Raw genomic sequence first — 144,179 nt, forward strand, 5'->3', positions numbered from 1 at the left:
TACCATGACACACACACACACACACACACACACACACACACACACCGCTTCTGTCACAAGCAAAATATAACATTTTATTACATTAACAATGGAGTTATTGAGGAGTGGGGAAGGGGGTGGGATATGCAGTTCTGCGCAACAAATGGATGGAATTTGTTATTTTGTAAAAGGTAAAGTATAGACCATCATCTTTTATTATGGACGTATGCCTTACCTTTTGGTCAAGTTTTTTAATTAAAATGACATAATTAAATAAATAAAACCTTGAATAACCCTAGGAAAACAATTTCATTTAAACAAAATGATGTGAATTTGTTAATGCAGAGAATTTGTTGTGGGCTTTACACAGATTGATTTCTTCCGCATATGCAAACATTCTCTTTCACACCCAGCGTGTCATAGACAGGGGGCAGTAAACTGCAGTGTGTTGCTTCTGAGTGCCATGAGTGCCTCACGGATGGCACCTCCTCACTGCCGTATGCATCAATAAGCACCGTTAGACCACCCTGTAATCAGATTGACAGGAGGAGGGGAGGAGTGGAGAGGAGCCCGTCTGAGTGCGTGTGTGTGTGTGTGTGTGTGTGTGTGTGTGTGTGTGTGTGTGTGTGTGCATACGCGTATGCAGAGGGATAGACAGCTGGAGGAGGGGTTCCTAGCAGCCCTGCTCCTGTTGTAGTAACTGATTACTTCACTGCACCACTCGACTAGAGCAGCGGCAGGAGCAACAGCAACGACAACAGCAATTGGCTCCCTCGCTTACTGCAAGAGAGTAACCTGGCCCTCCCTCTTTCTTTCTTTCTCTCTCTCTCTCTCTCTCTCTCTATCCCTCCTCCTCCTCTGGATCTCTCTATCATTAGGAGACCTGCGCACAGCACAGTAACTCTGCACTCTGCGTTAAGGGAACACGAGCCGGTTCCTCTCTCACTGCCTCTGCATGACTGTCACAAAGGTAAGAAAGGGCTGGGGACTGCATCTTGCTGGTGCTGCATCTGAGTTACAAGACTGTGTGTGTGTGTGTGTGTGTGTGTGTGTGTGTGTGTGTGTGTGTGTGTGTGTGTCTTTCACTGGGCTGGGTGGGCAGAGGGTTGCCGGCACAGGTGGACCGTCAGTGTGTTTACGGCTCTAGCGGTTGCAGGGCAACGGGACGGGTCTGATGTAAGCCCGCCATCGTCAGGATTGCGGCTTTAACTCTCTGATTACTATCTGAAGCCTTTAATCCTAGCTTGTCCCGCATATGGGCGAAGTTGTGCTTTTGAGAAGCTGGAGAAGTACAAGTCATACTGCTTGGGTGTGTTCTGGGAGGCTGGTGCTGTGTGCAAGTCAGCGTGGCTCTGTGATGTAGTGGGAGGGCAGAGTGAGAGAGGATGGTGAGTGGGCAGTGTGGGCATCATGTGCAGCTCTGCTTCACCAGGAGGGGCTGCCATTAATAGCCTGCTTTACTTCAGCTGTGTGTGTGTTTGTGTATGTGTGTGTGTGTGTGTGTGTGTGTTTACATGTGTTTGGGATGTGTTGGATTGCATAGGTGTGGATTGGCTGGTCTGTGACAGTGCTGAGAGGATTCAGTCAGCAGCAGGCTTAATCATCTTAATCAATTATGTGGGGCATAGGACGCTCAGGGTGATATCAGTGTGCCACTCCTGTGCAAAGCATTACTGAGAGACCCAAAATAGATTCTCGCAGGGACTCTCCACGAGCATACTCCAACGTTCCGCCGTGATCCACCAGACAGGGTAATATCTGTAAGGATGCATCTAGCTTTATAATAGGATTACAGTACACAACACATCACAGCCAGACCAGGCCCCAGAAGCTGTCAGCATTCTTTTCTGTGATAGTGGCAGCATGCAGTGTTGAGACCAAAACAAAAGTACACAGCACAACGTGTGCATACGTATCTGTGCATTCATATTTGGCAATGTTGACAGCATGTGTATTCACTGTGCTGAGTGAATGTATGGGTCACATCTACTATATATGAAAAGGGTCATTTGTTTAGAAGGCAATAGTTTGCTGTGACTGAATACCTTTTCTGTGCAGCTGTGGGATACTAGTTCAGGGGTTTACCTTTTCATCCTACAGACTTCACCTCTTATCTATGTGACTCTGTCCCTGCATGCGAAGGAAGGCCAGCTGCAGGTCGTGCCCAGGGAGAGACCCATCTGTGGCGGAGGCGAACACACAGGGAAATGGGGTGGGGTTGTTGACTGACACCATGTGTCCTTGGGATGGGGGTCGAGCTTTCGCTGACGGGCTGAAAGGGAAGCAGACGGGAGCCTGGAGGACTGAAGCCGAATGTGCAGAGTGATCTTGCTACGTGTTTGTGTATGTGTGTGTGAGTGAGAGTGTGTGTGTGTGAGAGAGAGAGAGAGAGAGAGAGAGAGAGAGAAAGAAAGCGAGAGATAAGACATGAGACTGTGAGTGAGTTCTTTTCACTCACTTTCCTGCCACATCCTGCCTCTTTGCCCACAGTGAGACACAGATAGATAAGATTGAAAAGGACCCCCTGTCATATTTTTGAGGATGACAAACGATTCAGTTTCAATCACATCCACACACACAGAGACTCTTCAGACATGAAGAATGACTGGAGGAACCACAATTAGCAGCCATTAAAACCATGGGCAGAGGTCACACAACAATGGCCAACAGAATAGTAATCCTTTTAGCTCTTTGTGCCTAGGTTCTAAAGTGAGCCATTTTATTCTTTTGTGTGTGTCCATGCGTAGATTGCAGCTGTGCAGGTGGGGAGGCTGGACAGACTAAAACTGGATTTCCTGCCTCTGAACTCTGACAGATATTTTCATCTAAGGAGCATTACGTCTGTTTGTCTACTGAAACACATTCGTTTGTGTTAATGCTGAATGAATTTGACTTCACCATTTTCTTTGTGTTGCAATACTGTAAGTTCTGCACCTTATTAAGGCCATTCCTCCAAGGCATGTTACCCAGACACCACGTGCAGTTTAGCTCTCGAAATACTGTGCTTACACAACTCATGTACTCAATATAGTCAACATAGACATCACTGCAGGAAGACAGAGAAAGACTCACAGAGCCCATGGTAAATGTCACACCGGAGGAGGTGAAGGTGGTGGAGGAGGAGGTGGTGGAGGAGAGGGAGGGGGAAGGTAAGTTGAGGACAAAGGAGGTGAATATGTAGCGAGAGAAGCGCGGCTACAGTTTTGAAGGGCATCTGATTCTCCCTGCTGAGGTCACGCACAAAGGCCCTCATGGGAAAGGCTTTATTTAGAGCATGTAACTGCTGAGGGTGAAGGAGATGAAAGCACAGCCCCAGTGGCCATCAGTGCCTCCACTGGTCAGGTGGAGGGGAGGACTGACCAGTCAAGAGCCGCTTACCTTGAACCCAGCAGGGCTGCTGTGCAAAAAGATGCTTTGTTGCACTCTAGCCATGCTGGGTGTTTATTTATTTCATTTTTTTGCAGACTTGCAAACATGCTGAAAATCAGCATGGGACAGTTTATGCCGGTACTTTATGTTCTGGTGGCTGCGTGGGAGGGGTGGGTGCCTCAGTGACTGAGAGGGAATGCTGTTGTTAGTGGGAGTGGAAGACAGCAGGTGTATGAAAGGTTACCTTGTGCATATAAAGTACAGAGGAGTGTATGCATGTGCAGAAGTGTGTGTTGGTGTCTTTGATGCTCCGGCGAGCAGATGTATGCACAGCAGTGTGTGTGGGTGTTAGTTATTCAGTTAGTATGCATAATTTGGGGTAAATATCTGATGTGTGAATATGTGTCTCTGTTTGTACGGAGGGTACTGAACCAGCTAGGAATTTCCAGCTGCTGCTATCTCCTTGGAAGCCTCCCTCCAGTCAAAGAAAAAGAAAACAAAATCAGCAGTTATTCTTCTATGCCTCAGAGTCAGGACCTCCCTCCCTGCCCCACTGCCTCCCCAGCCGCTGCCAAAAGTGCCAGCCAGCATAATCTGACCGAGGCAATAAAGCCCAGCTCCTCCGCCTACCGTTGCCCAGAGTAACCTAAAGAGATTCCCGCTTGGCATAGAGGGAGACAGACAGAGACACAAAGGGAGACGGAGAGAGAGGCTCATGGGAGAAGCATAATGGACACCTCCTGAGCAGCGGCCACAGACAGAGAAGGTCAATGCTAACGTCTGCCCGGCCAAGGGCAGCACGGACATTAAACGGCTCAAGAGGTTTGGCTGCTGTCTCGAATACAGAACCGAGGCCAGACCATATGCAGAATGAAATTAAGCGTGTGAGCCAGGGTGGGGGGCAACACTCACAGCAACCAGAGAGGCTTCGCCACAAACTCTCTTTTGATATATTTTGTGAAGTCCAACGACACAATGCTCTTCAAATAGCTTAGTAGCTCCTTGGAGCGTCTTGGTAGTTGATTGTGAAAGATGCCAGTGGTTAGAGATGAGGAGCGGTAGGGGCATTTGAGTAGTCTATTGTTCATCCTGACACCAGCATTGCCCATCCACCCATGCTGAAAATGCCCATGGGAGTCACATGGGCTCAATGCTGAATAAGTGACTCTTATATCTTTCCTCCTCCACCGTGAACCCAAACTCTGCGCTGGGGAAGAGAATGAGAGTGAGATAGTAACAGCTCGAAAACCTTAAATCCAAAACCAAACCAATGGTGTTGTTTTTTTCCGTGGTTGTGGTGTAATGTTCTTGGACAAACTCGAATAACAATTGGGTCGTTAAACAGAGCACTTGTAAACAGGGGGGCAGACTCTGGCAGAGTCTCGCGAATTTATGACGTTTGGGATATTCATTCCACACTATACGGTGGCTCTGGGGTGTGCTGCCTAGAACAGACAACAACCACACCCATACCCATACACACACACACACACACACATACTCTGAATAAGATACATTACTGTGTGTAAAACAAATAACTGTCTCTCAGCACCGCAAATTTGGATACAAATTGCAAATTACTTTTCTAGTCACAGATAAATAAAAGATATGAACAGGGAGATGCATATCCATAGCAACAGATGTTGGCAGCATTCCATACTAGTATGTGCTCTATTAATATTCATGAGATGAGTTGGACAATTGTATGATTTTGCAGTCATGTCTCGCCAAAGGCAAGGCAGTCAAAATCTTTTAATCTTAATTGAGTCTCATTTAGACATCTGGTGAATTGTCTACCTTTGAGTCTGCCTGTTTACAGTGGAGGCAGCTGCATTAAACTGGAACCCGTCCTGCAAGCTTAGCAACCCAAGGCTGTTCACCAGTTATCCTAATTGCAGGGCACAGGCAGTGGTGAACAGACAACTGAAAGGATTTTTCTTTTTTTTTAAGAATAGGGGAAATAAAGAATTGCATTCACTCGACTCAGACATTCAGAGCTGATGAGCTCATTGTGTGGATGAAGCCAGACCCAAAGTATGTGTGAGTGTGTGTGTGTGTGTGAGTCTGGGTCAGTGCATGTGTGTTTGAATGTCTGAATTCTTGGGAATGTGTTCAGCATATGTGCTGGTATCGGTGTCTACATGTCTGTGAATCTGTGAATCTGTGCATATGTGCGGCGTGTCCTTGTGCGTGCATTTGTTTACTGTTTACCTGTTTACACTGAAACCCTGCCTGCATTCTGCGCCACACAGGGCATTAATTATGGGATTTGTCTGACCAATAAGAAGTACACAGGCGAAGGGCACCAAGAGATTTGTGTGTACGGCTATGAGGCCAGGGTCAGGACAATAGACAAGGAGAGTACACCACAATCTAAATGACCGGAAATTAGACAAATGAGAGGGCGGTCTTTCTCTCTCTCTCTCTCTCTCTCTCTCTCTCTCTCTCTCTCTCTCTCTCTCTCTCTCTCTGTTTCTTTCTCTCTCTCTGGGAGATGGTGTGACTTGAGTTGTTCTCTGCTGAGGATGTGCTTCCTGTTTGTGGGGTCTGGACAGCTGAATGAGTGCATTGAGAGCGAGGGATAAGCAGCAGCTGTGTGCGGTTAAGAGTGCGTGTTATCTCTGCCCCTTTGTCTTTGTTTTCTATCTCTTTCTCTCTCTCTCTCTCTCTCTCTCTCTATCTCTCTCTCTCTCTCTCTCTCTCTCTCTCTCTATCTCTCTCTCTATCTCTCTATCTGCCAGCTCCCTGTGTCAGTTTCCCCTGGGAGCCCAAATTATCATCATTACCCCACTGTGAAGTGAGCTGGGCTTCAGACACGCTTATGAGAGTGCATATGTGGCCCCCGTGTGAGAGACCTGTGCCAGAATTGGGAGAGCCTGACTGGCTGGTGGACACATTATAGGATGAGTGTAATAACTATGAATGTAAATTAACAAATGGTTGCCTATTAGTTCCCCATTGTGACATATTATTGAGTTCGACATTATATATGGTATGAAGGCCACAACCCACATTGAATTTCACCAGTTTTACCATTGTATTTTTGGTTCAATTGCTTGGAGTTTGCAAAATTCAGGTGCTAACAACTGGATGGTAAATGTCAATGGAATCAAAAACAAGGGCGGAGGGGTTGTGACAGAACCAAACACTTGAGTCTATGGCTGATAACTAGAGATATTAACTGTTAGGATTAATTAATTAACTGGTAAAAACTGTTGTTAATTTGTAGAAATGTCTTGACGTATAACTTCCTTTCCTGCATCATGAAAAACATTATTTACGCAAATATTACACCGTAATTACAGCTCTGATAATGACTGGTGGAACATTGGTGGTAACTGATTTGTATTATGTATTATTATTTGTATACAGAGCAAATGGCGTGGAAAACGCAGTCAGTATGGCGTGATGTTGAGGAGATGTCCGTGATGTTCTGTTCTGGGCTGTGTGTGTGTGTGATTGCATCAGTGAGCACTCAGGGACCCTTGCTCTCCTGCAGTAAGTGGTTGGCGCTGACGGACGGGAAGTGTGTGTAAGAGGCCAGTGTGGGACGTGGGCTGATCATGCCGGCTAGAGACGGAGAAGGAAATATTACCGCCTACACGATCCATCTCTACCTGCAAAAGACCAAACACCTGCTGTTTCTATACACACCTCCTCCTCATTTAACTTTCACTCTCTCAATTGCCATCTCTCTCTCTTTCTCTCTTTCTCTCTTTCTCTCTTTCTCTCTCTCTCTCTCTCTCTCTCTCAAATACTAATGATCTTGTCATATTCACAGTAAAGCCCAAATACAATGCTACAGTTAGGAGGTGTTTTATTGGACAGCTGTATAATAATACATACTTTAACACTAGCTGCTTTATCAGCATCATGGACAATGTGTTGAATCCATGATCTGCATAAGGAATGGGACATTAAATAATCTCCCTTATCAATGTTTAAGCCTATTAAAACACAATCCCAGAGCACATGAGCGCTTTCATTAGAGCTGAAGGGCATGTAGGGTTGGTTAGTAGATGTACATATAGGTTATGAGATATAATTCGTTTTTTTGATATCATTGTTTTTTGAACATATAGACAATTTTAGTTAAGTTATACAGTTAAGAGTCCTGCACACTCACAAATCTGGTTTGAACATTATCGCTCAAACCTATAAACTAAATTTGTAGCATTAGTAAAAGCAGGCAGTACATTCTCTTTAAAATGGACCACTACGGGCTTCAATCATTTGGTTCAGGCACTGAAAAGCTGAAGTTGTTTTCTGCCAAAAACATCAACAACCAGAGCCAAAGAGATCCTGGGGGACAGAGGAAACGTCTTCCTCTCGCTTGTTTGAGAAACCCGGAGATTGAAACGTCCACTTAGAACTTCCCATTGAAAATGACCATCTGGGTCCTCATCATAGTCCCTATGGAAACACAGTGGGGATGTCAGTGGGCTTCAACCCCCATGACACAAAGGAGTCCCAGTATTTCACAAAACTCCCTTTAAAAGCACAGGTCATTAGAATGCATGGTGGTGGCTGTCATGAGAATGCTCTGTCATGGTGTTAATAAAAGGATGTCTGTTTACATACTGTAAGGAAGCGGTCCGATGGACGAACCCATATAGGGCACAGTATGCCCCCCTTGGCAGGGCAGCAATGGACAGTAAAACACATGCAGGCACACAAATATCATATTATGGTCTAAAGCCATGAGAATACTGATGGCCTTTTCGCCTTTCTTAATGTTAATGTAACGCTCAAATGAATTATCAAACCCAGTCTCACACCCCCGGAATTCTTTAGCAGAGGAGTGAGGCCAGCTCTCTTTTGCACTCTATGTGTGAGTGTGTGAGTGTGTGGCCGTTGAAGAATTCCTTCCCTTGCTCTGATTAAAAACAGATTTTCTAACATATTTCTAATCCAGAATGAGATCCTCAGGCACTGGAAAAAAGCATATACTGTAAGTCCCTTTCCCCTCCTTGCAATCCTATTGGTTTTTTGATCTGAAGATTAGGACCTCTTGCATAAAGAAAAACAACCTTCATTTTGGTCACATAACTGTTGCCTTGACATAGTGGTTGCATAATGGCCTAGGCCGTTTCCTCTGGGTTATTGCGTTGCTGAAGTGAAATAAAAGCAGTATCTCCTCTAGAGGCGTAAGAGATGAGCCAACTGAGAGGCATGCAAGTTCACATTCCTTCCCAGCATTCCCTGGCCTCCGATTCGGTTATTGAAAAAGTCTGTAGCACTTCTCCGCATGCCAGGTCATTTATCTGCTTAAAGAACCCATCACAGAGAGATAGATAGATTGCGATAGATAGACAGAGGGATGATACATAAGAATGCATAAGAATGTATTTATTTATTTATTCAGCAAGCTAGTATTTCTCAGCTTTTACCTTAAAGAGAAATATCACTGGGAGGAAGTGAAAAAATTACAAGGCAGAGATAACGTATTTTTCTGAGAGCGCAGACAGATTCACGCTCAGAGAGTCAGGGGGCCAGTGGTTGCGCCATCACTGTCAGTTCATATTTGCAGCATGCAGGTCCCCAAAGGGAGAGCGTCTGGGCTAGAGGCAGCTGAGGCTGCTTTTAGCACATCCTGCTCAGCCCACAGCTCTGCACATCCCTCAGAGGCTAGAGGAAGAGATGGGGGAGAGGGTGGGAGAGAGGGAGGATAAGCATCACAGCTTCAAAGCCAGAAAAGAGAGAGGCGAGGGACAGAGGATAAACAGCAGCCCCTTAAAAAAAAAAAAACTCTGACCTGCAGCTCTGTTGAGGAAACTTGAAAGAGATATCGGACTCAGAGACGCGAACCTCTGGAGGAATCCTACACAATGGTCGAGACTGTTTGAAAACAGACAGATTGAGGTGGGGGGAGGTCGGCGTGTGTGTATGTGTGTGTTTGTAGGACCTTGTAACCCTCGGGCCAGCCGCTGACAGATAGCCAGGTGGAGCTCAAGCGACACACATTTCAGCAGTCTCTGTCTGACTCTGTGCCACCCATCCTGTCAAGCGCGCTGGAGATAATACTAATCCTCCAGACAATGGGCAGCAGAGCCTCAGACCTGAGCGGAAAGGAAGGAAGAGGGAAGGAGGGAAGACTCCTCTGTCAGAGGGGAAGGAGGGATGTTGAGGAGGAAAACGTGCTGATTGCAGCGTCCAGGGACCCACAGGAGCACTCCATCTTCTGGGCACTGGATCAGCGTCTGGAGGGTCTGGGGCTCCAAATCTCAGAGTCTGTTTAGACACGGGCCGCCAGATCTGAGCACCATGGTGGAGGAAATCCTCAGCTGTTAGGGCACCACACTCGCCTCGACATGAGAAGGAGGTTTTTCATGGCACGTAGATCAAAAATAGTTTCTCTACATATAGAACAGATTCTTACAGGCATATATTGAAATGCAAATACATGAATTATGTGATGTTAGTCACCTCACGCTGTGCTCGAGTTTGATTGCTTAAGCCTGAGGAGTGTAAGTGCGCTAAAGAGAGCACCTGTGCCAGGTTGTATAAGAGACACTATTCCTGGAGCTACTGTAACGGCGTGATTAAAAATTCTTCACCCAAGAGATTAATGAAAGGATGACTGGGGCACACGGGCACTGATGAAACTAGGACATGCACAGCATTGGCACCATTGACAGGCTGTCGATAGGAAGATCAATTTTACTGTTTGTGACCACGTGCTCAAATTGGATACACGCCAATAACATCTAGAAAGACCTACTTATGCATGAGGGGTCATTGTTATATCCTGTGGGCAAACCATCCGTGTGTAAAGCTGACAGGAAAATGATGTGCTCATTCATGGTGTTAAAGGATACCGAAAATGATTCCCATTTTTGACAAAAAAAACTCATATGCATATCCTTAAAGCCCTTGAAGTCATCCATTGCCTGAGCTGTTTGAAGTAGGTCAGATTCACACTGCACTAACCTTTATGTCCCCATGGGACCTTTTTCAATTCAAATGTAGAGAGGCCACAATGTATGCGTGAACAGCTGTTCCTTTGTCACCTCAATTCCTTGCTACTCCTTTGCCACAGCCTGAATAGCTCAGTTAACATTATAGTAAACTACATAGGCAATTCATTCACTCATTCATTCACTGCAATATATATACACTTTACATATACCAAAGCAACATGTCTGAAACTGTGATTTTTTTGTCAGCAATCAGTCTCAATCACACAATAGGAAAATCAATTAGAATTACAATCTCCCACTGCTTCTTAACACATATAATATTTGTGCAGTGGGATGGGCAGTATTTCTTTAAACATAAAAATATGTTTAAAAAAATTATTTTTTTTGTAATTTGTATCAAAATAGTATATTGTTCAGTATTTTAATACTTTCCCTAAAACTGTACATATAATGAAGTCACATGTATGCATCTGCATGCATCTTTGGGAGATAGAACACATGGCAAGTGAAAGATTGACATTCGTCTTCTCTGATTCAGTATAAAGGCCAATTTATAGTCCAGGCGACAAGAGTTGCTCAAGAGCTGGTTTAAATACTACCCTTCATTAACAATGCTTCTAAAACAGATTTGTAACATGCCTTGTTAAGCAGTGAAAAGGTGTCAAATACTGATTAAATACGCCTGTGTAGAGTGGAAATTTGTGTAAGATGTCATGTTGCCATGGAAAAATATTTTTGTGTTTTTAAAATGCAAACTACATTGCTGTATTTTGTATTTTATTTTGATACTTTTGCAACTTGAGTATTTTGTATCTACAAGTACATTTTGATGTATTTTTGCCTGTCCCTGGCGCTAGTTAAAAATACTCTACCTCCAAACTAGTAGGAGATGGGATTAGGCTAGTTTAAAAAAGGCGGCAAGTGCTTCCCAACGCCACGCTGTAATTCCTAGTCATTAGGGTGCCGCTCTTGCCTAGCAGCATATGAGCCTGTACAAACACACCCACCCGAGGCGCAGTGACTCCTGTCGCGTTAGTGCCGCTCGTCAGGCTGAAATAGGACATTGCCCGCGCTGGGGAAACGGCTAAGGGGATTAGGGAGGAGAGAGACAACAGGCTAATATGACATTGAGGAACGCGATGTCACTGCAGAAGGACATGAATCTCATCAGGGCCTCAGGTAACTGCATTAGGAGAAGGCAGGCTGCTACGGGGTTCTGTTTCTGTCATCATTGCAGATTGGGTCTGAAGTTTGTTGTGCACTTGGAGAGGAAATAACAGAGAGGAGACAGGTTCGTAATATGGTTTGGACACAGCGCCAGTGCTAGTGTTTGCTTTTGCCTCGGTGAACTCTGGGGAAAGCAGATCTGTTCAAACACACAGAAAATACATGGGATATTTTTCCAGTGACCGTGAATGCCAGTGAATCACCCTCACTTATTGTTCATGAGCGACGTTTTCAAAGATGAATGTTGGTGTAAATGAGAGGCACTTTTGGAGTGAGACCTGGGGACGGGGTGGGGTTTTTGGCATTGGCCCCCAGGCAGATGGCTCAGGAGCTGGGTAGTCCTGCCATCCCTAAGCCCCTTCCTCACACAGACCAGACAGGCATCCTGCTCCAGGAATTCCAGGCATTAAAAAGTCCCTTCACACAGCAATTCACATCTAATTTAATCCCATTTGGACTATGACCTCCCAGCATTCTAGTATGAGGCGCAGGGAGGATATCAGAGCGAAATCCAGCGGAGGAACTCAAAGAATCTCACTTTCTAAAATATTGACTTACACAGAGGACGGTTGGTGTGAAGACAACACACAGAGTTTGTGATTTCAGTGCAGTTTCTGTGGAAGTGACAGAAAAGTCAATGAGGCTTTTTAGGCTGATGAAATTCTGCATGGTGTACATCATGCCAACCCTTAAGCTGTCATAGCAGCGATTAATCAAAGCCACTTTTCATCCGAAGGGTCCCTTTCTCTGATTTTCATCTTAGGCAAAGTGCCACCTCTACGTCTTCATTCACGCCACCCCCACCCCATCTTACACCACCCCCCCAACTCACACATTCTCATTTGAACGCCTGCCCAGATGGCATTCATCTCACTCTAGCTAATCTTTTGTTGTCTGCAGCGCAAGGTTGGCACTGAAGCACCTCGAACTGTGTTTAAGCAGTCGAGACTGTAATGCCAAACGATGACAACAAAGACGCCAATTAATGCCCCTCCAGAAGCCACACACAGTTGCAGCAGTTAACGCCACAATGGGTAGATCTGCACAGCTGTTGAGCTTGCTATGAAGTAAGTTAAATTCAGAATGGAAATTTTACACTGCAGAATTACTCTTTTATATTGTCCCATACCTTTGTTCAGGAGAAGAGTCTGTGATGATCTGAGATATGTTTATTATAAAAAAAAATGTAGCCTTCTTTAGATCTACGTTAATTCCGAATGGTCAGTTTTAAAATGAGAATGGCATCCTGCTTGAAGAAAAGCATGATCGACAGAGGAGGGAGAAAAAAAGGCTGAGTCACAGTCTGGTGCCACCAAACCCCCCACATACCCCCCCCCCCCCCCCCCCCCCCCCAACACACACACCATCCGGACTCCATAGGCAGTCTGGCTCTCTTCCTCTTTCCAGCTACCTTAATCCCTATCCTCCCATCTGTTACCTCTGTTCATTACACAGGCCTTGAGCTGGTGGCTGGCAGCAGAGAGAGAGACAGAGAGAGAGAGACAGACAGAGAGAGACAGAGAGAGAGAGAGACAGAGAGAGAGAGAGAGACAGAGTGCTGTGGGCCAATATGAGACAAACAGCTCTCTCAGGGCTACCCTCATTCACTCAGTGCTCATGATGGAGCAGTCAGTGGAGGACAGCTATATATCAGATTTTTCCTTTCTTCTCAATCTTCATTCTGTCACTTGTCCTTGGCTCGTGCCACTGCATTACTGTATGATATTAATCTTTTTTTCGGTGTTTCTTGTTAATATTTTGTAATGCTCTGTGGGAAAGAGTTGGATGTCTTGCCATCTGGTTACAGGGAACTGCATGGCCTCCCTGTGAGATAACACAAGTGTTGCTATGATAGATTTCAGACTGTACCACAGTAGCTATGCTTTCTCTGAAGGATGAATACATTGTTGTAAAATATGCTGAATGTTCCCCAGTGGTGTTGTGGCTGTCAAGAGGTAGGAAGCAGTTTAATTAGACCAATCAATCCCAGATTCACTGGGAATTAGTGAAATTCATATATTTATTAATTGATTCAAAATCTGTCCGCCTGTAGTTGCAGTTTGTCTCCGGGGGTAGTGGCAAGGTGGCAGGGCAGATTGCATTTATTCTGCCTGTCAGTGAGGCGTGGTGCTCAGACCGGCCCGTCCTTCTGCCTTGGCTAGAGCACATTCTGCTGATCGTGCATACTCCAGAAAGCAGCAGGCAAGGGACTGTTAGACAAAGAAATGCACTCTATGCGTTATTAATTTATGTCACACACCCCTTTGCTTTCGGCTTACCCCCTGTTGAAAATATGTGTATCCACTATAAGTAGAAATAAGGTGCGGTGATTTGTGTGTCAGATGGATGTTATTCAAGAGACTTTTTTTTTCATGATACACAGTGGGATTACACTGCGTGACCCGATTGAATAATAGCAGCCACTGCAGGTACTTCAGCATCTAATCATTACACTTTTTTCATTTGCCATTTCAGCCATGGGACGCATTCAAATAATCACAGTCCCTAATTCAGCGTTAGAAAAAAAAATCCCATGCTGAATATCAAGCACACATTCATCACAGATGAAGATAAAGTCATATTAGTGGGTGCGGGGTGATCTTCACCTCCCACTGGCTAAATTACTGCGTTTATGCAGAGGGCTTCTGCTCAGGCCTCCTCCTCTTGCTGCCCCATTAAAGGCCCTCCAGGGCGCTCTGGCGCTGGCTGACTCGTCTCCTAAGTGCGACCCATTACCGGATCCACCCCCCTCACATGACGACCGGGCAGCCCTTCAGACAAGAGCCAGAAATTGATCAGCCATTTAAGTCTGGGGAACAATAGAGTTAAACAGCCACACAAAATGAGCAAGAGGCTACACAACCGTTCTGCTGGCACACCTTTGTACAAAAAGTAAACAAGCGCAGTAGAAGGCTTGCTAACCATCAAAGGTTTTGTTGGGAACTTGAGGGTTTTGCTCAGCTTAAGATCTAACTGTCTGTGGTGCAGAAGTAAATGTATACCACATCCAAGATGACAAAGGCAGCAGTAATGTTTGAAGGGTGGCATGCGGTTGAGAAACTACTGTGAATAGGTCAGGATGCAGAGTCGACAAGGAAGTGTCCGGTTATCTTCCACTATCTAAATTCACGAATGGTTGCCATTTGAAAGAAATGTTTACCATAGAAAATAAATAAAAAAGAAAAAGTATATCCATGACTGCGAGAGAGAGAGAGAGTTAAAAAAAAAAGGATTCTTTACAGAACTAAGAGGTTGGACAGACACAGCAACACCATTCCAGTCCATTAGTTCATCTGCTCCTTAGAAAGACCTACCTTGCATACCAAGTTTTTCCCAGAACAAGATGTTTAGGACTGATTTTCTTTTCACAGCAATTGGGTTTTCTTTGGTGAATGAATGGTCTGTGCCGCATGCTGTCAGAGAAAGGAGGTCTGGTTCACATTTGCAGAGACCATATTGTACCATTTGAACATCATCCTCTAACTAGATGCCATCTGGGTTTGGCAACATGTGCATAACTACACATTAGCGTTGTCTACCAGCCCTGTTCCAGTTTGGAGTCCCAGCCCATTGGAGCCATGGGGGAGAGTGAGGGGAATGAGATTAGCACGGCTCTCACTGTAGAGATGAAGTCACTCGGCTGTGTTGTTGTTAGTGAATTAATCTAATTCGTGCCACTCTCTCCCCCTGTCTCCTCACATTTCTTGGTAGGCCCACGTCCAAGCAGACAGTGTAACGTATCGGGCTGGTCGTATTACTGTTCACATTTAATAAGAGTTTGTAACAAGACCAGCCTCATTCAGGATTTGGTGAAAACACAAACGTACAGTTTGTGTCACTTGTGCGTCTTTTCTGTCTTCTCACATCTGTATAAGCAGTACATAATTCAGAGGATTATCAGCTCCCGCAAAGAAACTGAAAGTCAACCCCCCCCCACCCCCCAAAAGAAATGGGATTCTACTTTCAAAGCAAGAGCTTCAGTCTCTCTGGTATTAAAGAGCACGCTTGCTTACTTTGCCGCCATCATCCGGGGGCCATGCAGTTCTTATGAAAGTCACTGTGTGTCCACAGCTGGAGAAACTGCTGCCAAAATAACCAGCGGGGGATTGCGGCTCTGTGTTATTTCACTCCCGCCGCGAGTGAATGTCGTCGGAACTGGCTCCGCACTCATGAGGCCGGGGGGACGGGGAGTGGGGGGGGCAGAGCGGAGGGGGACCACTGAAGATCCAGCGCAGCATCACAAAGACGCCTCCACGGGCATGGTGACGAGCTAGACAGCTGCCCCGTGGCGCTCCATTCAGGCTTTTGTCTCCCATCCTCTGTGGGTCTGTGAAAGACCCTCTTCCTCCTTGGATCTCCATCAAGTACGAGCACTGCCGGTCTCAAGTCAAGTGCGTTCACAAAACCAGCTTATGAAAAATTTGTCACATGTGGTTCGGGCAGCTGGGGTCAGACAGTCCACTTCTTATTGATGGCCAGCACATGAGTTTGGAATTCAAAACGTTGCCAGTAGAAAAGTGACTAGCGGAGTAGCTGGCAAGCTTAGGCTGTTCAGTCAGCCAACAGGATGTACAAGAACTCAACCGCTCTCTCGTTCCAGACCGGGAACTGCCCACACACGATCGGAGATGATTGACATCAAACATATAGGGCCTTTTTTTTCATTGTTTTTGGATCCTATTTTGAAATTCAGATTTTCCTGTATGATTTTGCACCGCATTAGATACATATTTCTATTGTAATATCTTCCAATGACCATTCATCTATTTCACTTGCATGAAAACACATGCAGATATATTCGATGTTGACACAAGGAAGGATCACAAGGAGAGTGTGAACACAGGCATGGAGCAATACTGACTGCAGGGCGAGTGAGAAAAAGTCAATAAACAGAATGTGCTCTCTGGAGTGCCTCTGCCCCTAAGCCATCACACACACACACACACACACGCAGGCACACACACACACACACACACAATAACACACACCCACACAGACACACATACACACACACACACACACACACACAATAACACACACACACACACACACACACACAATAACACACACACAAACCCACACATGCACACTTGAACACATACTCATCATTACAAAGCCTAAAAAAACAACAATGCAGGACCTGCAGGGGTCAATTGCCCTACACTAGCCTCTCAGTTGCAACCTCTCCCTCGGAGCTCTGGGAAGCCTATTCCCATCCTGTACAAACAAAGAGGAGAGGAGCGAGGTGAACACATGCCAGACAGAGAGAGATGCTGGAATCCTCCGTGCAGCTTCACCTCTCCTCCTAACATAGTATCATGGCCTGAGGCGTGGGATAACCTCCAAAGCACACACTGAGCAAACACACCGTGTCTTCTTCCAGTTCCTGTCTCTCTTCTCTATGGGCGAGAGGACTACAGGGATACATCCTACTACATTTCAACGCCATAGCTACTACTATCTCAGCCATTCATGTAAATAAAAGGTCTTTACAGAGGCGCTCATCATACAGTCATCCATCTATATGTCATCACAAGCTTGTAAGTCTTTCTTGGAAATTAGATTTTCTTTTCTTTCATAGGGCATAGAACATTTTGTTTCTCAGAGAGAAAATCACAACAATCATTGTTGAATAACATTCATACATCGGAACTATAAAAGAGCCATTCATTTGGAGATGACCAAAGACCAGTATCAGTGCCCGTACCTAACAGCACCCTGCTCTGGCACACAGCACTGTTTGTGCCACCATGGCAGAGCAATTCAATTAACATACAAGTCTTCCTGCTGATCACAGATTAGGCAGTGGCCAGCCACCCAGTGTAGACAGATGTAGAAGAGTCTGTCTAAAGACTAAAGACTCATAACAGGCAGTCCTGACCTGATTAGAAATATCATGTGAAATGAGTCCCACTCACCTGCATTTTGTTCTTTTGCTGAAAATGCAGTTGTGAAAATGGAGTCTATTTGTGGATCTCAATACAGCTAGGGGTGAAGGTTTGGCATTTACTTTTGAAAACAACTGTGCATAGTAATGATATACAGGGCTTCACTTATTATTCATTTGGATGCTCTTCGCTTCGTTGGTGGCAGGAGAAGGTGGGGTGCATGGGCCTCTGGTCTGGGGTGGGGGTTCTTTCAAGCCTGCTGAGGTGAGAGGCGAAGCAGAAAAAGGCGCTTGCACCACCCAGGAATACCGAGCATGCCCAGAGCTGACCTTTTTTTTTGCACAACAGGCCTCTACCCTCTGGCAGGAGCTCTTTCACCCAAGACAGAGGAAGGAATACCATGAAAATCAGAACTGATTGTGGATACGAGGATGGCTGTTAAGCCAAAAGGACTAGAGCTGCTGCTACCTCAGTCTGGTGGTTTGTGCAAAAGCTTTAGTTTAGATATTAAATTATTTAATATTTAATTTGTCCATGGAGTGAGGGCAATACATTGGAGGTTGAACATCCATTTTAATTTCTTCTCTGATGTCAGAGTACTTACATAACATATTTTGAGTAGCATCTTTGAAAGAACGTAAAGGTCATCCCTGGCAGGAAATAGAAAACTGTGAAGAGCAATTGTGAATGTGGCAACTGAAAGGAGGCTCTATTCAAATCTCAAGTTGTTTGCATCCTTTTTTTAAATATGCATTCAAAGGCTGTCTCAGAAATCATACAACAACAGGGAGCTGTAGCCTGAGAGGGAAACAGAGAGAGAGGGAGCGAAAGAGAGAGAGAGAGGGAGGGATTGAGCTAGTGGAGTAACCACAGTACTTAAGAGAAAGACCACTACGGCAGCTCCAGGGCTGGGCCTGTGTCGGGCCTGGGAGGGAGGGGGAAGCGGTGGGAGGGGAAGAGTTGAGGGACGACAGAAACAGATGCAAGCTCATAGCCCAAGCCAGCACACTGGATGTACAGGCAGAGGATACTGGCAGCTTTACTCAGAAGAGACCGGCATCTGTAATCTGAGAGCCGCCAAGCACACAGTGGAGAGTTCCACTACTCCTGAAGGTAAGACACCAACTGCAGAGAATGAAAGGACTGGATGGATCCGCTGCCTGGATGTTGGGGCTATACATTTTCTGTTTTGATACACAGGCTGTCTTAAGTTGGTCAAGATGAGGATGGTGGTGTGTTGTGGAAATAGGGAGAGAAAAAGGTTTCATACTGACAATGGGCACTTGGAGTTGCATGTGCTGCCCAGCTCCAAGAAATCTAACTGTGAGCAAAACTCAATACCAGCACTCTCCATTGCCTTGGGCTAACTCTCTCTCTCTCTCTCTCTCTCTCTCTCTCTCTCTCTCTCTCTCTCTCTCTCTCTCTCTCTCTCTCTATGCTGTTAAGCATTACATTTTAAACAAGCAGGCATTGTGCTCATTCTCTGCAATGGCTTGACAACAGTCATTCTTCTCAAGCTCTTTTTGGGGAATTGATGACTGGTCCTGCACTGTGTGTGGAATGGATATTATATTCCAGCATCTGCCTGAGATCCTGTGTGAGTGTGAGTGTGTGTGTGTGTGTGAGAGACAGTAAAAAAGAGACTGGAACCAAGGACTGGGAGAGAGACTAATCATAACTAGAGGGCTGTGACAGCTGTCTCTGGACCTGCAGTAGCTGTCCTTTGACTGATGCTACGCCACTTCGCCTCAGTGAGTGAAACTAACGGATTGCCCACCCACTCCTAGGCATGTAACTCAATTGTCCACCAAGAGACTTACATGTTAAAACTGCTGTATGCTGACATTCATGCAGACTGATGCTGCTTGGAGTCGCGTGTGTGCATCTGACTGCAGGAAGATGGCTGAACAATGCTGAATTGAGCTCCCTGCTGATGTCATCACATGAGTGTGTGACCTGATAGACCTTTGTCATAAATCCTCTCATTTCCTGGGACCTTTCTCTCCACATTCTAATCTTGGAGTCGGGGTTCATTTTGTCGTGACTGTGACAATGTCTCATTCTTTGGCACCAATTTCTATTTTTCGCACCAGCCCACATCATTCATGTGGCAGTTTGTGATTCAGTGAGTTTTATGATTCAGTTAACCACTTCCCTTTGCTCTGAAGTTTTTTCTTTTTTCCCCCAAGCCATATGTTTCATGACAGATAGGCTTTGGAGGGCGGCAAATTACATGGAATAATCTACTCTGAATGTATAGTGTGCCATATGCTGTTACTGTATGTGAAGCTGTCATTATGTGGCTTCCATGGCACAGTGCTTCAAATGGACTCACACATACTGTGTTTGAATGACATAAAATAACCATTTCAACATGTGCTCTATACTCCATCCTTTACCAGGCCTAATAAGGTTGTTACGTTTATGGGTTCATTTTTATGGTACTGTTGTAAGGGCACCCGACTCTTTTGTACATTCTTTTGGATTCAGTGCTAACATTTGTTTGAATGTGGTTTTTCTCTAAATTGGGAAACCCCAATATTTGTGGATGCCATTATTTTGTGAAGATCTTGATGTTCTTCAGGATCAAGTGTGTCCCATGCATCACACAGAGTATGGCTGGACAGAGAGCTGAATACCCTCTTCCTAAATTCTCCTCCTCCTCTTTGCACTTGTTTTCAGATGTCATGGCGCCCGACATACCGAAGCTCCAAGTTTCGAAATGTGTACGGCAAAGTGGCCAACCGGGAGCAGTGCTTCGACGGCATTCCCATCACAAAGAACGTCCATGACAACCACTTCTGCGCCGTCAACGCCAAGTTCCTCGCCATTGTCACTGAGAGTGCTGGAGGAGGATCATTCATTGTCGTCCCTGTCGCCCAGGTAACCACTGTTTCAGCTTCAGAGAGCAGAGAGCAAATTCAGATATATTTGCATGTCTATAAGGCAGCATGCTTGTCTTTACCTCTCCTCTTTATCCCTGATTAAGCTCTTTCAGGCAGAACGACTCTTGCATATAGTACTACATATATAGTATAGTACTTACTACAATATTGAGAAGCACAAAACACTTATCGGGGGGTAGGGGGTGCTCATCATAATGGTAAATATAGGTGTGTCAACAGGCAAACAGCTGATATGATGTTTTACAGCAGTAATATACAACAAAGATACAACAATAACAAGTAATACAATACAATGCTACTATAATACAAATACCATAAATACAACAAGGGACAAAATCAATTAAGGCAGCGTGCTCCTCTTTCCCGACCTCCTCTTTTTCCCTCATAAAGTTGTGAAATAAAGAGGTAAAATCCTGAATATTGTTAAGAAAGGAAGAGCAGAATTGTTTTCCCCTGAAAAATTCCATTCCACTCAGCTGTGCCAAAACATTCACTGTACAACCAGAGTCCAGTTTGCAAGACAGCCAGAGTTAAGATAATAATGAATAGGAATTCTAAAGTGAACCACTCAGTTCAAGATCAACATAACAGCACCGTGGCATCCGCTTTCGTAATGGGAAATCTGTAGCCTTGAGGCCTTCTGTAAACATGTGGTGGGCGGTATTACATATAGCTTACCTTTATCTCAACATTTATTTACCTTTCGCTTTGACTACCTTAAGGGCTTAGTATGTTGTAGGATTACTGTCTGCAGAGGTCACGTCTGGCAACTGGTTTGGTTTGAGTATTAACGAGCGAGGGGTCACAGTTAGGCGGCAAAGCAAACACTTTCTCTGTCCCACTGACACAGTTACATTCTCTCACTGAACGGGAGACTGGTTGCACAGATGTCTTACACCTTCAGACAAACATGCCATAACATGCTAACACACATGCTAAACCCCAAATCTAGCGGCAAAAACACAAAAACTGAGCTTCTTTCAGACACATCCGTTCAGAATCAGTCAAGAGGAGAAAGTAAGTGTGGTTGACTGTACATTGTGCCAGGACTACACTGCCCCTTTAAGGCAGACATGGCAGCCAAGCTGAAATTTCTGCTGGCTACAAAGCCTTTTATCCTGAGCGCATGCCAAAGCAAGCTATTACCAGAGAGCAATTTAAATTAATCTGGGACTTTAATTCTCTTAGTTGGGCCTTCAGCTGGTATCAGCTGAAACGTATTGTCCTCGCTGAAATCAAAGAAATCAGTGCTGTTCTGTGGCCACGTCTTAATGGAGCCAGATCACTTTTTGCGATCAGATCATTTTGTTGTGTGTTGGGCTGCCCCAGAGGTGTTTTTCCTCGTAACCATCACAGGCCAGACTTGATCACGCAATGCCACAGCAGAGCCCTCAAGCCTGCCCTAATTTAGCGTACCAAATGGGCCAGATGCGCAGTGCTGCGTTCCCGGCATTCCCACTGTCCTTTTATCATGTGTCCCTTTTCCTGGCATGTGCTCCGTCACAAGACACTGCCCTGTGGAACCGTGGAATGCTGAGCATCTTTTCAGCTATGATCAACACATTTTAAATGTCAGATTGGCCATCAATGGCACTTTTGTCAGCATTATTTGAAGCCATTCCATTGGTGTTTTTTTTTTCCTTTTTGGCTTGGGCAGGACTAATTGTCCTTTGCTCTGAAAGGGTAGTGCTTTTCCCCTGGCCCTTTGACTGGAACGTCATTTCTGTTGGCTGTTTTCTTACACACTGTCCTTGCTCTTTGTGTTTGCCAAGTTAGCTTATTGGTGCTGGTGCAACCTTATTGCTTTGTTGAAATGAACTTCATCAGTACACAGTTGGTGCACTGTGCTTGAGTGGATAGCTTCTCCATGAAGAAATACTTAGTCCTAGTTTTTGTCTTTTACAGTTTTAACAGTTTTTTTAGTCACGTTGTGCATATACTGTTTGTTGCTAAATACCCATTAATACGTAAAAGGGGTTCATTTGAGCAACAAAAATATTCCATTGTAACACAACCTGCTGTACCCTTTGAATGAATCTGTCAGTAAAATTGAGTGACAGTGAGTTAGACTTTACTTACCATAAATCTGGTATTTATTTAGGGCACTGGTGGCTACATGTGCACTGGGTAATACAGACACATGGGAACAATATCATCTGAACTCTGAACTGCTATATGCTTGACAACGTGATAGGAGCTCTGGAAAAAACACATATATTACTAGCAGGCAGCCAAAAAGAGAGATATGATACAGGATGGGTATATAGTATTGATGGTGATGTCATCAGATTGAGTTTAACTGCTGGAAAAACTAAGAGCAGCCTTGACCTAATGGCGCAGCTGGACTCTCTTGTGTGAAGGACATTTTCAACAACGCACAGTCTTGAGAATTAAATATAATCCTTTTCTCATACACAATCTTAGTTCATCCCTAAAATTAATAGATAACATCTCTGATAACTAACACACCGTGTTTGAACATGTGTGTGAATGAGAGTTTGTGGCTGCAATAAAGAGTATACTCATAAATGGTATGACTGTGCTATAGAGGAGCAGAACAAATGCCACATTGGCAAATGCTGATCCTCCAAACTGGAGGAAGGGCCATCTGCTTCTCTGATGAGGAAGAGGAAGAGGAGAGAGACTGCCTCCTACTGCCAGGTCCTGTTTTCACAGTTCAGGAAAAAAAATCTTAATCAGCAACCCACACGTTTTAGTGGATAAAATAGAAAAAAAACTGCAATATTCAGAAAATGCACTGCAAGGTCTCAGAGGCTTCAGGGAGAGTGGCGGTGGTCAGTAGCAACACTTTGGCGGTAACCTTATACTCACACATACCAGGGAGTCTCACTCCAGATGGGCTGATTATTAGCTCTGAGCGCTAGTGTTAATGAGCAGAGACTGACACAGATTTTCCAGCCTCCTGCCCGAGTGCCGTTCTAACGCAGATTAGGAACTGCTGGCCGCCTCTTTGGGAGCTGCCAAGACAGAATGGCTCACACAGAAGCCGGTCCAGCTGTTACAGCATGGCTGGACGCAAGCAACCGATGACCACCTCCAGAGACAACCCAGCCCAATGATATTCAACCTGCAGGCTTGAACATTCATTGAAAATGTGGGCTTGTGATTTGACTGCTGCTCTCCATAAAAAAAGCTTTCCAGAAGTGCGCTTCAGCTTCCAGCGTTTCTCATGAGATGACCCCATTCATTTTGCAGTAAATATAAGCAACCAGCTCCAGCAATGTGCTGAGACCAGAATGTATGTGAGACATACATCTTTTCTGTTCTCAGTCTAGAAACCTGGAGCAAAGCACCTTTGTCAGGTCCTGTTATGTAACGAGAATAGCCATTCAGCACTCATCAGCTTCAGCAAAGTCAGTGTTTTTCTGCCAGTATGTTGCTGCCTGCTGGGCATCCTTCCAGTGCATTGTGTTTACTGTCTATCCTTCTTTGAGTATAAACCATGAAAATGCTGCTTTATGTGTGATGTCAAAAATAGTTTCACACTAGACTGTCATCGGGATAATTGCACGGTAAGGGCTCTTTGGCTTAGGGCCTGACTGTTAACGTCACAGCTCTTTCTGCATGGCACTCTCAGGCTTCAGACCCGCAGTCGTGAGGATGTGGTGCGTGACTGAGACTGCAGCGCACTGACAGCTGGTCTCAGGCCAGCACATCTGAGTCAAGAACCAAGGCACACGGCACCTCTACTGCCACAGGGCCAGAGAATCAGCTACAGTGCAACTTGTAAGGGAGAAGCAAAAGTAGAGGGGGGCGGGCAGCGTGGAGAGAGGAGAGGGCATATAGAGTGAGAGGGAGGGAGGACGCTTTTCATACTTATACGTGTGCAAACCTTTTGCATTCTTATTATGAACCCTTTCGGGAACTTTTGTCCAACCCTTCCAGAGAGGAAATATCCAAATCCCCACTGATTTCCTGCTGAAGCACTTAAATAGTCACATCCTGTGTGTCCAGTAGCCTTTTGAATCAGCTGCACTTGCTTATTAAATGCAGCTGCAGAATCCGGTCATATACCAGCAGGTTTTCTGCCTTGCTATGTTTGCCGGTGTGTGTTTCTCATATACTTGTCGAGTCTGTTTTATGACATGATAGATGCTGCAGAGACCGAGTACTGGTCAGTGAGTGGTGTTAATGATTCCACCATATTCCTCTATTTTTTTTTTTAGCTGGTTGCAAAATGATTTTTCCTTACATTTGTGAAATATTATCTTTCATATATAGAAGCTTATGCACGGATTCGAGACAATACCACAGACCTTTTTGCATGGTGTCTGTTTGGTGCTTGTGTTGCGTTGTGTTTATGTTTATGTTTTGTTGTGGGTGCAACAAGGGGCTTTTGCCAAGGAAAGCATCTCTATGGGACTGTGTCTTTGGCTCATGGGTCTCTAATTAGGGTACTTTTGACATGCAGCCCTGGCAAGTAAGGGGGGTCTGCACTACTAAAACTAGTAGTCTTACCAAGACGTATGATCTCTTATGCGGTCACTCACAGCCACATAAATCATGATTTTATGTTTTGTTTTTTAGTTATTCTGTGTATGTGAAATTTTCTGAAAATGTGTCTTTTTTTTGCCCCAGGAGGCCCCAAATGAATGACAGCACTCAGTAATCTAATTTGATTAAATGGGTATAGTAGGTTGATTAAAAGTTTAAATGTCCTTTCTTTTTAAAATCTTTGACAATGTAGACTATTGTCATAAATTCTGTTTCATTTGACACCCGAGAACAACTAGTTATCAAACAGTGATGACTCATGGGTGTGCGTGTTTTTTACCTTTGTCTCTACTACTGAATCAATGATTAGCTATCTTCCATCACAGAGAATCATTGTAAAAAACATTGTCAAGTTGGCCTGTGTCATACTATTCCTCTTTTGAGCATGTCATCTGAGAGGCCTATCTCATTATTGTATTCTGTATCCCACTGAGCGTTGAGCTCTTCCGGGAAATCAGAGTGGATGGAACCATTTTAATACTGCCAATGGAAATAGCCTAAAATGAGAACACCCTCAAGCAACCACTGTGCTAATTAAGAAAAATCCTACAAATTATCATGAAATTTGTTTTGTCTTTGTCTAGCTGAAACGTTGGACCAGAGGGTAGATGGATCTATTTTATTTTAAGAAAATACCCCCTGCAGAGTGATAATACACAAGATCATTAAACCTGCAATATTACATGTTCTGAATTGTATCTTATGGCACATTGAAGAGTATGTCATAAGATTACAAATTCTGTGGAGACAAGTTGCACACGTCATCTTGCAAGCAAGCAAGTACACGACCTTACAGGCAAGTCCCACAGGAAATAAGAAGGAGGTCACTGGGCTGAAATGACATCAAACATTCATGACATCATGACCGATATTCTGCAGCCATAACCCTGGAGCTGTAGGCATTATGCTGCAGCACCACACAGTGGCCGCTTTTGTTAAGCTTCATAGTTTAAGCTGCAGAAGAGCCCATACAAAACATCCAAGGATTTTTAAATTTTAATTAAAGTCAGTAAAAAAGTTAAGCAAATGGAAGTGAAGAATAATGTTCAACAATCCTAATATTTTACAGATTGCATATTTCGTACTATTTGAAAATACAACAATACAAAAGAATATATCCTCAATACATGACTGAAAAGCAAATACATGCTGTGTTTCTATTGCAGTTATTCACCTGCATATGTCTTCCTCCTATATAGTCAGGACGCATTGAACCTCACAATCCAAAGGTTTGTGGTCACCAAGGCAACGTGTTGGATATCAAGTGGAATCCCTTCATCGACAACATAATAGCTTCCTGCTCAGAGGACTCTTCTGTGAGTGGAACGCTGCACATTGATGCACTTACAGTATATCATAACCAGCTGCACTGGGGACACAGAAATACACAAACATACACATTATAAATGTATCCATTATTCATGAGTTTTTGAAAAAAATGTGGCAGGATCTCTGCCAACTGTTTTTTGAAGTCATGGATATTAGGCATGTGTGTGTGTATATTTAGCCCTCCAGGTTTTCAATCGATGAGAGATAAGCTCTATGGTACAACACTGGTTTACTTCTGTAATCCTCTGAAATCCTGGTGTATCAACCCAGAATATTTTTGCATTTGTGTCCATGCTTGCATACATCTTTCTGTCATACCCACTGACCCAGCTTCACATATTCAAACCTAGCATGACAATCCAGAACAGATTTCATATTTTAGTTTTTAGAATTCCACAAATCCACAAATAAAGCCGGCCTTTTTAAGGCAAGTTATAAATATAGCTTACAAACAGGGAGCTGACATTCATTGAGTATTCATGTACCGGAGTACACCAGTGCACCTGATACTGTATTGGCTCCTCAGGTGCGAATATGGGAGATTCCAGAAGGAGGACTGAGGCGGAACATGACGGAGGCCGTCCTGGAGTTGTACGGACACAGCCGGCGTGTGGGCCTCATAGAGTGGCACCCCACCACCAGTGGGATCCTTTTCAGCGCTGGTTATGACTACAAGGTGATAACACTAAAACAAAGGCCAGGCAGAAAGTCAGTGTTTGATGAATCTATGATTCTAGTTTCCTGGATCAGTTCTAAACATGCCTGTCTCCTCTCTTAAATACCTCGCCTCAGATCTTGATCTGGAACCTTGAAATCGGGGAGCCGGTGAAAATGATTGACTGCCACTCGGACGTTATCCTCTGCATGTCCTTCAACACGGATGGCAGCCTGCTGGCCACCAGCTGCAAGGACAAGAAGCTGCGCGTGATTGAGCCTCGGTCTGGCAGAGTCTTACAAGTGAGGAAAGATGACCTTCACATAAACTTAATGACCATAACATAACTGTATTGCATCCCGTTGCTGTTCAATCATCAAAAAAGTGGAAAAGTGACTCGCCATGTTCATGTGTCCAGGTTCAAAGCCACACTTCACACCTACTGAAACCAAAAAAAAATAGCATAAAAAAAATAATATCATATCGCAACCAATACTCATAGCATATGTATATGCTGCCATGACCCTCACAAATCTCCTCAAAGCCTCTAAAAATAAAGTTAACCCTCAAACAGTGATGTAAAGGGCTGCATTGAACTTTGATGACACAAATAATTCTGTTTTGTTCACAGAAAGTTCTCTCCTATAGGTCAGGCCTTTTTAAAGTTGACTTTTCGAGTCTGTGACAGGGGCCCAGGCACTAGGGAATGCTGTGCATTATTAATACTGTATCGTGTGTTTTACTCGAATGGTCCTCTCTTAATCCTTTAGCCTCATAGCAGCAAATCAACCCCTGGCAGCAGAGCTGTGAACTGTATATAGTTTCAATCCTTCCCATGTTTCTACAAACATCCCTGAAATTCAATTACATTATGCTGGGCTTTTTTGATAAGGGCCTAGTGGATCTTGTCCCTGCATAATGGGTATAGTAGGTTTGCCTGGAGGCTAATCCTTGTCATGGATATTAGCCTCAGTCTTGAGGAGGCATTTTTCTATGAAGACTCTATGATGACATATGGCTATTGTAATTAAATTACATTAACTTAATTTGTTTTTGCTCTTTGGATAGGAGGCTAACTGTAAGAATCACAGAGTAAACCGGGTGGTGTTCTTGGGCAACATGAAGCGACTGCTGACGACAGGTGTGTCTCGTTGGAACACCAGACAGATTGCATTGTGGGATCAGGTGAGCAGAACCCCTCACAACCAAAGCCTGCACCACCAAACCCCCCTGCCCCCCTCTTAGGAGGTCTTCACTACTGCCGTTTTCTTTTGGTTAACCGTCAATGTGCACCACAGAGAGCATTGAAGCTCATGATCCATCACAAGAGGTTGACAGTGTTGAAATGACCTCTGTCAACACTCCCTGTAACATGACCCTGAACATGGCCATATGTCTTCCTCAGGAGGACCTGTCCATGCCCATGGTAGAGGAGGAGATAGATGGCCTGTCAGGGCTCTTGTTCCCCTTTTATGACCCAGACACACACATGTTATACCTGGCTGGAAAGGTAAACAAGTTCTCAAATTCAACATAGATTTGTAAGTTTATTTACTTTTGCCTTTTAAAAGCATAATATTTTGCATGTATTTACAGGGAGATGGAAACATCCGTTATTATGAAATCACCACAGAGAAGCCATACTTGATGTATCTAATGGAGTTTAGATCCCCAGCGCCTCAAAAAGGACTAGGTAAGTGTTACACTGACGTAAATGGGGTCTTGATAGTAGTATGCATTATTCTTGATTCAGTTCAGAAGACAATTCAGGAACCATTTCCTTTCTGTAATAAAACTAAATGCATTCTCTAAACCTTGTGAATTACTCAGTGCGTCTAGCGAAGACAATTTCATAATGACCTTATGAATGAAGTCCGTGTCCGAAACGTGTTCTCATGGTATGATTTGCAGGTGTCATGCCAAAGCATGGGCTTGATGTAGCAGCCTGTGAAGTCTTCAGGTTCTATAAGCTGGTGACCCTGAAGGGACTGGTGGAACCCATCTCCATGATTGTACCAAGAAGGGTCAGTAAAAGTTCCCCAATCAATCCCAAAAGCATGAGCTAATAAATCTTCCAATCCGCCCATAGAATCTATTACTGTGAACAGCTCCAGACAGTAGCTGAAAAAAGCAGTGCTCCTTTGGGAGATTTTAAGGTGAACTCATGCCTAAGCCTCTGATAGGTATTGATACCACATAGATACAACACAAGGACTGCCCAGGTTTGCTTGTCACCATCTCATTAATTACGCTGACAAGGCTGTAGAATCCCTCACCTTTGGCAGGAGTATGTAATTGCTTGTCACCTCATTGAACCACTGAGTCACTCTTGAGTTCACCTCACATCAGATGCAAGTCCTGTTGTTTCATGCTTCTTAAAGTGGAGGAGATGTGTGACAGATTTGAGACTTCACAGAGCAGACAAGGTTCTCTCTCTTTGATCATAAGATATTCAGGGATGATATACATCTTTTAGAAGTAATTCCTCTAGGGAATAACATCTAACTTCATTACCAAGATACCTCAGTACAGAAAGATGTTCTTCAGCTCTTTTTCAGTTTTTGATGTTCAAAAGAAAAAAGTTGTTTGTGGAAACACATTTAGGTTGATTCTATGTAGAAGTAATTTTCATTACCTTCCAAAAAACAAACCACCAACAAAAACAAAACCATCATAAGATGCCATACAATAATTTCATTTAAACAAACATTTCAATTTCAACACCCAACTCTAAAATGTTTACTATTCAGCACTGAAAAGCCCCTGTGAGGTGCTGTTTACAACACTAATTCTGTATGTGTCTTTGATGTCACAGTCAGAGACATACCAGGAGGACATCTATCCCATGACTGCTGGCACTGAGCCTGCCATCACAGCTGAAGAGTGGTTAAGTGGGATCAACCGAGGTACGGACCAGTATCCCGTCTGTCTACTTCTGATTTGTCTGTGTGAGAAGCTCATTCCTCTGATGTTTTTGCACACAGATCCTGTGCTTATGTCGCTGAAAGAGGGCTACACTAGACCCAACCAGCTTGTCTTCAAAGCTCCTGTAAAAGAAAAGAAGAGTGTGGTGGTTAATGGGATTGACCTGCTGGAAAACGTGCCACCCAGGACAGAAAACGAGGTTTGTAAACCCTTATGATTTATGCATGCTCTATTACACTACTTAATGGGGCAGAGGTGTGGATTTTGAGAGGTTTACTTAAGGTCTGAACACACTGAAACCTCAAGACCCTTGTCTTGTCTTTGGCAGCTTCTGCGGATGTTCTTCAGACAGCAGGAGGAGCTGCGGCGGCTGAAGGAGGAACTCACCCAGAAGGACGTTAAAATAAGACAGCTGGAGCTGGAGCTTAACAACCTGAGGAACAGCCCCAATAACATATGACCAGAGGACCGAGCCTCGGGGCAGAGCCTGGCCACCTATGAGATATTACTCTGAGCCCCTGGCACTGCTGAACCCGACGGCGCATGGCCTCCTTCCCCTCCATTTAGCATGCCCAACAGGGGCATTTGTTCTCACTAGGCGATGCCACTTCCCTGGCGTATGCTCCAGCAACTTTTTCAGGGGTAGAGAGATTCCCTCCCCATGAACCAATGCTAACCTCTTTCTCTCTCTCACCTATGGCCTGAGTTTCCCCACTGCCAGTTGAGCTGCAGTGAGCTCCATCTCCAGTTGTGGAGCCGTGTGATATTTGCACCCATAGGTGTGCACGTGAACTGTATAAAGATGGAACACAAGTCAGTTTTACTACAGGGCTTTGCTTTTCCTTTTCCCCATGAATGTCTCAACTGCAAAAGTTGACATCTGGATTTGAATGGCTTTCATCAGCTATATTAGCCTGTTTTTGAAGGTAGATGATTTTCGGTCTCTGTCTGTATCTTCCACTTGGCTCTGAAATTTTAGTATTTTAGCTTTACTATGGTAATTATTTATTTTGATATGTTCTTTTGTTTAAGGCTCTGTTCTTTGTAGTCGAGTTCATCTCAGTAAATACTTACTGACAACAAAGAATAGGACCATAATTTACAGGTATATCTCAGTAACTCCTCAAGAGCAAAGACTCTGAAATGAACTGTGCCGGTGATGTCTCTTATTGGTAAGGACCTTCATTGGAAGCCAGTGCCATGTGCCAAGACCAAGGTAATGTTGTCAACATGTTGGTGGGCAAACCATACTTCTTAAGGAAATCACAAAATTTGGCTTCCGTACAGTGAACTCACTGAAGTCATATGAGGTGTTCTGTATGCGTAATGTTCTTCTCTAACCATATTTACTTACCAAGTGGGAAAGTGAGAGCGTTTTATCCGTTCACAAATGCTGACAAAACAAGGACAACAGTAGAAAGTAATTTAAAGGTATTTACATAATAGAAGTAGTCATAAAGAAAGGTGGGGGCTCACACAGATGATAGTGACACAGAACATGTTCAATTGAGCAAAGTAAAACAATGAAAGTTTTGATCACCCTACATAGCTGTATGCAAAAATTTTCGCTTTTTTTTTTGCAGTTGCATTTTACCTTAGATTTAAATTAAATGTGGGCTTCTCTCCCATAGTCACAATCTGGAAATCTATTAATTTAGGTTTCATCACTTCACAGTGCATCCACAACATTTAAATTGAACTAGACTGTCAGAATCTCTCATGTGATAATTATTTGACCTGAATATATCACCAAATGTGTACATGAGTGTGTTATTCAGGTTTAGATTCTACATATGATGTGTATCCACATAATATTGTGTGTTATGTTATTGCCAGTCAATTTTCAAACCCTGAAACGCTAACCTTTGATTATTGCATTACAAGTTTGTCTTGGGATTTTACACATACAACTTAAAAACACATAAAACAGATTCACTACACACTTTAGGTGTTGAATGCCTCAATTTAAATTTGCTTTGATACACAGATGGAACTGCCTAGCAGGTAGCTTATTCAAACATTATGAATATAAACAAACAATTGACACATGATGGATCATATAAAGTATGGGAGGAAGAACAAGAAGGTAAAAGTTTTTCCTCAGTTCTTTGAAACAACCATCCCCATTTGCTGAGGAGCACAACTTGGTTAGTGGAGGTAGAGGTAATTGGTGGAATCAGCAGGTTGTATGGATGGGACAAAAAACATGGCAGGTCTTTTACTCTGAACCTCTGCATGAAATAAACTTTGAGGACATGCGTAACAATACAATAGCCTGGCCCGGCCACCCAAGCATCATCACCAACTTGAAGACTATCGCAGTATCTGGCAGTGATTTTTGCTGCCAGTTATCACTGAATCCAGCAAGATGGTTGACATAGTTGCTTCATTTAAACACAAGACTGAGCTTATAAAGGTTTCTGTTAAAACAAATCACCGGTCGAAAACTAAGAACACTGCAAATTTCAACACAAAATTCGCTATTAATGGTACATCCTGTAACCTCATGACGCTAATAGGCCTACACTGTTTTGTGTAAATAAATGTGTTGTACGTCCTGGTTTGTCTCAGAAGTTGTAAGATTTCATAGTTTTCAAGCTTCTGGCAGGTTTATACCACTGTGCTTATTTCTTTCTCCACTGTTTTCTTCAAGAATTCAGATCAACTGCAAAATGCTCTGAGGTCTTAGGTAAAGAGTAAAGCCACATGTACAGTTAGAACACAACGTGGCAGTTGGGTATTAATCTAATTCTACCATTAATTTCCTTTGGATCTCTGGCCTGTGCTACCTGTGTGGACACTAGAATAATAATTCTATATTCACCCAATGAAACCCTGAAGACTTTGTGAGAGTACATTTTGTTCTAGTGAATATATGTATGGTGTTGATATTTTAATTGTTCATTTCCTGCAGTCAAATTTTAAACACTAGCTTGAAGACCTGTAGATGCATTTTGCTTCTACGGTCTAACTATCCTATGAAAGAAAATTTGACCATGGACCATGAAGAAACAAAAGACTGGACATCAGAATGGACAAGGAACTGACATTCAAGGAAACATTCCTTACATTTTTAAAGAAGTTTCACCTGTACACTTCCAAAACACAGCTGTGCAACTGTGCAACCTTTTCTGTACGTTTTTGTTGCTTACAAAAAATGACAGTTAAGATTTCTGTTAACTGATCTAGTTTATATTATATAAATATTTAAAAGAATTGTCAGTGCTTAGTTCAGTAGTCAAGTTGTCAAAATGTCAACTTTGGTCCAAATGAAAAAAAAACTAAAACAATTCAGAATTTACTCAAGACGATTATGACAAATACGTGTCAGATAGTGTCTACATCTAAGATCAAACAAGGAGTTGCCGGGTGACATTACAGGGCAATTATCCCTCTGCAGCAATAACATTACTGGATTCTTTTAGGATGAACTCCGATAAGATGAACAAATGTAATGTCAGGATATTACGTCTCAACATTACATGACTGTCCCAGCAAGAAACTGAAAGACTAAAAATGCAGTTCAGCAAAGCTTCTAACTTTTGAAGTGCATTTTCAGTTGTTAGCGGTCATGTCAGCAACATGTTCTGCCACAAGCCTGGATTCAAACACTTTGACATGCGTTGCTTCAGAGTTCTTTCATTCTGCTAAGGGAAACCTTCTTGCTGATTAAGCACGGAAGTATCAGGTGAGTCCATACAAAGCCGTATTACATTTCTTAAGCCTGAAACCTATATAATTTGTGCTGCACATAACATTAGGTAGTTCAAGTATGGTCCATTAACTGGAAATCTCAATCAGCACTAGGCTAGTCTGTGTAATGAGTAGCTCATGGTAATTGTGGCAAACACAGGTGAAATCAAGAATTAAGCTATTACCATGGTGAAAGTATGCAGACTTCAGTTTTTTTTTTAATGTATCTTGTATTTATCAAATTACATCTTACATCCAGTGGTCTTATTATTTTCAATAGGCAACCAATCTTTGAAGACCTTCATCAAATTATTAAAACATGCCTCCTTTGTAGCGTACACAAAGGTAACAAAGGTGTGAGGAAATGAAAGATGATGCTCTACACATCAGTTAAATTGAGAAAATAGAGTTTTATAGAATAAATCAGGGGATGTATATTCTACACGTTTATATATATATATTAATTATTACACAATGTATTTTTTGCATCCTGTATACATGAATACATGAAATTAAGATATCACCGTGAAATAAGTGCTTTCCCATTTTATTACAGTTAATGGATACACAGAAAATTACTTATTTAAATGTCTGCCATTATCAAAGGTAATAGAAAAAAATATATTTGGTCATTATTTACAAAGAACATGAAACCTATTAACTATCCATGCTTAGGACTTCATCTGACAAAGGCAGACATTCAGCTCAAAATCCAATAAAACAGAAATCACATTTGGAGGTGGTAACATGTATGTGGTTGTGTATCTCTTTGCTACACATACATGATGACATCATAGAAACTCAAACCACACAAATAAAAGACAACAATGAGAAGAGTGGGTAAGAAAGGTCCTCATTAAAATCCAGTAGTCAGCTTTAAAATAGTCAGACATGCACGGTTTTAAAAAATGTGTTTTTTAATCTTAAATATCATCACCAGAAAACAGTATACACATTTTAGGTATTGATAATAAAAACTTAACATAGCGGGTACGTTTTTTTAAACAAGGTTCTTTTTGACAAAAACAAAATCCCACAACCATCTTTGAGAAGGTTTGGAATGAACAAAAAAGCAACTGATTCAAGGTATAAAAGAGGAGGAAAGAAATGTCCCTGTTTTCATAACCAATCCCATACCATTTTAATTCCTCCCACTGCCATGGCAACAAAACAGTGTGACTTAGCGACAGACACATATGGGGTTAAAATAGTTGGATCACAAATAAGGGTGCCCAGATAATAGCTTCAGTCATCCTCTTCGCCCTCTTCGCCCTCCTCATCAAGTTCCCTTTTCCTTTTCTGACCCCGTTCCTCTTCTAACAAAAAACAGACAGTGCCGTTATGAGCTAACATGTGACAAAGGAGAAATACAAGCATGTCTTACCATTTGAAAGCATATTTTTACTTACCCTCTTCATCCTCGTCATCCACTTCCCCATCATTCAACTCTTCCTCCTCTTCCTCCTGCACATGGCACATACCAGTTGTTTTTTTAGACATATGCATATGTACTAAGGTTAAAATAAATAGGACTTTTCTCTGATTATATTTTCAAATCACCTCAGACAATTCAAATGTGACTAGCAAACATTGAAATACACTATTTTCATCAACGTTTGATACTTGCCTCTCCACTGACGTCATCTTCTTCCTCTCCCTCTTCTCCTTCCTCTCCATCTTCATCTTCATCATCATCTTCCCCATCCTCTTCATCATCTTCGCCAGGAGCAGCATCCTCGTCGTCCTCTTCCTCATCTACCTCTGCAGCGAAATGAAAACATGGAAATATTTCATGTGAGAAAAAAATGAGTATAGTTATATTTTCATTCTTTATGCTTGTTTCTATGCTGTTCTCAAGACAGTGTTGCTACAAAGATGTTAATTAAGACACTGTAAATGAGAAGATGATAGACAACGGTAACAATGTTTTATGTCAAGAATAGTGGAATATACCCAAATAGAGAAATAGAGAATGAGCATAATCCAAAACATACCATCATCATCTTCATCATCGTCATCATCATCAAGTCCCTCCACATATGCTTCTGCATCAGAGTCTGGTGCCTCCTTGTCGTCTTTATCATATCCATCTAGATATGTTAACTGAGGGAGTAGTTTGAATACATTGTCCCTGTAATCATTCAGGTTTGTCACCTCACAATTGAACAGATCTAAGCTTTTAAGGCTTTCCAATTTCTTCTGTGGAGGGAGAAATACAACAGGAAATTAGCTCAAGGAGGATGGCACAACAATACCTCATATCTTCTGTGGCAACCACACTTACACATGGACTACTCACCAGGGGTTCAATAGTACTGAGGTCTTTGATTTTGTTGCCGCTGAGGTTGAGATGTGTTAAGTTTGGGCATTTCTCAGATAGTACTTCCAACCCTCCTGAGATTCTGTTATCACTGAGCTCGAGCTGTAAAATAAAGGGACAGAATTTAGTTAAATTGCAAGCGTAACAATATAACTATAAAAGTATTCCATGTATGTGTTATATTCTTGCATAAACCAACCTTTTTGAGTTTGTTTAATTTTGGTAAATTGGCAACAGATGTCAAGCCAACATTGATTGTGCTTAAGAATTCAAGCTCTTCAAATTCATCTGTTAAGCCCTCGATTTTACCTTCATTTGACCGGCAGTTATCGAGGACAAGTTCTTTAACCTGAAAGACAGATATTACCGAGTAGTTAAAATCATAACATTACCACTCTTATTCGAGTCTTTACATACAACAATGTAAGAGTCTTTATCCATACCAACTCCAGTCAACAGAGCCAGCATGCGGAAAGTCTGAAGTTTCATGTTGCAAGCTTAAAATTGAATCAAATGATGGGATCAAACTTTTGACTCAGAGTGTAGCTTGACCTGTCAGATCAAGGTTGCAGAATGACCATCATAAACATTTTCAGTTTTTAAATAACCAACAGACGGGAAAATGATGTGCTAATTTAAGTGTTTCTGATCACAAAAGCGCAAAAAAGTATCCGATGACTATAGCCTATATTAAATCTGAAAAGCCACTGCTACAGGCTACACCAGCAGGCTCACATTTCGTCAGGCATCAACTTTAAGATGTGTAGACGATATATATGTATATTTATTTATTTCCCCCATTCGAACAGCATACTGTGTAACGTGGCATATTTATATATATATATATATATATATAGATGTATATTACAAGACACGTTTGTAAATAGTCCGTGTAAAATTCCATCGGACCTAACACTATTCAATTTAGACCTTCATTCTTTGGCTATTTTTACCCAATTTTCTCAGGAAAACAAAATGGCTGACCGCATAAAGGTAGGTTGATGTGTAGCCGAATAGTGCGCATCAGTATAAAAAATAACGCAGACTAAATCACTTAATCTTACTGAAATTACACAAAACACACATAACTTGCAAACATACGGAATATGAGTGGGGGAATATCATGTGCTTTTTAGTCTGTAAACGAATCTCAGTTGCCGACGAGTAGGAGGGGCGGCATTAGCTGTAGCCTAACGCAAAGTTTGACCGTCCAAGTGGCAAGCAGACAGGGTTGTTGGTTAGAATTCGACATGTATCGCTTATTTGAAAAAGATCATTCAATAAAATATGATCAAAAGACCCAACTGTTAAGTTCTTGGCGGTAAATAAAACAATATTTTGCCTTTTGTTACTTGGTAAAATGGCGGCTTGTCCTAGATCTTACAACTAGAGCGGCGCAGTTCGAAGTTGCGTATCCCTCACATAAACACAGCGGTACATCATAGCGAGACTTGTCCTATCTGCCCGGTTGTGTAAGGCAAATGGATCCTGACTTTTTGTAGCCTAACACAAATAGACTGATATACAATTAGTTACCGACGAAGACATATCGGTTAGCCTATTCAATCACTGCGGTATCAAGAACAAGAACAATAAAAACAGTCGGAGTCTCCGAGGAGACCTTGGTCATATTCCCTGTACATCTGCTGTTTGGCATACTCAAGCGACTGCATAGATTTTTAAGAGGGATTGTGATCATGAAAACAAAAATGCTCGAGGCGACAACTGGTGCTCACTGACATCGAATTGAACGGGGTCTTTACTCTTTGGGAATATGAAACTCTTAGGGTTTACGTTGAAGTGCAGGTTACATGTGTGGCCATATGACGCCGCACATCCATCCAACTTACAAACAAAAGACGAATATGTGATGCAACACGTTCGAATAACAGAACAAACTTTCAATTCTGTGTGTGCACTTTCCCCATCATGTATCGGACAGCATGTGATCATTCACCAAATACACAAAAAAAAACTTTGTCACCCTCTATCCATCAAGTGATCATTAAAACAATTAGGACATTAGCATCTATTGTTTAAACGGTTGAAAAATCGAGGGGGAAATACCTATCCAACAGCCCCGTACCACATCGAGTAGCCTAATTCATAAAACCGGCAACATATAGACGTAAAGAAAAAAGGGCGCGTGCAAGACTACAAAGTTGCAAATATGGCTTCTCACACAGCTTGCCTTGTTTATACAGTGGGTATGGAGTGCTGTAGCCTCTTACAGTTTCAAGTGAGTGACAACAGATCCATTGTGACTTCTGAAATCCTATTTAATTTGATCAAGCCCGAAACCGTAAGCATTCCTCATAACACAAGCTATCTAACCAAATAAGTCGTAGAAAACTTTTTTTCATTCAAGGCATCAACTTAACGCGTGTACCTCTTGTTGACTAAAAAGAGTGCTTTATCTTCCAGTGCACCATTAGAAGCAATAATTCAGATAGGCTAGTCTACTAAACGGAAGTATCTTACGTCTGATGGCGTTCGATTCCGCAACTCCAGGTGAATTCTTTTCTTCATATCCATCTTGAGACCTAGATTACTGATTTAGTAACCCAATGGGCGCAGTTGGACTTGAGTCTTGGCTGCATGCAGCTATAGCCCCCCTTCACAACTAGCTCCTGCAAGTCTCCCAAACTTGATCTCTCGGTAGGTGGGAGTTGGGTGCGGGATTGTCGTCACCACTAACCAATTACATGCGCCCAACAGAAAGCGAACATACTATCAACGACTTGGTCTACCAATGAGCGAAACATTTGGGATTGGGTGGGGTTTGGTTGGTTCGCTGTTAGGTTTTAGGCCCACAGTAGTATATCGTGGTGATCAGGGTGTCTGAATTGATCTGCAACTAACAGTGAACACCTGGTGAAATCAAAAGCAAGAGACTACCGTCGTGGCTTGTGCTACTTTATTTGGGGGGGGGGGTTCACATTTCGGTTGCCAAAATTACTGAATTTTTGTACAAGTTTGTCTAGATTCACACTATAATAGAGCAGCCTGTGCTAGACGTGAACCGACACAAAATAAATACAACAAAGCCCTGACCACCCCTGATATGGGCACGTCAAAACATTCTGACAAATGTTGAACTCACACAAATATTTACAAAAAGTAACACTACATGTAGCCCAGCGTTTAGCAACTGTAAACTAAATTCGATTGGGTAGCCTACTTGTGCAGCGGTCACATAAAAAAAACACTGTAGCTACAGCATTAACAACCGAACGCAATAGCCAGTGTGCTTTTGTTAGATTGTGGTAACATATTAACAAGGTTTACTTTCACAAACAGTGCCGACAAAGCCTGCTATAGTCACGTCGTCATATCACTTAAGTCTCAGCAACCAGTAACAATCAGACATGAATTTGACTGCCACATCATCCACGCCAATTGCGGGCAACGTTTTCTCATCCGAAGTTCAAATAAACCAATGCACTTGAGAGAACATTCACTTCCGCATTTCTGTATCAGCGTTGGTCAAGAAGAAAAAAATAGAAAAACAAGGTCACCTGATGTAGCGCAGCGCCATCTTGATAGCAAATACAACGCATTCACAACGAAAATGATCGAATTTATTCAAGATAAAATGAACAAAAACAGTACACTTTACCTATGTCTGTGGTCATTTCTTTGTGGCGCTCCACAACCGCTTTTACAGGCAAGGAAAATTGCAGAAGGACTGCGTGGCATTTTATTGTTTTCACAAATGCACCGGCTTGGTTTGCTGCTTGAGAACGCGTTTCACTGACGCCCCTGTTATAATGCTTTGAATTTCGGTGACATTGTGCCAGAAAAGTCTTCGTCTTTTTCTTAGGTCAGAGTTTTCGACCCGCGCCCCCAGGTGATTTTCATGCTCTTTAGCTGAGAGAACTAGCGTACTGGTTGAGACCATTTTTCCTCTGGGTGTGTCCTACTCTGTCTGGACGCCCTTGCTTGCTCTGCTGCATCAGCTGTGTACTGCGAGATCGGAATTGCGCAGAGTAAAGCAGATCAGTTGAACAGACGAGTCGTGGCACGCAGTAGCCTAGCACCCTTAATTCCACGACGCCTACAAATTCCTCGCACAACATTACTCTTCATAGCTGTAGACTGTGCTGATTTAGCCTAGGTAGGTTAGACCTCTAGAACTCGATTTAGACCGATTCGATGAAATAGCAGCAAAAAGGTTCCAAGTGTAACCACTGATTTAAAACGTTGGCCACACATTTTTTTTATTTGCACGATTATATTATTTAGTTGACGCTGAGTACGTTTTTGGAAATGCATTGGCTCCATTCATGCACGTGTATAGAAGACCCTTGTTCATAGGCAGTTATGAAACCGTAACTAATTTGTGTATTTTCATTTGTAACGTATTTCAGCTTTGAGTTGAACCATGTTTTTGTTTTAATGTGGCGCAGTGATAAAGCCAACTGCAAACAAAACGAATGCTCAAAGGTCAAAGTTGTGTGTAACACCTCATTCTTGAAAAGGGCGGAGTAGAGTGGTATTTTTTTTACCATAGATATTTTGTTTGTTTTTTTAGTGTTAATGAACTAAATTTATCACAAAATCTTCCATAAAGTATTTCTGTAATTATAGCTGTGCTTTCGTCATATATTCAATTATGCCCCAAATTTTGAAATTCAATCGTTTAATGGAAGGCAACTTGGCAAAAATGTATTTACAATCTCGTGATATAGTTTTGTACATGTCTCTCTGTATTGGCAAGTCATTTACAAATAACTATATTGTCTCGGTAGGCCTATGGGACACATGGTTGTCAGTGCTATCCAGCTTCAGATCATAACTAATAGTTATACCAATGTGATGTACACATTTAAGATGCTTGTCATCCCCTTGTAGGTATGTATGTATGTAGTTACCAAGAGGACCCACAAAGATAGATACACCTTGCTTTCCTGCTAGCCATACAGGCTATGCTCTATGTAATTCTGTGGTCTGTGACGGACCACCCCACAAAAATGCAAGAAAACATTTTACTTAACGACATTGCCAACTATATTGCCAAAAGACACCAGTTAGCATACTAGCAAACTTTTTATCAGTGCCAACTGTGTTAGTTAGATAGCTTGTTCATTTTGGACCAAAACTCCTTAGTGCAACTTTAAATCAGCCAGTGTAAGTCCTCATATGAGAATGTTAATGATTGAAAAACAGAAATACAGTTTCACTCCCAGCCATCGTTACTTACTCTTAGGCCTACAGGAACTCACTTTGTCACCAGGTTTACAACTTAAAGAAAATCTTAGTCTCAGTCCAGTATTTAAAGACATTTTAATATTAATTCATGTTTGGTGATTCCATGTATTAACTACAGTGATTATGGGAGGGACATAAACATCTGAATATCTTAAATGCTACTCTGCTTTCACTGTTGATATTCAATATTATGTGAAATTGCTGAACCCAGAAAACAGGGTTCTATTATAAAAGGCTGTACTGAACCAGGCATTTTAATATCAAGTATCTGCCACTAGAGGGCAATATAGGCTATAGTATGAAACACAGTTGTGCACCCAAACTGGGGCACAACCATTTCAATTTAAGATATATTGCGCAGTTAAGTGCACAGTTACATCAAAGCACATATACCCTGTTTTCTGGACCATAATTAACTTTTAATGTTTCGTGTCCTCCCTTTGGATGTAGGAGGAGTTGATTATATTATAAATTAGTGAACAACTGTCCTGCACAGCACTGAAAAGACTCACAGATAATCCCACACACATGGTCAGGAATGTGCAATACAGTGTGCCCATAAAGATGGTGATATGACCATCAGGAAATTAAAGCAGATCTAAGACAGGAAATAAAAGGTTCAATGTCAATGGTCTCAGTATGCAGGAGCATTGACCAGCTGTGAACTGAAACAATATGTATTTGGAGTTGTTCTAGGTCTGAATATGTTTGTAAAGAACACACAGCTTAGTTTATAATTGAAAATGTAGGCAGACAGTTCTTGGATGGCAAGACTACACCCTCTTCAGCCAAAATGAAGGCTCAACTAAATGTTGCTGAGCACAAGGACAGAGAGGGAGGAGACATTTGTCCTGCAGTAAGCTAGAGCCCTATTCATTATTCATGTTAATTGACTCTGGCAGTTTTAAGAACGGAGTGTTGTAATTCAATGCCTATGGATGGATATAAAGGGGAAACCACCTTTTAAAGTGTTTTATGTCACAAATATGCAAAAAAAACAACGTTTGGTGTTTAGTTTACATTGACATGACTGTCACATGCTGTAAAGCTGACATGCATGGACTCATGAAAGAATGTGAATGTTTTAATTTGTCAATGCTGATTTGTCTTTTTGTACTAATGCCTTAATTGCAGTTACGTTATGCAGTTACGTTATACTGTCCACGAATAGAGGATGTTATACATTCAACTTCATTGATATTAGACACAAAATGCAGCATGAATACAATCTGAATGTATTTGTTGGGTTTTGTATGGAGTTTAGGATTAGATTAGATAGTTCATTAGATTCAGTTCTTCATTTTTCCACCTATGACTCATCATCCTGCATTCATGATTTGGATCTATTTCTACAAAATAGGAGTTTTTCTTGTGCTTCTGTTTCAGCACACATACAAATACACACAGAGAGATTTTTAATATATTTTTTATTTCATCTTCCTTTCATCTAAAGTGATTCAGAACTCCCATCCAAACTCCTGCTGATGCCAGAAGAAGCAAATAACCCCAAGGCTACGGTTTTTGTATATTTGTTGGGAAAATGTTTGTTATTGAGAAGAATCATCTAACCACACAATAGTTTGAGCCCTGCTTTTAAAATTCAACACTTCAGGTTGATGCCGATCTGGTCTGACACCAAAACAGGATGTCTATGTGATGTTGTGGCCAATAAAATACAGGACACACACAGACTAAAGAAGTTAAGTTTGACTATGTCTATGCCCATTGCTTCTGTTTGTGTTCACCCCTGTGACTCACAAACATAAAGGAGCAGATGGAAGATGATGATCTGAGAGAAGTGTTGAGTGTAGACAGTCAATAAGGACATACACTAAAAGATGAGTTTTGGTACAGTCGGCCTACCTCTGCTTTGACAAATTAACATAGTCTCTTTATTTTACTTGTCGGGTATTATCAGATACGGTTCCTCATTGTTTCTCCTTTTTCTCTCTCAGTCACACAAACAGAGTGGTACACTAACTCATGCACATCTGTCTGAGATGCTGTTTTCCAGGACCACTCTCTCCGCTCAATGACACACCAACTCATGCATACACCTCCTATCCACCTATTCCTTTCTTGAATGTGATCTATCTACATTTCTGTTACGTAGATGGCATTCACAGGCAAAATGTCAGTATTGTGCGGATAGTAATCAGTCTCTCTTTTGTGACTGATATATCCGTCTCCTTTACCTCTGAAATCTGCAGCCACTTGCATCTAAACCTACACGATGCAGCACACAGTGTTTACCTTGTAATGATCAATAAACAAGTGTAATCGTACACCAGATAATAAATGTAATTAATGTTCTGATCACAAAAAAAATTAATAAACAAGTGTAGTCATTCCTGCTGTCCTACACAATGGTACTAGGATCTGGTATTAATTTCAATATGGTTTTGCCTCATTGAGGTTCCTTCAAACCTTGCTACCTGCCTAGTTTTAGCCTGTCCTCATACTTAGAGGCTAATCACATTGCAGCAGAGCAAAGGGTTAACATAATGACAACTCCTGTTCAGTAATCTGTGACAGCACAATCACAAAGGAAGCTCTCTATGCCATTATTGCAGGGTTGAATGACATGGGCTATGCAGACAGAACAGAAACTCAGAAACTATTGTTCCACAGTTACAGCAGATGAAAGCAGAACATAAGTCTGCTGGAGATTGTGTTTTGTTGCCTCCTGCACATGTAAAGGGTATAAAACAAAATATTCTGTATTATGCTCAATTCAGTCATCTGCAGTCGGTTAACATTATTCTTGAGATCAATTATGCTGTAAGCCAAAGCTCATAGGTTTAACTTTAATATTTGCTACTATAGAACACCGCAGCAAGCATCACAGCAATGAGACAGTCTGATGTTGTTGATCCAAGATGATCTAATACTGAGTTTAATATTTCTCCGTTATTTCTCTTGTAAGAGCAATATAGCTCATCATTTTCAGTGAAGTGTGAAATTCTTTGTCACAGGACTTTTCTCACATTGAATGCAATGTGAAGATAACACAAAGATGCACTCTCATGGTGTAAACAGATAAAAAATATATAGCCTGACATTCCACATTTCACTGTGTTCTTTTGGTTTTCGATTGGGTTGGTGGTGCTGCTGCTGAATGTCAATCAAAATCATATTGAATGTGATGGAAATAACTCAACAATGCCAGCAACAAAATTGCTCAAGATTCAAATAGGAAGTGCCAGGATAAGCATGGCTAGTTCGTAATCAAAATAAGTCAACCATACAGACCAAAAAAATCTACGTTTACAATATCTTGAGTCTTTTAGCTCAGGTTTCATAACCTTCTAACATAACTGATAAACTACAATAGAAATATCCACCATATCTGCCTAAGTTGACCATATAATACAGTAAAAACTGACACATAGTGTGGCAATGCCAGGTGATTTACACTGATTTAGTGTTTTTAATTTGTTTCCTTTCTTCCTATGTAGTAGGCCTACATGAACACTGTCGTACACTGCATAGATGTTCCCTTAACTGTTTGGAAATCACCTAAATAGATGAATATAAGGGAGGTAATGAACATTTTAATGTGTAATAAGATATATATAGCATGGGTTATTATGTCTACATAAGATACAAAAATGTAGCTTTGAACATGATCTAATAAGTTTAAATCTTAGGAGGACAAAGGTATGAGATAAAGACTGTGATAATGATTATTTCGTCAGAAGATTTTGGAGTATAACATTTTCATTTTGACACATCACATTGGACCATGCTATCTGGAATGTTTTAGTTTTCAGATATTACTAAACCGTCTCCTGTCTGTGGATTATGCTGTGTAGCTTAAACATTCCCCGCTGTTGCCACAACGCCTACCCGTTTGTATACTGAATTGCACAGCATTCTACTGTGAACTGTTAAAATTCCATCTACGGTACACCTTCATCCTTCACCCTTGTTGTTGTCTGTGAAACAAACAAAAGGGCTCCATTTGCATGCCCCAGATGAGAGGGCCCGTCTCCCCCCCCACCACCACCACCACCACCCTTCTCTGCAGCATGAAATGAAAGAGGAGACGGATACGCCAGCATTCCTCTGAGAGGCCTCCTCCCATTGGCAGGCCGTGCTGCGTGAGAGACGACTGATCTTTGGAGGAGGATGGGGCGTTTTGATGAGCTGCAGAGCAATCCTGGAGCTGCCACCACCCTCAGTCCCTCAGTCAACTCAGCCAGAGATTAATGGAGGTTCAGCCCTGTTTTAAATGCAGCTGGAATAAACACTCCTAACCTTTTGAGTAGGGCGAGGTGAAAGACAGAAAGAGAATGACTCTGCAGAGGCTTCTGGAAAAGGTTGGCAATTCCTTTGTGAGATTGCAAAAACCTTCTCTACCTAAGTTGGGGCCTGGCTTTAATTTGTATGTTAAAAAGTCAATGCCATGTTTTTTTGTCTCTGCGTTGTTTCACCTTCAAAATCATTTTTATTTGGTTTATTTGAAGTTTGCAAACATTTGAAATTAAGATGGAAAGTAGTTCATTATAAAATATGATTTTTTGATCCTCTCAGTCAGTCCCTTTTGCCGTACATCATGATTGTGTCTTATCCACTATGATGCTCCCCACAGTGTTTGTAGGGAAGGTACTTGTAAAGAGGCCTCACCGAGGGAGAGTGAGTGAGGCGTTGTAAATATTTATAAAGGCTATGCGCCGATGCTCTCTGCCTCTCTTGCAATGCTCTGCTTAAAGTACATTAACAAACACTGTAAGCACACCACATGAATATTTTATAACCTCAGAGGCCAGATAGGATAAAAGACAACAAAGGTTTGCAGCAAGAGCACACTGCAGCCCTGAAATCAATCAGCTGTCAGTTCCTGCAAGAAGACTACGTATCCACCCAGCCAAAAGGCAGTCCTGCTCTCTGACCAGAAATGCTGTAGTTGCATTCTTATATATGTGTTTTCTGGTGATAATATATAATAGGTGATTGATAAGTTCATGGCCTAAGGTAGAAGGTGATGAGTTGTATAGCTGCCATTACATGCAGGTGCAGTTCATCTCTTCGAGAAAGTTTGAGGTTATTAGCTTTTGTGATATTTCTGTTTCAGAACATTAAAAATTGCAAGTCAGCACTATGTAAGAAAATAGATAAAGTCGGCCTTTCGTGCAGTCATCTGCTACCTCGGTCTCAAGGCTTTATCACCCAAGGAGGTCCATGGTGGCAACATTAAGGGGGGGGGGGGTGCCCCTTCTAACAGCATAATCACTCAAAGAGTTGAACTACACATGACCTCTAACCGTTTGCAGTGCTGGCTGCGTCTACCAACATGGATGGGTCATGGTCACTACCAACACCACCACCATCCTTGGCAACAGTGACAGCTCACGGAACCCTGTTGGGCAGAAAAATAGCATCTTCAGACATGATAAATTCCATGAGTTGTTATAGAAACCGACGTGGTTGCGAGTCCACTCCGGGCAAAGCCCTTGCGACTGACGAGGTTGGCAACCGGCAATAAAGAGCCCTGGTCTTGGGGATCGGGCTGGCAGCAGAGATGCGGGGGTCCTTTTGGCCCTTTGGACCCATGGGCTGACAGTGACAGCATGGACGGGCTGACAGCAATGACGCGGAAGACCCTCTGCTAGTGGCGGTGACATGGAAGTAGCCAAATTAAAATGTTGTCTCTCATCTGCCAATCAAAAACTAATTGAAAGTAATCAAATGTAATAAGTTACATAACTTTGATCAAGTAACTGAAATAGTCACATTACTTTTTACAGGGTAATTAGTAATCTGTAACATATTACATTTCAAAAGTTACCTTCCCAACCCTGTTAACTTCGGCCTGGCTCTGCCCATTTAGTACATTTGACCACACCTTTCTGAAGCATTTATTTTTTGCAACAGTGCACATCCATCTCTAGTTTCCGCCTGCCATATTTTCTCTCAAACTAGAGGCCTTAGTGTTTAATGCAGTCCCTCTCAGTCCCAAAGAACTTTTAATGCGAATACTACCAAAGTCGAGAAAAGATACCTTTATCTTTTAAAGAGCTCACTAAGATTCAAGATGTACTTTGTCTAAGAGGGTTTCGTTTTAATGAAGTCCAGAACCAATTTTAGGAATGAAAGGTAGTATGCTCTATATGTAGTCACAGAAATCATATTTAAACTCAAGGTTATGCGGTAATTTAAATGTCTGGTGAAGGAGTTTTTAAGCAAAGGTTAGACACCAAAGTCAATCTGTCCTGTTCCATAAAGTACTCTCCAATACTCTCATTTGCTGCGTTGTTTCTGAAATAAGATTAATATCAGATACAGACAGCAACCCATTAAAGTAGTAAGCCCTGGTCTCCCTGCAACATGACAATGAGACACTACCATATAATACAAATAGCCAGGATCAAATGGACTTTTTTGGTCGAGTATGTTATTTCTTCCAGTTGGTGTTGGGTTAGTTAAGCTTTAAAGACCCAGAGAACACTGTGCCCCCCCCCACATTCATCCCTGTGGTTGTGACAGACACAATCACCATGATAGCATCAGCTGTCACTCCCAACTGTTTGCCTCATACGCTTTGCAGCTGAAGGGCATCTCAATCATCTCAAGACTTCAGACTTGAATTTGATAACACTCATTCGAAGAAACCAACAGTAAGAGGTCTAGCAATTGACTTGACAGTTTCTAAGGGTATGTATACAAAAACAGCTCATCAGTGCATCAGTATCATGCTACGCTTATGCCTACAAGCTTACCATAGAAACACAAAGTAGATCATTAAAGATGATTCCATTTAGAAGTAGCTTTTAGAATTGTGTTTGACATTTTTACTGAAATAATTGATGATTGTAAAACTTGTCATACTGCTTACAGATGAAATAGGAAACACACCAACAGGACTATATAGATCATAGAAAATGATATTTTTGTAATAATTCATCGCTGTATCTGATTCATAGATTTTTATCTTGTGTGCTTGTCATGAAAATTTCTGTTTCATTCATCTTGAAGGATCCCCGTGGACCATTTATCACATTGACAAATAGCATACAACAAAAAAAATCATGTAAGGTAGATCACTCACACTGAATTACATTTAAGGGTATTAATGCAATTCATTTTAATGCAATTTATTATTAGGGTATTTAAATGCTGTCTGACACTATCATAACCATTCATTACTGTCACTCTACTGTATATGGCCAGATGGTTAAAAACATGTTATCTTTGTTTGTGTGGAAAAAAACTATGTAAAGATATGCCTGAGGCCATGTGCTGTAATTAAATGCAGTGACCCTAATCTCAGTCACAAAGAGTTTCATTGGACCTCACCATGGAATGTTTAGCTATAATAGTGACTATTGTGGTTTAAATTTCAGTCACCCAGGAGATGACATTTCGGTATACAAGTATACAGTGGTCTAAATAGTGATCTAGATTTATTATGCCCTTTAGGTACCTGAAGATAAACAGCCCACAAGGTAATTTATTCTGCAACATCTGATGGACACCCCTCAAATTTGCTGTGTTATGAATGCAATGGTTGTTTTATACTTGAATCAGAACAGGCAGCAGACATCTTCTGAGCATCTGAATAGCCCTTCTTTGCGTGAGCTCAGAGTAGTCACCCACCATATTAGACCTGAACGGACTCAGACCTTCAGACTCGCCAACCATGGACAAAATTATTTGGGATTGGAACCATGACTTTGGGAGAAAGTTTGAATAGCATATGTCATAGCCTAAATGCGTAATTTCTGTGAGTATTATACCTTTCAAGCAAACTATAGATGAAACATGTGTCTCACGTGGTAGTTTTATAGTAATGCAGTGTATGTGTTTGAATGCAACTTTGTTTATGTTATGAAATATGGTTCAACTTCACATGCCAATCTGCCTGCCCTTACTCCCCATAAATTGTTGAGAGGCCTCAAGCACTGTCCAGAAGTTAAGGTAATTATTTACATATATTCATGCCATATACATTGCATCACTACATTGTGGTCAAACATTAAACACTGGAGCATTTGTGTGCAGGGCCTTTAGAGAACACTGGATATTTCCTTTAATGCAGTCGATTCAATTACAAATATCTTTAAGATACTTCTCTTTCCCCATTCTGAATGGAACTTTATCTATCCAACAAAGGATTTCTGAGACATTCATTCCTCCATATATATATAGTTAGCCCTACACAGAGGCAATTTCAACTTAAACCAAGTGTGACAAAGTGGTTATTGGAAGGCTACTAAAGGTTATTGGTAGTAACGCCTACTGTTGTAACCCTAATAAGCGAATTGACATGACAAAAGGCATGTGAATTGTGAGTGGATACATTTATCATAAATGAATATATACATTACGACAATGTATCCACAATAATTACTTGTCCCATGTATTATTACTTGAATGGAGGGTTTACATAAACGCATTTTACTTGTATAGGTCTATTGATGAAACCAATACATATTTAACATATACAAGTGAATGTCACAGTAGCCTACGTTTTAAAATATCCGAAATATCAACAATTAAACACCTCAACGTCAGAACACGTAGGCAAGCAGGATAGTGGCGAACGTGTGGGTATCTCGATGATGATTGGAAGATTCATTTCTTCCCTCGATCCCTCTGCAGTCTGACCAATCCCGCTGTTCTCGTATAATCTCGCGATTCTTAGACAGCATAGTTTGTTGCTTGCAATGTAAGTCTGCTCACACTGGTGTGAACTGAGATGTTGATGTAGCTACGAAGGCATTGGAACACCCATAGAACGAGACCACTGGCTTGATCTGTAGCAAATTCATCCCCACCTAAGCCTCCAGAGATTAAGATTTCTTCAGCAGCTCACATCAAAATTGCAGAAACTACATGCCGAACAGGTCAGTAAAAGTCTGTTTGCCCCCCTGGCTGAGAAATGCTAGCTAGCGATGTTAACATGTCGTCTCATTGCAGTCTTTGACTTGGCGTTCCTAGTCGGTAGCATTATCAAACATTGCTTGCTAACACTTGAAGTGGCCGGCAAATATGGATAACTCTTTAAAAACACATGCATGTGAAGTTGCTGTGTTGTTGCAGCGCACTCCTCCCAGTTATTTTCCTGTCGACACATAGTTGACGTTAAGAGGAGTTAAGTCAGGCTGTCCTTGCAACTGCTGTGGATGCTAGCCACGAAGTTATTAATCAGCTAACCTCAGCTCATGAACTAGAAGATGGGCGAAATTTGAGGTGAAAATGAATAACTTGCAGTACGCATAGTTAGAGAACGTAGTATTTAGAGTATTTAGCTCCAGCAGTCAAGCCAAACTGTAAGGCAGGTTAAGGGTAAACTAAGCTAACGTTAACGTTTTTTAATTGTTGATTTTGTTGAAGGTTGAGGTCTTCATTTTTGCTGGCTAAATTCAGTTACGATGTGACCTGAAAGTCAGATCTATCCTCAGTCCTCAACGTTATGTGGACACTGGCGATATAATCAATCGTATGAACTCAGTCATTCAGTATCGGATCTCTAAGTTAACTTAATTCCGTGTATTGCCCAGTGTACCACCATAAGACAAGGTATTATGTATTCATCCCTAAATGTGCAATCAGGGATGCCACCATATGTCATCTCCCTCGCTCGAGAACCAGTTCGATCATTATAGCCTTCGCCCTTTCACGATGTTTGATGATTTACATGGCTGTGAACCCCGCTGAACTGGATCATTTGTTAATGCAAATATTAATACTAGAAGGAAAGTGCGTAACTTTTCGGATGCTTTAACGTAGTCAGTTGGGCACTTTGCAGTATGGTTATAGCTTCCCGTGTTACCGATGTGGTGGAAATGTCCATTTCTATATTGTCTCTTATGATTTTAGAAGAAAAAAAATCGTATTTTCCAATAGCTATGCAATAGCACAACTTGTTGGGTACTGTGTGTCGCTGTGGACATAGCCTACTATATTCTACTGTTTCAATTTCAGATTTAAGTTTAACAATTTCCAGCTCAAACAACTACCTACCGATATGCCCTTCAAATATAATGTTCCCAAGCTAAGAAATATGTCTATTAAAGAACGTCAAGGGCCTATCATTTGAAATAAGTATTTGCGCTTTGGTCATGCAATACACGTTCTAGAAATCACATTTAGGTGAGGTAGATAGTTTCCGAAGACCATGCTGAATGAGAGAACACTGTATGATGAACCTGGATGAGGCACTCTGAATGATGTCAGCATTCAGATGTTAATGTTCCATAGACAGAAGATAGACATAGATTGCAGTTTTAGCCAAAATAGAAATTATACAACTCATTGATGGTGATTTGACACTTAGCCTATTGTTCAGTACTTAAGTATTGAAGTCAATAAAGGTTTGTAAAGTGACTCCTTTATTCTATTTTCACTGTGATGCATAGTTGCCCAGTGTCACTCCTGTAGGGTCCATAACAAAAGAAGACTCGTGAAAGACACCATCATTTACCTGCCTCTGAAAATGCTGTAGAATATACTATTCTGACTTATCACATGTATTAACTTGTGAATTATGCTTAAATCAAACTATTTAGTTGTATTAATTATAACAGAAAACAGCTAGTGTTAAGTTGCAGTACACTTGCCAAAGATTTTAACAGTTTCCGTGGGTTCCATCTTGATGGAGTCATGCAGCACTGCTGAATTATCAAGTAAGCATGAACTTAAAAGAGGTCTGGTATTTCCAACTGCTGCTCCTTAAAAGATCTTGCTCAGATTAGGGAGGCTGATGGGTTCCTCTCCAACCAGTGTTAATTTTGGCAGCTATTTTAGATTTAGTCTTAGTCTTAGTCTTTAGACGAAAATGCATATTAGTTTTAGTCACTTTTAGTCATTTTTATCCTGCTTAGTTTTAGTCTAGTTTTCGTCGACGAAAACTCAGAACATTTTAGTCTAGTTTTAGTCGACGAAGTCTCATTACATTTTAGTCTAGTTTTAGTCACATTAAACTAAAAGTTAAGTCCATCTTATAGTCACATTAAACTCCTTTCCATCCCTTCTCAGGCCCGGGGACCCCTTGTGTTGTGTCTACAACTGCATAATAGTCAAGCTTGCAGTACGTAAACTGTGGATGCAATTAGTCTCTAAGATACAGATCTCCTAGTATATGCCTACAGCTGAATTCCAATGAATTCAATGTAAATAATAATTTTAAGGCAATACTTAATTAACAGTATTATCATTAAAATATAAGAGAATATCAAGTCTAGATTTTGAAGATTCAAATGATCTGATAACACAATACAACTACTATGCCTACCTGGCCTTAGTTAAATCAACCACATATGAATTGCTGTGCAATCTGATAACCAACATACAGTATTTAGCTAGACGGATAGTTTGAGAGTTGAAAGTAGTGCCAATGATAATAACAATTGCATAAATAGACAAGGATATGTAAACCAATCACATATTCATTTATTTTTTCTTGATTAATGTCATGCGTGGCCTGTCCTATAGTCCATTCTGCAATGTGTTTACTACACTTGACAGAAAATAAAACACAATGCACCGCAATAACCGGAGAGAAACCTTGTGGCTTCAAAATAGGTGGGAAGAACACAACAAGAGGCACCTGAAAGCGCACAAGACAACCCTGCCATTTATGCCAAGGTAAGCATAGCTAAGTTATACTAGCTATCGATAACTAGCTAGTATAACTTAGCTATGCTACCTCATAGTTAGCCAACGTTAGCTAGCTAAAAGTTTTGGAACTCATTTGCCCAGCCAAACGGGAGGTTTCAATCGAAAATGACTAGCTAGTTATCCAAGCTGACACAACCTATACACTCGACTGCCCCTTTGAAGTTAACTTAACGTTGGCTAATATATTCGAATAACTAGTTAACATTAGCTAATTATCATTGACAGTTACTAGCTCATTTACCTTGGCATAAATGGCAGGGTTGTCTTGTGCGCTTTCAGGTGCCTCTTGTTGTGTTCTTCCCACCTATTTTGAAGCCACAAGGTTTCTCTCCGGTTATTGTGGTGCATTGTGCTTTATTTTCTGTCAAGTTATAATTAAAGACTGTCCAGATATCTATTCTTATTTGTCTTCCAGTACCGAGTGCTTGAACTTCAGCCATCAGAACGTTCAGCCATAGGGCGTCACTTGCATGTCTGGCCATCTCAGAGAGTGGAGGAGGGATAGATACAGGACCGGGCAACATTCAACCAATGATGTGCATACAAGTTTAGAAAAAAAAAACAAGTGTGACTTAGTCAACCACCAACATTTCGTCTCGTCTCGTCTCGTCTCGTCAACGAAAGTTAAAATAGATTTAGTCATAGTTTTTATTTATAAAGATCCGTTTTCGTCACGTCTTAGTCTCGTCTTAGTCACGGGAAAAAGGTCGTTAACGAATATTTTTCGTCATAGTTTTCGTCAACGAAATTAACACTGTCTCCAACTGAAGTTAACCAGGAAATTCTTTACGGGCTCATTTCCATCTGATTTAGCAAACAAGACTATCCTCCCACGGATTGACTGTGTATTTACGTCTGTGTACATTTCACACTAACCTCTCATCGGAAAAGCTAACCTCATGACTGCCACAGTGAATGGCCAAAACGCTCATTCCACTGGGATTTGAGGCACTAGGAGTACTTGTTGCCATTGCTGGCTTAACCCTAACACTGTTGTTCTTCTGTTAGCTCTCTCAAAGGCATGGTCATCAGGTTCATGGTTAACATTTATTTTGACATTATTGTGCAACTGATGGGTTATTTAACAAACTGGAAACACATTGTAGTTTGAAGATTGTCCCCAACAATGTTTCAGGAATTCAGAACAATGTTGTGTTGTTGGGCTATTAATGTTAGTTGCTATTTCAACACATTTATTTAATTTCCAGTCTACACAGAAATCCACCAGATAACCTTGATCTGTGTCACGTTATATATGTATATATATTTTTTACAAAAGTAGTGCTCTCTTGGCAATTGGAAGTATTTCTAACTGTAGCATTATAATGTAGATACTGAATCAGTTCCTTTTCCTTTCCTTTTGTAACTTTTTTGTATAACCATTTGAGACAGCTGGGGCGCACAGTGTGCTTTGATTAAGAGGCATATGATATTGCTATGGACTAATTACAATGGAAGGGACTTAGGGAGTTTCGATGGTGAATTTGGCAGCAGAGAGGTTTGGAGCACAAAGAAAGCTGGGGAGAAGCAGGGAGAGAGCAAATTAGCCCTCACTCTACCTGATAATGAGGCCTATTTTTAATACAGCACCCAACGTACTGGTAATGAGGTTTTGCAGTGCTGTGGAAAAGGAGAAATGTACTGCCTGCAGTGTTCATTTGTACACGTTGAAACTTTTGTGCTTCAGCACCCTGGTCTTCATTTGTACACGTTGAAACTTTTGTGTTTCAGCACCCCAAACAGATTGTTGTCCACAGTGCTCAGGGTTTGCCATCTGCACCCTGACGTGTTTACTCAACAGCGGATCGCTGCAGCCATTTTAAACGTGGCTGGACATGGCATTAGTGACTGGCAGAGTTGCGGTTTGTGGCTGTTTGTCAGCCCCACTTGTTCTTGCTGATTGACTTGCCTCATACAGCGGTTTTGTCTTTGCCGCTGTGTCTGGAGTGTAAAGCCAAGCCTCCCTGCGGAGACTTATAATAGCTTAATGTAGGAAGTCAGCCCCTTTTGGCTCATAGCTGGACACTTCCTGGAGCCCTCCAGTGCAAAAGTCACTATGGCAATTTGGATTGCTGTGATGGCCCGGACACTAGGATCACTGGCTAAGTAACAACGTCGCCAGGGCTCTGGACAGCGCTGATAATCTTGCTCAGTCACGTTCCTGACAACAGGGCTCCGTGGAGCTTTGAAGGCCAATATAAGCGTTTAGTTGTTGTAATATTTTTTTCTCTCTTAAGAACACACAAGTGCTGTGAATATAAAGCCGTCTAATGGATCTGGGGCCTTTAGGATCAATAAAACCTGTGGACAGCTGAAGTTTTATGGTGCCCTTGTAATCAATATGCTGACCATGTTGCAGGACAATGATCTGTGGAGGTTGAGTGAAGTTGACGATTGGTGGTGGGATAAGTGCTTGTATTCTTGGAGTTTTTGTCATGGGAGATATCTCATCATTGTTTGTGAGTTAATGCTGTTGCTATGGATTTTATTTTTCATGCCCAACATTTTTTTCAGAGCAGTGTTGGATTTATTTGAGTGGTTTGAATGCCCTGGTTGATCTCAGCACGCCATTGCACAATGGCCTTTCTGTAGGTTCTGCTGGCTGCAGGGGCATGCTGCCATCCTCCAGAGTGGAATGGCGTTGGGCGTGCTGGTACTGCCAGTAGTGGATCTCTCAGGAACGGGTTTGTTTTCCTCAGGGTCAAAGACAAATTGTTTTCTAAGAGATGGCAGTTTGTTGGCTCAAGGCATTGCGATCACATCCAAATGACCAAATGACAAACAGATATTGTGGACTGGGCTGCCCTGTTCTTGATCATAGGACTGTGAAATATCAAACCCACCAGCCCACCAGCAAGCATTCGGCTGGAAATGAAATGTTCGGGAGAGTGCAGTGGCGCAGATATCACATGGGCTTGTTTGTGTTTTTAATAAGCAATACGATTTTTACATATAAAAAAACCCAAGTACAAATATTGCATGGCCATTCCCTGCCTGAATATGTAGGCTGTTGTGATGCCCTATCGGTGCTGTGGAGCCGGTGGGGGTCTTTTGGCCCCAGAGGCCCTGAGGGATTGTTTGTCCTGGCTGTTGAGCCCCTCACTGTGTCATCCTCTGGGCACCTGTCTCCACGGCCCAGTTCACACGCCCATCATGGACACCAATAATAGGCTCGTATACTGTGCTCTATGCCCTTATTTCAATCCCAGAATGCAGAGTTTCACCAGCCTGCCAGAAAGCTGATCTTTTCACTGACACCCATGTCAAAGCACAAACACACTAGCCAATTCTGCTGTTGTCCTTTACTCTTCACTTTTTCATTATCTTTGGTTGTGAATAGCAAAAGAACAAATATATAATTTTTTCAAGCATTCTTGGAAACCAACTGCTGGTCAGACTTGCCAGCACTGTTCTGTAGCCCAGCTGGTGGTGACCAGACTTGGTGGAGGTACAGGGACTTCTGAAATGAATGGGCATCCTTTGCAAGCTTGCTGTCATCCCTGCTGTCTCGTGGTCTGCCAGACCTGGCCCCTCACCCACCCGTTCCAATCCAGGACTGAGGGTAAAGGGCCATTGGCAGCATTGAACACTGTTGTTCTTCTGTTAGATAGCATTCTAAAAGGCATGGTCATCAGGTTCAAAGGCAATGGATGATACTGGCATAATGTAGAGAATAGGGATGAAATGATTACCGGTTTCACTATAAGATTTTCGAAGGTTAATAATATTTCAAATTTGAATTATCATTAAAACCATGAGTTGAGTAGCATGCATTAAAAAACCCTTGTTAAATACTGTTCAGCATCAACCAAAGTTTGCAACAGTCTCTCAGCGGCAAGCGTGCAGGTGCAGCCTGCAACGAATGTGGGTTTGTTTAGTCAGTGAAAACATGGAGGCAGTGACAGCACTCCAGAGATTCTTAAGCCTAAAAAGACTAGGTCTGAAGTGTGATCATATGTTTTTTATGTGCTGAGGGGAACTATAGCAAACATTAATGAGCCTGGCAGTGAAATAACCCTACTGCAGGTGGTCAGAAACGTGGCTGTAACTAGCTTGCTATGCACACATTGCCAGTTACTAACCAAACCAAACAAAACTTACGGTGGTAGCAACACATAGAAGATCTATTAGGACATTTTAAAAGCGCATACAATTTGAAAGAATAGCAAGGGGTGGGTCTGGGACACCAGACACCACTGTTGAGCCTTCTGGAGGTGCAGTGGACCAAATTCATCGAAATGCTGATAAAGGAAGATGCCCACTTGACAACCCCTAACAAAATGCTCACAAAGGAGTTGTCGTTAAGTATCTGTATGATGGTTGTAGTGCACCCTGTTGTTATAATACTTAAGCTAGGTTGTTGGGTATGAATACTTGCATATGACAATGAGAGGTTGGCCGCTGTGGAATCAATAGCTTGCGGAATTAATCTTTTTCTGTGTATAATACATTTTTTTTTTTTTAAATGGAAATGCATTGTAGTTTTAAGATGCTATTTCTACACACATATTTAATTCCCAGTCTACAGATAAATCCACCAGATCTGCTTGATCTGTTACATCCCCCAAAAAAATGCTAATTACAAAAGTAGTGTTGACTTGGAAATTAGAATCCAGGACTGAGGCTATAGGGCCTTTGGCAGCATTGAAGTCCATTTGCTGTCTAGGCAGAGGAGCAGCCATTAAAGTGGGCCATTCTTTCCTTTGGCTTTCATGAGCCACTGGAGCCATCCTTCTTCCGCCCCCACCCCACCCCTTCCAAAACCACCGCCCCTCCGTCTCACCCTTTAATGCCCTAGTCTTTGGTGTGACTTGTCTGGTCTGGCTCTCAGTGGCCTCAGAGTGGTCTCAGAGTGGCCCCCTCCCCCTCTGGCTTGTGCCCCAAGTGTGGTAGAATGCCAGTGTTTGGTCAGGGGACCAGGAGGAATAGGGCAGGTGTGGTAGGTCCGCACTTGCCACTGGGCACTGCTGCCCTAACCCCCAGCCCACACTCACTGCTCTGGGCTGTCAGGGCTGATTATCTGGGATGTATTTTTTTTTTCCTCCCCAGTTGTCGTTTCATAGCAGTCAGGAATAAAGGCTTTAAATCACATGATTGCCCTTTTGCCTGCTCATGTGTCCCATGAACTGACTTTGCCTGCATAATCAAGCCTCGTGAGTTTGAGGCAGTAAAATGGTTCATTAGGGATTTTGAGTTTTATGCCCTTTCAGTCATGAACATTAGGCTCTATTTTCATTGATAGGCAGTGAACAAAGCAACGAGCAAAGCTTGCCGCACATGAGCTTATTTAATAACTTGGCAAAATCATTTAGCTAATTTGCTAATTGTTTTTACCATGAGCAAGGGTCTAAGCACAAACATGGGTGGGTCAGCGCTGTGCTCCCACATGCCACGTGATGGCTTTGGTTAATGCGCGACGGACATTGCTCGTTGCTCTGCTCATTGCCCGTCAATTGAATGAGGGCCCATTGTGTTGAGACATTTTAGGATGGTCTAATGCTTTTTCTGACTAAACATTTCTACTTTCTGTGTCATTGCCACTACTGACTGCACAAAGGCGTTAAGCAGCCGGTATGGTTGACGCATAGGTCATTGCACACGCCAACAGTGATGTCAACTCAGCGCCAAAACCTTCTATCCCGGTGTTTGGTCGACATGTGAGTTGCTGCAGTCTTCTTCTAAATGATAGGTGTCGCTGCCGAGAAAAATGCCATCTACACTGCTGGAAAGTCAATTGTGCTGAATTACAGCAAAGTGGGATATACATGACAGTAAAAGCTGGAAGCAGCAATGAGAAAAGGTAATGTGCCAAATAGAGCACAGTGAAATAGACTGTCTGACATGACCCTTAAACTGGATCACTTGTATTCATGTGTGGATTAAACTGGGCGAGTCCTAAATGTTTTATTCCTAGTCACCAGTAAAACTAGCCTGTTACCTAACTGCAGGTTAATGGAAATTGTCTCAACTGCATTGGAACAGTGTTTTTTTTTCCCCCTAGCGATTTTCATCAGGAAAAACACGTTACGTTTGGCACAGCCTACATGCAAAGTTTTGACCCACAGGTCCCCGTCTGGCAAGACTATAATGTTAGGAAACCACACAAACGTTTGTACAGTTGTTGCAGTAATCTCCCTATGTGATATTTGGGTACTATGCACATTGAGGGGTCATCGAGATGCACAGATACGATTCCATCTCCTTCATTCTGCATACGCGCCAGCCGTTTGCAACAGGTTACAAAAATCGGGAGGTGTGCGACCAGCCAAAATGACACCAAAGCACACCACGCACCAGCAGAAATGGCGAAATTTTCAGCGTGCGCCACCATGCGCAAGGATGAGAACGGCATGTATCAATTTAGCTTTAGTGTATGTAATGGCGATGTATTTACTGCAGTGTATCTAAGTCAGTGTGAGGAATTGATCAAGCCTTAGGACTGGGTGGAATAATTCTGAAGAAGGTTCGTCTTTCAGACAGCAAGGTTTAGTGTGGCAATGGTGTAGTGAAATGTCCTGAGGCAGCCATTTTTCCTCTTTTAGGGAGCTTAAAATATCCTCCATTTTCTCTGGAATGATGTCTTGGTTAATCATTTTAATAGCCTCCTTACAAGTAAGTGCCTGGAGTTCTCCAGTGTAACAAACCAGAGGTTTCTCCTCCTACGAGGATGCCCCGAGTGACATACTCTCTCACACACACACACACACACACACACACACACACACACACACACACACAAAACATGCACTATTAGGATTGTAAATCCACTCTTTTCCCTAAAGGAGGTGTAAAATCTGGCACAAAGGCCCTTTTTGTCTTTTTGCTGTCAGTGTGAGGGTAGGTAGTCAGATTTTATGGGGGCTGTTTGAGATGAGGCTGGAGAGCCTTCCAACAGGCAGCTCCTTCATAATCACACTCCCCCTGTCCTGCCTTCACAATGGCCCTCTCGTCTACTGCCTTTGTGTCTCTCAGGCTCCACAGACTGATGAAGTACTCAGGGGTCAAGAAAGCCTTCGTTTGTCACTTTGCATCGCACAAAGGGCAAGAATTGGATCTCTGGCTGCTCTGTGCTTACCTTCTTGTCTTTTTCTTCTTTTTCGTCCTTCCTCAAAATGTGGGACATATCTCCAGAACATTCTGCTCTTATACTGTGTAGGTACATTATCCTTGTAATTCCTTGTACACAGTCACTGTCATACACATTCACACACACACACACACACACACACACACACACACACACACACACACACACACCCAAGGAAACAAACACTTGCACACCCCCTTGCCAGGGTGTGAAGTCAGTCTCCTTCTTTTCACGGCTCAACAGCTTTGCACTGCATTAACCCTGTCACCACAGTAGAATGTGCAGAGCTTAAGCGAGTTAGCCACAGCTAGGCTAAACTGACTTCTCTTATTTGTTGCCTTTGGATTGCGCCACTCTACCCAGTCGCATTTCCATCCAGGAAGGTAACAAGGAAGGTACTGTGACGTCAAAACTGAACAATGGAAGTAGATTCTCCTTTAAAGTTTCAAGGGCGTTCGGTCATGCTTGTGTTCTGTCAGCTATAGTTATTAAGTCTGGGGGAGGCCTGGTGGAAAGTTTGACAGGCTGAAGTAAAACCATGATGGGAGAGAGTGATGCAGCTCGCCTGCTCGTCTCTGGTTGTTTCTCCTGCAGCTGCTCTGGCTCATTGGTACAGAAAGATGGATAGAGAGAGTGAGAGTGTCATTGCTTCTGTTTACTGCCCACCCTGACAACTTCCAGTTAGGGTCTTCACAGCTACAGCCAACTACGCAAGCAGCTCCCTCATCATCCCAAACCACCCACCTCTCTAGCCCCCCAAGACGATGACAAAGTCCTCGGCCATCTGCTTATTGTACAAAAGCAGATTTCAGTCCCTTTGGATTGCTGGGTGAAGTTTCCATGAAAAACAGGTTTAATATGCTTTCAGTTATAAGGGTGAACATCAAAGGATGCTGGAAGAGGTCTTTGAACAAAGGTCTCCCTGGAATAGCGATGTTAATATCATGTTTGTTTATCTCTCCGATTGCAGGGAGGTGCTGATGGCTGTTTTGCCTGCTGAGTTTAAAGAGACACACACTTTTTTAGTTGCTGTTGTTTACAAAACCTGTCCTTATCATCTAGCTAGATTGAAGTGCTCCTCTATATCATTTTTGCTTCAGAACACCCTAATTATGCTCCCTTACAGCCACCCTTATTACACTTAGGCCACTACACCCAGGCACTTTGTGTGAGAGCCAAAGTGGTGTTTACGCAGAAACTAGACACACACACACACACACACACACACGTGATGTGCTGCCTCACTCTAGTAGCCACAGGCCTCTACTCCCTGGAACATTCTGGAGCGTTGGCTATGGCTGTGGTGGGCTGTGCTGTGTTCCCTCCAGTCTCCCAGGCCCTCAGAAGCATGCTGAAGCCTCTAAGAGGATTTGTAGTGATGCCGGTGCCAGGTGTGGCAGGTCATGAGAGGTTTTTGAGGGGTCAGCATGTGGACGTTTTTTTTTTTCGTCCACTAATCGCCCAAGCCAGTTATATGGATCACCCAAATGACTCCGGGCGCTCAGAAATAATTATATATTTATGTGTCCTCACTTCACCTCCTTTTTGATCTAGATTCTGAATATTCATGAATGTAAAGACATGATTATTAATGATCTGTAAACCTTCGCTAGCTGGAGAGAGAGAGAGAGAAAAAAACCCACCATACTTCTCGAGTTGACTAGGATTTGGATTAGATGCTCCGCAGAGTCAGGATGTGTTGCAGTGTTTTGGCCACTGTTTCTCCATTAGTGTGTGTGCATCTCTGCGTTTGCTGCCAGTCAAGTGTGGCTTGTGAAAACCTGCCATATGCTATAAACAGACTCCCTGACTGACTTGAAATATTACCGGTCCTTCGTGTGTGTATGCGTGCTGTCTTGTCTTTTAATGAGCACCTACACTGTGAAATCAGGTGTAGAGTGAGTCAGATTGTTATAAATTCTTTTTTTTTTTTTCTCTCTCTTTTGGTGTGAGTGACCCTATCCCTTTAGCATGGGCTGCTGTGTAAATAGACTCCTCCTCACCAGCAAGGTCATTCTTCTGGCCTTCCCTCTTGTCCTTGTCCAGCCTTCAAACACCCAGCCTCACTCATTGAGTTGAATGGAACGGCCCCACCAGGCCGCCTCTCCATGGAGTCTGTTTTGAGAAGCGCCCCTTTGATTAGCATTTCCTATGAAAGCGATCCACAATTGGCCATATAAGCAGTTTCTTTTTGAGGAGTTTTTGTTAGATAAATGCCATCCTTTTCTAAAGGGACGGAAAGAGACTGGCTTAGCTGCTTGGCAGCCTTGCTTAATACTGTGTGTGTGTGTGTGAGAAACAGTTTTTCTTGAAGCTGAAATCAAACGGCATCAATTTTTCAAACCATAGGGTTTACATTACCGAGGACTGCTGGGGTTGTTCGTTCGATACACATTATTACCTGTCACCATACACTTGTTTTTGAGCAATAAAAGCCTTGAGGAAGAGAAATATTCCCACCTCTCTGGCTGTTATTGAAAGAGTTCAACATAAATCAGGTTGTTGAGATGTGTTAAGGGATGCCGGGCCTTCAGTTGATGGGTAGAGGGCTTTGTCCCCTGTGAGAACTTAAAAGGGCACACAAATCTCAAGACTCTTCTTTCAACCTACCATTGTTTTTGATTACCAACCTGCTGCCCGAAGGGAAGTTGCAGATAGGGTACATTTTCGCATGCGTTTCATAAGCCATAACTCCTAAAACCGAGCCGATTGTGTTCAGAGAAAAAACAAAGAATTCGTATTCAGGTAGTTGGATTACAGTTTTTGAATGTGCTGCATTGTTTTTACGTCTTCTTCCCCCGGGTGATCGTTGATGGGTTGATTGTCGGAAGCTTGCAGGGTGTTTTCTCTGTTCAACAGATGAAAAAGACCCCAGTCACAGAACGCGGCGTGAATTTTTCATTCCAGGCACACGTTGAGACACAGATCATCGTTGTCAGGCAGTGGATTTCAAACCCGTGTGAAGTGATGGATGTCCTGAAAAGCCTCCTCATGTTCTACTTTCCCTCTTCCTCCTCTTCTCTCTCGCTCTCTCTCTCACTCTCTCTCTACCTCTCTCTCTCTCTCTCTCTCTCTCTGTTTGTCTCTGGGTCCCTCTCTCCGTCTTTCTGTCCTTTCTCTGCCTGCTTCTTGCTTCTCTCGCTCTCTCTCTTTTCCTCCAAGTTTGAATCATAAATCCTGATATGAAAGGGAAGACTTTGATTAGTGAATAATATCTTCTGCATATGCACAGCTCAGATATGAGCAAGGGGGGGGGGGGGGATACCGCCCCCCCCCTCCTCAAAGCCTTCTTTTCTCTCCCGCCTTTATACACTCTCGCTGTCACGTCAGCCTTCTCACAGAGATAGTGTGATATCACCCGCCTTTTTTTTTTTTTAAGCACTTCTCTTTCAAATCCTTTTGATTTCACGGGTAGCTGTTTAATATTCCAAACTCTTTAGCATCTTTTCAAAAACCAACAAGGTGCCAGAGATGTGGGGCTTGTCTTTATCTCCAGACAGCTGAGTTAGACCCGCTGCCTCTTGGGCCCAGTACAAGGGTTGTACACTTGAAAAGCCTTTTCTCTCTTAGAGAACTGTGTTTGTCTGTTTTTCTCTCTCTCTCTCTCTCTCTCTCTCTCTCTCTCCCTTACTCTTCCCTCACTCTCTGTCTTTTTTTTTCTCTTTCTTCCTTGTCTGTCTGTCTGTCTCTGTCCACTATCTGTGCTCTCTATGTTTGTCTTTCATCATGTGGTGTTTGTTGGCAACACAACAGGAGCAACTCCACTGCAAACAGCTAACTCCCAATCCCCCGCCCCCGACAACATGGAAAGGATGCACACAGCAGTGTCTCCGTCCGTGCCAATTAACCCTCCTCACGAGCAGTCAAATGCGACGGTCGTCTGACGTTCGTCTGACGTTCGTCCGACGTTCGTCCACTCATCGCCTGGGCTCCGCGCCCCAGCTCGGATCATAATTATTAGAATTAGAATTTACATCTGTGAAGAAGGCTGTCCCAGCCCCCCTCCCTCTGCGTAGCTTTGAAGGGCTTGAAGCCTTCTCCCTGCTCCCTGCATCAGGGTGGTTGTATGCAAGCAGGGCGAATGTAGCTCAGCTTTCAACATCAGAAAGAAGAAAGGAGAAAGTTTCTCTTTAAAGTAGCCTAGCTTCAGGCTGGCCAGGATGGACTGTTTGGCCTACTCAGGCTCCATCGGAGCCAGTCTTTCACAGTTGTTGAAATTTGTTTTGACATTGCATTGTTAATTTTCCTTTTCTTTCTTTTTTCTATCTCTCTCTTTTCTGGCTTTTGAAGCGTGGATATTTTTGTCTCCTTCGTTTTTCAGCTTGCCCCATCTGTTATTGAATTGGGGTTTATTGAATTTGTAAAAATTTTATGAATGACCTTTTTAGAAAAAGAAAATATATAAAACATATGTTCATGTGAAGATAAACCAGTTTTAACTCTATAGCTCTAAACATTTGGAGCCACTAGAAGGCTATGTGAGTCATCGAGGCAGGATTGGAAAGAAGGACAGGGAGTGACTAGTGAAAGAAAGAAAGAAAGAAAGAAATGGAGAGAAAAGAGCGAATGACGATGACTACAGCTGCTCCAGCCTTGGTGTAATCCTCTGAGGCGTCGACATCTCTCCTATCTGCTCTCATGAAGGAGGAGGCAACCCCGAATGTATGCAAAGCCTCCCAGAGAGAAGATGTGGGGGGGGGGAAAAGGAAGGAGAGGAAGAAAAGAAGGAGAAGTGCATGGGTATTTAGCCTGCAACCTATATCACTGAGAGGTTGTGACAGCCGTGACTCATCTCAGAGTTCACATGGTGCCAGTGTGGCGCTGCCTTTGTCTGTGAAATCCACTGTGGCCGCGGCGAGTACCGGGTTCGCTGTGGGAACGCTGAGGATCGGCTCTGGCGACACCGCTCTGCCGGAACTGAAGCAATCCGAGCCCAAATTCCTACAGAATTCCCCCCAGTTGTCTGTGACTGTGCGGAGAGAAAGAATCAGAGATATGAAGTCACGCTGCTGGACTGTAACAGAAGAAGTCATCAGCACCCCCTCCTCCTTGAAAATGGCCTCCAAGCTCTCGCCTGTGCCGCTCTACTCCACATAAAGATGTTCTCAGGTCTCCTCTCACCCCGGCTGTATTTCTGACAGACTGCCATGAATCAGGAATGAGAAGACTAGCATTTCCCCCTCTTTCAAGCGTGCATGTATTATTTAGCCTGTGCAGAATGGAAATTAACTGAGGAGACTCTTTTCTTTGCTGTCTTTATTCAGATGCCAGACATTGTTCTCTGCAGACCCGGCCTCCAGCTCCTCCTGGTCAGCAAGTTTCCCACAATCCCCCGGCATGGTGGGGGTCTGCCTTTTTGTCTGCCTCGTTGCCCTGATGGCTGTCTTTGCTTGTTGCATCCTATGCATTTGCACTTTTACATTAAAAGGATTACAGGATCAGAATCCACTGTCCACTGTCCACTTAACCCTGGGTGCATCGTATCGTCATCCAACCTTTCGGGCCTCTTTTATGGTTGAGCGATCGGAAGCCCTTTTTTGGACTGGAAACCCTTTCTAAACCCAGAAAGCAACAGCATGCCCTATTGAGTGTCCTCATGGAAAATGAGTTTACTAATATGAGCACTTAGTCTCTGTCCTTTCTTGACCTGTGTCTCTGTCTGTCACTTGCTCTTTCTCTCACTGTGTACTTGCGGTCTTTGTGATGACCGTCTCTTCCTGTACTGCACAGTGTAGAGTGTGCTTTTTGGATTCATATTTCAAGGACGTATATCTAGAAATTACGCCAGTAATGATTATTTCCAGCGCCATATTCAAAGCCGTGGTAATATAATCTTCCAACATGAATAAAACATTTGTTCCAAACCGTGAGCAGATGACCTGCTGCTATTTTAGACTGAAGATATTGTACTGCATGAAAGACCCAGAGAGAGAGAGAGAGAGAGCCTGAAGGCTCGGGTTGGTCTTGGTAAATTGCCTCTCCTTTTCAACATTTTTCATGACTACATATCCTTGCTTCTGGCTCTCATTTCTGCCCTCTTTCTCTCTCGCCCAAGCCTGAGGTTTGCAGAACACGCCCTTAGCGTCTTCTCCTCTGGGCTGGGCTGGGCTGGATGTCGGATGATGCGAAAGAAAGGATCATTACTGCAGTGTTCCTCCAGTGGAACATGCTCTGGCTTTAATTATACCTCTGCTTTCTTTCACTCGTCCACCCCCTTGCTCTTTATCCCTCTTTCTTTCTTTCTTCCATTCTTTCTTTCTCTTTCCTTTCACTCTCTCCTTGGTCCTTATTCCTCCCTCTGTAGATGACTTCTTTCAACTCTTTTTGCCAACCTTTTCGCTCTCCTCTACTGTGGGCCCTACTTTCTGTGTGTGTGTGTGTGTGTGTGTGTGTGCGCATCGCGGCAGCGCATCTGGTCTTAAGGTCTTGCTGTAGTGCAGATGCACATTCCAGGGAGAGTACTGCCCTTAGGGAGGGACACGCTAGCACAGCACTGGCGAGTGTGAGCTGCTGCTGCTGCACTCCAGACTCTGCTCTGCTCCGACTTGTCCAGGTGCGGATGCAGCATGTTCTTTTCTTCCCCTGGAAAACAGGTCGCAGACTGTGGAATGTAGGACAAGTATTCTTACCTGTCAAGTAGGCGAGGTAGGTAGGTTAATTTTAAAAGGGATTTTGGTTGAACTGTCCATTTTTGGTGAAGTGATCTCGAACAAACTTTTCAAGTTTGTGTGTGTGTGTCTCTCTGTGTGTCTCTCTGGGTGTGTCTCTGTGTGTGTCTCTCTGATTTTCTCTCTCTGTGTTTGTGTGTGTGTTCATGTGAGCAGACTTCGTATTCAGTATTTCTTGAAGCAGCTTCCAGATCATCTCCATGTCCACACTGTGCTCCACACTCTGTGGTCAGGACTGCATCTCTCTGTAGCTCACACACCACCTCAGTTCCCCGCACTGCAATGAAGGAATGAGCTTTAGCAAAGCCCTGCATGATCTGCTGGAGACAGCTGGGGCGATTGAAAATCCTGTTTAATGTCACGCTGCTTGGGTTTGTTGCCCCCCCACCCCTCCCTTGCTGGAAGTAAGAAGGGCTTAGCTAAGTGCAACCTGAAGGAATTGCTAAATAGCCTGGGTTTCTTTGCCCAGCTGTGAACATTTTGGTGATAAAGCAGACATGTCAATGGAGGCTGTTTTTAGCAACAGTGCTTCCAGCAGTCAGGCTGGGGTCAGTGAGGTGGGAACTGACTTGCTGCTCCGGTTACATTCACTCTGCTGGAGGTGAAGGAAACATGGTTTCATGGAGATATCTAACAGTATTGAAATAACTTTTCATAACAATATAGTAATTAGCTGTCTGGTGGTAATGAACTGTAAATGCTTGTTATGCTTGTTCATTTTTCTGTCATCTCTACCAATTGAGCTTTAGGATATTCGTCTGGCAGATTACAAATTTGGGTTTTTTTTTTGGGGGGTGGGGGGTTGTGTCCCAGTAAAAAAATCCCTAAGACCTGATTTCATATTTCACGTGTGTCAGGGGTCATTTAGAGAGGGAATGCATTTCAGTGTTTGATGGAATGATACTAAGGAGTGTTTCTTAACGAGCAGTCAAACCAGCATCGCTTCACAACTGTCGAGTCCATCGGTACAACTGGGATCAGCGCTTCAGTCAGTCTCACGTAACCTCCTTGGAGGGCTGAAGCAGCGCTAGCTCAGCTATCTGTGTGATCACACATCGCTCAAAGCATTTGACGGAAAGTTATAAACTTTCTAATACCTGATTTAAGTGCTTTGTCAATAGGCCAATTTTTAGAAGATCGATACTCTCTTTACCCGTTGATTTAACACCCCCTTTAATTTAACAGCCCTCTGCTCGAGAGCTGGGCGAATGTTATATGGTGAAGATTTATGGCGGGGTGATGGGTCCCAGTCACTCCACACACATTTCTCGTGATTGATTGTCAGTACATTAATGACCCAGTGGTTGGAGCAGCAGTAAATTCGTCATGCATGCAATTACAAATATGTATTTGTTTTTCCGCCGTCGCTTACAGACCATTTAAAGCCTTTAAGTCGATTGGTTTTCATGTTAAATATGCCTCAGTCCTGGTCAAAAATGGGTCTTGGCAATCACTTGGGCTACTTTTTTTCTTCAAAAATGTTGCCAGCCTCCACTCTGTGACGGTGAAGAAAAGAGAGCGTGGGTGAGCATCTGGCTGGGCAATCAGTCATGATTTACTGAATGTCAGTACACATCCAGGCATGTTTAGTGTGGCACCTTTTAAAACCAGGCATAAAAAGAATGCACTGTGGTCCAGCTATGTGAAATCACCGTAGGCAAGGGTATAGCATACAGTGCTAGCATCCCCTGAGGAGTCACACACCTAGGTCCAGGAGAAGATCGGTTACTGTTGTGACAAGCCCAGGCAGTGCAACATACCTGTGGTGACAGATGTCAATGGTGGTGTGGAAAATGAAATTGATGGCTTTGCTGGCTAAGTAAATGTGCCACTCCACTGGGTGTTTCACTTCAAGTGGATGCTGAAGGGTCGGGAAAAACATAGTTACTTTCTTCTCCAAGTTCTATAAAGTGTCTGTATAAGCTGTATGGTCTGAGCCCCACACTCCAAGAAAAACCTAGTTGGAATCTTCTGATCGTCTGTTATTTTTTTTTTCTCCTCATCTTTTTTGTTGAGTAGGAGGATTTAGTTGATGACCGACACAGATAAGTCAGCCTCAAGATGATACGCCCTCCGCAGATCTGGCCAAAGCCGTTCCTGCCCACACTCATAGATCAGGGATTTGGACCAGAGCCTTCTCGCTCTCCCCTGCGGACGCTCCTCCCTTTTCCATTCTCTCACTTCCTTGAGCCCATTCACCTGCTTTTATGGCCATATCCTGTTTTCCAGCTCTGAACTCTCTTCTACACAGAGCCACAGCAATGATTCATTGTCAGACAATAGACTCTTTTCAGGGCAAGACTCCCCTGAGCTTATCGTGATCATTCACTGGTCTGAACTCCATCTCTCTCTTTCTTTTAAATCAAACAGTGAGTTGGGTTGTTGAGAGGACATGCTGATGAACTAGTCTCGACGTCGGACAGACGGGCAGACGTGATGAGAGGACTCACAAGCGTTTTCTGGTGAATGGATCAGGGTGAGTACACAACTTCATTTCTGATCTGAAAAAAAAAAAAAGCATGGCATCGATAATAGGCCGGGGCTCTCTAATCTTAATTGAATCAGTGTAGCTGTGACTGCTTAACCTAAGCCATCTTTAACCACTCACATTGATGGAATAGGGGAAGGAGGAGCCCTCTCTGCCAGAACTTTTTTTTTTTTGTCAGTTCATTAGCTATATGTGTAATTTTAGGCCACGGGCCATGATCAGAGCTTAATCCCTGTGGCCTTGCAATTTACACAGGACTCGACAAACGCATCGTCTTTCATGAAGAGGCCAGGCGCTGATCAGGCCGCGTCATATGTTCAGAGGCTTTAGAGAACATTTCGTGCCATGGTGAAATAACCCTGTCATGTTGGCCCAATTGTTTGTATTTTTTTCCCTCGCAAAAGCATATTTTTTTTTCATGATGTGGCAATACTTCATGTCTGCTTGTACGACACTATTTGTGATGAATAGTGGGCAAGGGTCATAATAACTCCATTGTATAGTGTTTATTTTTATACTCTCCCTTCTTCAGTTGATTAGAAATGTGTTTAATCCCCCTGTAGGTTTTTAATATTGTAAGCTTTTTGGTAATAACCTGCCTAATCCCCTGGCTGCCAGTGAATTGGATGAGGGCATTAACTTCAAAGCAATTTCCTCTATCCACTCTGTTCTAAAAGATATCAACAGTGTTTCATTGTGCTGCTCTAATTTGAGGTTTACATCCTTATTGACCAGCAATTAAACATTTTTGTCAGCTTCTTATGTTTCAATACTAGAAAAAAAGTATATACACTATATTGCGCCCATACTGTGTTCGTCAGTCTTCTCTGCCAATCACCTGCTGATACTCTGGCTGAATGCTAACAGTAACTGTCAGAGTGGTCATTTTAGTGCTGTGCTTAGTGTAACGTGGTTCAACATCAATGCTAGAGCTCATTGTCTGGGACAAATAAAACACGTATTTGGACAAATGAAAACCTGATGACCTTCAATGACAAGCGTTCATAAAGTAACTGCAGCTCTTTGTGTACTATCTACAGTACTACTACCTACCCTAATACCAGCAAAACGTATCCACATATACCGTATCAACATATCACACCCTGAATAGGATGAGGGCATCGACTTCAAAGCAATTGCCTCTGTCCACTCTCTTCTAAAATAGCAACAGTCTTTTTATTGTGCTGTTCTGACCAGCAATTAAACATTTGTGTCAGCTTTTCATGTTTTTCCACATAATGGGCCTAGGGTATCTTTCCCTGCACTATAATGTGGTGATGAGATATCCTGCATAACAACTCTATTATTCCCATAGACATTACCCATTCATTCACTCATTTGTATTGGCTGCTGATGATTGTGGATCTCTCCTGACACAGCAGTATTTTACTCTAGTCATCCTTATTTGGACACAAACTGCAAACACACCACATGTCTTCAGATTGTATACCTGTTACATGAATGAAATGTTCAGCTCCTTAAATTTCCTTGAGAGGATTAAGTAGTCTGCTACTTGGAAAAATATCATCATACATGCACACAACGGCACTCTTTCTGGAGAAAACGACTCTACATCAAGAGAATGTTAATCATTTGCATCTTTTTGAATAGGTAATCGCTCCATAGCTAATGGCATTTCTCCCATCGCACCAGAGACTTGAAGGTTGTCTGAGTTATGCTGCAGTGTTTGGTATTGGGCTTTGATGCTGTGTGGATGGAACAGGTGTGCTGCACAGATTGTATAATGCAGTCTGCTCAGTATTTGCAGCAGGATCAGCCACCTTTCCCTGAACCGGTCTGTTGCTAAGCTCAGATATGTTTTAGAGGAATAAACTGTTTTTTTTTGGCAATCCGAATGTACCTCTCCCTCCATCTCTCCCATAAGGTCTTAAAAATGGAATATGATGGTCATAATTCTGGACAAAATAAAAACCCACACAGATTTAAATAATGTTGCTTATTATGATAATCTGCATTTAGTGCTTTAAGTCTCTGATGTAATTTACATTTCTTAGCACCCCACACTCATTTTGCTGAGTGTTATGAAATGCTGTCAACTCCCACATCTGTCATTGTGTGCCTCCCTGCACAGTTCTGTCTCGTCGCTGTCTCACCTTCACTCATAAGAGCGGAGGTCTGCAACGCGAGCAACGGAGCCGGTCTGGAATTATGTTATTTGCTGTGTGAGCACATGCAAAAGAGCCCCCGATAATTACTGAAGTCTTTTTAATGAGTATTTGATGGCACAGGCTCTCAGAGACATTATCGTTTGGTTATTGATGGGTGCTCTGCTCCACACTGCAGGGATGAACCCAGTTATAGCCCTTTGTTGGCACCACAGCACAAAAGTAATATCTCCCTCCGCAGTCAGACTGCAGATAAGCTGTTGTTGGAGCCACGAGCCAAAGTAGGATGATCATTACTTAGATTTTCTTGTTGAGACGTACATATTTATAACAGTGTTGATACTCCATAATATATGTATTTCGTCATAACACAAAAAGAGGTCACGGCTAGAAGCTGTATGTAAAGATATACAAACTGAAACTGCAGTCGGTTTTTTTTCCGCCCAGATTTCAACCCCCATCTGAATCCATGGTGAGAGGAATGTCAGGAGGTTAGTTAGGACTCAGCCCAGCACCTGCTCTCCGGCATGTGTCTGTGCTCCGTGACACATCCTTAAGGGCAGCTTACCAGCGCCAGTGGGTGTAATTACAATGTCTTGTACCCTGGATGGCAGAAAATTAGAGGAGCAGAAAAAGCTTATCAAATCACTGTGACACATGGCGTATTGACATGCCTGGGTACAGAACACAGCCAGACATGGTTCCTCTTGTTCCAACAAGTGTAGGTGGACTACCTCTTCAGAGAGGCTTGTCAAAGTGTTGCTGTTTGCACTTGGAGGCACAAATCCTCTCGGTTTATTCGCATTTAAGCGTGGCTGTAAACCAACTTGTCTCATAGCTTTTAGAAGCTCCGTGTACTGTATGCGGGGAATCAGGATGTTGAGCCGACATGTTTTCCGTTGTTGATTCTTCACGAGATGGCGAACTATTGAAGTTCATGACAACACCATCTGTTGAGCCTAAAAATGAGCGTGAAACCCATGTTTGAATTCGATACTGTTGTGGGTGGGAACTTCAGAAAGCCGTTAGCGCATCCAGTCATCCCTGACACGCTAACAACGCACGCAGCTGCTGCAGCCGTCTATCCCCCTGCCAAAGCCCTGGCTGCGTGCTCAGGCTAAGAGTGATGACTGGGACAACTGGAAGAGCTGCAAATAATCGTGCCTGTGAGACTCAGAAGTCCCACTGGGATTCCATGTTTTCTTTTTTCGAAGGCCCTGAGGTTTCTGAACGCTGTCATCATTTCTCTGTCTGTCTGCCCTTGGTAGGTAATAAACAAAAAAGTGGAATTCTCAAGGGGATTGCAGTGTAGTGACCCACATTTCTTTCCGCTGATGGTGATTTGTCATAACTTTATTCCACACTGATCTTATGTCATGTTGGAAGTGGCTGAAGTTGCAAAATGGGAGTGTAACTGATTTTTTTTTTTTTATAGCTGCTGTTTGGCAACTTGAGGAGGAAGATCAATCTGATATGGTTACCGAATTTATATGCTGAGCAACATTTGCATTCATGACTTCAGTGGAGGCACTCTCCCTCTTTCGCTTGGCTTTGTTCTTGCCTTGAGCAACTTGAAGGGCTGAGCAGCCTGGACAGCCGTAAGGCCTCCAGAATGAAGCTGTGAGGACTCTGAGACCATTAAACCTGAAAGCAGCCCATTCAGAGCACCCAGCCACCCAGTGCCAGCCTCCATTCCTCCACCCCGATGGGCATTATCAGGCCCGCTACCCCACACAAAGTGCGGCTGTGTTCCCAGGGGGGCGGTGGAAGTGCATGGGGGTGGGGGGGACAGTGGAGCCCCCCCAGGGAAAAGAGGGTGCAGGGTGATTTTTCAAATGGGGGAAAACCTGGAAGTGATCCTGCAGGTAGGCCACGCACAGCATAGCAATCGACCGCTGTGGGCGTTCGATGGCGAGCTGTCGGGCAGGTCGTGCATCACGGCGGGGACGAGGAGGCAGAAGGAGGCGTGGCTGGAGCCAGATCGCCGTGTAGTAAACGCATACCAAGAAGGCACTCCGTCTTCCACCTGGGAGGGATCAATGGTCTCATTTTAAATGTCGCTCTCCAATGTGCTCCCCTCGCCCAGTCATGCTCAAGCCCTCCCATGCAAGAGCTGGAGCAGGTTTCCCCAGCATGGCAGCATTTGCCTTTCCTCTGTTAGCCTTTGTTGACCTTGAACCAAAAGCTTTAACGTGTTTCAATGTGTTCTGGCTCATTTAAGTTTGCCACGGAACTTGTTCAGCAGGATTACATCTGTTACACTTCTGTGGACGGTCTGATCTGCGGATTACACAGAGGCTCATCCATATCTCCTGCATATTAGTGGATTTGAATAGAAATTATCCCTGAGCAGAGCTGCAGCCCGGTCCAGATGATGGTGGCGATGATGTGGCCGTGGCACAGCTCTACCTTTAGTCTGCTTTGAGCTCCGTTCGGTGCTGTGGCTGCCGCCATCATTGTGTCATTGCTCTCGCCCTGCTGGCTGCAAAAGCCATAAAAAGATCGAATTATTTATAGTGCAACCAAACGAGACAGGCTGCTTATCTTACAGTGAGCAGTCGCCCCACTCCCCCTCCCTACCCCTCTCTCCCTGCTGTGTTCTCAGTGTTGTCAAGAGACTCATCTTCCAAATCTTTCATCACTTTCCGCTACAGAGTAATTTCTCCAAATATCACTGACCCCTTTTATTAATTGATATTTTATGATATTGAAACTCTTTCAAGGGATAAAGAGGGGAAATGCCTAGAGATGTCAGTTTTTGGTTTGCTGTTTTGAATAACCAATGCATGATATGGGATGTTCACACTTACAGAATCTTGTAAGCCTGCAACATGGTGTGATACAACCATACAGTGTTCCCTCATGATATATCCCTACATGAATTATCTGCTCTTTAATATACTCTGAAAGACCTTAAAGAGAATGAATAAAGTGAATAAAGCAGGTGTGGCTTTGTGAGACTGATTGCTCCTATTGTGAGATTAATGAGCCTACATTGTGCTGACCTTAAACTTGGCTTGTTTAAACTGCGGTATTGAGTCAAACTTGGAGGTAATGATTTTCCTTGGGGTATTCTCAGATGCATGTTTGTCATTGCCATTTCTGTACTCTAAGCTTTGAGCTGTAATTAGCTAGGCCAGGCAGCAGTGAGATATGCCTATTGATTTTTTTTTTTTTCCCCTCCCACTCAGATTAAATGCCAGAGAAACATGACTGTAAGAGCCTTTGGCTCGCTGTTGATTGGCATTGTTAGCTGGTTGAATGATTAGCTGCTCTTTGCCGGCCTCTGGGCCGCCTAGACAAGTGGTTCTAAGTCTTTTTCCCTGGGACCTTGTATTATTCATAGCACATTTCTGCCAAGCTAATTAAAGCAGAGCTGTTAGGCTAAAGATCACAATTTGAAAGGTCTAATTGCATATGACCTGTCCAGAGCAGCATCATACTTGGCCTTTCCTCTGAGAGATAGACTGAACATCATTGATTCTTTACCACACTGCCACACAAAAATTGCTTGGCACACACGTTGCTTGACAATGATATGAACTTTTTAGAGCTGAAAGTGCGGCGTGTCCAAAAGCAAGCAGATTAAGAGATTTGTTGCATTCAGTCCGCAGTATGCATTGTTACATTTTTGTCCATCAGGGTCTGGTTTCACGCCCCAGATTTACACGTGTACATTGACTGAAACACCTCCGCTCCCTTTTCCCCCCGCAGGTGAGCAGTGATGATGCGTTGCCTGGCAGCCCGAGTCCACTACAAGACCCTAATCGTGATCTGCACCCTGCTCACGCTCGTCACCATCCTGCTTTGGAACAAATGCTCCAGCGACAAGGCGCTGCGCTTCCTGCCCAGGCCTCAGCCCGCCCCCAGCCCCAAGGGGGACGGCGGCGGTCTGCTGCTGCAGCAACAGCAGCCTCCGCAGCCTCCCGAGCCCCCGCCCGTGGTGGGAGGAGTGAAGTACGAGGAGATTGACTGCCTCGTTAACGATGACACCACCATCAAGGGCCGACGGGAGGGCAGCGACGTCTACCTGCCCTTCAGCTGGATGGAGAAGTATTTCGAGGTGTACGGCAAGGTGGTGCAGTACGACGGCTACGACCGCTTCGAGTTCTCGCACAGCTACTCCAAGGTGTATGCCCAGCGCGAGCCCTACCACCCCAGCGGAGTCTTCATGTCCTTCGAAGGCTACAACGTGGAGGTCCGGGATCGTGTCAAGTGCATCAGCGGAGTGGAAGGTAGGCAGCAGATGTCTTGCACAGATACATGTATTGTGACCCATTTTCAACAAAAGATTACATTTTTCACCACAGTGTTTACAACTAAAGAAGGCTGTCAGAGTTTACAGAAACAAAATTGCCTACAGTGATTTATGGTGAGATTGTTACATAATCACAGTAGACAGTATTATTGATTGTAGAGGCTCCATTCTGCTGGCAAATTACCACAATATACAAAAACACTCAAAGATGATGTCAATGAGTTTCTTCAGGTGTGCGCAAGCATGCTGTCGCGTCATTTTGACAAATCATTGGAGTTTCACTTCAAGAGATATTGCTCTTGTAGTCCCTGTTCTCTGCATGTCTCTACTTGGTCACTATTTGACTCTTGTGTTATATGGCTATCAGTCTCTACCTTTATGCATGTCACGTCTCTGGAGCACTTTATGCTTGCTAGTAGTAAGTAGGGGATCCATCTAAAATATAAATGTGTGGTGTCCATTATTAGTCATTTAGATGGGCACTCTCAAGGAGGGTATTCCAGGAAACCAGGCAAGTAATCCACCCTTGCCCCGAGTGAATAATGCACCCTCAATTGACTTGCATTAAGCAAATGAAAATAAGATTGATTCTGAAAATTACAAGGCTTGATTATGGTGACCCCAAACTTATTGGAACACCATTTTGTGCTTGTATGGACATGCGTCTTCCTTTACACATGGTTGAGGGAGATGGTCTGTAAGATGGTGGCTTCCTTTTGCTTTGTAATCTGTAAACTCCCCGGTGTCCACTTGACTTGGGAGGGGGGGCGGGGGGGGGGTTCCTCCTCCCTTTGTCACTAACCTCTGCACAGTGGATATTCTGTTCAGTCCTCTGTCCAGTTGGCTGTCAGTCATAATTGTTCTGTTCGTGTTTGAATGGTGTAGCTCTATTCTACCCAGGGAGGAAGCCTTGGGTCTTTGTAGACTAGAGTCTGAAGCTCAGTGTATTGAAGAGATTTCTTAATGTTCTGGCAGTGCATGTCTTCAGTTCTTTTTTTACTGGAAGTCTGTGAGATGCTGCCAAGTGTGGACAGAGGCACTGCTCTCTCCGTCCTCTTTTGTATTCTGGCCTGTTGAAATTGCTCCCTCCCTTTCCCTTCTCCCTCTCCACCAACCCCCCGTCTCTAATGCACAGAAGCTCTCAATCTGTCTGTTTCCCTCTGCCTTGTTTGGAATTCTTGATTTGTCTCTATCTTACTGAAAAATGTCTCATCTTTCCTTTTCTCAGCAATCAAAATAAATGACGGCATGTCATCCCTGCTTTAATGAGATATAGTACAAAGAAGCTTTTTCGAATCCTCAAAACATCTCTGTTGCATCGGAATATGTTATTCAGGAACCAACTTACAGTATATAACAAATCCATTTCACAGATTTTCACTGTGTATTTGTTGCAAAGGACTAACCTTAAAACTCTATTGTTAAAGTCATAATTGAACAAAGACTAATACAGTGTGTTTGCATACAGTAACACATGTGAGGTAACTATTGAGAACAGCCAATTAGCAAAGGTCAAGGTGCAGCACTAGTTCAATTTACTCTCTGATGACCTGTTTCCTTAATTGAAGATGCTATTAGAGAATTAGAAGATGCCATTAGTCAATTCAGCTGTTCAAGTCAAAGTCCCCAAATGAGTAGTTTAACAACTACACTGAGTGCATCACAGCACATGAACGCTTTGCATTGCAAAATGGCATTTTGACAGAAGTACACCTTTAACATTTGCTTATGACTAAAAGACCACTGGGTATTTAGTGCAAGTCATGGTGATTGGAACCGATCTATAATGAACTCATTACCTATAATTATGCTAATGTGGATTATAATGCTAATTTTAAAGATGTTCTCCAACCCACATGTGATTAGTCAGGCCTTTGATGCTGAAGTCTCTCCAGTCAGCGCGTTAACTTAAATTGGCCTTGTGCACACATCGTGGATTGCCTGATACATATTCATCACCCTTTACCTCCAAGGATTGAGCTGTGTGCCACCTGCATTCTAATGTACGACTACTGTGGCAGGGAAGTCATAGAAGACCACAAACAGTGTGGTGCAACCCTCAAGGTCAACTGGGAAATCTGTCTCTTGTCTTCCCATATCACTGGTCTGTGAAGGGCCCGTTAATAATGTTAGCATTTTTCAAGCTTTATCAGTGGCACTGCAAGCTGACAGTAGCCGTCTCAGTCACCTCCTTGCTGACACCGAGGAAGTCATACCCATGTCCTCAGTGCTTACCTTGAGCTGTCGCACAGATAATGTCACTCTTTAAACACTGTGACAGAGACTCTTGGCTCCAGCCTGCCATAGTAAAAGATTGTTTATAGCACCAGGGATCACAGTTCTCCATTTACCCTGATTGCCTGGTTTTAAGTGCCCAAAAAGGCATCAGCCTGTTTTTTTTTTTAAGTAGACCACAGCTTTGGTACCATGTGCAGCTTATGCATGCGTGAGTTCCAGGTGCTGAGGTAGTTGTCAGAGAGGAAGTTAATTTTGCCGAGCCATAAGAAGTTGAAGAGTACACCGCAGACTGGAGGGAATTTTTCAGCCCTCATTGAGTGAGGCGGTATAAGCCTAAGCGCTCTTCTCTGGACAGCGGTAAATGGTGATATCTTTAGCCATGCTATCTTGAAGGGCAGGTTTATGTGGTATATATTGTTGGGGAAATTGGGTCGACTCTAAATTGAGATAAATCCATTGGCACTACGGAGCTGATGGGCTGTGAATTATTCCTGTGCTCCCATTTCCTGCAGAGGCGATTTGCAGACAAACCCCCCCCCACCCCCACTCCCCTTCGCCGCCGTTCTGAATCCCTCTCAGTCTATTAATCATGTGTGGTGCTTACAGCTTTATAGAATCTCGCACCTCTCCACACTTCGCATTTGCTTTTGCACTTTGCATTTGCACACTTCGCAGTGCTGCAGCATTAATTACTCCACAGGAGCGGCAGACCTCAGGGCCCATGCAAAGGTTTGAAGCATTTTTTCCCTCTCGCCGCTGTATCCCTCGGAAAAAAAAAGTTATTTAACAAACCGCCCTAAAGCACAAGCATTAAACGCAGGGGGGAAGCTTTTGTCTCCCTCTCACCCCTACACTCAGTTTCAACTCGGAACACTAGCTGATCAACCTCACATGCCTTCACAACTACCGCCGTTGCGCTTTTATTGAGCACAAATAAAAGTGTGATAATTATGGCGTTCATATGGAAACTCGGTGCGGCATGAAAATCTTAAGCCAGTCACAACCCGCTACGGTTGAAAAGTATGGCTCTGCGTGGGGCTCTGCTTGTGAACGCAGGCAAGTGGAAAACAGCAAGGTTACTTTGATTGTTTTCTGTTTTTCCTCTCGTTTTCTTTTTTCCTCCACCCAAGGCCTACATTTGTGACTGAATGGTTCGGCTGAAGGAGCCAGCTGTAATGAGACATTAAAGCGGAGGCCCTTGAGCGGCAAGCTCGGGCAGGAAGCTCCATTATCTTTTAGAGTGAGCCACGGCGGCGTCGGGGGCACTCTGGCCACCCTCCTCACTGCCTGGATGGCTAGAGGACATCAGCCAGGGAGTCTGAACCCTCAGAGATGGAGAAGGCTCCTCATTTGGGTGGGTGGGGGGGAGTGCGCCCAGCCTCACCCATCTCTGAGTTTAAAATCTAGGCCAGACGCTCGCTCAGAGGCTTCATCTTACTCCCAATGCAGGCCCTGCGTACGGTCCCCTGCCGTTTGGCTTGCTGCAGCACAAATGATGCCACAGGGCTTGGAGGAATGCAGTGCCTCTCATTAAAGCTGGTGCTTTGTGAAGCGCTTGCCCGTCTTCCCTTGTGCTCGGTTCAGCACACTTATTTCAGCTGCATTGGCAGTGAAACGGGGCTATGGCAGTCTAAAACACTGGTTGGTCTTGATATGTGGATGTGGAATATACAGTACACATATTATTACTCCCGTCAACCGATATAAAAAGAAAAGAAAATACCAATGAATCACACAATTTGCTGTGATTAATTGCGATAAATCTTGTAATAATGGATATGGATGTAAAATCACTGAATTAATGTAGAATCAACACAAATTAAGTATATTTAAATTAAAATACTGTTGTTTAATAGCATATTTTCTTCTGCGAAATATAGATTTCAAATAAAGCCATCAAAATTGACTGTCAGCTTGAAAGGCATATTTGTTAAATGTGTAGCACGTAAAGTGTCAAGGGATTTCTATTTTGAAACAGTTATTGGACTATACATACAGTTGCATGCAAACATTTGAGCCCACCTGGTAAACATTTCTGTTACTCTGAATAGTTAAGTGAGTAGAAGATGAACTGATCTCCAAAAGATTAGTTTATTATTTTAGTTTTCAACAATTGAGTGAAAAAAGGAAAGGAGTACCATGTAAAGGTTTGGACACCCCAAGAGATCTGAGCTCTCCGATAACGTATACCAAGGTCTCAGGCATTGATTAGCTTGTTAGGGCTACGGCTGGTTCACATTCATCGTTAGGAAAACCATTTTATAAATACCTCAAACCTCAGACTCCTCAAACCTAGTCCCAGCAATCAGCAGCCATGGGCTCCTCTAAGCAGTTTCCTAGCACTCTGAAAATAAAGAAAATTGACAGCTCGAAATGTAATTAAGAATTGGCAGTTAACAGGAACGGTGGATGTCAAAATGAGATCTGGAAGACCAAGAACATTTTCTGAGAGAACTGCTGGTAGGATTTCTAGAACGGCAAATGAAACCCCCCGTTTTACTGCAAAAGACCTTCAGTACTAATAAAGTGTATTCTGGGATCATGTCTGCATGCACAATTACACCACTGCTGAAACAAATGCTGAGGGAAACTGAATGAGTCATCGTGTTAAATAATCGTGACCTCAATATTGACCAAAATAATCGTGATTATGATTTTTGCCATAATCAAGCAGCTCTACATCACAGTCTGTAAAAAATCAGAAGATGAAAAGAGTACAGCTTCTACAACAGGATAATGATCCTAAAAACACCTCAAAATCCACGGTGGACTACCTCAAAAGGCGCAAGCTAAAAGTTTTGCCATGGCCCTCACAGTCCCCCGACCAAAATATCGTCTCTGTACTTTGGGCTCTCCATCTTGCTGGAGACTTCCCTTGGATTGGCACAGGGCCTTGAAGGTAATCTGGTATCCCCTCTTACATACTGACAAACTCACTTGTCACGTTTAGGTAAGGGACTTCAGTTTGGGCAACTTTGAATACCCTAGACTCTGGTTTTGAGCGTGGTTTCATCCTGGAGTTCGTAACCTTTTCCTTTGTGTGAAGAAAGGTGTTATCTTTAACTTAATGCCTTTTGGAAATCAAGCCCTCTTTTCCTTGTTTAGCTATTCACAGTAACACAAATTTTTACCAGGATTGCCCAGACTTTTGCATGCCACTATATGTGCCTACATGATATAACAGTGAAAACATGATGCACTACAAAAACACAAAACTAATTTTGGTATGAATGACATACTGGCAAAATGAACAACCAAGTCCCTATTAACAGAGGTGCTGCAATATATTAGTACAATTAGTAGTAATCAGAATGTTTCATTTGGAATATCGCATAGAACTAGGAAGTCGCCGTGCTTTTCCAGGAGATTACTGAGGGCTTGGTGAGTGCTAAGAAAACAAATGTAATCGATGATCACATAATGAGGCTATAAAAGAAAATGGTTACAGTCTAATAATCTTTATCTGCAAGGAAATGTTGCAGTGCTACTGAAAAAGATGTGTATCCCAAATCTTGCTCAGTAACACTTATGTAACTCTTAAGGCCTGGCTTGAAGGTAGTCTCTAAACAACAGCAGAGATTCTGATAAGCGGCTTAAACTATGCCACTGTGTTAACGGACACTTAACCATTCCTCAGAAGATTGGAGCTAATAGGATTTCCACGGGCTGTGGGTGCTAGTCTTCCCATTATCAGTTTTTACAGAACATTTTGTGTTCTGTGAGATCAAGCTAAAATGGTTTCTGGGCAGCAGCTCTCCTTCAGTTGCCTCTGGTGCAGTTTGGATTGGATGGCCAAGCAACCTTCTCTGCACAGCTTATTCACTTCTGTGATTGCTTTCCAAATTTTGTCTTTCTTTATCTTGTCTTTTTTTTTTTTGTTCCCCCCCCCCCAACCTTTTTCGTCTTTTGTCCTAAGGTTGAATATCTCCTTCTAATGTGACTCCCGTTGTCTTTTATTGTCCGTCCTCAGGAGTACCCCTGTCCACGCAGTGGGGGCCGCAGGGCTACTTCTACGCCATCCAGATAGCGCAGTACGGCCTGAGCCACTACAGTAAGAACCTGACGGAGCGGCCGCCGCACGTGGAGGTATACGACACGGCGGAGGAGCGCGACAGCCGCCCCAGCGCCTGGACCGTCCCCAAGGGCTGCTCCCTCGGCAAGGTCTACGACAAGACGCGTGGCTCTTCGGTCCGGCAGTTCAGCGCGCCAGGTGGGACTGTCTGCCACACAGCTTTACCTCCCCTCCCGGAGCTGTACATGCCGTATTACACAATCCTCTTATGCGCTGACCTCAGGGCCTTAATCACCTTTACGAGTGATAACAATGAAGCAGATGTTCCAGAATTCTCAGTTTTTTGACTCATGAAGGGATACAGCAATTTATTTTGTATCGTTCATCATTCTGTCCCCTGTCACTATTCACCTGTCAGTAAATACAGTTTTCCATCACTACATCCTCGATGTCTAAAGTAATAGATCATATCTATTGTATTCAAAGCCCTACTCATGTTCTAGATAGTCAAAACGTCAGATTGCTGAATTAATTGGCAGTGAAATAGAAAATCTGACAAATCACATCTCTCTTTTAGAAATCCTCCCACTATACTTAGCCCACACTAAATATGTTATTGCCATATTCTATTGCTCCATACTGCATGCTAGCCTCTCCTCCTCTAGGTATACGCCTGTGTATGCCTGAATGCAGCAGCAGCTTTCAATTTTCCCTTGAGATATTAACAAGTTAATTTCATGCATGTTTATGACAGAAAAAAAATCATGCCAGTCGGATGTGGTGTGAACATGGTCAACTGTGAAATTACCATCCTAAAGTGGCTTGAGGAGTGCTGATATGTATTTTGTCGTTAATAATACACTAATGCATTTTAGCTGCACACTAATCAATACCTTTTGGAATTAGCAAGGCTGTTATTGAAAGAGTCAGTAATTGGTGTCATCACCTGAAGCATCGATTTCGGTGGAGCCAGCTGAGAAGTGTGCCCCAGCCATCGTGGGGTTGATAAGTAGTGGAGAGGAGATGAGATCTCTTATGTATTCCCTGCTCATCCTTTATTGATGGCAGAGTAATCGCAAGGCCACAGTACAAATCCACTTACTCCCAGGATTGCCTTAAGTAATGGATTTATGAGTGCATTAAACAGCAGTAGGAATGGCCAGTCTTCGGCTGACTCGCTTACATTCTCCAGCTCTTTCAGGAATTGACTTTGGGCGTTCTTCGGCTTTTCTTTTCTCTTTTTTGTTTTGTTTTTGCACAGCTGGAACCTTGAAACGGATTGTTTCTGGAGGCAGGGGATCTGAGAAAGCAAAGGGGGGAAGCTTTTAAAAGCTAACATACAACCAGCGAAAATGTAGGCTGAGGTGAATTGGCACTTTCTGCCTTTCAGCTGGCTGATTGGAGCTTGACATTGGACTGTGGAAATCATCTTCTATGGTGGATGCAGTGTCTGTGTGTGCTAGCCTAGCTGTTTGGAGAAATGTTAAAATGCAGGACCAGGCTTTCGCTAGCTCTACGATGGATCACGTTTTTTCTTCTTTAAAAAAAAAAAATGTTTGTTTATTTATTTATAATTTTTTTTGATGCTAGGCTCTCAGCCAAGTTGCCTTCGTTTCCCACAGACAGGGCTCTCTAATTATCTGGTGAGAGCGGTGACACGTGCACTAGGTTCCCTTGGGGGAGCATTTCTTCAGAGCTGTGCATATTTTGTCAGAGCAAAACTGTGTAGAGAGGGAGGACAGGCATAGAGCTCCTGCCGTTAATGAGAAGATGTGTCTAAAACTTTTCTCCCCTCTCTCCCATTCCCTGTCTTTCTCTTTCTCTCCCTCTTTCATTTCTTTACATCTAACGCAGAGAATTCTGAGGGTGTCTCTCTTCCACTGGGAAACACAAAGGACTTCATCATCTCATTCGACTTGAAGTTTGTGTCCAATGGGAGTGTTTCCGTCGTCCTAGAAACCACGGAGAAGGGGCCTCCATTTGTCATTCACTACGTCACCACCTCCCAGCTCATAGCCTTCAAGGACAGGGACATAACCTACGGCATCGGTCCTCGCACTGCCTGGACCACAGTGACCCGCGATCTTTTGACCGACCTGCGCAAGGGCCTGGGCTTGTCCAACACGAAAGCGGTCAAGGCCACCAAGACCATGCCCCGCCGCGTGGTGAAGCTTGTGCTCCGCGGGCGCGGGGCCATTGACAACATCACCATCTCCACCACTTCGCACATGGCTGCTTTCTTCGCCGCCAGCGACTGGCTGGTAAGGAACCAGGACGAGCGGGGAGGCTGGCCCATCATGGTGACCCGCAAGCTGGGCGAGGGCTTCCGCGCGCTGGAGCCCGGCTGGTACTCAGCCATGGCGCAGGGCCAGGCCATGTCCACGCTGGTGCGCGCCTACCTGCTCACCAAGGACGAGGTGTACCTGAAGGGGGCCCTGCGCGCCACGGGGCCCTACCGCATGCCCTCGGAGCAGCACGGCGTCAAGGCCGTGTTCATGAACAAGTACGACTGGTACGAGGAGTACCCCACCACGCCCAGCTCTTTCGTCCTCAACGGCTTCATCTACTCGCTGCTCGGCCTGTTTGACTTGGCCGACACGGCGGGGGAAAAGCTGGGCAGGGACGCCGGGCAGCTCTTCAGCAAGGGCATGGAGTCCCTGAAGGCCATGCTGCCCCTCTATGACACGGGTTCCGGCACCATCTATGACCTTCGCCACTTTATGCTGGGCTCGGCCCCTAACCTGGCCCGCTGGGACTACCACACAACGCACATCAACCAGCTCCAGCTGCTGGGCACCATAGACAACTCGCCCATTTTTAGGGACTTCATCAAGCGCTGGAAAAGCTACCTAAAGGGAGGAAGGGCCAAGCACAACTAGAGCTGCTCACCAAAACCCACCTGGGGGGGGACTGGGGGCAGTATGCCGACCTGCCAGCCATTCGGTGAGACGGTGCTGGAGAAGGAACACGGTGTTCTGGCAAGAAAATGGTGTTGCCGTTTCCAGCCTAGAGAAGTTACTGAACTCTCTTATAGTGTGCAGTTTTCTTTTCTGAAACTGTAATTGCTGTTCCTATCTTTGCTGTGATGGAGATAATGCATACAAAAAATGTGGCTTCCAGCAGTTTGCCATTTCTTGATGGGTCAGGTTGAGGATAATTTTATTTATGAGTCTACATAAGAAATCTTCAGGCCTGGAATACGTGTAGTGAGTTTTTAACTCCAGAAAGTTGAAGTTGAAAGTAAGCATAAGAATCATTTATTATTAGTGAGCTAAAACCAAACTAATTAACATGAGTAATTATGGATATAACCGAGCAAATTCTCTATTATGACGAACCCCATCAAAAGTATCAAAAAAAGATAACCTTTTGCGTGTGATAAGATTGCCTTTTGTATGAAAAAAGATTTTGTTTACACCAACTGAAGAGAGGTCCCTGGTTTAGAAATTCAAATGTAAATTTTGGGTGATCCTTGGTTAACAGTGTATTGACCTGAGTGGTGTTCCTGCTCAGAAGTGGGAACAGAAAACCGATTGCCTTCCCATTCCTTCCCATGCACTAGCTCGCTCCCTGAAGAGGCTAGTCCTTGATCGGAATGGCTAGACCCTCCATAACACGGCCCCCCTGTTGAGTAGAACCTCACCACAATCACATTGTGTCTGTTTTAATGCTGCAGAGACCAGGGCCATAATCCAGTTAGGGTTTTGGTGCGATGTTCTCAGGTTAGTGGGATGGTGTTTTTCTAAAATGGTGCATTTGCGTGGAGCTCAGACAATGCCTAAGGCTTTGCCCACAACCGGCTGTCAGTACAAGCTCCTTCTCAAAGGCAGGAAATTGTGGCTTTGAAAATAAATAAAAAAAGACTAAATCTGCCCTCTTTAGTTGAAGTAGGAGGAGCTTGCTGCAGACCAAGACAACAAAGGGAAAGGATTAGCACATTCGGCCTCCACTCGCATGGGAATTGGAGATGCATGACTGTACAGTTGTGTTGTCCCTCTGCTGCCTCTTTGGTCAGTGGCAAAAGCAGACAAATATTAGAACAAGCTGAAATTGATTTGTTATATGTCAACGACAAACTTAAAGAAAAAATAATAATCAACTCCGCAGTGATGTTGTAAAGGCCTGTTCTGTTTTGAAGGTTGTAACTTCAAACCTCTTCTCATCTTTGCTTCAAGTTGAAGACCTTTAGCACTTTACTTGTGTGATAGTAATGCCTTGTATGAGTCTCTCGACACATTTGTCCAATCCTGTAGTGAAACCTGGAAGCTCAGTGGATCTCATATGCCACTTTTGTTTGTTTTCCGTTTTGGACTCCCTGGCCTTTTTATCCTTCCTAACGCAGAGGGAAATATAAGGGAATTGTTTTGGATGAAAAATTAGCTTTGTTTAGCTTTGATTCATGAGAGCACTAGCTGTCCCTCGTCGATCATCATTGGAACAAGATGCTTTTGGCAGCTGGAACTCGGTGGTAGCCGACTGTTCTCCCTCTTTTGTCAGTTTGAATTTGGATTTGTTGAATTAATTTACTCTGTTAAGTTTGTTAAGATACCTCACCATTTAGATTGCATGGTGTGTGTATGGGTGTGTCTGGGTGCGGTGTGTGTGAATGCCTGTGTGTGTGTCTGGGTGATTAAAACAACAGTACAGCCTCAATTCAGTTGCTGGCGAATACAACGAGCAAACAACCGCACTGCTGGTGTCATTACAGTAGCCCAGAGGATTGTCTGGACATCACTGTTGGCTGAGAGGTTCCCTCAGACCCGGGGAGCCAATGACAGCTGGTCTTTTCTTCATCCCTTGTTTGTGACTGCTTAACCTGTTTAATCTCTGGGCTTTGATACTGCATGTGAATAAATGAGGAGGTGGTGACTGTGGGGTTACCTCTAATACCATTGGTTAATAGGACTGAGTACAGGAGATTAGAGTGCAGTTAAGATGCGTGGTCATCTGTTCCCCTGTGCAGTCATAGGAATGTAATATTAGAGTCTGGTCAGATGCTTGGCTTAAGGGTAGCATTTAGTATGCCGGTTGCTGTTTTCAATTCCATACACACCAACAGTCTTGGTTTTAAGATTCAAGCGAGCAAGTTTTTAGTCTGTTTTGTTTGTTTCGTTTGTTTGTTTGTTTTTTCGCTTCATCTTCTCATATATCGTCATTCCCTCTCAACACACTTAAGAACTAACGTTACCTTCTCAGTCTGGCGACTGGTCGAGAACCACACTGTGCCACTCCATCAGAGAGTCTTGAGTTGCCAGACCCCCAGACTTGTTTTGTGCCTGAATAATTCAAAAGCTTTCCACTGGTTAGAAGAATTTACCACGATCTTCCACTCATTCACTCACCCCACGTAGTCCTTGTCGTGCGCTATTCCTTTTGGACTGTTCTCAGTCGACAGCTGTTGTTGTTTGATGGAAGTCGAGGGATTCCAGACGTGCATTATTTGTGTTCTTACAGTCCTGTGTATACTGACGAGGGCGAGGCAGACTGGAAAGGATCTTTGTGACGGGGGTCATGTCGGTCCACCTCAGCTGTGACTGTATCCCAGGCACATGCCTCTGTCTGCTGTCTTGGACACCGAACTATTCCGGAGCCTCTGAGAGTCCCACTGCATTCTCTTCTCTGCGGTTGGAAAGGCACACCGTGATGGGATTGTCACGATTCAGGCCATTTGTTTTGCTCATGACATTGGGCACGAGGGGGAGCCTGATAGCATTCACATTTTTATTTTGTATGTATTTTCATGACTATTACTATGCACATTTGCCACATAATGGGACTAAACACTCAGTATGTCTTTTTAAAGGGAAACTAAACAGTTACCACAAGGGACTGTACAGCTTACTTTTTTTTCCGTTTATACCAAAGTCTTTAAAAGCCTGGCTATTTCATTTCACGTGTCATTGTTTTTGTTTTTGTTTATGTGCTGATGGTGCCATGGAGCAGTTGTTAGCGTTGACTCTTGGAAACGAGAGATTGTATGATGACACTGAGTGAAGCGCTGAAACGTCCCAGAGTGGGAGCTTGCCTTTTCTGAAGAGTTTTTAGTTTTGACATTCTAGATTTTATTTAGAGCATGAAGGGAGATGGGACAGCATATATACATATATATAAAGATATATATAAATTGAATATTTGAAATAACAGCTGTTGTGTGCAACTTCACAGATTGTGATGGGACTGAATTAAGCTTTGAAAAAGAATTCTGGCGGCATTATTATTTTTTGTGGAATGGTGGTGGGCTTGTTCTTGTACCAGGACTTCTTGAACTAGTTACAGTAGGGTAGGGTAGCTTTTTTTTTCTTTTTTGGGTGAGCTGTCTATCAAAGGGAACAGCGCTAAAGCACAACATTAGTATCTTACTCTCTTTTTTTCTAATTTATTCTCCTCCATGTTTTATTTCTGGACAAAGTGCAACGCCTTTCTTGGGAAGCTGCTATTGTTGTTCACTGTGTAATAGAGGAACGTCTGATCATCTTCATGTCTCATCATGTCTTTCCTTTCCTCTGTCCTGTAAATTGCCATGTGTGTGTGACCCCAGCCACATGTGACATATGCAATAAAACGTTTACTGGGTTACTGTAGCAGCAGGCATCCAGAGGTTGTACAAACTTTGCAATCCAAGCACAATGTGCACATGTGACCATTTTTATGCAGGAAAAAAAAGACGTGTTTATATAAGAATCTTTGTGCTTTAAATTGCTTTTTAAGAAGTTGTAAAATAAAGGCATCTTTTCTTAAGTGTCTGTCTGTTTTTCCGTTGACCTAGTTAACTTGTCGGGGGAAAAAAAAATGAAAGCTCAAGTTGAATGTTGAAAGTTTAATTTGATGCTCCATGCATATACACAAGCAAAGAGACCGGAACAGGCACAAACTGTGCTGCCTCACATCCAGACACACAAAACTCATTGTCACAAACACACACACACACACACCCACCCCACGATGATGGCAGAGTAGGGGTTGTTATATACAGCCTGTGATTGATCAGTAAGGTTCCTGATGAGGTGTATCTCAGCAGGTCATAAAAACCAGTGGAGTCTCTCAACCTGTGTGTGCGCTGGGTCTCCAGCTCTCTCTCTCTCTCTCTCTCTCTCTCTCTCTCTCTCTCTCTCTCTCTCTCTCTCTCTCTCTCTCTCCTCTTCTATTCGCTCCAGGTCTAATGACATTACCTCCGTCCTGACAGGGAGTTAGTCTCCCCGCCGTTAATGAGTCGCCCAGGCTCCAGGCCTCGGTCTCCGGCTCCTTCTCTTCCTCCTCCAGGCCCATCTGAATGACGCTGATGGCATTAGAGGAATTCATGAGGCTGTGGAGGCCAGGCTGGTGGGCGAAGGGGGGAGCGCGGCGCCCTCTCTCAACAGTCACCTGATCTGATTACCACCTGGGTGAACCCGCCTTCATTCAATTCCGTCTCTTATGTGAGGAGGTTTGTCTGGGGGGCAGGGGAGTGATGGAGGCAATGAGGGTGAGAGAAGGGAGGGGGCAGGGCTTACCCAGGAAGTGGGATCTGTTTTTGTTGTTTTATATTTTTCTTCTTTCTTTTGCTTGCCTTTTTTCCGGGACAGGGGGCACAAGCCATGTAGCGTGCAAAGTGGATTTTTCACACATCACCTCCCCAGGAATGCGCAGACGAGGCACTGGTTCTCAGACTTTCAGGCCATAGCTATTTTTTCTCTCTCCCTCTCTTTTTCTCTCTCTCTCCCTCTCTTTTTTTGTCTCTCTTTCTCTCTCTCCCTCTCTTGTTCTGTCTCTCTCTCTCTCTCTTCTTCTTTCTCCTGGGCGTGACCTCCCTTTGTTTTGTCTCTGACATTGTCATGTGCCCCGGTGCTTCCAGCCACTGTTAGCTGTTTACACACAAAAAAAAAAAAATGCTATGTGACAATCTGTGGTCCTTGTCATGTTGTCTGTTCCCCGCTCGGCCCAATGTGCCGTTAAGATTGTTGTGACACTGGCAGCGGTGTCAGAGGTTGCCTCGGCGGCGAGGCTGGCATATTGTGCCCGCTGGGGTGCGGCCCGCTCCCCTGGCTCGGCTCTGGCTGCCGACTGCTCGTTAATTATGAATCAGATGGAGGGCAGAGCGGGCCAAGCAGCCCTGGCTCCGCTGGGGAGCCTCCGCCAGACGAAACCTGCGCCGCGCCGGAAGACTAAACAAAGTACTGCGAAAACACAAAGGGTGGTCGGGATGATGCAGGGGTGCACCCGCACCTTCAGTCATCCACCAGCTGCTGATTTAGGCCAAAGGAGAAAGACAATGTGTGTGTGCAGAGCCCTGAATGTTTTTTTAGTCTGCTACTTCAACAAGCCCTTTCTGCCCTTGGCTAGGTACTGTTGTGTGGAGACACTAAGCCCACCTGTCTTCTTGATCATGGATGAATCACCTTGATACCTAGCAACAGAGTATTTAACACAAAATGTAGGCCTAGGAAATAGGTGGTTGTATCAACCACCTTGTATGACCTTGATGTCCACATGCTAAGGAATAGAGAATGAAGCAATGAACGGTCACTGAATCCGGGAAGGAAACATGGAGATGGAAAACACTATCCAGTTCACCTTGTCTGTTTTACAGCAGGCTTTGAGTTTGGTTTGAAAACACTGCCACCTGGTGGTATTTTGTTGCAGACAACTGCAGTATTAGGGTCATGTCTCTCTTGTTAACTAAAGAGTTAAAACAATTTTGATGATGAATGTGGTTCTCTACACATGTTTCGTAATCATTTCAGGGCACTGGCCAGCAAAATAGCCAGACAAGCTTTCTGAGCTGGTGTAATCCTTGCTGATTCAAAACTCAAACTCGTGAAACTATATTATGTTTTGTCAAGGGTTTTGTGAATGGCCATTAAAAAAGCCTATGGGTAATATATGTCTATGTTATCCCTTTTTGATGACCCTAAATATTGAGCTGTATAAACAGGTAGGTGTAAGGATTGTATCTATGCTGAAATCTACGGTATTGTACAGTGTTAACCACACAAACATTACCTTAATTTCATATTACAAGCATGACTAACTGATATCTAATAGTGTATCACATTGTTAGTTACAGTTGAGCTCTGGGAGTGTTGAATATAGGCTTAAGTTGGGTCCATTTAATTAGAAAAGTTAATGAGAAAAAAGCATATCAGACATTTAATTAATTCTACTATTAAAGTCTCAAGCTTGGAGATGGTCTTTGTCCTTGACATCTAAGATTGACTTTCAAGGAACATCTTGTCATGATATAACATAGTAGCTATCAGCATACATCTCGTCATAAAGAATCCTGTGTAACAAAAAATTGGTGTTAGATTCCAAAAAGAGAAAATGGGTCTCACATGTCAATATTTCCCTCTGGTGTATTTGTATTTGTACATATTTTGACCAGTCTTTATGTAACAGTCCCTGACTTTGACTACCTGCTTAAATAGCCATTTCAATCAAACAATAAACAATGTGTGACTGAACAGTCATTTTATCAGGTATGAATGAAATTGACATGTTCAAATCAGTAGCCATTAAAAGGGGCAGTTGTAAGTTGCTGGATCTCTCTGTCTGGCTTCCTGTTTGTCCAGCCTTTGTCCAGCCTGTTTGTCCAGCCTCATTCCTAACAATGCCAAACCAGCCCTTGGTCAGAATGGTAAACATTAGTTTTTTCGGAGGTCCTCCTTATCACTTTCTTTTAGAGCTGTCTCACAATTGAACCGTCTGTCTCTCAAGGAACGTCTGACCATAAATCATGAATCACAGTGGCTGTCAGCATGGCCTTGCTTTAAGTAGCCTGAGTTGGTTTCAGCAGACACTCTCACTCACAGCTGCCCCACTCTTATACACCACCCTTGCCTTCAGAAAATTACCTTCATTACCGTTTTAACATATAGGTCATTGCTCCCCCTCCTCTCTCTCTCTCTGTCTCTCTCTCTCTCTCTCTCTCTCTTTTTCTCTCTCTCTGTGTCTGTATCTCACTCTCTCTGTCTCTGCCTCTCCAGTACATCTAGACTGTTACAGTTACCTCAGACTTGGCATATAAAGGTAGTGATTTCCATCACGCTGTGATTTTGGTTTGGCTCTGACTGATGCCGGTTTCATGATTAACTGGTCTAAGTGGGGTTGCCAGAGCAGACAGACTGCTCTGGTGCTCCGTTGCTCTGGAGCTGGCAGCTGCTGCCACAAAGGGACATGTAGAAAAGAACAGAGAAATTACTAATGGGGGCCAGCCTTATCCATAAGACCAGAATATACAGGTATCCTAATTTCACACAAATAAATGGAGTGAACATGACCCCTACCCCATCAAACAAACTCCAGCATCACAATAGGATCTAAAGGGGGGACTGAAATGACAAACACTAGTGACAACTTGACTTACGATTAGTACCGTGTCGTGTTCTGTATCTACATGATGACAGTCTAAATTACATCCAAGACTCTGTCAACTGGGCTCCCAGCCAGAGCATGAGAAGAGGGGATATATGGCAATGGTTCAGATTATTGATTGCTTAGCGAGGTAGATTTTGCAACTTTGCCAATTAAGACCATATTATAAGCTGACTGACTGACGGTCTTTGTGGATGTCCACCCGTGGTGGTCCTCATTGTGAAGCTTTGGCAGTCCTATGGGCTTTGGGTATTGTTGACTGGTTGCATGTGTGTGTTATGCCTCTCACAGAAGAACTTATACACAACACATATATTCCCATGGCAGAAAATGAAAAGTCCCCTATGATGTGCCTTTTCAAATCATCACGTGTTTTTGAAGAATGTTTGCAACTGTTATTTAAGTGCTTCAGAGAACAAGAAATAACAAGGCTTGGATTGACTTGGACCGAGTTCTGTACAGAGGGAGAGCATTGGGCGCACCTACGTTAAACACAAAAGGATTAGTGGGGGGGAGATGTGTTTACCTTGTGCTGACTCACCCTTCACTCATTCACACCTCTCTCTCTTGGCATGAAGCACATGGGTGAAACCAGCTGAACGGGAGCGAGTCTGCCGTCACAGTGCTGAAAACGCATACATACACACGCTAGCTCTACCACTGTAGCATCAGAGTCGTGGTCTGTCTGCTAGGTTGCCGCTACATTGTTATGGTTGTGGTTGAGGTATTTAGCAGACCCTTTTCTCCATGAGAAAATAAAAATTACACACAAACAAGTGTCAATTTAAAATACAATTTTAAATGTTAAACAATCAATGAATAACAATAATAACAACCACAGCAACAACAACTATAATAATAACAATAATAGCAATTCCAAATATCAAAACATTATTATATTTTATAAAGTATGCCTCAAACAAAATAGACTAATTAGACAGATTATGTTTAAAAAGATGAGTTTCACCACATTATGGCAGTTAAATAAGATGGTGCTGCTCCAGAGGCTGTCCTATAGGCGAGAGTGAGGGACTTAGATTTAATTCTAGCAGCTCCAGGGAGCCAGTGAAGGTGACCCCCCCCCCCCCCCCCCCCCCATGTACTCGCCCACATCCACACCATTCCCATTCATGTCAGTGGCATATGTTTCAGAGGTCCTTGGTGAGTTTGCCTTTCCCTTGTTTCTTTGTGGGGATGAGATTCTCACAGTGAAACCTGTTGGACTTGTTGAGCTTTGCCTTTGCACTTCATTATTTCATCCTCATTGTTTTAATTGATCCTTGGCGGAATATTTATTTTACTTGTTTATGAAACACTTTTCTGAGCCAGACTCTTGTGTGTGTTTGGGAGAGTGTGTCTCAGTGGGTACACATGCTTGTTGCCCTTTTTATTGCTCCAGTGGCAGTGCCAGGTGTGTGTTGTGTGTCTGTTGTGTGTGTGTGAAAAAAGAGGGGAGTGGCTCAGGTGAGCAGGTTCTTGGTAAGGATCAGGGTTGGACCAGCCAGACGACTCCAGCTTCTCTCAGGGTGTTACTTGCTCACACGGCATTGCACTTCAGCCAGTTAACACCTCACACCGGTTTACCATGCTGAGCCTGATAAGACTACCTCGTGTTTTCACCGTCCACCAAGTTCCAAAAGTAAGTCCCTGTGTGTATACTTAAATGTTCCGTTTACTTTAGTTAAAAATGAACCCACGTATATTTTAAAGTGTAAGCATAGAATGTTTCCCTGTCTCCCTCAGGCGTTCCAGGAGGACAGCATCATCTCAGGATATCGCCATCCTCGCAGCTCAGCCACTGACTGCATCCTCAGCCTCTTCCAGCTGACCAATGAGACCCTGAACATCTGGACCCACTTCCTCCCCACATGGTAAGCTCCCTCGCCCGTTAGGCACCGTCAAAGCCCATCCAGAACCTTTGGATTTAGAGTACGGGAATCAAGGGAAGACATACTGCACCTTTTTTTTGTGTGTCTGCACACTTATAAGACAAGTTTAAACAAGCTTGTTTGACATACTCGTAACAAATTGAAGTTAATTGTCTGCTCGTTCCATCAGCGGAGGGAGCTCCCCAGCTGTTAGATGATTATGTCGTGAGGAGCTCTGTCATGTTACCCTAAGAAGATGGCTGAAGACTCTTAAGGCTGTAGTGAAGCATGTCTCTTTGCCATGGCAACAGCCGTCTGTTTGTTTACCGGTGGTATTGTGGGGGTGTTTTGAGGGTGCGGGGCTGCTCATTGATATGCCTGTTTTCCCCTCCCCGCGCTGTGAGCTGACTGGATGACACCGTCCTCCGAGAGCTCGTGGCCCTGCTGTTGTAGCGCAGGTCTCCTGTCAGTGCTAATGAGCTGCCTGTCAGACTCTCAGAGGAGCTCGCGCAATTAGTAAACAGCACGACGCAGAGATGGCAAGCTGCAAACATTATCTTTCATTTCATAATCAGTCCCTGGCTCATTCCCCAACTTATAGTGGGAACAAAGCCTGCTCCTTGCAGAGGAGATTGCAAAGCAAACGTGGTACTGTTGATAAGCCTTTTTTGACTAAAGAAATAGACGTACTTAAAAAAGAGCGCCTGACAAACCCTCACAGGTCAATTCTCACCTTTGTGTCAGTTTCATTTAGATTTGTGTCTTGACGTGGATTACAACATGCTTTTCCCTGCAGTGTTTTTGTTCTCAGCAATTTCTCTGATCTGCTGTCGGCCTGTTCTTTTTTGTTTGTAAATTACACTGTTGTCCTTACGATATGTGTCTGTATCCCAGTTGTATACCACAGGTTCAGCTAAGTAATTTGAAATAAACCTTCATATAAATAGATACCAGAAAGTATTTGAAATTTGTGCATTTATTCCAAAAATTCTTGCATAATATATTAACGACTATTTAGCACAACCAATACTTAATAAGGAAAATTCTGTGTTCTAGTGGCACAATGGCCAGATGTGTCAACAACACTAGACATAACACTTTCCTCTGGCATGCCACAGGCTATGACACAATTATTTAACAACACATTTGCATTCATCTCATCAAATGATTATTGTCCTCTGAAGACATCAATGCTTAACTGTAGGACAGGTCTTTATTAAAAACAAGTTAATTTTCAAGGCTACATATTCATACTCATCCAATATATATATATATATATAAATCTCCTGTCTCCTGTTTGGCTTGCCATTAAGTACACCCTCACAGTAATACGTGTTATTTGATACAACCATCCCTGCAGCTGAGGTACTGGAACGCCTCTGTGTGTTCCCTGCAGGTACTTCCTGTGGAGGTTGGTGAGTGTGGTCCTGATTCAGGACGCGTGGCACGATGCCTACGCCTGGCCCCTGCTTGTGTTCCTGGTGTCCTGCTGCATATACCCGCTGGCATCCAGCTGTGCGCACACCTTCAGCACCATGTCCACCAGTGCCCGTCACATCTGCTTCTTCTTCGACTATGGGGCAATCAGCTTCTACAGTCTAGGTGAGCCCATCTTCCTCTTTGATGCCCGTTTTAGGCGATAGTAGAGTAAATGACAAGAAAGAGAAAGACTGCAGAGAGACCTGTAATGAATCACATACTCTGCTTTATCCGTTAAACGGAGTAAAGAAAACATATCATTCCATATCATCCCATCCCGTGTCACCTCAGGTCTTGTGTTTGGGCTTTGTCTTGACTTCACAGGCTCTGCTGTCACGTACTCTGCTTATGTAATGCCAGACGACTGGGTGAATAGCACCTTTCACAAGTACTACATCCCCATTGCCGTCTTCAACACAATCATCTCCACTGCTATGGCTTGTTACTCCAGGTAAAAAAAAAAGAAAGCTACCCCTCCTTCACGAATGAGCTGTCTTGAAATGGCTCTCACCGTTCAATGGTTATAAATGTGGGCTGATAACACTTGGGAATCCTCGGGGTCTTTAAGCATAAAAAGAATAGTGGGGTTTTGAGTCGACGGCCAAGCTGTGAGTGGGATTCACACTCATGCTGAGTAATGAATCACGGCGGAGGGAGAGGAGTGTTCCATGAAACGTGTGAAGCCTGCTGGATGCTCAGTCTGGACTGAGGTTCAATGAGAGCAGAGCAGCTGATGTGTGAAAACAATTCATTGAAGCTTCTGTCCCATCCCAGTATAATCATGAATAAAAACTGTGCCATTAAATAGCGCAGTGCACACAATAGAACAGATTTGAGAGAGATTGTTGTTTTATTATGCTTGCATAAATGATCCTGTTGTGGTACAGCGTGCTGGTTGCCTGAACTTTCCTTTCTTCCCTTTCCTTAATGCTAATCTCCTAAGGCTTGGCTTACCATTTCTCCACTATAACCATGACACCATTAAAAGGTAAATCACATGTAAGGACACCATAGCATTGTAGAATGTGTGTGTAGAGAGTGTTCTGTGATGCATGCTATATGTTTGCTTTGGCCTGCTGCCTGGGATTTGAGGAATTCCAGTGAACTCTGGTGAACTGATTTGAGTTGAGAGCATTCACAGTGTGGCAACAAAAGGGACACATTTCCGTATCAACACAACACATATTGCATGTCATACATCTGTGTTCATATGTGATTTTTTCAATTTGCTAATTTTTTGTAAATATTACAGAGGAATTAGGCTCTCTATACAATAAAAATGAACTGGATTAAATCAAGCGAGTGAGTAGAAGGAAGATAAAAGGACATAAAAGGATATGTTGTTGTTTCTCAAACACCATTTGTGTGCATTGCTCTGAAACTGAAAAAAAAAAATAAGGTTGCCAGGTTTATCTGTGTTGGGTGTGCATGTCTGTGTCCAACACAATGAAACAATAGAAACCTGCCCTGACCTGACCATCCATTCAATAAGTTATCAGTGCGATTAGGATACCATACCAGTGCAGTAACTCCACTGCACACAGAGAAAGGTGTGTTAGTGCATTGTAGTCCTGGAAATGATAACCTCTGCAAAAGGCTGCCAGCTAACTAATGCTATCAACAGTAGTTGTTTTGCGTTTCTCCCCGAAGAACTTCCTTATTGCTTTGGAGACATGTTGATAAAACCTGACTGTTTCTTATTTCCATTAGATTCCCTGAGTGCCCAAAGCCAAAGCTGGGCCAACTGATCCGCATACTTTCCTTTGCCTTCCCTTATTTGTTTGACAACATTCCTCTCTTCTATAGGGTGAGTTATTTTGCTATGCTCTGGAGAAACATTCCTCTCTTAATGGTAAGTCTTCTATGGTAATTTAAACAATTCCACACCATGTAACGTCCTGGTAATCTCCTGAAGTAGATGAAACCATAGACGTTGTCAGATGCTGTGCGACCATGTCATGGTGCACTACATGTTTGTTCAAACATGTTGACAGCAGAGGCACTGAGGGTCCCGCCCTTCTCTCTCTCTCTCTCTCTGCAGCTCTTTGTGTTCGCTGGGGAGGATGCCAACCCCCTACACTATCGCCACATCGCCCTGGCTTTCCTCACAGTCTTCCTATGTGCCACCCACCTGCCGGAGCGGCTGGCTCCAGGCCGCTTCGACTTCATAGGTACAGCATCACACAGCCAACACCTCCCTGATAACACACAAACACACACACACCTATTCACATAACTGTTTGTATAGCAGGATATATGTTTTTTTTTTTTTTTGGAAAATGACTTACATTTTAAGAAATATTATACGTGTTTCTTAGACAGGGATTAACACCTTGTGAAGAATGATGCTCCTTGGATCTCATTTTAGTCTAAACTGTTCAGTCAAACACTAGCCATTTGTCTGACAGGCCTGATGTATACAGTAACATGAAATCCTATACACTTACATAATCATGTATACATGTTATCCCAATTCATTGATCTGTTCACAGTACAGAAGTGTTTTAGTGCTTCTTGTACGGTGCATTTGGTACTGTCTTATGTCTAGTACTACCTAACTGCAGTTATCACGGCTGTATTGCCTGAACTCATCATTTGAGTCAAGTCTCACTGTGTCTCACTGTGTTTCATTCCACCTCAGGCCACAGCCACCAGTTATTCCACGTGTCGGGCATCATTGGGACCCTCTTCCAGATGCAGGCCATTGAGACGGACATGAGGCTGCGGCGCCAGTGGCTCTCGGAGCACTCGGCTCCCATCACGTTCTTGGGCACGTTTGGAGCGGCCACCCTCTGCATCACCCTCAGCCTGGTGGTCATCTACCTCTTCAGCCTCTCTCTACTGTGGGCCCCCAGCATGAAAACTCAACAAAAACAGAAAGCCAAAGGCAGAGATTAACACCGCGTGTGTTTTTTGCAAGTGCCTGTTGACACTGCACTAGACACGTGCAGGTGCAGCTCAACAAAGACTTGGTGCTCGGTGAGGAGTCAGACAGCCTTTCATGACCTCGATGACGCAGTACAGTGGGAATGTATACTGTGATCAGCGAGTGTGTGTGTGTGTGTGTGTGTGTGTGTGTGTGTGTGTGTGTGATTTTCTCACCTGTCCAGTTTCTATCTTCACTTCAGGGCATGACTGTTTACTGGATTATTTTTGTTAAGCTATTAAATTGAAGAAGAATCTGCTGCTCGCATAGGCTAAGTTTAAAAAACAATGTATATAGTATATTCTTTATATACAGGACATGAAGTATAGATTAATATTTTATCTGACTACACTACCTTCACTTCATGTTATGTCAGAAAAACACCACAGAAAGAATGTGGAACGACCTGCTAGTTATGATAACAACAGAGTGAGGTCTCCCCTTTACGCTCTGTGATGTCTTGTTATGACAGTTATGAAGACAGTACGCAAGACATGCCAATGCAAGGATCTTTGAGAAGGGAGCACTGGCTGCTTTCAACTCCTTTTAAAGTGATTTCAGAAAGCACTTACATACTTTTGGATTTGTCTTGTTCAGCTATACACAGACAAAATCTGTTACATTATTTATCAAGTACAGCGATGTTGAATGTCTGTAAAATATCTGACTCGTGTTGTATTTAACGCCAAAGAACTCTGAAGGGTGAATTGTATTGGCAGGATTATGCTCCTTTGTGGTGTAATTTTGAATACTCATATTAGACATACATACAGAATGGTTAATATGTCCCTGTTCCAGATATCATGGGTACACTAAATATCTCAATCAAAACAAGCATAAGTGTTTTGATTATGGTTGTCAAGCCCGTTTCAGACAGTGGGGCCAAGCCATTACATTTTGGCTGCTTACATTTTAATATTGTAGATCTTTGTTTTACCTTAGGGTGACATTGACATCATCCATTAAATCACAACCAAAAAGGGATTTTACATCATAAATCCCCTTAAGACCACAGTTATTGTTTTTCTCTGTGACTGAATCAGCTGCCTTGGTGGGATGACAGATAAATGATCTGCCCAAACCTCTCTCTGTTTATACTATACAATATGGCAATAGGACAACACTTTTCAAAGAATTATAGGTAGGGGTAGAGCAGCACACAATAGTGGTGTATCTTTCTGTAAATAATGTGCCATATCATTTAATAAAGTAGTTGTTATGACTATAGTAGTCTGTCAATCCTTTGAAGATAAAACCGACTATATGGTCTGAATATTCTGAATAAATTGCCTTGTCAGATAAAGCACCAGATGATATTTACCCTGCATCCCATCATCAACTCTGGTTTAATATGTCTAAAGAAAATACTCCCATCCATTTAAATCTCATTTTATGACTTATACGGATGAATAGTGTGTGGTCTGAAGATGTGTAATTTCCACAGAGGTTAATAATTTATAATACTGATGATTCACAGCCAGTTTTTCTTTCCACGCCATGTTTTCTCATTCTTCCCATTCATTTAGTCACTAACAGCTTGAACATTCAACCTGCCCATGGTACTTTCATGCCTACTTCTGTCAAACTCTCTTCCTCCATCTAGTGGTAAAACATTGAAATTACATAGGTCTTAATACACTAGATGCCCGTTTTAATTGAAGGTCACAAACAATAGCTGGATCTGATACTAATGGCCCCTGAGGTACTGCAAGGCTTCACACCTTCTCCCATGTTGAAGAGGCCTCACAGTACACCATTGCTCAAAAGCTTAAAACAGCTTGCTGCTTCCCGGACCCTCTTATTAACTTCAATAAAGACCTGTCTCCCACATCTGTAACCTCTCTTATCCAAGAGAAATAATACCTGTAATCTATGACGCAGACCAATCTCCTCGAAAGAAGCTGCTATCTCACGTCTTATTAAAGAAATATGGCTTTGACCTTGCAGATCTTAATAACCGAGGATGTATTTCTAGCTCAATTCTAATTCAAATTCACAGAAAGAGCAGTAGAATAGCTACTCCATCAGCACTGGGTGAACTGGTTGTTTTAGCCTTAACAGTCTGGATATAGGTCACAGAAACACCACTGAGGTGCTGTTAATGATTCGCTTTGTGTGACTGACAAACCCAATCTCACTTCTTATTGTCATCCTCTGAACCTGTCAGCTAATATTGATTACATCACCACCAAGAGAAACCTTTGGGAATCACTGAAACAGCCCTGTAGTGCTTTTATTCCTACTGTTCAGATAGGCAGCAGCACCATGTTCTTCTGAACCCCAATCCCTATCTCCCCATGCTTCAGTTACACAAGCAGTTCCCCAGTACTCAGTTCAATAGGTACATTATCACAGTAGTTCAGGGTTCAGTATTAGGACCTTGATCATGGTTGCAACTTTCAGTTTAATATTACTGCTCAGCTTCAATCTCCAGCTATCCTTACCAGTCTTCAAGTTGGCATCATCGACGTGCAGAAGCATTCTCAAACTCAACAGCAACAAGGACAGTGTTGTGCTGCTGGCCCCCTCCATCTGTCATAGGAAGCTTGGCCCCTTTAGTGTGCTTTTTAATGGCTTCTCTGACATCTCACCAATGCGGTTAGTAATCTCCATTATATTCAGTGTCAAATATTTCTGTGGGGTCATTTGCTTTGAATATTGTCCCATGGGGCTTCACAGAGACCAAAGCTCTGAGAGCAAGGGGGGCTTTTTTAACAGCATGGATCATTTAGTTTTCAGCATCTCCACAGTCAAAATACTTATGCACTTACTTTTTCAAAATGACGCAATAGCAGACTTCCTTACTGATGCCTTACTTCTTCACCCATATGTCCCTGGCTGCATGTACTTTTCCTTGGACTCAAGTTACATCATCGCCCCCTCACTCGCTGTGCTTCTCTATGACTGGGCTTTCAACCATGCTGCCTCAAGGCTGTGCCCCAACCAACCAAAACTCACCAACATAGATACTGTTACAACCCTTAAATCTAGACTCAAAACCTTCAAGTAGAATGATGCCTTTGGCAAGAGAAATGTAATTCCGAAACAGTAAATACCAGTAAGAGAAATGGTAATACTTTCTTACAGTTTGGGAATTATATTTCACCTGATTATTTCCTACGTTGAATTATTGAATGAAATGATTCACCTAAATTGGTGTGGCTTAATCCAGATTAAGATATAATTATAATTTTTTTTTATTATAATTTAAGATATTATGTTTACATCAATCTAACACTTTGTTTTAAAATTATATTTATCTGCTCTAAACTGAAAATATTTTAGTTGATTCTTGTTACAGCATGCAGATGGAGCTTATTTTTAGGATTGACCAATTTTCTGAGGTGATAAAATAACAGTTGAATGTTTAGTGTGCATGTGAGAAGTCAACAGTATGTTCCCTTAAGGGAATCAACCGCATTCTCTGTGTAATTCCTCTCTATGGCATGGGACGCGTGTTCTCACTCAGTGCCAGGGGTCCTTCATTACTGCATGAATGAGCTGGCATAAGGCCAACTAGAGATGAAAGCTTGCATACAAGTGGAAAATGCTGAAAAATAACTGTTGGGGCAGAGAAAAACACAAGTAGGAATATAATATGTAATCCAAAGACTTTGACCTGTCATCTACCCTACTGTCAGTCCACCCTCACAGACAAGCAGTCAGTGTTTTTGGCAGTTGATGTTGACAGACAAGGACAAATTCATTGATGGAAACGTAAGCGGACGGGCGAGTGTTTGCATCAACAAAGCTCAGATTGGTCATATGAACAGATTGAAAGTGAAATAGCCAGAATGTAACTGGCTGTAATTATTTTAAACAGCAGGTGGCAGCACTTTCCTATACAATTTTATTCCTCTCTGCTCTTGTCATGAGGATTGGTCTGTTTGGCTAAATAGATAAGAACATAAGTGAGGTTATGAGCCTTAACAGAAATGAGAGAGGTAGAATTAATTTTAGTGGCACCCTCAAGTCTCGGGGCTATTTAACTCTGAATTTACACGAAATAGTTTTTTTTTACTTTCATGCACCATCAAAATGGAATGACATACAGTATGTGAACTACATCTCGTCGGTTCTGAATGGATTTTCTGAGCGTGGTAACATTTGCATATATAGAACATTTCACTGCCTAAATACAAGTTATTGATCTTAAGTAAACCTCTTATAATCGCATATGGATTCATGTTTTCACTCCAATTCCAAACCTTATTTTAACCTTTTTTCTTCTACTTGATGAACTATTCAAAAGTGTATGCATCTCAATATAATATTACATATGTTGATGATGTACAAATGTCACTACAACAATGTATATGGAACGACTGACACTGCATAAAGTCTGGTTCCTACTGTAAGCATTACTTGACAAAAAATGTACCTACATGTACATAAAGCCTCTTAAAAGCACTTCAGTCAGCTTCCAATTCCCAGACTGTCACTGATGACTTCCAGCGGAACTCATCAACACAGGATGAGACACACCTGCACTTGAGGAAGAGCAGCTGACCCTATTTACTCTTCCTGGTTTATTTATGACTGTTTTTGGATCCCATTAAATGGACGCCACTAGGGTTTGATTGACAGCATACCCCTCCAGTGAGAGAACTGGCATGCCTTTCCCCTTTCAGTTACTCCACAGTGACATCTACTGTTTATACTTTGTTTATCTCCCAAACACCCAGGCCTAAGAATAACAATGACAAATAGTTGCATGGATATTTCCCTACATTGTTATAAGTAAAACATTCGGAAGGGCCTCATGTAGCTTGGTGCAATATGTTTCTATCAGTATTTGAGAGACACACACACACACACACACACACACACACACACACACACACACTGAGACTGAGACTGAGACTGAGACTGAGAGTGAGACTGTCTGCTGGTTTTTTCTGTTTCCTGTCAAAACCTATTGATCCATTCCATTTGCACTAAGACCCCACATGACTCTGGTCTGCAGTTAGCCTAAAGGAGTCAATTTTACTCCAGCATTAAGGCACACACACCAACAAAGACACCCACACTTAGACACACACACACACACACACACACACACACAAACACACACACACAAACTAAATAGACTGTACATGTACACAGATTGCGGCATTTCATTCATTCATTCATCATTCATTTAATTTGTTCATTCATTCACACTTATGTTCATGGTCATGTTCAGTCAATATTGTATGTGAAAATAGAGGTGTTTAAATCATCCCTGGCAACATGTCATAACATGAGATAAAGGGTGAAAAAGTGTTAGTGTTTTGTTCCATTTGGGCTGAAAATGTAAGTTTAAGACTCACACAGCTGTGTATATTCACACAGCCTCACGCCATGTGCAGTCTACAAACATCTCTTGACAAAATAACAGCATGCTAAATAATAAGGATCATAGAGTCCAAAATATGGCTGTTTTTGTTTGCAGCGACTTTCCAGACCGATGACCCACATCAGCAAATACCGTGCACATTAATTCTGCCATGTCTTAATCCCTTCAGAAAGTAAGTAGACAAGGAAACAGCTGTCAGTTGACTCACAGTTCCACTAGTCCTCTGTTTCCACGACTGCCTGTAAAAATATTGACCTTTCCCTGAGTCCTGTTTACCTAGGCAGCCTTTAAGCACTGTTCGAGCAAACATCACATGGACTCTGCAGCACTCTAAATGGTCGTTCTGCTCAAACACTTACTAATTGTTGCTTAAATACCCTCTTATCTTTGTTTTCAGTTTTTTTTTTTTTGCTGTTTGCATTGGAGCATGCGATTGGTCATATTTCATGTACTTGGCGCCATTGTTGTAAACGCAAAAGATTAACTCTTTGTCTCATTTGTTTGTCCTTTGTCGCAAGGTTCTGAAAGGATACGATTCAAAACATAAAAAAATGAACTCAAAATGTTATAAATGTGTCAGTGTAATGATGGATTTACAAAATAATGTATATGCAGATGACTAAGTGGGTTTGTAAGAAAGATTCATGAAACACTAATACATCACAATACATTCCAAAACTCCTTAGGGTTCGGCCATTCCAAGCATGTCTATAGAGGAGAGGTAGAAAGGGGAGATTCAATGTCATTTCACGCCACACTACCACATCACTGCAATTTTCAGTTCTTAACAAAACATAACCAGCCCAGATTGTATTCCAGTAAATTTTCAGTGACCAGGTTACAGTGTAACATTGATCACATGGTGTTTGCGCTCAGCAATGGATTTGCCTGTATTTGTCTAACCCTCACTCTGTGCTTGACAAGCTGTGACACCATTGTAATGGAAAAGACATGATGGCCTCCTGTCCCTCTTCCCCTCCTATTTTCAACCCTATCTGGCCCTAATTAAACACTGCGTGTTTGCTCAGCCGTCACCGTGTGTTCAAAGTACACAGGCAGCCTCGGAGGCTTTTGTTGAGTTAAGTTGCGTCTTATTTCCTCATTTTCAGCTGACATTCACCTGTTAGACTGAACTCACGCTGAGCCGAACCCCCCCCCCAATGATTCCCCTTCCCTGGTTATTATGGAAGCACCATAGGATTTCCTACTGATATAATATGAAGGATGATTTGTTTTTCTAAGACTTACAACGCGGCTCTAAAAAAAAGACAATCTCGCAGGATTTGCGACGGTATTTACTAATGTAGGTAAATAATACACCAAATCCGGCTTAGTGTCAATCAAATGTGGTCAGCACTTCAGCTCATGTGGAAAAAAACAACATTGGTGGGCATGGGTGTGAGTCTGTGAGTGACAGTGTGCATGATTATGCATGAGTGTGGTGTGGCGTATGGGTGTGGTGAAAGAGATTTGAAGGGGAGAAGGGGGTTGTGTGTGTGTGTGAACTTGTGATTGTGTGTTTGTGTGTATGTGTGTATTTGCGTGTGTGTGTGTGTGTGTGTGTGTGTGTGTGTGGTAAATTGTGTATATTCAGCTGCAGTAGATTGTGGCTGGTGTTTTCTCTTTAGTGTTTTCTTATTGACAGTCATTTAGGGTTGACTCGGTGTCAGTTACATCATACACAACTACGGCCACTTACTTGTGCAGCATTGGCTTTCAAAGAAGAAATAAGATATGCATAACTAAATACAATACGCAGATAAATATTTAATTTTAATAAATCATTTCAGAAATACAGTTTGCATTTTCAGAAATCATCTTTGTATTTCAGTGACTCAAATATGCTGAAATCCGCACATGAAAGCGATCCCCCTATCATCTATTTGTGGAAGTACTTCGGTTTGTTTGGGGATCACTGACACATTGAAATCCAATGCAATCCTCAAATATGTGCTGTCTCAAGACATACCTCTTATTGGTTTTAGAGCAGCACAGCAACTATCCTTATCCAGCTAAGCTAACTGTAATGACTGGACAAATTACCATGAGTGTCCTGTGCAGCAAGTTTTGTTTTCTTGGGGTGTCTTAAATGCATTAAACCAGAGATATTCTTCCCCCAGTGGAAAAAACAAGTTGATGTGGTTGCAGCTAATTAAGGAATCAGTGAATAAATGCCCTTTCCTGTACACTATCACCTTATATTCATGTTATACTCTTCACTTGTGCCTGAATGCACTGTTGGATGACACAGACGTATTGGGTGACTTTGGGTAATGATATAGCCTTAGAGGTTAGCTATCACTTAAAGAGACAGTATGCAATAATTTGCCACTTCTTGCAGCATGTTTTCTATAGGCAACTAGCACGGGTATCATCTTTAGATGAATTTGAAGTCATGTGAAGGACAGAGCAACTCACCATTGGTTCCCACAAGCTGCCTACACTATGCACTATGCAGATCTGTGGATACTAGATGCAGATGTAAAAATATCTTTCACAGCACGACAAAGCCAACTAAATTTTCAAAAACATGAGTTAGCATGCTAGCAAACCTTTCATTCAACTATCATTGCATAATACTACATGTGTTGCATAATCGTACATTATGCACATGGTTCAATCCACAAACAAATCAAACCCCTTCCAGAACTGAAATAGAGTAGGAGCTCTATTTGGAAGATAGGCAAACATTTCGTCTGAAATGTTTTTGGGCATCACAGAATCTTATATTGGAGGACCTTTTTCTTTTTGGCACACCAAATTTGCCATTTATTGAAAAGAAAAAGATCTCAAGTCAAGTCAAGTCAAGTCAAAGCTCTAATGTTAACTTCTTTGACATAGCATGAAAATAGCATTCTTTCTTTTTTTCTCTTTCACTGCTATATCATACTTCAGTCATAATGTTCAATTTCACCAGTTTCACAAACTCTGAAATATGGGAAAAGAAAAGGCTGTGAGAGATTGTATGTGGATGTATTTATCGTGTTGTTCTTGTTGGAAGGAGGAAATATGGTGTCATTTCCATGAACTTCATATAGTGCCGTAATTCTAGACAGGGCTTTCTCCCATAGACCATTATTTTCCAAATACCAGTCCAGAAAATTAGGGACCACGTCTTTATGATAAATCTGTCTTCATGCTCACCCAAACGAAATGACAGGGAGTCAGCTTTGGTTCTGATTTTACAATGTCTTACGTATTCCAAAATGTATGCATTTGCACATTATTACAGAAACCAGTAACCATCAAGTAGCGCCTTTTATCATTGTCCATGTGTCACGTCTAAGAATACATGGATCATGTGACCAGAGGTTTCAAACCATTCATGTATGAATGTATCACATCACTCATGTATTTACCATTCATGTACATCAAGAATTATTCAAGGTTCTCACTAAAAACATTTGCCAACTGGGTGAGTGTGTGTGTGTGTTCTCATTAGAATGAAAGTATGAGGTGGTCTCCTGTTGAACCCCAACGAAGGACTACACACTTACAACTCACATGGATATCCACAGAAGCCATAACACATCAGTGTAGTATGATCAAAAAAAACTTGAACTGTTTGTATAAACGCTAATAAAAGCAGTTCGGGGCCCTGTGTAGTCTGTGAGCAACTCAACCACCAAATGCAGTCAATTTGCCTTAAATAGGCTGTAGCTGACTTGGTTTATTTTCTTAGCGCTAGCCAAAGCATGGGTTCAATGCTTGTGGGTTGTCAAATGCCTGTTTGTCTCCTGATTGCTGGGCTAATGGGAAACAGATGCCTTTTGTCATGCCATGTAATTAATCTAAAAGAACAAGCCTTTGACTTCAGCCATATCAAACACAGCTTTTACAGCATAGGACATATGCTCTGTGTGAAAGTAAATCCTATTTAATTATTTGTAAAAGGTTAAAAATCCAATGTCACTATGTCCCTCAGTTATCAAGCCAGTGTGAGAAAGACTTTATTTGGAACAACTGTCTCAGATATCCGATTGGTTTGTTTGTATTTATGATCTTCATCTCTAATCCTCATGTAGCAACACGATAGAAAGATGGCGTAACCGAGTTCCTGGCCATGAGAAAAGTGGTGGTGAGCACAGCAAGGAAGCGTGAGAAATTCAAACACTTCCCAATTTGACAGTTCAGAAAACTCCTGATAACACTGTCACTGCAGACTGCTCATTCAGTCCAGTGGCACGGTCCTAACAGCAGGTGAATGGAATATGAATCACATAATTATGTAATATTCAATCGGCAGCTGTGGCAATATTCTATTCTGTGCAGAGACCCACATGCTGTGGGCTCTTTGGTCATTTTGGAGAATATTAAAGAGTTATTAAATTAATCTGTGTTCACTGGTGCATATTATTACAGGGGACAGATTTGCAAAGAACGAAGCTGTTAGGCCGTGGTTAAGCGGATTTATTAAGGTTGCTGGGAATCACAAAATAAACCTGATAACCTGTTATATTTTTTGGGAAATGAAGTGAACACTTACTGTCTGTTAAAGCCGCTTATGGTCCATTTCTTTTCTGTCAGCTTTTTCAGATATTTTTTATTATTTGCTTGAAATTGAACAATGTACAAGAAAATGAGGGGAGGACAGCTATGCCAAGTCAATTTCCATTTTATTATGTATTCTCTGTTAATGTTGTATCCACAGTGACTAATGGACAACAGGAATATAATTGAACTGGTAACTTCACTTGTGTATACTGCAGCGGGATTGGCAGCATCCCTCCTCTTCCAAACAACCACCCACACACACACACATACCAACCTGTAACATCTGAAGACATTTACCTATTCCACAGGGGCACGATTGACAAGCTGGCAAACAGACGTCAGAAAGAAGCCGATTGTGTGTTTGCATGTGGATGCATGCATGTGTGAATGCTTGTATACAGTGTGAATGCTTGTATACAGTGTGAATGTGTGTGTGTGCACTGAGGTTGGACATCACCTGGCCAGGCCACCTTGAGCACGCTGCAGTGGCGAGGCGTGAGAGCACCCACTGACAGCCAGGATCAACCAGCCTTAGCACTCACTGATCCGGCACCAGCATTTAGCCTCATTTATGAAAGTGTATGCCAGCAGTGTAAACATTTAATCCAGCGTGAGATATTCAGGCCCCTCTGGGTCAACAGTTTAGCTCTCATTTTTTTTGGTCATAAACAAAGTCTGCTTTCAATTACTTCTGTGAAATTGCTTTACAGGGCCCATGCATGATTAAATATTCATTATGTTAAACTAGGCACTTTCTTTGTATATAAATCCATATTAGATTTGGCTGGCAGGCTGCCGGCGGCCACATGAGATGGATTCCTAGTGTAAAAGCCCAAACTCCTTAGCAGCGTTCCTGTCTCTGGGGTTTATTTGTTTTTGTTCTGATGTAAATGACGACTTGTTGATATTTTCCTACCTTTACTCCCCTCCACACACACACACACACACCCACACACATACCTCCTTACCTCTCGTCCTCTCACCTCGGCACACACATGAATCCTTTCAGAGACGGGAAATGTTGGAATTTGCGGTGGGCATGGGAAAAATAAACAAGCGTGTTGGTCGGTCCAGTGGCAGGGCCGCAGCGCTTCCCAACTCCCTCCCCTGAAGAACCTGCCAGCCACTCCGCGCCTGTTACCAGAGGCCGAGGGAAGAGCCCCGCCATTCTTTTTTTTTTTTTTTAAATAGGGCCAGCTTCCCCCAAAATATTTACCCAATTTCTACCCCTCCACGCAAAAAGTTGCCCCTTGACAGACAAGATTACCTCCAAGACTCTATAGAAAACAAATGCCTGATTCCTGTGTGACCTGCTTAGCCTGAGCCGCTCTTTATTTGTAAAAGACACAAAGGGCCGTCTTTTCCCTCCCTGTACGTTGCGGTGGGAAAACACACTAAAAGCAGTTATGGTAGGCCCAGCACTTAAATGAGGATTAGACCCTCACTTGTTGTCCTGCTGAGCGGTATGTTGCTACTGTAATTTGCAGCTGTGTGTTTTTCATTAGCGGAGTGTTAGTCCAGGCACAGCAGCATTCCTGCCCCTGACGCTGCTTCTTGGCAGACTTCTAGAGCCGGAGACTTGTGGACATTGGTAGGAGGCTGAAGAAAACACGTCTGTGACCCAACCACACGCCACACAACAGCATCTTTAATCAGGGGGAGAGAGTGGGTTCTGAGCCTGGGAAGAGGGGGTGCTTCAGTGCCTTTCTAACACAGGACTTATAAATGAGGGGATGCAGCACCCGCTTCAGCTGGAATAGAGTGTGATTTGTGTTCCCCACACTGAGAGCTCCTGTGTTTCAGTTCAGATGGTAGAACACCATAATGAACTCAGTGGAGTGTGTGTGTGTGTGTGTGTGTGTGTGTGTGTGTGTGTGTGTGTGTGTGTGTGTGTGTGTGTGTGTGTGTGTGTGTGTGTGTGTGTGTGTGTGTGTGTGTGTGTGTGTGTGTGTGTGTGTGTGTGTGAGAGTTGAAGCTGGAGGTGTGGTATCTGAAATGAGAAATGTGTTTGCTGGCTGCCCACTGGAGTGAAACACATGGGAGTCCTTATTACAGACCCCCATAAGCCCACCTCGCAATCCACTTATCCAGCCCAGTGGCCTGAGGAGCTCAGCGGGCACTCAGGCCATACCGTGCCTGCCTGGCTGTCAGCAGACTCAATCAGAGAGGGGGATAACAGCAGAGGGGGTCTCGGGCCGGAGAGGGGTGACCCAGTCGGCCCCAACTTAAGGCTCCTCTATTACTAACAGATCGAGTGCAATCTGTGTGCTGGGCTGCACCCCAGTGCTTCTAAGGAGGGCGAAGAAGTGACTGTATGGGATAAAAGATAATAACCAACCTTCCGTGATCTTTTCACACAACATGGATAGAAGAGGCAATTCTATTCTCTGTATCTCGTTATTTTTTAGTAGTATTATGATAATAGAAAAAACGTATTTTGAATGCTGACTAGAAGTAAGAAAAATGACATTTTCTATTATTATTGCAAAGGTACTAAAATGGCAAAGTCAAAGTTGTTGGCAAAGTCACACCGAATAGCATCATAGTGTAATGTTGCTCTGGGTTTGTGTATGTGATCTCTGTTTGAGGAAGGATGGAATGATGATGAGGTGAAGCGCTCCTGCGTACTGTTTGCAGCTCCCATCAGAGCTGCCCTTCACTCTGTCTCTAATCCCCACACCCTCGCCAGCTAGGTCACTGTCTGCTAACACACGCAGGCATCAAAACGGGATGTGAAGAACAATGGCTGTAATGGTGGCTTTTCCATTAGAGTAATTAATCTAATCGTCCTGCTGAGTCCGTTATGTTAATGGTGCTTGTACAGTCAATTATCTTAATTGCTCCATTTACAGAACCTGAAAATATTTCAGATGCAAGGAGTGGTCCTTGAGAAATGAGGTTTGATCAATCCCCATAATCATAATTTTTGATAAGAGTCGCTAATGAGAATTGCAAGGGCGAATGGAGGGAGGGAGAGTTGCGGTTACTGCAGATAAACAGTGGTGGTGTGCGAGCAGCTAGCATAAATCAGTTCAACTTAAAGCTGTATGAAGAATCACACAGCTGCCAGTAGTTTGAGTATAGACTGGAGTATAGGCTACTTTATTGTAATGATACATGTTTACCTCAAATTAATTCCCAAAGTTGCTTATTTGACTGTCAGTATGGCACATCTTGTCTGCGATGCACTTATTTGCCTTCACTTGCTGTGCAACTGTAAGCAGGGCAGTAGTGTTTTAGCTCTCAGGCGAGGCGAGTGCTGTGATGGATTATTTTTACCTGCCATGTGGTTTGTGGTTTGATGCGCTGCCGGTGGGTGGGTGAGTGAGCATCGGAGCAGTATCTCTGGTGACACCCGGCCCTCCGAAGTGGAAAAGCTTTGCGGTCGGTGACGCATGAAGGAGCCTTCAGTCACCTCGCAGCGGGGAGGTCAAGCCTCCGCGCCAGAGAAACACGTCGCGACCAACAACTCCGCGAGACATGGCGGTGAGAGAATCACTCACCGGCCTGTTCCCCTGTGGTTTGCATCCACCATTTTGGCTGGAGGAGACAGGTGGAAAAAAAACTCTCTCACTCACTTTTTTTTTTTCCTTCTGTCTCTCCCTCTCTCTCCCTATTGCTGCCATGGTTCTGTTTCAATTCAAAATTGCTGGAGAGTGACTAACATGGAGGCCCCTTGGAGAAGGTCAAGGACTCAGTGCAGTGAGCAGCCATTAAACTCACTTGTCTGAGATATCGAGTGCCCTGCTTTTTGACCGTGTAGTGTTTGATGAGCCACACTACAATATAATCACTTGCTCTCAGCGCCAGGGGCTCCGAAAAAGGGTGGGAGAACATTAGAGGTGTCATAAAACTCCAGATTTTCAAAACGCCCTGTCAAGAGGAGACAGATTCGGTTCCATTTGGGCAGGAAGAGAGAGGCCGGGGCGAGAGACAGAGAAGAGGAGCAAAGGATGGGGAGAACAACTGACATCTAATTTTAGATGGCGTGTCACATGGAGCACTCTTCGGAACCCATGGAACCCCATTTCCGCCTCTTATGAAAATGAGAGCTAAAACAGATTTTGCCTGACGTATAAGGTGACTTTATCGGACACTTTTACTGCTGTAAGTCTGCAGGTGCATTTCCTTGGCTCTGCATGCTCTGTTTTTTCCTGAGTGTAAAACACTGAGCAGTGACTCACTACAGCGCTGAGTCACACCCGATCAGCCTCCAGACTGATGCCCAGGAAGACTTGGCCATGTGTCTGCACCAGACAGTGAGCTGCTGCTGTCACCAGACACGTTTAGCAAAGTCACCAACTGGACAAACACTGACACAGCTTTAGTCAGCGATCACCTACCCTGATTTCATTTTTGAGGGGTATTTTATCTCTAATGGAAGGTTGATAAAAAGTGTATGTAGGCTAATTATATTACTTACCTTTTCCCAAAGTTATAACATTTAAAAAAAAAAAAGAAAAGAAGCTAATCAGCCCACAAGAAAATTGAATTTCATGCTGCATAATTAACCTTGGAAGAAAAACTAATTTAAGTCTATTAAATAATTAAATAGCTCAGGTAAAACTAAGCTTGATTATACAAAAAAAAAAGATCAGTTCAGAGTCTTCAAGGAGGAGGGAGACCCAGGACCCAGACAGCCATTCTACCAGCTGTAGCTGAAAAAGCTCTCTATTTTGGCCGTTAAATTGTGGTGTGCACAATGCAATTAAACTTGTCTGAGGAATACTGACTTTCTGCTTCAATTCACAATGTTAATTAGCTGGTCTGGATTTTTCAAATAAATTATTGCTGTGCTTTATCTGCGATTTGGGTGAGCAGCTCCTATAAAGACTCGTGCCTTTTTTGTGGCCTGTATCTCCTACCATGGCACGGGTTGACTTGCAGAGTCATTTGGAGTAGGAGTGTCACTAATGAGCTCCGCAGAGCAACAACACATATTAAGTCGGCATTTAAAATGCAAATTTAAGGACGTTTAGAATGGGCACATTAAAACCAGAGGGAAGGACCCATGTTGCTCTTTGAATAATGTTGAATTTACATATTTGTATTAGAATATGCGGTCTAATCTTTACTGCTTTGCTATTTGCAGTGTAGATATAGTAGAAATGTAGATGTTTAATGAAATATTAAGAACGGTATATGAATATAAATCAATGTCAATACTGCTCTCTATGCAATTGTGAGTCATAATTATGAAAATATTGCTTACCATAAGAAAAGCAGTGTTTACTTTTGAAAATGATTAAATCGTTAAAACACTCATTAGCACTGGATGCTATATAGCTGCCTTTGCCATGAAATGCATCCACGCTGATGTGCAATATGAACTCCATTACCTCATACTTTTTCCCATACCAGATTAGTGTATTTATGTAATTTCCATCCACCATGCGGCTATCCTGAGTGGCCTGTGGCTACAGTGGAAGGAGTGGCCACATGAAATACTGTTACCACGTCGGATCCTCCATTTACAAACCCACCTGGTCTCCCGTTCCGTGGTGTCGGTCTGAGGATCAGCAGGCCTCCAGAGACGCCGCCGCACCGCCTTTCAGACCGGCGGGTTCGCTTCAGTTCACCCACCGCTGGCGCTGACCTTTGGAGCAGCCACAAGCGGCGAGCTATCATCCGTCAGGATCCTAACTTTTACTGCCTTGGCCAAACACACGCAGGAAAGCATTTGCTGACATTAAAACTCAATTAGTGGGCCACTCTCTAAATAATACATTAGGAAAGTGTATTAGCAACAGCCAAATGCCTGGAGCCCGGGCGCTCGCACTACATCTTAATATGTCAGGGCTACAACTGCCTGTGAGCTAATGTGTCGGAACAGAGACACATTGAAATGCAGATCAACTCTATTAGGCAATTGCTATTCAATGTGGAGATGTCTCTGCACAGCCACACCATTCACCCACACTATTGATGGCTTGCCTCATTCCACTCTACAACCTCGAGCTATTCTTCCCACATGGAAATGGCCGCATTTAGGCGAGCAACCTGCTTCTCTCTCTGGACTCAACAACAACAAAGCCATCTGCAGATCGTGTTGCCTGTTGTGAGTGAGGAGGGGGCAGTGAGGAGGCTGCATTGTTCCAAGCAATGACGACATGGGTTCTAAGTGTATTTGATTTGTGCCTGATACGTGTGAATGGTGGACCCTTTCAACACAAACTGGTCGGAGAGCCTTTGAAAGCAGAAAAGCCTTAAGATGGGCAAGGAATCACAGCCAAAACGTTGTTACATAGTTGCATGAAATCCAGATCTGTTTGCAGCCAATTAGTGTTCCCTTGGCACCCGTTTTGCAGAACAATCGAATCTGGGAATGCACTGAGCCAGCTTTGTAAAGGTGTTTAGTGGAATTGGCCCAGCAGTGATTTTCTCCATTGGGCTGTCCTCTCAACCAGTCCATACCAACACACTCAGTAAGCTGTAATCATACACAGGAATGCTGCAAAAGGAGCTTGGTTTCATCTCAATAGAGGACCAAATGCAGCAGCTGTCACAGCACAAACAGACGCAGTAAATAGATTAGGAGACAGATCCCTGTTTCACACAAAGAGGTGCCTGTGTACAGTGAGAAAATGTGTTAATCTGTTTTTGTTCCTCTAAGCCCGCTGATGGTCTCTACAAGCCACGCAGTGGAATGTTCAGCGCCATGAAACAAGTTATTATGTCCAGCAGGCCATTTGGCTGGCCACTTCCCTCTGATACCAGTGGGTAAAGAGCAGTGGTCGGAAGCTTCTAGATTCCTGTGGTGGTTCACCTAATAGGTCTTTACACTCTCTAAGTTGGTCCGATAAAGCACCCTGCAAGCACTGCAATCACAGGCAATAAAAGATAAATACATTCGCCATGATTGCTGTTAAGCTGGTTACTCATCAACAGCGCTCAAGGCCCCTCCACTGTAGCCCTGCCAGAAACAGTGAAAGCCCTGGGTTGTTTTCACTGAAAATATTGGAAGTTCATTGTTGTGGTATAATCATTACAGCCAAAGTAGGCTGGATATTTTCCTCTCTCCCTGGCAATGCTTCTGCTCCGTGCAGCTGTAAAACTGTGTGGATCAGCAAGGCCTAGTGCGGGCCAGCCACCCCTCATTTTTTTTCACTGGCAATAATCTCTCTGTGATGACAATCTGTTAGGACTGATTTCCTTCCACTGGCTCCCATCAAAACACCAGCGAGACCCTCAGAGGAGTGTGTTCCACCAGCCTCCGCCCCACCAGGCCGGCTTTCGGGGGGCTTTACATAACAATTACTCACGGCCAAAGAGCCAATCACCAAACAAGAATAATCCACACAGCGCCGCCGGGAGGGAGAGAAAAAGGGGAATGGAAAAGATGGAGGCCCAGAATAAGATGGGTCTGCATTTCACTCCGCAGTGGTATTGCGATTCACTCTCCCCTTTTCTCATGCGTCCAGACACACATCACCGGGAAGGAGATTTATCGGCGCGTCCGGGCGCCGAGGAGCCAAGCAACAGTCGGGCAACTAAATAAACCGTCAGCGTCGCAGTAGCCCCCTTTCTTTTTTTGGTGATGTCGAGAAAACACGTAATGTGATTTAGAGGCCCCGCCGCTTTGAAGCTCCTCCAGCCGCCTCCATGCTAATTGTTTCGACAGGGGAAAAAGCTGGCCAATGCCTCCCGCTCAGGTTTGGTGTTTTATTTCCCTGGCTTCACGTCAGGGCTTTGGAAAACGCTCCTGTCTTCCCCCTCCTGCCTTCCCCCTCCTGCCTGTTTGTTTCTTCCGATGTTTACATTCCCATCGCCCCGAGGCCCAGGAGTGAAAATATTGGAATCCTTGAATACATGACTCATTTATGTTGTTGTCTGAAGAAGGTGTAGCATCATCATGTTTCAAGTGTTGTTTGAATTGTAGTGATCATAAAAAAAATGGCGCCGTGAGGTGTGGAGATGTGAGACACGTTTGCAATGACCTGATTTTCTGAGTCGTAACTCAACTGCGTCCAAGACTGAGTGGCGAGATAAGATAAGCACAAGGGTTTAAAAGTGTGTGTGAAAGAGAATATAACTCATCTACAGCAAATCATGACTTAACAAACAAATGAACAAAGATGATGAATAATGTTCACAGTTGTATCTTTGCACTGTGAGTTTGTGGTCAGTTCATTTGTAAAGCAGAAAGTTTCTTACACAACTCAGTTTACAACCCCGGTAGTTTACATACCTCACAAGCAGGACCAAGCAGGTCAGAGCCAGTGTCAACCAGCTGACATTAACATTAATCTTTAACCACTATTGTAAAAATCACCATGTGTACATGGGTGCTCTGTGTGTGTAAAAGTATGAGCAGAGAAAAAGGAACCTTTGAAGGTCATCTCGAGTCCACTGTTCCATTGTGTAGTGTGTTGAATTCAATGGGTGAAAATTAGAAGAGGTAGAAATGCTACAGTGCCCTGGATATTAATGATGCTCTTTCTCTCTGTCTGTGGCTGACACACACACACACACACACACACACACACACACACACACACACACACACACACACACACACACACACACACACACACACACACACTGACAATACATTAAAGCTGTTTACCAAGCCCAGAGCTGGAAGGTAGAGTAACTTCAAGAGTTCCTTTCATGCAGAAGGCTCTTTGCTGCTCTTGTGCCGAGACCCCTCACATAGAGACTGTTTTGTTTCCTTTTCCTCTGAGTACCCCCTGAAATGAAAGCAGCAATTTGGCCCAAGCCAGCTCCAGCATCTGCCACGGAGGAATCCGAAACAGCAAGAACAAAAGCGCCTCTCCAGGTACGCATCTCATGAGTGACTTGCGGAGTGTTCGTGCCTCGGCTGGATTGGAGGACATCTTGGTGCTGCCACACACTCGTCATCTTGGAATTTGGAATCGGCAAGGTCCGTGACGGCCGATCAAGTGTGCAGTGAGAGGACTGGCAGCTAGGACCTCCAAATAAAAATAACAGAACCCTCTCTCAAATGTAATCATTAGGATGGCATGACTCCCATCAACACAGGTCTATACCCCCCCCCCTCTCTGGGATGCTGGGCTGGAGATAAAAGAGAGACTTCTGACTTTCCTCGTGACTTTTTGCCCTGCTTCTCGAGCACTCTTCTTGGCACTTGCACTGCATTACACCATGGTAAGAGAGCTGAGGAAGGGGTGGGGGGTTTTATCTGGGCAGAGGGCATGGTGTGTTTGATCACAGGCAGAGCCAGCTGCCAAGGCCCTGGGGACGGTGCAGCTCTCCGGCAGCGTTTCCATCTCCGCCTGGCCTGTGCCCTAGTAATCCCCCTTAGAACATCCGCCACCACTCGCTCTCACACAACTTGGCGGGATCAATACCCACATCAAAGGTTATGTGGAGGTAGCCACATTCTTTGAAGCTGTTTGCGCGGAATCGGGTTTGCTGAACTAACATGCGCTGGGAACCTTCTCCAATAACCTTGTTTGCCCAGCATTACCCATGTTTGCTGAAACTCCTAGCACAGTCTAATAGAGAACAGACTTTTCATTCCATGAATCTTTTTGGAGGTTGAATCAGTGGACCAATCAATGGAGCCGATGACTTGACTGATCTGATATGTTCCGTGTGCCCTGCCAAAACTAATATTTACCTAACGTTTTATTGACTTAGGCTTGTTGGAAACTGTAAAAGAGTCAAGCATCATTTCTCAATAAAGGCACAATGAGGGCTGCCTGATACATCCAGCCAAGTCAAAGCGAATGGGATTGTTACAGAAGAAGATGGAATTAGACAAACAATATAATCATGGCTCTTGGCAGGCCTTTGCAGTGTGTCATTCACTGAGACCTTCAGAGCCTCTTGAAGAGGGATCGGTCCCTACATTTGCGCCCTGGACTTGAGTGGAGACTTTGGCCAGAATACCTGAAGGGTGGTCTGGCTATGACACTAAAACATTCATGTTATTATTCTAAGGTGTGTGCTATGAAGTAAACAACAATTGCGATTACAACAGTATCTTTCCAGTTATATCCATGATTTTTCCATGTTACTCACACACAAAAGAGCTAGCTAGCAGCCACTAAACTAGGGTCAAACATTTAGTGCTCAAATCCATAATTAGTCCTTGTGTGTGTTGCAAGACCAGCGGCAGATAATTACTCAACACTAAGAAGTCTGTGTGAATGCAGCATAGGGGGGAAGCGATAGGAGAACACATGCTGCAAGAGCTCATCGACGGGGCCAGCAGACAGCCAAATCCCTCTGATACGCCCATTAGGAAAATAGGGTAATTAAAAGCAACTCCTCGCACAGAACAGCAACAGGAAATTGCTGTGGGACAATGTGAACTGGAGCATGTGGTGTGTCCAGGAGATGGCAGTACTGCCCACAGGAGACAGGCAATCAGGCAATCTCTCTCTTTGTCTGGCTGTCTGTATCCCTCTCCCTCCATCTACAATCCCTCTTTCCTCCTTCACCTTGTCATAAATAAAGAAAACACTGATAGCTTTATTAACAGAATGTTACTGCTTTAGGAAGTACATAGAGCCCTCCCTATTGCTCTGTAGTAGGTGATAAGATGCTGATTAAATTGTTTGAACAATTTTATGGCCTCCCTCATACAGACGGTGCTGCACAGTAACTTCCACCTGCTGGTTGAACAACAATGAAAGTCTTTATCAGATGGAAAAGCACTCTCAGAACGATGACTCTCTGTCGCAAGGTCATTTCTCCACCACCAAGACATTTCAAACGATTCTGATGAAACTGATGTGGATGACAGTAACAGCTTCAGACATTTGATCTGATGTTCAGTGTGGACAACAGCATAGATTATTTTACTCAAATGGGGAAATCAGTGAGCAACTCATGAGCTTGTTCACTTCTCTGCTAATCTCGGAATGCTAATACACATGACAAACAGCACACCACTGAAACAGCTAGCCACCTGCTCTTTGTGAGATTGTGTGAGAAGATGGCATCATCACTTCCCCTTCTCCTTTCCCATTAAGCCTATAACCTGAAGGGGCCTGGCCCTAGCCTGGGCTGTTATTTCACTGTTGGTCTAATGCTAGTCAAACATTACTTTGAATGGCCAAACTCAATAGTGGTAGTGTTAGGCTGCTAAGTCAATATTAGCAGAGCACACAGAGAAGGAGGGGTTGCTATGTGTGTAGCCATGTGCTAAGTGTACTCGTCTTGTGAACCCTGGCCGTGCGAAGAAGCAACAACAATAAAGTCGCAGTAAAAAAAAAAGAAGAAAAAAAGTTGAAGGAATTCGGCTTACTTCTGCCTGGGGCGCTTCCTTGTTTGACAAAGAAAGACATTCCTTTTTTCATTGCTATCTTCTTTTTTTTTCAAATGAAGGTTATTGTTAGTTTGAAATTCTTACCATTATCTTCTGTAACTTCAACATTGCCAAACCCTTGTTCGGGCAAATCCCTCTTGTCCGCATTTTTTGGTGCCAAGAACTGTTGCCTCAGATTTAATGTACTAAAAAAAGAGTCCACCTATAACATGAATTTCCTATATTCTATCTCCGTGGAAATAAGGAGTTGTAAATTTGCTTAAGACAGGAAGCTGCCAACTGAGAGATGTTCATGAGGATTGTGTTGTAGTTTTAGGAAGGGTTCATTGCCCTTGAGATCAATGGGGGCCTCAAGGACACACTTTGTTGTTGCTCTGATAGTCTAGATCAATGGCCTCTGACTATCTGTCATTACAAACGTGAACCCTGGCTTCCAGGGAAGTATTTTTGTTTACCTGTCATTCTGACTGTGTGTATCTGTATGTGTGGAGTGGGTGAGGAGGGGTTGTGGTTTAGGGAGGGGGGCGGGGGGGGGGGGGGCTGTCTGTCTTTGTGGGCAAACCAAATAAAAGACCCTTGGACAAACAAGGTGTCTGAGCTTAGCAGTTGTAGATCTTCCCTTGTGTGCCTGACTGGGCGCTACACAAAAGTGAGCAGCTGGGAAATGTTTAGGGAGAGTTTAATCTCACCAGTCAAAACAAAGAAAAAGACAAACAGACTATTTAACCCTTGGACTGACAGCCTTTTGTCTGCGTGTTTGCTCCGGGCTCAGTCGATGATCTAACGTGAGCGCAAGGCTGAAGGCAAACAAATGGGGCTAATATTGATAGTCTGTGCGTGTACACAGTGCTCCACCAGTTACTGCTCCGTCTTCAGCCACACTGACAAAGCGGATGGGAGCAATATTCAAACTCATTATTAGGAAGGAAATTTGGGGGTGATTAAAAAAAAAAGCCTCAGTTATGACAGTGGTTATTTACATTTCTGTAATACTTTCCAAACAAACTGAAATTATGAATGTATCCATATTCAATATTATTTTTTAATTAGTTTTAAACACTAAGAAAGAAAGAAAGAAAACTTTAAAACACTTCCATGGTGTTCTTTCACACAAATCATCATATCGTGCCAATATCTACAGGGTAAAACAATTAATAAAGTAGGAATTGCTCTCAAACTCTTGTCACTGCCAAAGGAAACTAAATTAATACATATGTATTGCTCAGTCCTGTTGTTTACTTGGCTGTCTTTCTGAATTATCATTCATCGTGTGAGTTGAGCAACAGTGTCTGGTTTTGGGTTCCAGGTTTGTGGGCCCCAAGCCACACTGAGCTCTGCCACAAAATTGAACATCTCCATGTTCCCCGCATTCCCGTCCGCTGCCAGACCCAGAATCTGTGTGATCTACCACCATCCTTTCCTTCCTCAGGCTGCTTCCAAACATCTCCCCGCTGCAGCTCTCCTCCGCCCCTGGGCCTACCTTGTCAGGGCATATCTCCTAGCCAGGGCCCAACCCTCGCCAGGTTTCTTCCCATGCCTGTGCAGACAGGCTGCTCCCTCACCCTTCCCCCTCCCCCTCCCCTCCCCTTTCTGATTGCACATCAATTATATCTGTTTGAAGGGATTCCATTATGGTATTAAAGCCTGGGGCCTGTTTAAGGCACGTTTCATCTGAGCATATGCGAGTGAGTCGGTGCAGCGGCGGCAGTGCCAGGCGCTGAGGCGGTGCCCAGGGCTGGCAGGCGAGCTGGCCCACAGGACCAACATTGAAGCGGGGAGATAATTGAAGCTCTGAGGAGTGGATCCATGAAGTGTTCTGCACCTAAACCGATGCCAGGACTCAGCCTTCAATCTCCGCAACCGGGTTTGACAGCAGTTATTTCACTCAGAGATGACATGCAGTGGACTCTGCTTAAAATGTGTGCCTCGCACACACGCGCACACACACATGTGCCTGCAGATACACATGCACACACACACACACACACAGCACAGACCAACTCTAAGCAATCCCCACTCCCTCAGCCGGTCCCTGTGAGCCTCTATGGTTTTCTAATCTCCCAGCCACACCTGCCACTTCAGACGTCTGACGTGTTCTGCTGAGCGGAGCCGAGCGTGAAGGCCCAGCGCGGTGTGGAGGGAGGGAGGGAGGAGGAGGAGGGGAGGAGGACGGCAACGAGAGGGCTCCTCTCCCATCGGTCCTCCGAGCAGGAGTATATCCTCCCACCATGAAACCTGCTCACCGGCTCACTGGCAGGGGAAGGGGGAGACCTAGAGGTTGTGGCTGGAAAAGGGAATGAAACAATATCATGAATTTATTTCGGCGAGTGCAACAACAGAGAGATCAAACACGGCATGTGCCGAGTGTTCCGGTGTGTTCTCATCAGTTGAAGGGCGGGGGGTGTTTTCATCCCTCCTTTCATTTCCTGGATGTGGATCACTCTCAATATCAGGGAGTCAGATATCGATATAGATATTGCCACAGTAATTGTGACAGCCAACTGAAGGTGAAAACTGTTTAGGAATGTATGAATGACTCTAGTGCTTTGAATGGCCAACAGTGTATCTGGAGGAGTGAGTGGCATTTGAATGGTGCGTGTGTGTGTGCGTGTGTGTGTGTGTGTGTGTGTGTGAGTCTGTGTGTTAGAGAGGTGATGAGTAGGCTAGACATCAATTTTAATGAGAGAGGTACAGATGCCTCATAAGCACTGGACTGAGTGCTTCCCTTTGAGTCAGCCTATACCAGTCACGATTGACAGTGAGTATAAATAATTACTTGCTGGAAATGTAGAGGCTCACTCAGTGTATCTGTAAGATCTTAGCCTACGGCTAGCATGTTATCTACCTTAGAGACACACCTGGGCCTCAGGACAAACACCTGAAACTTCAAACCATATGATACCTATGTGATTAGACCTGAGTGACGAAGATGATGATGTATCTCATTGCAAAACATGATATGAACACTTTAGATTTGCAAGCTGTTTCACAGGTGGTAAGGAGTTCAGTGTTTTTGCAAAAGCGTGTGATAGTATGCTATTTTGTAATGGCAAACAATTGCTAATTCAACAGTGAAATTGGAAAAGTGAAAAGTTAACCTGGAGCATGTACAACACTTATTCCATGTGAACCTTATTCTAGCAAAAGTATACCAGGAGCATAGTGCAGGTCTGTCATGACAAATTACCTCCACCTAAATCACAGGAACACAGACCACCTGCAACCACAGCCATGATTCATCAGCCTGGGCGTGCACCATGACCAAGTACTTACACAAACCATATGCTCACCAGTGTTTTCTTTGGCCGAGCGCTTACGTTTGAGCTATGGCCGTCCACTCGTGCTGTTCCACTGGATCTAAAGCTGCCCACGTCATGAAAATGTTATTGGTCATGCGCAATTAAGGCTCCATTGGACATAGTTTTGAGGCATCTTTATAGGGACACAGTGACACAGGCTGACCTTCTTTCATTCATTTAATATGGTTCTGAACCCCTTGGTGCCCTGAACTCTCTTCCCTGACCCAGCAGATTATTCCCCTCTCCGTCTTTAATGATGCCTATCCCCCTGAAGTAGCAACAAAAGCAAGGTGTGGGAGAGGGTTTATAAAATTGGCAAAATTGATATATTCCACAATGAGGCATCAGGGGAGAGATGTAATTTGTGGGAAATTGAAGCTCTAACCATGAAATTGCTCCTCATTAATCATGCAAGGCTTTCAGGAAGAGGTCCGCAAATTAATTCTCATTGCTTTCTAATGGCTTTCAGTCCACCGACATTCTTGCCAAAACTAACCTTTTCCATAGATGTTTCCACGTTCCCTTAATTCCATTCAATTCGCATTTTGCTTGACAAATCAGTTTAAATGACCGCTTGAGCGCAAGCCACGCTTTTCGCCAAAGTGACCTCATCAGGTTGTTCTCTGCACATGTTTTTAAAACAACACTGATATATAAACTAAATAATTTCTGCATATCTGCTCGTGATACTGATTCACTAATAATACTAATCTCTGCTAAACTGTTTTAAAAACACCAGGGACTGAAGCCAGTGCTTTTAATTTCCAACGCTCTTTTAGACAAACAAAGTTTTCTCCAGGTCTGATGTCACACAGCAAGTGTGCCTTGGCTCTGGATCTTAGTTATATTGGCTCTTGATGGAACAAGCATGTGAAGTGACCTATTAAAACCTCAAAGTGCATATTTACAAAGACATCACTATCCAAAGTGAACTAATAAAAATGAAATAGTAATAGGCGTATCTGAAATCTACACTGCACTTAAAACACTAATACAGGAGATCAGGGCCTAGCGTTACCCTGGTGACATGTCTGGTTCACATGGCTGGCAATGCATTGTTTGGGATAAATGGCGAACAATGGTCATGGAACATTTTGTGGACCCATATTTTATGCCTGAGGATAGTGCATGTTTAAGGACATATGATAGTTCTGTAATTGTTTATGTGTGTGTGTCGATGTGTTGAGGCATTTTACTTAGATTTGTCTGTGTGTGTCTAGGTATGTGGAATACTGCATGCCTGTCTTTCAACCACAAAAGCAGAAATGCCAGAAACAATCCACACCAATATACCTCAGAGCAATCAAAGAAGTGATGCATTTTCTGTGTCTATTTTAGAGCCAAAATCCTGCGGTTCACTGCAGAAACCAAGAGATCTTATCCATTAACATTAAGGAGGATAGAGAGAGGGAGAGACAGAGAGTGAAAGCGAGAGAGAGGGAGAGACAGAGAGAGAGAGAGGAGGTAGAGTGAGTGAAGTGAAAAAAATGGATGACACAGGGACCATCAATTATGTAGAGCTGGCAAGCAATGAAAGTGGTTGGCTGGGTCCCCTGACAAGCAGAGGATAAAAGAGTGATGATGATTAGTTAAATCATAGTGTTGCTCAGACCATGCATAAGTGATGAGGCCAGGACTGCAGAGCCTTGGTGAGGCGAGTTGGGAGGGGGAGCCTCTCTCCAGCCTGTCCATCATTTCCACTTTGCAGCCCATGGAAATTATGGCAGTGGTGCATTCTCCAGCTATCTAGTGCATCAAGTGATGCTACGATGAATATATATTGACCTTATTATCGCAGCTGCCTGCTTGTGCCAGAGGCAGCCAGGCATACTTTGTACAAATTAAAGCCGTCAGCGTGTAATTTATGTTTCAGTGCAAAACAGGAACACAAAAAAAAGCGCGGGGAGTGTGAAAAGGGAGTGGTGTGGTTTGGGAAGCAGGTAGGCCGACTGATGAAATGTTGAGATTTCATTCCACACTAATGATGTGGCGGTGAGGCTGCGGCTGTATGATCCGCCCGTCCTGTTCTGTCATGTTGACATGCGAAAACCACAAGTTACACAAGCTAGGGCCCCACACCCCTTTTTCTGGCTACAACCCTGGGGCTTTTTTTTCCCTGTGTGTGACTGTGTGTGTGTGGCTCGCAGGCTCATCTGACGCTGGGGAGAGACGGTGGCTCACACGGTCCAGAGTTGAAACCGGAGCGTGTGTTTGGGCTCTCTGCAGAGAGGATCTGAAAACACCCACCTGTGCGCTCCCATCAGAAACAGGGTGTGGGAGGCCTGCGTGTTGTGCCCTGCAGGCTGCCCTGGGGCACTCAATTAAAAAGTCAGACACTTGTGAATTCAACATTTGCTCATAACATTTCAGTCAGTTGTTGTGCGGGGCGACAGTGGTACAGTAGGTAGAGAAGTCGTTTAGTAATCAGAAGGTTGCTAGTTCGATTCCCTGTCGAAGCGTCCTTGAGCAAGACACTGAACCCCTAATTGCTCCTGATGTGCAGTGTGCCATCAGTGTAAATGTAAAATGTGTATACATTGTAAGTCGCACATATGTAAGTCGCTTTGGATAAAAGCGTCTGCTAAATGACTAAATGTAAATGTAATGTCAAGAGAGGTTTTTGCAGGACTAAAACTGACAACTTCTACTGACAACTACTACTGACAACTACTACTGACAAACCGATGTGATTGACCATGGAACAACTGGTCTCTTATAAGTTCGATAGTCAGTGTTATGTGTGAGCTGAGTACTTTTAGTATGCAGGGCTAGTGGGCTATGGTCTTCAGTCAACAGCAAATTAATCTATCACATTTAGTTCGGGGCTAATGTAACAAGCTAATCATTTCTTCATTACCTGACTCATTTTACTTTGAAATACTAGGGTTGTAGGTTTGAAAAAGTGTCCCTTTGAAACAGGAAATACATTCTAACAGTTATGAATGAGTTTCTAGAGGGCAAGCGAACATGTCAGACATGAATGTGAACACCTGGAGGTTCACGAAAGTGTCATTTGCAACTGCACTGCTTCAACTCTCACTGTACAGCCATGCCTGAACATGCTCTCTGTTGTCTTGTTCCCTTTCTCTGGCTTCAGACGGGTAACCTTGCAGCTGTGTGTCACAGTCCAAACACACCTATTCACGGCGCTCTGCCTCACTGGGGTTCAGCTTTTAAATTCAGGACCATCAGGCTCCATTGGACCTATTGAAAGCAGGGGCAAAATGATCATGATCAGGTTCTCTGAGTGCTCAATCGAGTTCTCTGCAACAACAACAACAACAGAAAAGGCTAAATGGGTGGTGATGAATACAAGCTTTGATTGCTGTGAATGGTGTGGTGCCAGTGCCGCTGCTAGCCATTTTGGTGCCCTAAGCATAACTCCTTTATGATGCCCCCCCCCCCCCAGTTTAACATGTTATTAAAACGAAAAAGGAAAATCCACTTTGTAAACACAGTACACAGAACAGCCAAAACATACATACAGACAAGTATTGGGATGTGCAAAATCTTCGTAGAAATTAAATAGTCATCCTTAAATACAAACTTAAAAGCAGAAGTATATAAGTAAGCAATCTTCTTCAATAAAGCAAAGATTTAGAAGCAGAAAATTCACACAATTTTACTTTACTTTGTAAACACACTATGTAGAACAGCTAAAACACCTCTTGTCACTACAGATCCATAACTTTGCAGCTAAAGTTGTGATTCCTGGTTGCTATGGTTATCAAGGTGCTATGCTAGCTAGCTAGCTAAGGAAACTTTTAATAACCTTCCATTTAAATGGAAGATTTCCGTTTGCAGGAAATGATAGCTAGTTATCTAGCTAATGTTATAGTCTCCTCGATTTAACTTCTACAATTATAATGGGTGCCTGTGACACTTCTTATGAAGGAGTTCATATTCATGAGTTCATATTCATGAGTTCATATTCACACCAGTTCATCATGTGTAAAGAATGCTGATATGAAATATGAAAACAACCAGTAGTCAATGTGCAAGCTTCCAATTTAATCGTGATTTAAGATACTCTATTTGAGTTGGGGCAGTCTGTCCTTCAGTCGAGGCATGATGATCTCTCGCTACAAGTTTCACCTGTTCGTGTTGGAGTAACAAATGCTTGTGGAGTCAAGTGCAGTTGAGAGGCGCTTAATAACGTCTGCTAGTTTGAGGTGTATGCATAGGCTAACCATTAAATTAGCAGCACATTTCCCGTATTTAACAATGATTAAACATGGACTTACCTGAAAGTGATGCACGGGCATCATCTCGCAGTTTCTTTCTCTTTCTTTTTTGTGCCCCTAACTCCTGTTGTCTTTTTGAGGCCATTTTCGAAAAGTTAGCCTACTGTCAAAGTTCGTCAGGCCACTGAGATAGGAAAGGGCACCCATGGCGAGCTTGGGAAGTTGAGTGTGTATTTTTATTTATTTTGGGGGGGGGGGGGGGGGGGGGGGCACCATCGTAACTTTTTTTGAGCAATTAAATATATCTCTTGTTCTGCCAGTTTTGTGATATACATGCCTAAAAGGTGCCTAATATTTCTATACTGAAATAATATCGGCATTATAATTATTATAACTATGATGATTTTTCAGTTGCCTATTTTTTGGTGCCCCCTCAGGACTTGGTGCCCTACGCACAGCGCGTAGTTCGCGTTATGGGAGCGGCGGCACTGTGTGGTGCTAATGCTGCACGACGTCCCTGAGGAGCTTTAATCACACGCTGACGTGCCTCTACTCACCTGCGTCAGCACAGGTCACTGCCACTGAAGCAGGGTGTGGCACCCCCAGCACACCGCCACGCTCTACCGACCGCCCCACCGACACAGAGGTGAACGCTGCTGCCTCCACCTCCGCCACAGCTACCACCAACCACCATCACCGCCACCACCGCCGTGCTGGAATGTGTTATTGTGAACGCCCATTGTTAACGCTCATCGGCTCAGGATCTCGCTGAACCTCCTCCGTGTCACTGCAGGCCACTGCAGGAGCTGTGGTTCTCAGGAGTGCATGAGATTAGCATCTGTGATCCCGCTCCCGTCTTCCCCGCATTCTGTTTTGTGTTATTACATGAGAGGTTTGTTTTGCCTCAGCATGAGCTGGTTGCCAAAACAGCAGTCAATTATCTGATGGCTGACTGGCTGGCACTGACTAGGTGGGCAACTGGGTTGTGTGTGTGTTCATGAGTTTATGAATGTGAGTGAATGTGTGTCTCTCTCTCTCTCTCTCTCTCTGTGAATGTGTGTGTGTGTGTGTGTGTGTGTGTGTGTGTGTTTGTGTGTGCTGTTGGTCTAGTGTGGCCATGAGGACAGCCTCTGTGCCACTGCAGCGGTGGAGGTAAACAGCCCCGCTATCAGAGGTCAGCAGGAATGTCTGAGGCCTTCCCCAGTCTCCATCACATCTTCAGTGCAAGCCATCCGTAAAGGACACGGGCTCCTGGGGGCTACACATGAACACACTCCCCAGACGACTGTGTGTACATGTGTGTGTGCGTGTACAGCCTTTATTTTTTTTCATCTGACATTTTTACCTTCCTTAAGTGTTGTCAAGATAACGTACCAGTGTTGATGTTCCAGGAGAACATGCTGATGGGGGTCCTGATGTGCCCTTTTGTGTAGTGCCCTCTCAGCCTCTAGACATTTTTAAAGAGGCAGAAAAAAAACAAAAAGGAATCCCAAGAATGTACTACACTACAAAGCCACCGTTAAATATCCATAAAAAAAAAACTCTTGATTAATCTCTCATGCGGGCCTTATCAGGAAGTTATTCAATTGAATCAAAGGGTGTCGGCTTTGCACCTGTTTTACCTTCAGTCCTCTGGAAGTCAAGATTGACTGAAGTCTCTACATTTCTCTTCAGAAGGTCACAATGTGCAGCGCCTGCAGCCGTGTGGGGGACCGTCTCTATGCACAGGTCACTCTCACTTCAACTCAGAGTTGCCCCTGACAGAAACAGCAATCCATCACGGCAACATCTCAATAGGCACAGTAACAATTGACTTATGCGTGGGTAGGAATGTGGCGACCTTCGACCTGCAGATTACATCACTACATGCACGAGCCCTGCAGGCACAAGCTACTTGCATGTGTGGGAAATTAAAGAAGCGATTGCTAAACTGCCGTGGTAGGCGCTGGTCATGGTGCAACAACTGCATACTGCCGTGAGAGAGTGCAGGACAAAGAGGAAAAGAGATGGGCTCTATCCACGGGCGGCATTCGAGCTGTTGATGTGGATTTGACATGAAAGGTGTTTGTTGTGTGGTGGCAGGTGCAGGGTCCCCCTCCGGCCCCGGCTCAGGGGTATCACTGGGGCCATCCTGCCCCCTCCAGATCAACCGGAGGTGAGTGATTTATTAGGCAGCTGTGGACCCATGTCCTGTTGGAAATATCACCCCCTCGCCAACCACCTCCTTCTCTACTCTTACAGTGCATACACACACACACACAGAGAGAGAGACACACACACACATACGCCTGTTGCTTTTTCTGTCATGGTCACAATTAGGGTGGCCTTTCCAACATTTCTATTAGTGGACCCTCACTGGATACCACTCTGCTTTTTATGCTAGGATTTAAACACCACACATGCCTGAGAATGGTCATATGACTTAATTAAATCAGGTCAACACAACAAAAACACCACCACGGAAATTAAGGGGGGCCACCTCATCACCTGAACACACTCAAAGCTTCCTTCGTCCATGCTTATGGAGGCACAGTGCGCTGCCTCACCTCCCTCTGGTGAGTGACATCCCTAAGCACACACAAACACACAAACACACACAAACACACTCACACACATAGTGGATGGCCTGTGTCACAGACATTCTTTCTCCCTTCTTCCCCTCTCTCGCAGGTCCAGCAGCATTTAGGCTGACAGTGTTCTTATAACTTATTTCCCCCCTTGCCCCGGGGCTTGTGCACAAAAAAACTTTTCAGGCAGTTAGTGGCTGTCATTAATAACCACACTGGGCAGGCTGACAGTCGCTGATTGGAATGAGGAGTCTCTGTAAAGGAGACAGCTACAAATTTTCCTGACAGCCGGGCGTCCATTACTTAGAGTCAGCTGCCAAAACAGCAGTAATCAGAGCTGCAGAGACAGGAGCACACACTCTCTCTTTCACACATATGCACACACACACATGCACACACAAACACACACACACACATGCACACACACACACACATGCACACACACACAACTAAGGCGTGCATACATGTGCATATGTTCATGTGTTAACACACTCCCACATTCAGAAAAAAAACCTGAGCTATCCTGAACTAACAGCTCCTTTTCCTGTGAGGCAACACCCATACATAATCACTGATGTCATGACTCTTAGTGTACTATATAAACTATATTTACTATGCTTTGATGTGAAGAAATTAGGGGCAGGAGTGTGTATTTTGCATAAAAATGGTGCACGGCAATATACAAGGGTTGTTGAATCAGGAAAATACACTTATTCTCAACATCCATTTTAGTACAGAATGGGCTGATTGCCAGCATACAGACGTATTCAAAGTGCGCAGAGTCAAGAGGGAATTGTGCCAAAATCACTTCCAGCAATAGTTAAACATATCCTATCAACAAGTCTGAAGGTAGACGATCGTGTGTGCACAGTAAAATGAAATTATAATATATCATGAAGGGACGTTGTTTCAACACTGCCGTGTGTCTATTCCACTACACACCTTTCAAATCTATGCTCTTTGTCGGATCACTATTGTGAGCACCACAGAGTCATATATAATTAAGTGAACAAAGCAGAGATGAATTTTTCATATTCCCCTCCCTTGGCCTAATGCTTTTGAATTGAAGACATGATTGTAGACTGTAGATTCAGGGCAAATTAAGTAAGCCACCTTCCAAAAGCTTGAAAATATATATCTTCTGACTTGCAGACACACAACAGGCCACAGTGGTTTTGTTAATGGCGGTGTGGGAGTCGTCGTGATGGTGGTGGTGGTGGTGGTGGTGGGGGTGTAGAGCGCGCTCTCCCCAGGGGAATGAACTCTGTGGCAAGTGATGGATTTCTGCGGGTGTGAGATCACTGTAATGACAGCGGGCTTAGGAGAGGGTCACCCTGTCTGCACTGTTTGCAGTAAGTGAGCCTTGTGCCGATTCCACTGATATATCAGCACCCTGCAGTGTTCCCAGAATGCAAAGAAACACCCCCCCTCCACACACACACACACACACACACAAACACATGCATGATACAGAAATATATCCTGGGACCCAACATTATGATACTGGAGCTACAAACACATTGATGAAATTATGTGCTGTCTATGATTGGAGCTGAAATGTTCATTGCAAAATTGTTGTGTGTATGCTGATGTTGTAAGGAAGACGGTTTGTGTTGTGAGGACCGTTTCCTCACCAGCCGGCTTCCTCTCCCCTTCCCTCTGATGTGATATTCAGACCCTGTGGCTCTCCACAGCCTGTTACAGCATTTTTGGGTCAGTTAATTTAGGCCTGGAGGGAAACTCTTTTAGTCCTAAAAACAGACATGACAGCACATTAAAATGAATGATCCCCTCTGTGCCCCCCTCCGAGATCCCTCATACATAAACCACACTCCCCAAAGACCCGGGTCTGAAGGCAAAGGGATCTGGTGTCAGGGGTGCATAGCTTCCATTGATACTTCTCCAGAATTATCTCTGATGAGTTGTGTAGTTTTGGGGCATAACCTGAGCTCTAACACCTGTATACCACAGAGATATATCCTGCACACAAACACCCCCCAGCACACACACACACACACACACAAACAAACAAACAGAGATAGAGAGTTATATACATCAAAGGTACTGTACACTTGCATATGCACACACACTTTTACACACCTGAGGTGCTGTAAATGCACACGATACACCCACCCAAACCAACAAAACCCAGAACATCCATGTTAAAACACACCAAATAACTGTGCTGAGGAGATCACATAAGACAGCAAAAGAGAACATAATTTTCACCATTTCTGGGCTGATCTGAACAGAAGTCTGAATGGTAATATCACTTACTGTATAAAGTAGGATTTAGTATGCTCTACCAAAAGAAGAACAGCCATAGATAATCCATCTGGATTATAATGTGCAACTTGATTTGCTTCTGGATTGTAGAGATCAACTTTTTTCCAGTGTTGTGCTTGTGGCTACACTCCATTCTGACACACACACACGCACACACGCACACACACACGCACACAGAACAAAAGAACAGAAACATCATGATGATGACAGATAATGCTATTTCAGGCTATTTCCTTTCAGAGAAATGAGATTTCGGTGCTTTTTGAAATGCTATCATTCCACCATTATACCTATATATCATTAATGAATCATGACCAGAAGTACTGTGTTATATCAAAGAAAGTCATATTCCCGATTTCCTTCCAGGACAGTGTTATTAACCGAGGGAGCATCCAGGAACCATTGACTGCGGAGCCGATATTGGCCTTGAGAAGTTATTAATGCTGGCTTGGCGTGACCTCAACCAGAGCTGTCAGGCAAGATTGGATTTCACTCTCGGGCAGAACAGTCCCTCTTTGGCGTGTTGTCCCACAAGCATCTGTTGTATGAAGCTACGTTACTAACATTTTCCAGGCCTCAAATCTTCAAGGGCTAATGGCTAAATCATGTCATTGCTGAGCAACCAAAGGCCTGGTCAAGTGAAAGACGTAATAAAATAATTCTGGAAAGGACATTCCCATTTTTTTTTTTTTATTGATCTGGGCTTCTGTGTTTGGGTAGTCTGTCAAATCCCTTGTAAAAACAAAGTAAGTGTTTCCAGCTTTACACCCCAGACACCTTGGCCTTGTTTGAATTGTAAATCCACTGGCTCTTTGAATTGCAGCAGCTTCGGAATTACCTATTCTGTTGGAAGGGTTGCCAGTACCTGTAAAGCAGCTTCCTAAGAGATTCCCACCGTACACCCTGTCTCCTGCAATACACCCTGATCAATGACCATCCACAAGATAAGCCTCAGTGGCCCAGGGGGAAAGGAAAGAGAGCAAGAGAGAGAGAGAGACTGCAGAGGTTGCTTTAGTACAGTGGTTCTTAACCTTATTGGAGGTACTGAACCCTGCAAGCTTCATCAGTGCATTCACCGAACCCTTCGTAATTGGAAAAATAAAATATGATTTCTTCAAAACATAGGTATATATATAAAAACGACGAGACATTGCTAGTGTGAACCAGGCTATACTGTGTGTGTTTTGACCCCTGCCGAACCCCTGAGAGTGACTCAACGAACCCCTGGGGTTCGATCGAACCCAGGTTAAGAACCACTGCTTTAGTATATTAAAACTCAATCCTTTACAGGATTTGATTCTATTGAAATATATCTATGCATTTCTACCTTTGTTTAACAAACCACTATTAAAATACTTTATAACAAATCCTGTGATTTCAAAATCTGGTGTGTAGGTACATATTCTAATCTTGTTAAAAATATTTGTTTTCAAAAAAGTTCCTGCCAGCACCTGCACATTTTATGCCCCTCATGCATTTAAGACCCATGCCCCTAATTATCTATAACACCAATTCCAGACACTCGGCATGTAATACTCCACTTTGGCTTGCAGTAAGTGCTGGTAGTCAGAAACAATGAAACTCGATCTGTCTTCTCTGATTGGCTCGGTTTGTGTAGCCTAGCCATCTATCACGTAAAAACACACACACACACAAGATCTCCCGTGCCACGCAAAAAAAAACATCTATCTCAGTCAGAGATAAGTGAGGCCTTCACAGAACATCAAACTTGAATGGCCGGTTCTTGGGTGGTTGGTAGTCAGACGGACAGGAGCAGAGGGCGAAGCCGGAGCTAACACTGGCACTTTAATGAGTACCCTGCAGGCCTTGCTGTTGTTTCCCTTCCCCGGCTCTTGCAGAGATCTGTACGCTTCGCCGCACCTCCATAGAAACAATCGTCTTCTAATGAAAGACGGGGCAGCAGGGCTTTATCAGGTTTAACGGTAAATGACACAAGTCCTGGCATGTAATCAGTCCTGTCCTTGTCAAACAGATGGCAGATATCTGTGTCTGGTTGTCAGCGTGGAGGGAACAAGCAGCGACACGACCCTGGATCCGAACTAAACTAGCGTGAAAATGCCTTCCGTCACGGATTACCAAGGCAGAGCTTTTCATTACCTGCCTTTCATAACAGGATATTTATGGCAGCAGGGGGTGTTGGGATGCTGGGCGGACACATGTGACCCATTTGCCTCCAGCAAAAAGCTGGAGTGGAAAAGAGGGGAACCAGTGGAGAGAGAGGGGGAAAGAAAATGGCAAAAAAAGGAAGTGGCTTCTCTTGTATTTATTGGGTTTCTAACAGCTGCGTGGGGAATACTGGTATGATGTTTTCTCTGAGAGCGGGTGTGTCCTGTCAGACAAGATGGCTAAGTCACAGGAAGCTCTTTGTCTTGTTCTGTCACACGCATCACTCAGCTTTTTTCTGGTTATCAAAAGTGCTCTCCCTCCTTACCGCCACTATGTGTGTGTGTGTGTGTGTGTGTGTGTGTGTGTGTGTGTGTGTGTGTGTGTGTGTGTGTGTTTTAACCAGAGAAAGAACAGAGGTGTGTTCAACATTCCATTCAAGGCAGCAAAAATAAACACACACACACGCTTAAATGATTGCCGGTGCACATACCACACACAAAGATTACCCACACGTAAGTTGAAAAAAAAAGAAAAGATTAAAAGGGAAAGAAATGTTCCGGATGATAGCAAAGGACAAATAGAGGCCAGACGTCCTGCAACACTTGTCAATGGGGCATGTCCAGAGACACTCCCTCTGGCACCCTCAGAGTTGCCAATCAGCAGAGAGCAGGAAGGTTGGTTCTAAGGTTACTCCATCAAATGGCTGATGAGCACTTAGCGAGGCAGCGGAGCAGGGAGGGCCTGCAGGAACGAGGCCCCGACGAGGCCCCGTGTTTTCTTTTTCTTTTTTTTTCTTAAAAAAAAAAGGAGTGATTTACAGAGGGCAGCCCCCACCCCCTCCACTTTTTTCATCTCCCCCAGCAGCTGCTGCAGGCTTTTCTTTGGCTCTTTTCATGATTTCGCACACTGCACCTCTTTCTCCGGGCCCACGGCTGGCCTGGGAGCTGGGTGTCGCGTTACCCGGGCCTTTCCCTCTAAGGTTACGTGCACCGCAGCCTTGGTGGCATGAAGGCGAGAGGAATATTTAACCAGAGCTGACTGGAGCGGGGCAGGGGTGAAAAGCTGCCGGCTACGAAGAAGGGCGCAAGTCAGTACTGGGCTTAGTGTGAAAGGAGCCTTTGGGGACACGGCTGCGCTGCTAAAGAGGCTGTCGAACAGCACCTACGGTCAGGCCTCTGAGTGGATGCATTTGGACCCTTCCTTCTTCACCTTTTGAGTTTTGCCTCAGTAACACCAGGAGCTATTATCCTAGGAAGAGATTATTTCCTTTTTTTCTGTTTGGTGTGTGTGTGTGTGTGTGTGTGTGTGTGTGTGTGTGTGTGTGTGTGTGTGTGTAAATGTGTCTGTGTCTGTTTGATATGTGTGTGTGCGTGTGTGTATGTGTGTTTCTGCCTGTGTGTGAGTGTCACATTGTCCTCTGCAGAGTCCGGCTCCAGCGAGCTCTGGGCCGAGGACAGCCCCGCTCTCGCAGGTGGCCATCTGTCAGCTGACGCCTCATCTCCTCGGCAATCATAACTCGCTGCAGCGCGCCCAATCTGTTCCACCACAGGCAGGCTGGCGAGAGGCAGGGTATCGGCGCGCTCTTGCAAACTCATTAAGGCTCTCAGCTGTTAAGGCTTCCTCCCGACACCTCCTGCCACCCCTTACCTGCATAATCGCTGCCTCCGAGGGCTTCACACCGCTGACCTGGATATTGCCACCAATTTCCCCCCAAAAAATGAAAGCCGCTGTGATGGGAAAAGTGCTGCTGCGCAGTGCGCACAATGCATTTTATGGTTTTGTAATTTATGTCAATCAGTTCTTTGTTCAGATTTGCCCAGTCATGCAAACAGGAACAATTAAGATAGGCTAGTTCATTTGCTCCACCTACTGCGTTCCACATAGTTCATTAGTGTCTCATTCTTCAGTCAAAGCTTAACCATAACTAAAACTACGGTGACTGATATAGCCATGGCCATCGTCATTACCACCACAATATGTGTGACTGAAGATAAACATTACTGAACCATTTCATCACCAAATCTCCCATGCACACCGCTTTTCCACTCACGTCATCCTCGCAGTGGGCATTGTGCTAAATGTGGCAAATCAGCGGTCACTTCAGCCTGCCAAGCCATGCAGTGCTCTCTTCCCCTTGGCAGTCAGCCCTGTTGTTAATCTGATCAGAGCAATGTTAATGGCAACAACAAGCAGGCCTGGCCATGCAGCCCGCAGTAATTGAGGTTACATCCTGAGCAATACCTCTGATGAATAATTAAAAGGAAGGAAACGGATCTTCGAGCGGTTTGTTCTTGCACTGTGGTCTAATTGAGCCATTGGAATGTATATATATATAAAAAAAAGTCATCTTGACTCTTTGATCTCGTGCTGAATATGCACTCTCTGAAGTCTCAGGGAGAGAGCAGAGGCTGCAGCAGCAGAACCCCTCACCCCACTGTTTACAAAGGAAATTGTGTGCGAGCAGAAATGCATCTGATTGACGCACCATTGCAATCTCAGTGCCATTAGCCTCTGATCTTCCAGCTAGATGTGTGTTTGTTCATCGTGCCTCAGCCCCTTGTCCTTTTGTTCATGTTCCAGGCTATAAAGATTCTCATTTTTCCCCACAGCATGGAAGCAACTCGGACGTTCTCACATTCACTGCCATTTCAGGAGAAGCTAGGCACACAGAACACTGAGCAGCATGTGTGTCATTTACACGGAACAACTGAACCAGCCTGTACAATAATTTGTTCCTAATAATTCACTCTCGGCTGTGGAGTTATCGTCACCATCTCTAAATGCCATGATACCATGTGATTTCTGCCATGTTTGTGCAAATTGATTGGGGAAAGGGCAAGGCGTCAGATAAGTCTATGAATAGAGCAGGAGATAAAAAAACCATGGCGAGTAATAATGCATGTAATCCTGTTTCGTTTTAATGATCAAAACACAATGACATTTTGAATCTCATTTTGACAAAAAAGGCACTTTTTCAAATGGCATTCAAAGAACAGTAGGGAGAATAATGAATGATGAATGTAATTTTTTTATCTATGGCTATACAATCCTGTTTTATTTGCAACAAAAACTTCTAAAGGGAGAGGTTTCTCACACCTAGAAAATCATTAGAATTTTTCGTTTTCTTTTTTAATGGGGATTTTTGTTTTCTTCTTGGCATTCTTTGACTGTTGCAGAAGCACAGTAACACACAAAATATCTTCCTCTACCCGAGCAGGCATTCCCAATGGATAACACTACTCTCAAAGCTGTCACACATCAGGCCACGTAACTATGTGGGTGAGAGGAAAGATTTAGAAATCTCGTCCTGGATGAATGGACACCCACATTTCCCCCCGACCCAACCTAACACCTCCCCGACCAGCCGTAAAGCCTGGTCTGGATTAAAGGGCACACTGATGGAAGCAGCTCCTGTTTTCCTTGGCTTGCGGCGTGGCGTGTGAAGCAATAGTACGCTGGCGTGACCTCACTGCTCCTTCCGTCTCGCCTGGCTTCACCTGGGAAGGGGGAGGGAGGGGTTCTCTCGGAGGCCCACAGAGGTGGGGGTGGGGGGGGCAGGTGGACCGGCGGGTGGGTGGTTTAGCTCAGCACCTACAGAATGTTTGCCTTTGCTCTCTTCTCTCTGGTGCGCAACATCAACATTGAACTTCCCCCTGACGTGTTCGTAAAAATTCTTCTGAACTGGGGAGGCAGACTGTCAACATTTGTGGACAGGGGCACAGATGGGTGAACCAACAGAAGCCCTCCTCCTCCCCCGTCTTCTGTGAGAGAGAGGGAGCCAGCCAGCCAGCCAGCCAGCCAGCCAGCCTGCTCTCCTTGGCTGGAGCAGGGTGGTCGGGCAGTGGATTCCAACACGTTTATATTAGGGGAGAGACCAGATAAATATCATCAGGTAAAAAGCAAAGAAGCACAGAGTCTGATAAGTATGATCACACCCCCTAATCACCACCTCCCCTACACACATACAGTATGTACACACACATACTTTGAGGCCAGATGGTCGCTATGGAGGGAGTCAAGGTGAAAGGTTTGCACTGTTTGCTTATTTGATGTAAAACCTTAAATCCCCCCGTGCATCATGGGCCACTGCATACTCCAGATGTACGCCTCAGGATGGCCCACCATCCATCAAGCCCTCTCTACCTTATTGTCCGTGCGAGTAGAGCCAGTGCACTTTAAAGCAGTTGGGTCAGCAGTTCTGATGAGTCATTTTGCCAAATGACTCCTACGAACGCGATTAATCACACGAAAGCAGCCACAAACACACAAACAAATACGCAAACACCGCGCGGAGGAGGAGGAAAGTGGAGCGACCCAACATGCACTGCATGAAGGCCTAATGAGGAACAGCCTCGGCTCTGCCCAAGCGTGAATGCGAAACAGCTCAAGCTCGATCGGGTCATTAGCTGGGCTAATACATGTCAGGGATGAGCTGAAGGATTTAAAACTGTGTGGGTGAGCAGGATGGTGACAAGTCTGCCAGATAACTGTGGGTTTTGGATATTATGCACGCGACTGATGTGGTTTTTGCTTGAGAGACTCGCAAAATGCATGTTCAGGCACCACCACAGAGGCTGGCAATCATGAGAGGCAATTAAGTTATTTTTCACAATGATAAAAAAAAAATACAGCACGCCACAAAAGCAGAAGGCAAGTGTGAGGGTGATTAGAATGGCGTGCAAAGGCAATGTTTCATGGTCTGTCTGGCATTTACATGACAATATAATAAACAAGCAGCCGCGAGCCCAAAAAGCCACAGTTTGCCATCGTCTCACAGTCAAGTGGGTTTTACTGTGTCTGCTACAGGGAGTTCCCCAGCAGAGGGAGAGGCCTGAGGCTTGTGCTATCACCACCGAGCCAGACCACCACTATCTGGGACCAAACCACAATACACACTGGGTTACAGACGCAATAACATAAACAGTACTTTTCCTCTTTTTTAGTTTTGAAAAGTTGGCTTTTTTCTTTTCTGTTTTTTTCCCTGGCGCCCCACTAAACCCACCCCCACCCATCAGTTTTTGGCAGGAACCCCCAAACCTCAGCGCTCCACCACATTCTCACATTCTAAGAGTTCTCACTCGGTGCACACACACCCACCCACACAAACACACACACACACACACACACACACACACACACATACACACACACAGGGCCTTGCTGCCTCTCTGTGCGCCTGCCTGAGAATGCTCACTCTGAGCCTGTGCCAGTCCCTGAGCTGAGGGAGACGGCGAGAGAGAGAGGAAGAGAGAGAGAGTGTGTGTAGGTGTGTGTGTGTGTGTTTTTTTTTTCATCTTTCCTCTTCCACCCACTGGGGAACAGACGGATGATTTTGTGTTGCTGATGACATCGCATTCATTGGTCCCTTCTGTCGCAATTAATTCAGTGGCTGCTGCCACACACACTCAGAGCTGAGCCATAACACAGGAGCAACGCATTCATTATCACCGCGCCATTAGTGGGTGAATAAGGAGAATCAAAAGCTGCTAATCAGCACATGAAGTCCTCTTCACAGTAATTGAACAAGTGTTGCTTGCATGCTCCTCTGATTGGGGCTCAGGCTGTGTGCTCGCTCGATTAGCACCTGTGTGAAGATGGGGTGAAGGGCACCAAACCATGAGGTTCAATAATAATTCAAACATTTGCTTACAACCTTTTTTTTCTCCCCAAGACCTCATTAGCTACCATAGCAACTAATGGTGATGAGAGAAAGAGCCGCAGGCTCAAATTAACCTGGAGCCTGTGTGGCAAAAATAAAAGGCTGCTGGCTTCGTAGTCTGTAGCACATTAGCCGCATGCTAGCATGTAGCACATTAGCCGCAAGCTATCACAGACTGAATAGGAGCCATACAACATCTTGATTCAGGGGGTCAATAGCATCAGAATGTTCTCCAATACAAAGCTTCATGTCAGCTTTTAGCCATTGATATTATATAGTCAATCAAAAGGGCAATTGATCAAGCACTAGCTGATGATGAAAGTAATGATGCGTTTGATTGATGCCTGCAATGTGTTTTCTTGGCATCAGTGTTATAGTGTATACATATATGGGCCATTCTACCGAATTGGTGCAAAGTCAGGTTGGAAATATTTTGAAAATTTGTATGTTTTATTCCCAAAACTTTGTCCGTTTGTATATTGAACCATATCTAAAGCACACATTTTTAGTAAAAGAACCGTCAATTTTTATGTTGTATTTTCAGAATGTGTTGGAATGTTTTTCCTCTCCCAAAAATTGTCACTACCGAAACATAGTAATACACTATGGTAAAAGAGTATTATTATTAACCTGTTCAGATTGTGTTCCCTTCCCTTCTCTGAAGAGTATTTTTACAAATATTTCTTGAAGGTTTTCACAATGAAATCAATAAAAATTTAATTTTTACCAAATTTCAAAGTTCAATTCATACAATTCATCTTACCATTCCATTTTGTCACTACCGAAACAATCATGTCACTACCGAAACGTTACCATATGTTTTGGTAGTGTGACTGTTTCGGTAGTGACTGTTTCGGTAGTGACAATTCTAGCTAATTTTGAGCATAAATAAATAATTCTAGCAAGTACATGGCTAGCAAACAAATCTTTGAAGAGGTGTACACACAAACAAACATAATACTTTGCATAAAACCCCAAAAAGTTTACTTAATTGAAGAAAAATATGTGTTCGGTAGTGACCATTCTTAAGGTTACACACTGATTTTCAGACTTTGGAACTCAGTTATATCAAAAGTATGGGATGTAGCTACTTACCATTCAGCCATGAGGGACAGGGATGCAGTATCACTGCCTGGTTATAAATGCAGGGGTGTGGCTAAAAACCAGGCTCAGCCAATGGATTAAAACTCCTGTGTTTCGGTAGTGACATGAAAACTATGGACATGATTTTTTGAGCATAGTTTTTTTTTTTTTTAATTAAACCCACAATAAATCTAAATATTCCAAGTTCTGTTTAAACTTAATCATAAAGATCTTTGAAATGAGATAATTGAAAAAAATAATGTCAGGGTTGGGGACAGCTACTTCCCAATAGAAAGTACCCTATAAATGATGATTTTGTATATATTTAGCTTATCCCTATCTCATTTAATGTCTTGGGTTTAAATAGACCATAACATATTCTTAGTAAATATCTATGTCTGAATACTTAATTGTTTTGTAAAAAGTTTTTCTTGTTGTGGGACCACACTTTGCACCAATTCGGTAGAATGGCCCATACCGTATATGTATTCTTAACTTAAACAACTCTTCTAGCAGCTGGTGTTGGAATGACAAGGGCAGTGATCTGGGTTACATAGCGCAGATGCACACCACATCAAGGCTAGATCCGCATGAAGAGTTTTACAGTGTAACAACACCATGATGATTGGTAATCTAGGCAATTGAAATGTGATTTAAAGGAGAAGTGATGACACAGGGTGCACTGCGTTGCATCACAAATGAGACAGAAACTTCTCCATTTCATGTGTTAGCCATTTTGACTTGCGCAAATTCTCTGGCATGTATCTGAGTGGAACAGCAGCCACAAAAGAGCATTGTTTCACTGTGGTGAAAACCCAAATCCTCAAATCCCAAACAGAGGGCTCATGGCCCACAGTGGAATGTAAACACCATGGGTAAAATTTCACATCATCTGCAGCAGGCAATTGAGGTACAGAAAGAAATGAACACCAGAGCTAGATAGATTCCCTTTAGAGATTGTGCTAACTATGACTTCCCTGGTTATTTCCCAAGTGAGAAAAAAATGGTTAGTAATTACCATGTTAAATCATGAGCATTGGTGTACACATTTTCTCACCATGTGAGCGCTATGATAATGTTGTGTTTAGCAGTGGTAATTCTGGTAGTTCATATAATTATAGTATAAACATGATAATGTGATGCAATAAATAACAGGATTTTCCCACTGTGGATGACGGTTGTGTTCAGCGCTGTGCTGTGTGGCTGGTTAATTATAGCGTTACTGTCCTCAGTCCTACCCACACCTTCTACTGCAAGGAATGTGAAACATTTGTGCTGTAATAGGAAATTACATATCTCTTCCACTTTGCTGATTGGCTCCCGGCATCCAATTGTTTACTGCTGGCTCGGTGAAAGTCGTGGCGAGACATTTTGTGGCTTGTTTTGCTTCTTTTTGTGAAAGCAAACCAAAAATATTGACCTTAAAAAGCTTTTGACTCAAAAAATAGACTGGAAGAGTGTAGCACGCAGACCAAAGAGAACGTAAAAAAAACCATGACTGACAAAGGGGTTTTCCTTACCTCCACATAGAGGCAGTGCGGCATGTTGCCTGAAGGACTTATCCCATCTGGATGGAAATCAAGGTGTGGCTTGTTTTCCCAAGAAACAAACAGGTTGGCAAATATATTGCCTGCTGTGCTATCTCTCACTACCCCCCCCCCCCCCTCTCTCTCTCTCTCTTTCGTACATCCTCCCCTTGGCTGAGGCAGTGCTCCAGCTGAGTTTGTCCTACCACACAACACCTGCTTAAAACCAGCATCTCACCCAGCCCCCCAGCCCTCCCCCATCCCTGGGGCAATCAGCCGCGGTGCCCCTGTATGATGAGAGATGCCCAGAGTAAATAACTGACTGACAGACAGGCAATGATGGGAGGCAGTGACTAGCCCAGGGGGGGAGGTGATTCTTCTGAAAAGTAGGTCAGGCCTGACATCATTTCAATAGCTGCTGGTAGTCATATTTAAAATATGCATATAGCGGCCTGGTTAGGTAACAGACATGAACACCGCTTGTCAATGCAGGTGGGAGGTGCCTTACATAATTAAATCGCGGTTGATAAAAATTAAAACCTTTTAAACCCCCACACGCACAGAGACACACACACACACACACACACACACACACAAACCCCCACACACATAAACACACACGCTCACACCATCACTGTAAATGGCCCTTATAAACACGCCAGCTCTTTGGTCGTGGGTCGTGTCCAGCCAGCTGGGTGCCCCCTCTTATTGCTCCCTGTCCTTCATTCAAAGCACAGGTGTGGTGGCCACTGAAACCCAAGCCCTGGAACATGACCCTCCGCTAAGTTGCCACTATGCCAGTAACTGTGACAAAAGACGCACCTGTTAATGCCAGCACAGTCTGCCGGCCCAGCGGCGTCACTAGCAGGCTATCGGGGATCAGTCACACCATGTTATGATGTCCCCTTTCCCAGGAACTATTAAAAGGGGCCACAGTCATGTGCGGTGCTTGCGCCTTCACACCACGGCCGAGGTCAGGCTTTCCAGCTTTCCAATAATCATTTACAACGTTCATGTGGCCTCCACTTTCATTTAAGGGGACAAAAATAAACCTAATGGTCTTGCAAGTTTAGCCAAACACCTAAGATGTCACATACAAACATATTTATTATTTGAGCAATAACCACATAATGTGGATAACAACCTTTTTCTTATTTTCAGTTTGCAAAACAACTTTTATGACTGAAGTGAAGAGTGCTGAGGTGGATATGAGAGTGTTCATGTTCGTTTATCTTTGCTGTCTAATTGTAATGTTAGTCTGTATAAGGGTGCTTGTATGTCAGTATTTATGACTACATGTCTATAATAGCCTATCTGTGAGGGCATAAGAGCTGGCACACGCCCACTCTACAGAGCCAGGCTGGATGAGAGCTTGACGGGAGGGGGGTTAGAGGGGGTTTGCAGACCCCCAGAAGCCGGCGTACATTGAGGGGCGGCTGCGACACCAGTATAATTAAGATCTCTTTGGAAGTGACAGCGCAAATAGGAGGCATGAGACGTGGCGAAGCTCCCCAGCTCAGCTGCTTCCTCTCCAAGCTGTCACAGGGCCGGCGGTGGGGAGCCTGACAGTCGTATTTATAGCACACCGGCGCACTAAGTGATAGATGTCACCTTCACGCCACCGCCTTGGGGGCACTGCACCAAGCATCCTGCCGACTAACAAGCTGCAAAGTGCACTCGGGGAGGTGGGAGAAAAGGGGAAAAAGTGACAAACAAACAGCCTCTGCGGAGTGAACGAGAGCGAGTGAGTGAGTGAGTGAGAGAGAGAGAGAGAAAGATACAACAACAAGCAACAGCTACTTCACTTCACTCTGCTTACCTGAAGCATCTCTTTCACTAATTAAAAAAAATAAACCCGATGCCCCCTGGTCTGCTCGTGTTCAGGGCAGGAGGATTGCCTTAACACCAGGGCAATTAGCAGGCAGGCAGCGACTGATCCGCACTGTCTGCACCTAGCGTAGGGGTGAACAGAAGGGCAGCCGGAAAAAGCCCAACATCAGACAGGGCCTTCACCGGGGCCACGTCAGCGAGTGACACCCACCACGGCGGGGCCCGTGTTAGCGCTGCCCTCTCGGCCCTCGTCATCAGCCTCCAAGCATCCCCCTCAGCTCCTTCATCCCCCCCCCCCCTCCCCCCACACACACACACACACACTCGCCACCCCCACATACACCGTCAGCCAGTGCTGTCTCCTGACATTTCCAATCATTCACTCGGACAGTGATATTTTTGGAAGCCTCATGTAAATTTGTCCGTCGGAATCAACTGTAAGTAATGCGATTCAGGTTTGTGTC

The 144,179-nt window shown here is 43.6% G+C and overlaps 4 protein-coding genes across 5 annotated transcripts; 3 read left to right on the plus strand and 1 right to left on the minus strand.

Annotated features, from left to right (window-relative positions):
- The first annotated feature begins 640 nt into the window (after positions 1-640).
- Positions 641-32,553, plus strand: coro2ba (coronin, actin binding protein, 2Ba). 2 transcript variants are annotated; one of them, XM_012834738.2, is made up of 12 exons: positions 641-949; positions 20,066-20,266; positions 26,004-26,120; positions 26,660-26,809; positions 26,926-27,090; positions 27,857-27,973; positions 28,194-28,298; positions 28,385-28,481; positions 28,700-28,812; positions 29,604-29,694; positions 29,773-29,912; positions 30,042-32,553. In XM_012834738.2, the coding sequence occupies exons 1-12, from the start codon at positions 935-937 to the stop codon at positions 30,171-30,173; spliced, it is 1,443 nt and encodes a 480-aa protein (XP_012690192.1). In that variant the 5' UTR covers positions 641-934; the 3' UTR covers positions 30,174-32,553. The 2 variants fall into 2 exon arrangements, with proteins under 2 accessions (XP_012690192.1, XP_031425219.1); XM_031569359.2 differs by lacking the exon at positions 641-949 and adding an exon at positions 18,350-18,496.
- Positions 32,554-33,606: 1,053 nt separating this feature from the next.
- anp32a (acidic (leucine-rich) nuclear phosphoprotein 32 family, member A) lies at positions 33,607-39,313 on the minus strand. Its single transcript, XM_012834731.3, has 7 exons — positions 38,208-39,313; positions 35,926-36,075; positions 35,706-35,828; positions 35,401-35,605; positions 35,034-35,167; positions 34,816-34,870; positions 33,607-34,722 (listed from the first exon to the last, which is right to left on the minus strand). Exons 1-7 carry the CDS (start codon positions 38,259-38,261, stop codon positions 34,652-34,654), a joined length of 792 nt encoding a protein of 263 aa, XP_012690185.1. The 5' UTR covers positions 38,262-39,313; the 3' UTR covers positions 33,607-34,651.
- A 10,262-nt stretch (positions 39,314-49,575) lies between these two features.
- glceb (glucuronic acid epimerase b) lies at positions 49,576-88,177 on the plus strand. Its single transcript, XM_012834739.3, has 5 exons — positions 49,576-49,786; positions 68,688-68,793; positions 74,646-75,166; positions 81,398-81,637; positions 83,294-88,177. The coding sequence occupies exons 3-5, from the start codon at positions 74,656-74,658 to the stop codon at positions 84,316-84,318; spliced, it is 1,776 nt and encodes a 591-aa protein (XP_012690193.1). The 5' UTR covers positions 49,576-49,786; positions 68,688-68,793; positions 74,646-74,655; the 3' UTR covers positions 84,319-88,177.
- A 5,197-nt stretch (positions 88,178-93,374) lies between these two features.
- On the plus strand, positions 93,375-98,212 carry paqr5b (progestin and adipoQ receptor family member Vb). Its single transcript, XM_012834623.2, has 8 exons — positions 93,375-93,428; positions 93,533-93,660; positions 95,054-95,259; positions 95,461-95,587; positions 96,080-96,124; positions 96,847-96,943; positions 97,178-97,307; positions 97,778-98,212. Exons 1-8 carry the CDS (start codon positions 93,375-93,377, stop codon positions 98,032-98,034), a joined length of 1,044 nt encoding a protein of 347 aa, XP_012690077.1. The 3' UTR covers positions 98,035-98,212.
- Positions 98,213-144,179: the final 45,967 nt, after the last annotated feature.

Source organism: Clupea harengus, chromosome 6 (genome assembly GCF_900700415.2).
Source record: "Clupea harengus chromosome 6, Ch_v2.0.2, whole genome shotgun sequence".
In the NCBI taxonomy this organism is placed as follows: domain Eukaryota; kingdom Metazoa; phylum Chordata; class Actinopteri; order Clupeiformes; family Clupeidae; genus Clupea; species Clupea harengus.

Bases quoted from the DNA above. Each gene is read 5' to 3' on its own strand.
- coro2ba (XM_012834738.2), top strand. The intron at 26,810-26,925 runs GTGATAACACTA...ACCTCGCCTCAG, and splicing joins GCGCTGGTTATGACTACAAG to ATCTTGATCTGGAACCTTGA. The intron at 29,695-29,772 runs GTACGGACCAGT...TTTTGCACACAG, and splicing joins GTTAAGTGGGATCAACCGAG to ATCCTGTGCTTATGTCGCTG.
- anp32a (XM_012834731.3), bottom strand. From the start codon at position 38,261: ATGGATATGAAGAAAAGAATTCACCTGGAGTTGCGGAATCGAACGCCA. The intron at 35,829-35,925 runs GTTGGTTTATGC...TTTATTTTACAG, and splicing joins AATTAAACAAACTCAAAAAG to CTCGAGCTCAGTGATAACAG. The intron at 35,168-35,400 runs GTATGTTTTGGA...ATTTCGCTGCAG, and splicing joins CGATGATGAAGATGATGATG to AGGTAGATGAGGAAGAGGAC.
- paqr5b (XM_012834623.2), top strand. From the start codon at position 93,375: ATGCTGAGCCTGATAAGACTACCTCGTGTTTTCACCGTCCACCAAGTT. The intron at 95,260-95,460 runs GTGAGCCCATCT...TTGACTTCACAG, and splicing joins AATCAGCTTCTACAGTCTAG to GCTCTGCTGTCACGTACTCT. The intron at 96,944-97,177 runs GTGAGTTATTTT...CTCTCTCTGCAG, and splicing joins ACATTCCTCTCTTCTATAGG to CTCTTTGTGTTCGCTGGGGA.
- glceb (XM_012834739.3), top strand. From the start codon at position 74,656: ATGATGCGTTGCCTGGCAGCCCGAGTCCACTACAAGACCCTAATCGTG. The intron at 75,167-81,397 runs GTAGGCAGCAGA...GTCCGTCCTCAG, and splicing joins GTGCATCAGCGGAGTGGAAG to GAGTACCCCTGTCCACGCAG. The intron at 81,638-83,293 runs GTGGGACTGTCT...CATCTAACGCAG, and splicing joins CCGGCAGTTCAGCGCGCCAG to AGAATTCTGAGGGTGTCTCT.